The sequence below is a fragment of the Triticum urartu genome, chromosome 4 (genome assembly GCF_003073215.2).
Source record: "Triticum urartu cultivar G1812 chromosome 4, Tu2.1, whole genome shotgun sequence".
Lineage (NCBI taxonomy): Eukaryota > Viridiplantae > Streptophyta > Magnoliopsida > Poales > Poaceae > Triticum > Triticum urartu.
This window is the reverse complement of record NC_053025.1, coordinates 439,789,739-439,933,917: the sequence shown is the minus strand read 5'-3', so window position 1 is coordinate 439,933,917 and position 144,179 is coordinate 439,789,739. Positions and strand designations below refer to the sequence as shown.

General features: G+C 45.1%; 1 pseudogene; it reads left to right on the top strand.

Annotated features, from left to right (window-relative positions):
- Positions 1–60,107: 60,107 nt before the first annotated feature.
- Positions 60,108–115,284, top strand: LOC125554784 (annotated as a pseudogene).
- Positions 115,285–144,179: the final 28,895 nt, after the last annotated feature.

Here is a 144,179-nt window from a genome sequence, read left to right as displayed (position 1 = left end):
ACTCCCGTTCGTGACACGAAAAACATCATATGTGATTAGAATAGACATGAGCAATGTAGAATATCTCATATATTCAAATAATATATATAAGATTTTGGAATAAAATTTATATGATTTCTTCCTATGGTCTAGTTTGATTTGTACGATTGGTAATTTTAGAGTTTTTCCTTTGTATGTTATTTTTTTAAATATGAAAACCTTAAAATTTTGACATCAAATTCTTAGGAATGCAATCTAGCATTTTCCATGGCAATTTATATTGACCCGATGGTGTTAAATTTAATTTGCAAGTACGACAATTTTCTGACAAGAAATGAACTAAGTCAGATTTGTCGTGCTCGCCAACTAAACTTGGCATCCATAAAACAATCAAAATGATTTTTTGCCGATTGTTAACGTATGTCAGATTTTTGCATCGGATTTTGTGACGTCATCCTTTACACAATTTAAATGTTTTTATGGAGAGAAAAATAAAACTACTCCACTATATATAAGCAGGAGCCTCCACACTTTCTTGCTAGGGTTACTCTGTTCGCAAGATCAGCATACACAACGAGATTCATGGGGCTTCAAGTATCACCCACGACAGCATTCACATGGCAGTCCCGTGCACCCCTTCAGTGTCGCTTCTTTGCTTGGCTTGCACTGAAGGACCGGTGCTGGACATCAGATAAATTGGCTGGACAGGGACTACCACACCAGGATGTGTGCCCATTGTGTGACCAACACGAGAAGACCATGGACTATCTCATGGTCACTTGCGTCTTTGCGAGGGAAGTATGGCATAGGATCAGTGTGCATACAGTAAGAACAGACTTCAAACCCCGGGACGACGAGACTTTGGCCGAGTGGTGCATCAGATAGGATCTTAGGAGCGAGCACCAGAAATCTACACAGGCAAAATGCCTTCTGGGCATGTGGATCTTGTGGTGGCATCGAAAGGACATCATGTTCATTGGGGCGTCTCTGTCCATCGCTCAGATCACGCGGCGTATAGCGCGAGCAAGGCATGATATGCAGGAACGCGGGCTTAATCAAGGGTAACAACGAGGGTTTTGCAGTAGAGGTCACAGTGCGGGTAGATAGTGAGTAGTTAGCTAGGGTATCTATGGTGGATGTAAATACTCTTGTACGCTATGGACTTTGGGAGCCTGCTACCTCTTGAGCATGCGTTGGTTTTCCTTGAAGAGGAAAGGGTGATGCAGCAAAGTAGCGTAAATATTTCCCTCAGTTTTTGAGAACCAAGGTATCAATCCAGTAGGAGATTACACGCAAGTCCCTCGTACCTGCACAAACAAACAAGAACCTCGCAACCAACGCGATAAAGGGGTTGTCAATCCCTTCACGGTCACTTACAAAAGTGAGATCTGATAGAGATAATAAGATAAATATTTTTGGTATTTTTGTTGTATAGATTGGAAAATAAATATTGCAAAATAAACGGCAACAGAAATGGCTAGTCGTTGGGAGAATAATATAATGGAGAATAGACCCCGGGGCCGCAGGTTTCACTAGTGGCTTCTCTCAAGAAATTCTACGGTGGGTGAACAAATTACTATCGAGCAATTGATAGAAAAGCGCATAGTTATGTGGATATCTAGGCATGATCATGTATATAGGCATCATGTCCGCGACAAGTAGACCGAAACGATTCTGCATCTACTACTATTACTCCACACATCGACCATTATCCAGCATGCATCTAGAGTATTAAGTTCATAAGAACAGAGTAACACATTAGTCAAGATGACATGATGTAGAGGGATAAACTCAAGCAATATGATATAAACCCCATCTTATTATCCTCGATGGCAACAATACAATATGTGCCTTGCTGCCCCTGCTGTCACTGGGAAATGACACTGCAAGATTGAACCCAAAGCTAAGCACTTCTCCCATTGCAAGAAAGATCAATCTAGTAGGCCAAACCAAACTGATAATTCGAAGAGACTTGCAAAGATATTAAATCATGCATAAAAGAATTCAGAGAAGAATCAAATATTGTTCATAGATAATCTTGATCATAAACCCACAATTCATCGGATCTCGACAAACACACCGCAAAAATAATTACATCGAATAGATCTCCAAGAGAATCAAGGAGAACTTTGTATTGAGATCCAAAGAGAGAGAAGAAGCCATCTAGCTAATAACTATGGACCCGAAGGTCTGTGGCAAACTACTCACAGATCATCGGAGAGGCTATGGTGTTGATGTAGAAGCCCTCCGTGATCGATTCCCCCTCCGGCGGAGCGCCGGAAAAGGCCCCAAGATGGGATCTCATAGGTACATAAGGTTGCGGCAGTGGAAATAGGGTTTCGTGGTGCTCCTGGATGTTTTCGGGGTATATGAGTATATATAGGAGGAAGAAGTAGGTCGGTGGAGCTGCGAGGGGCCCACGTGGGTGGGGGGCGCGCCCACCCCCCTGGGGCGCGCCCTCCTGCATAGTGGCCTCCTCGCTTCTTTCTTGACGTCCACTCCAAGTCCCCTGGATCACGTTTGTTCCAAAAATAACTCTCCCGAAGGTTTCATTCCGTTTGGATTCCGTTTGGTATTCCTTTTCTGCGAAACACTGAAATAGACAAAAACAGCAATTTGCACCGGGCCTTTGGTTAGTAGGTTAGTCCCAAAAATAATATAAAAAGGTATATTAAAGCCCATTAAACATCCTAAACTGGTAATATAATAGCATGGAACAATAAAAAATTATAGATACGTTGGAGACGTATCAAGCATCCCCAAGCTTAATTCCTGCTCGTCCTTGAGTAGGTAAATGATAAAAACAGAAATTTTGATGTGGAATGCTACCTAGCATAATTCTCAATGTAATTTTCTTTATTGTGGCATGAATGTTCAGATCCGAAAGACTCAAGAAAAAAGTTTAATATTGACATAAAAATAATAATGCTTCAAGCATACAAACAAAGCAATCATGTCTTCTCAAAATAACATGGCCAAAGAAAGTTATCCCTACAAAATCATATAGTCTGGCTATGCTCTATCTTCATCACACAAAGTATTTAATCATGCACAACCCCGATGACAAGCCAAGCAATTGTTTCATACTTTTGATGTTCTCAAACTTTTTCAATCTTCACGCAATATATGAGCGTGAGCCATGGACATAGCACTATATGTGGAATAGAATGGTGGTTGTGGAGAAGACAAAAAGGAGAAGATAGTCTCACATCAACTAGGCGTATTAACGGGCTATGGAGATGCCCATCAATAGATATCAATGTGAGTGAGTAGGGATTGCCATGCAACAGATGCACCAGAGCTATAAGTATATGAAAGCTCAACAAAAGAAACTAAGTGGGTGTGCATCCAACTCGCTTGCTCACGAAGACCTAGGGCATTTTGAGGAAGTCCATCATTGGAATATACAAGCCAAGTTCTATAATGTAAAATTCCCACTAGTATATGAAAGTGACAACATAGGAGACTCTCTATCATGAAGATCAAGGTGCTACTTTGAAGCACAAGTGTGGTAAAAGGATAGTAACATTGTCCCTTCTCTCTTTTTCTCTCATTTTTATTTTATTATTTTTATTTGGGCCTTTTTTATGGCCTCTTTTTTTCTTTTTTTTTCGTTCGGAGTCTCATCCCGACTTGTGGGGGAATCATAGTCTCCATCATCCTTTCCTCACATGAGACAATGCTCTAATAATGATGATCATCACACTTTTATTTACTTACAGATTACAACTCGATACTGGAACAACATATGACTCTATGTGAATGCCTCCGGCGGTGTACCAGGATATGCAATGAATGAAGATTGACATTTATGAAAGAATTATAAAGGTGGCTTTGCCACAAATACGATGTCAACTACATGATCATGCAAAGAAAATATGACAATGATGAAACGTGTCATAATAAACGGAACAGTGGAAAGTTGCATGGCAATACATCTCGGAATGGCTATGGAAATGCCATAATAGGTAGGTATGGTGGCTGTTTTGAGGAAGGTATATGGTGGGTGTATGATACCGGTGAAAGGTGCGCGGTATTAGAGAGGCTAGCAATGGTGGAAGGGTGAGAGTGCGTATAATCCATGGACTCAACATTATTCATAAAGAACTCACATACTTATTACAAAAAATTGATTAGTTATCGAAACAAATTACTACGTGCATGCTCCTAGGGGGATAGATTGGTAGGAAAAGACCATTGCTCGTCCCCGACCGCCACTCATAAGGAAGACAATCAATAAATAAATCATGCTGCGACTTCATCACATAAGGGTTCACCATACGTGCATGCTACGGGAATCACAAACTTTAGAACAAGTATCTCTCAAATTCACAACTACTCAACTAGCAGACTCTAATATCACCATCTTCATATCTCAAAACAATCATCAAGTATCAAACTTCTCATAGTATTCAATGCACTTTTTATGAAAGTTTTTATTATACCCATCTTGGATGCCTATCATATTAGGACCAATTTTATAACCAAAGCAAATTACCATGCTGTTCTATAAGACTCTCAAAATGATATATGTGAAGCATGAGAGATCAATAATTTTATAAAATAAAACCACCACCGTGCTCTAAAAGGATATAAGTGAAGCACTAGAGCAAAATCATCTGACCACCGTGCTCTAAAAGGATATAAGTGAAGCACTAGAGCAAAATCATCTAGCTCAAAAGATATAAGTGAAGCACATAGAGTATTCTAATAAATTCCGATTCATGTGTGTCTCTCCAAAAGGTGTGTACAGCAAGGATGATTGTGGTAAACTAAAAAGCAAAGACTCAAATCATACGAGACGCTCCAAGCAAAACACATATCATGTGGTGAATAAAAATATAGCCTCAAGTAAAGTTACCGATGGACGAAGACGAAAGAGGGGATGCCTTCCGGGGCATCCCCAAGCTTAGGCTTTTGGTTGTACTTGAATTTTACCTTGGGTTGCCTTGGGTATCCCCAAGATTAGTCTCTTGCCAGTCCTTCTTCCAAAATCCATCAAATCTTTACCCAAAACTTGAAAACTTCACAACACAAAACTCAACAGAAAATCTCATGAGCTCCGTTAGTATAAGAAAACAAACCACCACTTCAAGGTACTGTAATGAACTCATTCTTTATTTATATTGGTGTTAATCCTACTTTATTCCAACTTCTCTATGGTTCATACCCCCTGATACTAGCCATAGATTCATCCAAATAAGCAAACAACAAACGAAAAACAGAATCTGTCAAAAACAGAACAGTCTGTAGTAATCTGTAGGTTTCGAATACTTCTGTAACCCCACAAATTCTAAAATAAATTGTTGGACGTGAGTAATTTGTCTATTAATCATATGCGAAAATAATCAGCCTAATTGCACTCTCCAGTAAAAAATGGCAGCTAATCTCGTGAGCGCTAAAGTTTTTGTTTTTTTACAGCAAGATCGCAAAGACTTCCCCCAAGTCTTCCCAAAGGTTCTACTTGGCACAAACACTAATTAAAAACATAAAACCACATCTGAACAGAATATAGATGAATTATTTATTACTAAACAGGAACACAAAACAAGGAACAAAAATAAAATTGGGTTGCCTCCCAACAAGCGCTATCGTTTAACGCCCCTAGCTAGGCATAAAAACAAGAATAGATCTAGGTGTTGTCATCTTTGGTATGCAATCCATAAGTGGCTCTCGTAATAGATTCATAAGGTAATTTAAATTTATTTCTATGAAAGTGTTCCATGCCTTTCCTTAATGGAAATTGGAATCTAATATTTCCTTCTTTCATATCAATAATTTCACCAGTCGTTCTAAGAAAAGGTCTAGCAAGAATAATAGGACATGTAGGATTGCAATCTATATCAAGAACAATGAAATATAAGGGCACATAATTCCTATTTGCAACAATAAGAACATCATTAATCCTTCCCATAGGTTTCTTAATGGTGGAATCCGCAAGATGCAAATTTAAAGAACAATCATCAAATTCACGGAAACCTAACACATCACACAAATTTTTTGGAATCATGGAAATACTAGCACCCAAATCACATAAAGCATAGCATTCATGATCTTTAATCTTAATTTTAATAGTAGGTTCCCACTCATCATAAAGTTTTATAGGGATAGAAACTTCTAATTCAAGCTTTTCTTCATAGGATTGCATTAAGGCATCAACGATATGTTTGGTAAAAGCTTTATTTTGATCATAAGCATGAGGAGAATTTAGCATGGATTGCAACAAGGAAATACAATCTATAAAAGAGAAATTATCATAATTAAATTCATTGAAATCCAAAATAGTGGGTTCATTGCTATGTAAAGTTTTGACCTCTTCAATCCCACTTTTACCAATTTTTACATCAAGATCTAAAAACCCCGAATCATTGGGACGCCTTTTAACTAAAGTTGACTCATCTCCAGTCCCATCTTTATCAAAATTCATATAGGCAAACAAAGACTTAATAGGAGACACATCAATCACTTTTAGATCCTCATCCTTATTATCGTGAAAACTAGAAGAACATGCTTTTATAAAGCAATCTTTTTTAGCATGCATCCTAGCGGTTCTTTCTTTGCACTCGTCAATGGAAATTCTCATAGATTTGAGAGATTCATTGATATCATGCTTAGGTGGAATAGATCTAAGTTTCAAAGAATCAACATCAAGAGAAATTCTATCCACGTTCCTAGCCAACTCATCAATCTTAGGCAATTTTTCTTCAAGCAAAGTATTGAAACTCTTTTGTGAAATAATAAATTCTTTAACACTAGTCTCGAAATCAGAGGGCATCTTATTAAAATTTCGGTAAGAGTTGTTCTAGGAATTACCATAATTATTAGAGAAATTACCAGGAAACAGCCTAGGATTAAAGTTTCCTCTATACACGTTGTTACCAAAATTGTTCCTACCAACAAAATTCACATCCATAGATTCATTATTATTCTCAATCAAAGTAGACAAAGGCATATCATTAGGATCAGAAGAAACACTCTTATTAGCTAACAATTTCATAAGTTCATCCATCTTTCCACTTAAAACATTAATTTTTTCTATAGCATGAACCTTTTACTAGTAGATCTTTCGGTGTGCCATTGAGAATAATTAAGCATAATTATATCTAGGAGTTTATTAGCTTCTCCTAAAGTGATTTCCATAAAAGTGCCTCCGACAACCGAATCTAAAAGATTTCTAGAAGCAAAATTCAATCCGGCATAAAATTTTTGTATGATCATCCATATATTTAATCCATGAGTAGGGCAATTACGTATAATTAATTTCATCCTCTCCCAAGCTTGTGCAACATGCTCATGATCAAGTTGCTTAAAATTCATAATATCGTTTCTAAGAGAGATGATCTTAGCGAGAGGAAAATACTTAGAGATAAAAGCATCTTTGCACTTATTCCATGAATCAATACTATTTTTAGGCAAAGAGGAAAACCAAGTTTTAGCATGATCTCTAAGCGAAAACGGAAATAGCTTCAATTTAACAATATCATTATCCACATCTTTCTTCTTTTGCATATCACATAAATCAACAAAGCTGTTTAGATGGGTAGCGGCATCTTCACTAGGAAGGCCAGAAAACGGATCTTTCATAACAAGGTTTAGCAGAGCAGTATTAATTTCACAAGATTCAGCATCGGTAAGAGGAGCAATCGGAGTGCTAATAAAATAATTATTGTTAGTATTGGAAAAATCACACAATTTAGTATTATCTTGATCCATCATGACAAACAATCCAACACACAAGCACACAAGAAGCAAGCGAAAAGAGACGGACAGAAAAGCGGCGGACGGAAAAGAGGGCGAATAAAACAGCATGGGTGAAGTGGGGGAGAGGAAAACTAGAGGCAAACGGCAAATAATGTAATGCGAGTGATAAGAGTTTGTGATGGGTACTTGGTATGTCTTGACTTGTATGTAGATCTCCCCGGCAACGGCACCAGAAATCCTTATTGCTACCTCTTGAGCATGTGTTGGTTTTTCCTTGAAGAGGAAAGGGTGATGCAACAAAGTAGTGTAAGTATTTCCCTCAGTTTTTGTGAACCAAGGTATCAATCTAGTAGGAGATTACACGCAAGTCCCTCATACCTGCACAAACAAACAAGAACCTCGCAACCAACGCGATAAAGGGGTTGTCAATCCCTTCACGGTCATTTACAAAGGTGAGGTATGATAGAGATAATAAGATAAATATTTTTGGTATTTTTTTGTATGGATTGGAAAATAAAGATTGCAAAATAAACGGCAACAGAATGGCTAGTTGTTGGGAGAATAATATAATGGAGAATAGACCCAGGGGCCATAGGTTTCACAAGTGGCTTCTCTCAAGATAGCAAATTCTACAGTGGGTGAACAAATTACTGTCGAGCAATTGATAGAAAAGCGCATAGTTATGTGGATATCTAGGCATGATCATGTATATAGGCATCATGTCCGCGACAAGTAGACCGAAACGATTCTGCATCTACTACTATTACTCCACATATCGACCGCTATCTAGCATGCATCTAGAGTATTAAGTTCGTAAGAACAAAGTGACTCATTAGGCAAGATGACATGATGTAGAGGGATAAACTCAAGCAATATGATATAAACCCCATCTTTTTATCCTCGATGGCAACAATACAATACGTGCCTTGCTGCCCTTGCTGACACTGGGAAAGGACACCACAAGATTGAACCCAAAGCTAAGCACTTCTCCCATTGCAAGAAAGATCAATCTAGTAGGCCAAACCAAACTGATAATTCGAAGAGACTTGCAAAGATATTAAATCATGCATAAAAGAATTCAGAGAAGAATCAAATATTGTTCATAGATAATCTTGATCATAAACCCACAATTCATCGAATCTCAACAAACACACCGCAAAAAGAATTACATCGAATAGATCTCCAAGAGAATCGAGGAGAACTTTGTATTGAGATCCAAAGAGAGAGAAGAAGCCATCTAGCTAATAACTATGGACCCGAAGGTCTATGGTAAACTACTCACACATCATCGGAGAGGCTATGGTGTTGATGTAGAAGCTCTCCATGATCGATTCCCCCTCCGGCGGAGCACCGGAAAAGGCCCCAAGATGGGATCTCATAGGTACATAAGGTTGCGGCGGTGGAAATAGGGTTTCGTGGTGCTCCTGGATGTTTTCTGGGTATATGAGTATATATAGGAGGAAGAAGTAGGTCGGTGGAGCTGCGAGGGGTCCACAAGGGTGGGGGCGCGCCCTCTTGCCTCGTGGCCTCCTTGCTTCTTTCTTGACGTCCACTCCAAGTTCCCTGGATCACGCTTGTTCCAAAAATAACTCTCCCAAAGGTTTCATTCCGTTTGGATTCCGTTTGGTATTCCTTTTCTGCGAAACACTGAAATAGGCAAAAAAACAGCAATTTGCACCGGGCCTTTGGTTAGTAGGTTAGTCCCCCCAAAAATATAAAAAGGTACATTAAAGCCCATTAAACATCCAAAACAGATAATATAATAGCATGGAACAATAAAAAATTATAGATACGTTGGAGACATATCAGAGTCTTTCCCACCCTTCTATAATGAATGATAGGCACACTCGTGCATATTCGATAAAAAGGGTTGCTCTATTGACACTCTCTCATAATATCCAAATCTAAACAAGACATGGTGGTCTCTCTCTCTCTCTCAAAGGACCGTGAGTATATCGACCAGAGGAGGATGGTGAATGCGTGATTCAAAATTTCTTCTGAAACATTGAGTCAAACCCAAACACTGCAGCGGAATAAACTGAGTAGATCAAGAACTCAAGAAAAATAGGTAGAATAGGACTTGAAGATAAGGTAGAATTTCATGGGCCAATAGCGGGTTGAAATATACCTCGACCCATGATTGGCCCATTTACATGACGGGCCATTAATAGGCTGTCGGTGTCAAAACCGGCGGATCTCGGGTAGGGGGTCCCGAACTGTGGGTCTAAGGTCGATGGTAACAGGAGACAGGGGACATGATGTTTACCCAGGTTCGGGACCTCTCTATGGAGGTAATACCCTATGTCCTGCTTGATTGATCTTGATGAATATGAGTATTACAAGAGTTGATCTACCACGAGATCGTAATGGCTAAACCCTAGAGGTCTAGCTTGTATGGCTATGGTAATGAATATATCCTCTCCGGACTAAGTCCTCCGGTTTATATAGACACCGGGAGGATCTAGGGTTACACCAGGTCGGTTACAAAGAAAGGAATCTACATATTTGGTCGCCAAGCTTGCCTTCTACGCCAAGGAGAGTCCCATCCGGACACGGGTGCAGTCTTCGGTCTTCATATCTTCACATCTCATCAGTCCGGCCCATAGTTAATAGGCCGGACGCCCGAGGACCCCTTAGTCCAGGACTCCCTCAGTATCCCCTGAACCTAGCTTCAATGACAAGGTATCCGACCGTAGATCTATCTTCGGCATTGCAAGGCGGGTTCCTCCTTCCGAACTCCAAGATAATATTCAGACGAAAACAAACGTGTCCGGACCTACAACACACAACTGTAGAGAGGTATAATATTTCACGAATCCAATCTGCTGACAACTTTAGTAACATGACATCATGCTTGCCCGGTCATTATTTCGAATAGTTTCCCATCCCGCCGTTCCACATTCCGGGGCGTAGTTTTTGTTGGCACGTCCTGTCGAAGCAGAGATCGTGTCCCCTTATCGCGGGATTCTCATCAATACGAGCGTGGGTAACCCAACCGTCCTGCGGGAAAGATTCCTTAGGAATAGGTAGATTCTCAGGCTTAGGAGGAGGCGTTCAATACCCGCTGCCTTTATAAAGGAACCAAGGGCCGTCTTTTTTATGCCAAACCTCTCCTTAGCCTTCCCAACCTCGAGTTCTAGCACCCCAGGTTCGACTTCATTGCTTCAAGCCTCCCCATCATGTCCGGACCCAGCCCTCAAGGCTGATGGGCGGCTTCTGCCGTTACAGAGGAGGATATTGCAAAGCTTCGGGCAGCCAGATACTTGACCGCGGAGATCCACCATAGGCTTCCTGCTCAAGGACAGGCTATCCCGACCCCCAGATCCGACGAGAGGGTCGTATTCATCTCCCACTTCCTCCGAGGGCTAGGGTTCACTCTTCACCCCTTCGTCCGGTGGCTAATGTTTTATTACGGACTAGATTTTCACGATCTAGCTCTGGAATCTTTCCTCCATGTCTCGGCATTTATCATTACATGCGAGGCCTTCCTCCAAATCCCCCCACACTTCGGCTTATGGCTCAAGACTTTTAGTGTGAAGCCGAAGGTAGTCGATGGGGAACAAGCGGAGTGCGATGGTGCTGTAGTGAACAAGCTTACCAACACTCTCTGGCCAAAAGGCTCTTTCACCGAAACCTCCAACCAATGGCAGCGAGAGTGGTTTTATGTCACGGAACCCCATAGCACCAAGTGGGAAGCTATACCTACGTTCCGGCCCTCCGCCACAACTTGCATCATGGATTAACAAGGGGCTAGACTGGGGATCAGTTAACGAAGTGCAAACTCTATAGAGGCGCATCCGAACCCTCCTTGAGAGAGACATCGATCTTGTCAACATGATTCAAGTGATGCTAGTTCGCAGAATCCTGCCATGCCAGCGCAGGTCTCGTCGCATGTGGGAGCTTAATCTAGAAGGACCACGAACCCTCAAGCACTTCTTCGGCACTACGCATGAAGGGATGTGGAAGCTGTTTTTCGGAAGCGAAAACATTGGCCGGACACTGCTGAGGATGCTGGCCTACAACCGTCCGGATACCCCGGTAAGCACTTGTCTTCCAAACACTTTGTAGTTACACAGACTGTAATATGGTACTGAGCAAACTATCTTCTTCCAGGGCTGGATAAAGAAAGCGGAACTAATTATGTGTTCGCCCCCCCTGCGCGAAGGCCCAGCGGATCCTGTTTTGATAAGGATGCTGGCCCTGGCACCATACTAGATGCCTATGAAGGGGGGCAAGGCGGAGAGGACCAAAGATGACCTCCCTCTCGAAGGTGAATCAGACATTGTGTTCAGAGGAATCAAGATCCCATCATCCGAAGAAAAAAATGAGTGGGAGGTCAACGCCTCTTCCCCATGGAAAGAAAAGGCCGCCTCCGAAGATTGGGAGGAAAAGGCTCCTAAGCGAGGCAAGATGCCTTTGTCGGGCGGCTCAGGCTTGGAGGACGTCGATGCGCAGTCTCATGATGAGGACAAGCCTCAGACCAAATCGTAAGTAAACAAGGATGTTTTAGACATGTCCCGTTCTTTTTCTTGTAATGCCTAGAATATATAATTTTGCAGATTGGCATGCAGTTTTCTTCAACAATCATCTTCCTCGGGGGACCTTGTCCTAGAGATGATGGAAAGTGAGACGCCTCCACCGGCCTCTCCACCGCGTAAGGCGGACGACTTCGAGGTGTTGTCGCGGAGGGTCTCCCCCGACCAACAGGCGGTGTGAGGGATGATGAAGATATTACCCAAAGGTGATACTTCGGTGGCCCAGGGTTCGGGGACCAGTAATGAAGGCCCCGAATAATCCGGTCTACAGCTGGATACGAATAAACGGATCCCTTCAAAGGGTGGCCGTACTCCTACAGCAGCCTCCGTGAAGGAAATATGCCCTAGAGGCAATAATAAAGTTATTATTTATTTCCTTATATCATGATAAATGTTTATTATTCATGCTAGAATTGTATTAACCGGAAACATAATACATGTGTGAATACATGACAAACAGAGTGTCACTAGTATGCCTCTACTTGACTAGCTCGTTAATCGAAAAGATGGTTATGTTTCCTAACCATAACAAAGAGTTGTTATTTGATTAACGGGATCACATCATTAGGAGAATGATGTGATTGACATGACCCATTCCATTAGCTTAGCACCCGATCGTTTAGTATGTTGCTATTGCTTTCTTCATGACTTATACATGTTCCTATGACTATGAGATTATGCAACTCCCGTTTGCCGGAGGAACACTTTGTGTGCTACCAAACGTCACAACGTAACTGGGTGATTATAAAGGAGCTCTACAGGTGTTCTCCAAAGGTACATGTTGGGTTGGCGTATTTCGAGATTAGGATTTGTCACTCCGATTGTCGGAGAGGTATCTCTGGGCCCTCTCGGTAATGCACATCACATAAGCCTTGCAAGCATTGCAACTAATGAGTTAGTTGTGAGATGATGTATTACGGAACGAGTAAAGAGACTTGCCGGTAACGAGATTGAACTAGGTATTAAGATACCGACGATCGAATCTCGGGCAAGTAACATACCGATGACAAAGGGAACAACGTATGTTGTTATGCGGTCTGACCGATAAAGATCTTCATAAAATATGTAGGAGCCAATATGGGCATCCAGGTCCCGCTATTGGTTATTGACCGGAGACGTGTCTCGGTCATGTCTACATTGTTCTCGAACCGTAGGGTCTGCACGCTTAAGGTTTCGATGACAGTTATATTATGAGTTTATGAGTTTTGATGTACCGAAGGAGTTCGGAGTCCCGAATGAGATCGGGGACATGACGAGGAGTCTCGAAATGGTCGAGACGTAAAGATCGATATATTGGGCGACTATATTCGGACATCGGAAAGGTTCCGAGTGATTCGGGTATTTTTCGGAGTACCGGGTAGTTACGGGAGAAGCAATGGGCCTTGATGGGCTTTAGTGGAAAGAGGAGAAAGGGCCAAGGGGCTGCTGCGCCCCCCCTCCCCTCTAGTCCGAATTGGACTAGGGAAAAGGGGGCCGGCCACCTTTCCTTCTCCTCCACTTCCTTCTCCCTTCCTCCCCTCTTGGTGGACTCCTACAAGGACTTGGAGTCCTAGTAGGACTCCACATCCTGGCCGCACCAATTGCCTTGGCCGGACTCCTCCTCCTCCATCCTTTATATACTGAGGCAAGGGGCACCCCATGAACACAAGTTGATGTTCATGATCGTTCCTTAGCCGTGTGCGGTGCCCCCCTCCACCATATTCCACCTCGGTCATATTGTTGCAGTGCTTAGGCGAAGCCCTACGACGGTAGAACATCAAGATCGTCACCATGCCGTCGTGCTGACGGAACTCCTCCCCGACGCTTTGCTGGATCGGAGCCCGGGGATCGTCATTGAGCTGAACGTGTGCCAAGAACTCGGAGGTGCCGGAGTAACGGTGCTTGGATCGGTCGGATCGGGAAGACGTACGACTACTTCCTCTACGTTGCGTCTATGCTTCCGCTTCGCTCTACGAGGGTACGTAGACAACACTCTCCCCTCTTGTTGCTATGCATCACCATGATCTTGCGTGTGCGTAGGAATTTTTTTTAAAATTACTACGTTCCCCAACAGTGGTATCAGAGCCTAGGTTTCATATGTTGATGTTTTTTGCACGAGTAGAACACAAGTGAGTTGTGGGCGATATAACTCATACTGCTTACCAGCATGTCATATTTTGGTTCGGCGGTATTGTTGGACGAAGTGGCCCGGACTGACATTACGCGTACGCTTACGCGAGACCGGTTCTCCTGACGTGCTTTGCACACAGGTGGCTGGCGGGTGTCAGTTTCTCCAACTTTAGTTGAACCGAGTGTGGCTACGCCCGGTCCTTGCGAAGGTTAAAACAGCACCAACTTGACAAACTATCGTTGTGGTTTTTGATGCGTAGGTAAGAACGGTTCTTGCTAAGCCCGTATCAGCCACGTAAAACTTGCAACAACAAATTAGAGGACGTCTAACTTGTTTTTGCCGGGCATGTTGTGATGTGATATGGTCAAGACGTGATGAGATATAAGTTGTTGTATGAGATGATCATGTTTTTTTGAAGTTATCGGCAACTGGCAAAATCCTTATGGTTGTCTCTCTATTGCATAAGATGCAAGCGCCCAATAACTGCTTTACTTTATCGCTATGCGATAGCAATAGTTGCAAGAGCAATTGTTGGCGAGACGACCACGTGACGACACATTGATATAGATCAAGATGATGGAGATCATGGTGTCATGCCGGTGACGATAGAGATCATAACAGTACTTTGGAGATGGAAATCAAAGGCGCAAGATGATGATGGCCATATCATGTCACATATTTTGATTGCATATGATGTTTATCTTTTATACATCTTATTTTGCTTAGTTTGACGGTAGTATTTTAAGATGATCTCTCACTAATTATCAAGAAGTGTTCTCCCTGAGTATGCACCGTTGCGAAAGTTCTTCGTGCTGAGACACCATGTGATGATCGGGTGTGATAGGCTCTACGTTCAAATACAACGGGTGCAAAACAGTTGCACACGCGGAATACTCAGGTTATACTTGACGAGCCAAGCATATACAGATATGGCCTCGGAACACGGAGACCGAAAGGTCGAGCGTGAATCATATAGTAGATATGATCAACATAGTGATGTTCACCAATGAAACTGCTCCATCTCATGTGATGATCGGACATGGTTTAGTTGATTTGGATCACGTGATCACTTAGAGGATTAGAGGGATGTCTATCTAAGTGGGAGTTCTTAAGTAATATGATTAATTGAACTTAAATTTATCATGAACTTAGTCCTGGTAGTATTTTGCAAATTATGTTGTAGATCAATAGCTCGCGTTGTTGCTTCCCTGTGTTTATTTTGATATGTTCCTAGAGAAAATTTTGTTGAAAGATGTTAGTAGCAATGATGCGGATTGGATCCGTGATCTGAGGTTTATCCTCATTGCTGCATAGAAGAATTATGTCCTTGATGCACCGCTAGGTGACGGACCTATTGCAGGAGCAGATGCAGACGTTATGAACGTTTGGCTAGCTCAATATGATGACTACTTGATAGTTTAGTGCACCATGCTTAATGGCTTAGAATCGGGACTTCAAAGACGTTTTGAACGTCATGGAGCATATGAGATGTTCCAGGAGTTGAAGTTAATATTTCAAGCAAATACCCGAGTTGAGAGATATGAAGTCTCCAACAAGTTGTATAGCTAAAAGATGGAGGAGAATCGCTCAACTAGTGAGCATGTGCTCAGATTGTCTGAGTACTACAATCGCTTGAATCAAGTGGGAGTTAATCTTCCAGATAAGATAGTGATTGACAGAATTCTCTAGTCACCATCACCAAGTTAGTAGAACTTCGTGATGAACTATGATATGCAAGGGATAACGGAAACGATTCCCAAGCTCTTCGTAATGCGGAAATTGACGAAGGTAGAAATCGAGAAAAACATCAAGTGTTGATGGTAGACAAGACCACTAGTTTCAAGAAAAGGGCAGAGGGAAGAAGGGGAACTTCAAGAAGAACAGCAAGCAAGTTGCTGCTCAAGTGAAGAAGCCCAAGTCTTGTCCTAAGCCTGAGACTAAGTGTTTCTACTGCAAAGGGACTGGTCACTGGAAGCGGAACTACCCCAAGTGATTGGCAGATAAGAAGGATGGCAAAGTGAACATAAGTATATTTGATATACATGTTATTCATGTGTACTTTACTAGTGTTTGTAGCAACCCCTCAGTATTTGATACTAGTTCAGTTGCTAAGATTAGTAACTCGAAACGGGAGTTGCAGAATAAACAGAGACTAGTTAAGGGTGAAGTGACGATGTGTGTTGGAAGTGGTTCCAAGATTGATATGATCATCATCGACACTCCCTATACTTTCAGGATTAGTGTTGAACCTGAATAATTGTTATTTGGTGTTTGCGTTGAGCATGAATATGATTTGATCATGTTTATTGTAATACAGTTATTCATTTAATAAGAGAATAAATTGTTGTTCTGTTTACATGAATAAAACCTTATATGGTTACACACCCAATGAAAATAGTTTGTTGGATCTCGATCGTAGTGATACACATAATCATAATATTGAAACCAAAAGATGCAAAGTTAATAATGGTAGTGCAACTTATTTGTGGCACTGCTGTTTAGGTCATATTGGTGTAAAGCGCATGAAGAAACTCCATGCTAATGGGTTTTTGGAATCACTTGATTATGAATCAGTTGATGCTTGTGAACCATGCCTCATGGGCAAGATGACTAAAACACCGTTCTCCGGAACTATGGAGCGAGCAACTGACTTATTGGAAATAATACATACTGATGTATGAGATCCGATGAGTGTTAAGGCTCGCGGCGGGTATCATTATTTTCTGACCTTCACAGATGATTTGAGCAGATATGGGTATATCTACTTAATGAAACACAAGTCTGAAATATTTGAAAAGTTCAAAGAATTTCAGAGTGAAGTGGAGAATCATCGTAACAAGAAAATAAAAGTTTCTACGATATGATCGCAGAGGTAAAATATTTGAGTTACGAGTTTGGCCTTCAGTTAAAACAATGTGAAATAGTTTCACAAACTCATGCCACCTGGAACACCACAGCATAATGGTGTGTCCGATCGTCATAACCGTACTTTATTGGATATAGTGCAATCTATGATGTCTCTTACCAATCTACCACTATCGTTTTGGGGTTATGCATTAGAGACAGCTGCATTCACGTTAAAAAGGGCACCATCTAAATCCGTTGAGATGACACAATCTGAATTATGGTTTGGCAAGAAACCAAAGTTGTCATTTCTTAAAGTTTTGGGTTGTGATGCTTATGTGAACAAGTTTCATCCTGATAAGCTCAAACCCAAATCGGAGAAATATGTCTTCATAGGATACCCAAAGAAGACTATTGGGTACACCTTCTATCACAGATCCGAAGGCAAGACATTCGTTGCTAAGAATGGATCCTTTCTAGAGAAGGAGTTTCTCTCGAAAGAAGTGAGTGGGAGGAAAGTAGAAAACTTGATAAGGTAATTGTACCTTCTCCCTTATTGGAAAGTAGTTCATCACAGAAATCTGTTCTTGTGACTACTACACCAATTAGTGAGGAAGCTAATGATGATGATCATGTAACTTCAGATCAAGTTACTACCGAATCTCGTAGGTAAACCAGAGTGAGATCCGCACCAGAGTGGTACGGTAATCCTGTTCTGGAAGTCATGTTACTAGACCATGATGAACTTGCGAACTATGAGGAAGCGATGGTGAGCCCAGATTCCGCGAAATGGTTTGAGGCCATAAAATCTGAGATATGATCCATGTATGAGAACAAAGTATGGACTTTGATGGATTTGCCCGATGATCGGCAAGCCATCGAAAATAAATGGATCTTCAAGAGGAAGACGGACGCTGATAGTAGTGTTACTATCTACAAAGCTAGAATTGTCGCAAAAGGTTTTCGACAAGTTCAAGGTGTTGACTACGATGAGATTTTCTCACTCGTATCTATGCTTAAGTCTGTCCGAATCATGTTAGCAATTGCCGCATTTTATGAAATCTGGCAAATGGATAAACAAAACTGCATTCCTTAATGGATTTATTAAAGAAGAGTTGTATGTGATGCAACAAGAAGGTTTTGTCAATCCTAAAGGTGGTAACAAAATATGCAAGCTCCAGCGATCCATTTATGGACTGGTGCAAGCATCTCGGAGTTGGAATATACGCTTTGATAAGTTGATCAAAGCATATAGTTTTATACAGACTTACGGTGAAGCCTGTATTTACAAGAAAGTGAGTGGGAGCACTACATCATTTCTGATAAGTATATGTGAATGACATATTGTTGATCGGAAATAATGTAGAATTATTCTGCAAAGCATAAAGGAGTGTTTGAAAGGAGTTTTTCAAAGAAAGACCTTGGTGAAGCTACTTACATATTGAGCATCAAGATCTATAGAGATAGATCAAGACGCTTGATAAGTTTTTTCAATAAGTACAAACCTTGACAAGATTTTGAAGTAGTTCAAAATGGAGCAGTCAAAGAAAGAGTTCTTGCCTGTGTTACAAGGTGTGAAGTTGAGTAAGACTCAAAGCCCGACCACGGCAGAAGATGGAAAGAGAATAAAAGTCATTCCCTATGCCTCAGTCATAGGTTCTATAAAGTATGCCATGCTGTGTACCAGATCTATTGTATACCATACACTGTGTTAAGAGAGGGAGTACAATAGTGATCTAGGAGTAGATCAATGGACAGCAGTCAAAATTATCCTTACTGGAATAAGGATATGTTTCTCGATTACGGAGGTGACAAAAGGTTCGTCGTAAAGGGTTACGTCGATGCAAGTTTTGACACTAATCCAGATGACTCTAAGTCTCAATCTGGATACATATTGAAAGTGGGAGCAATTAGCTAGAGTAGCTCCATGCAGAGCATTGTTGACATAGAAATTTGCAAAATACATGCGGATCTGAATGTGGCAGACCTGTTGACTAAACTTCTCTCACAAGCAAAACATGATCACTTTTTGGGTCTTAATCACATAGCGATGTGAACTGGATTATTGAATCTAGTAAACCCTTTGGGTGTTAGTCACATGGAGATGTGAACCAATCACATAAAGATGTGAACTATTGATGTTAAATCACATGGCGATGTGATCTAGATTATTGACTCTAGTGCAAGTGGGAGAACGAAGGAAATATGCCCTAGAGGCAATAATAAAGTTATTATTTATTTCCTTATATCATGATAAATGTTTATTATTCATGCTAGAATTGTATTAATCGGAAACATAATACATGTGTGAATACATAGACAAACAGAGTGTCACTAGTATGCCTCTACTTGACTAGCTCGTTAATCGAAGATGGTTATGTTTCCTAACCATAAACAAAAGAGTTGTTATTTGATTAATGGGATCACATCATTAGGAGAATGATGTGATTGACATGACCCATTCCATTAGCTTAGCACCCGATCGTTTAGTATATTGCTATTGCTTTCTTCATGACTTATACATGTTCCTATGACTATGAGATTATGCAACTCCCGTTTGCCGGAGGAACACTTTGTGTGCTACCAAATGTCACAATGTAACTGGGTGATTATAAAGGAGCTCCACAGGTGTCTCCAAAGGTACATGTTGGGTTGGCGTATTTCGAGATTAGGATTTGTCACTCCGATTGTCGGAGAGGTATCTCTGGGCCCTCTCGGTAATGCACATCACATAAGCCTTGCAAGCATTGCAACTAATGAGTTAGTTGTGAGATGATGTATTACGGAACGAGTAAAGAGACTTGCCGGTAACGAGATTGAACTAGGTATTAAGATACCGACGATCGAATCTCGGGCAAGTAACATACCGATGACAAAGGGAACAACGTATGTTGTTATGCGGTCTGACCGATAAAGATCTTCGTAGAATATGTAGGAGCCAATATGGGCATCCAGGTCCCGCTATTGGTTATTGACCGGAGACGTGTCTCGGTCATGTATACATTGTTCTCGAACCGTAGGGTCCGCACGCTTAAGGTTTCGATGACAGTTATATTATGAGTTTATGAGTTTTGATGTACCGAAGGAGTTCGGAGTCCCGGATGAGATCGGGGACATGACGAGGAGTCTTGAAATGGTCGAGACGTAAAGATCGATATATTGGACGACTATATTTGGACATCGGAAAGGTTCCGAGTGATTCGGGTATTTTTCGGAGTACCGAGTAGTTACGGGAGAAGCAATGGGCCTTGATGGGTTTTAGTGGAAAGAGGAGAAAGGGCGAAGGGGCTGCTGCGCCTCCCTCCCCTCTATTCCGAATTGGACTAGGGAAAAGGGGGCCGGCCACCTTTCCTTCTCCTCCACTTCCTTCTCCCTTCCTCCCCTCTTGGTGGACTCCTACTAGGACTTGGAGTCCTAGTAGGACTCCACATCCTGGCCGCACCAATTGCCTTGGCCGGCCTCCTCCTCCTCCATCCTTTATATACTGAGGCAAGGGGCACCCGATGAACACAAGTTGATCTTCATGATCGTTCCTTAGCCATGTGCGGTGCCCCCCTCCGCCATATTCCACCTCGGTCATATTGTTGCAGTGCTTAGGCGAAGCCCTGCGATGGTAGAACATCAAGATCGTCACCACGCCGTCGTGCTGACGGAACTCCTCCCCGACGCTTTGCTGGATCGGAGCCCGGGATCGTCATTGAGCTGAACGTGTGCCAAGAACTCAGAGGTGCCGGAGTAACGGTGCTTGGATCGGTCGGATCGGGAAGATGTACGACTACTTCCTCTACGTTGCGTCAACGCTTCCGCTTCGGTCTACGAGGGTACGTAGAGAACACTCTCCCCTCTCGTTGCTATGCATCACCATGATCTTGCGTGTGCGTAGGAATTTTTTTTGAAATTACTACGTTCCCCAACACTCCGGAGATCCAGAGGCGCCGGATATACTGACGAACATGCTGCAGCAGGGGTCCGTCTCAGAGGAACATCATACCTGATGGGCACGGTGGTTGAAAAGGTCCTGTCCGTGAAGCGCGGATTGAATGAGGCCTTTGCGGGCCTAATAAGAGGTTTCGAGGTTTTTACTGTAATATGTTCAATTGTGTTTTATTCACAAATGCACCTATGTATAGATAGTAGCCCCTGAGACTCTGATTGGCTTCCCGAGGGAGGCAATCATAGGATCAAAAGAAATGCCAAGGGACTGACCTAATTAATTGGAACACAGGCTGTTTCTCCCCTGACGACTGCCCAGACTACAGATATTGTCGAGCTGCAGCGGAAGCTTGATGTGGCAGGGGATGACATTGCGTTAATCAATAGGCGTCTTGACGAGTTGCAAGGTGTGTATTCAGAGCTGTCCTTACACATATGTGTTTGTAATATAAGCGTGACACTGAAAATTGCATACTGGGATATATATGGCTGCGGATGGTGCCGCCGTCGTTGAGATTCTTTGGGTGGAGCTGGCCCAGGCCAAGGAGAAGGCCTGGTTTAGTAATGCGGCTGCTGAAAAGGCATCAACCGAGTTAAAGGCCGATCGAGCTACTCGGCACCAAGACGCAGGGAAAATATCTGCGATGGTGCTCGAACTAAAGAATGCTACTAGCCGCTACGAATTCCTTGAGAAGGCGAATAAAGGCAGAACGACTGATCTTGACAAGGCCTTGCGAGAGGCGAAAGAAGCGTGGTCCGAATCTAGAGTGTCCCGTGAGGAGATCCGGCAAGCTGGGGAGATTGCGGCTAGTAAGCCCTTTTTATTATAGACTAAGTTCGGCGATCTGAATTATGCTCAGCTTAACCAAGTGTGGAGCTCTCCAGACGAGTTTTTGGACCTGCCGAAGAGTTCTTCCGATGCGGCGCAACTTTACCAGGCGCAAGAGGGATATGCAATGGACAAGCTTTTCTGGTCACAGTTTAGTGCATCAAAACGCCCTCTGTTGCTGAATGAACAGATGTCCCAATGGGCCGAGCTTCATAGGATGTCTGGCGCTGCCATGAAAACGTCATACTCCGGCTGTGGCCGACTGAGCCTATTCCGAATAGTTACTTCGGCTTGGTGCAACGGCTTACTGATGCCGTGCCACGTATCGACACCGCAAAGCGGTCGTCATGCATTGAAGGTGCACGGATGGCCTTTGCCCGAGTCAAGACATACTAGGGGAAGATGAAGGCCATCGATATTGCAGCAAAGGGTCCACCCAAGGGCAAGGACCATCACACACCAGAGCATTATTTTGAGGACGTCTTGGAGGCTACCCGCTTGATAGAGGGTCAATGTTCGAAAGGCATAATATTCGAATGAACTCTGTACGAATTGTAAAAGATATTTTTTATAATAAGTCTACATTTTAGTATTGCCTAAAGGCCATTATTCCTCCTGTGCGGCCGTTTTTATATAATCCGATAGTTTTCCAGTCGTCGGCTTCAGCCCCCTCGTAGGAAATACGGGGGCGTTCAGAAAAGTATCTGATCACTCTTGACCCAATGTCTTGGTCCGTGAAGGAGGTGTCAATGCGGCGAACCAGGCAATCGGAAAATAGGGCGTTAACACTTTCACTTAGCCATAGGAGTTTTATGGTGGGTCTATGATATAGCCCCTTATATGTATGCGACTTATTCATACGATGCGTTTACATATTTAACCGGAAAGAGGTCCTTCGTGTGGCACGGAGGGAATCACGAAAGATTCCAATAAGTTATCGAGTGGTTGACCAGCTCTCGCCGCATCATGACAGTCAGTTTTCAGATTTCTATACTGAGGTGCTTAACCAGGTGAACCAGAAGCACAATCGTAGTAGTTCTCCCTTTACTACCCTAGCCGATAGAGCGGAATGTAGGATAGCAAGCACAGGAGCCGGGCAACCCAACTATTGACCCAAGACATGATTCGGAGCAGATGCATATAAGGCCAAACTCACAACGCCGAAGTACGCTATAGAGCTGTTCGGACTTGTCGGCAACTCGTTTGTTCCCATACCAAGCGCCTGACAAGTTATGCCGAGGTGTATGTTTAAAACAACCGTAGGGGAAAAACTCGGTTCTTTAGAAAAGAGTGGATTATTTTTACTGGGATCTGAGTGATGTGCCAATCGTTTATATAGATATCAAAGCTGCAACCCCGGCTATTTGACATGCCAGGGGTCGAAGGCGGGGGAAAAGGCACTTTACAGGCTCGAAATAGAGAGTGCGGTCTACAAAAAGTTATTTTGGACCTCCTGTCGAACGTCTGCGCCGCCTGTCCTCGGTGAAGGGACTCCTTGACGGAAATAGCCCTTGGGTGAGTTACGCACCCGAACTCCGATAGAGTTCGTGGCCAGCCATTGAGCCACCTGTGGAGAGGAAAGAGAAAAAGGAAGAAGAAAAAGTAATTAGAAAAAAGTGGAGGTTATGGGAGTACTTGCAGGTCCGTCCGTATTGTGCTTCCGTCGGTGCCCAGGGTATAATGTATGTGCGGTGCAGACTTCGTAGGTATATTAGGTGAGCGGCTTAAGTCGAACTGCTAGTCCCCTACTTTGTAGTTCGGCTGAGGTAGCCGTAGTATGGTCCTTTGTACGGCGGGAGCACTCCGTGCGTTTCCCCTATAGGGGAGTGTGTCGCATATACCATGTTCACTGTCTTTACTTCGGGGGGAAACTGCTTCTGACCCTCGGTGTTTGGTTGGCGAGTTTCTTCGCCGTCGCTGTCGCCAGGCGGCCTCTTCCCCTTGTGTTCGGCATTTGACTTGCCGGCCTGTTTGAAGACCCACCAGCTTCTGTTGGTGTGATTAGCTGGTTTATTGGGGTGGCCATGAATCTGGCAGGGCCTATACAATATCTTATCTAAATTGGATGGTCCGTCTCTATTTTCCATAAATGCCTTTTTTCCGTTGACCGGGTTTGGGGCCGCTGAATCCGGCGTTAACCGTTATGTCGTGCGTTCCCTCACTACTATTTCCACGTTTGTGTTTATTGCGTCGTTGTTTCCCGTTGCCATCTCGAACTTCGGAAGTGCTCGGGTCACTGGTGCTGCTGCTTCTACGAGCGAGCCAGCTGTCTTCTCCCGCACAAAAGCGGGTCATCAGAGTGGTAAGGGCTGACATGGATTTTGGTTTCTCCTGACCGAGGTGGCCGGTGAGCCACTCGTCCCGAACACTGTATTTAAAGGCCGCTAGGGCTTCTGCGTCCGGACAGTCTACAATTTGGTTCTTTTTAACTAAGAACCTAGTCCAGAGCTTCCTGGCTGACTCTCCTGGCTGCTGGACGATGTGACTTAAGTCATCGGCATCTGGTGGCCGGACATATGTACCTTGGAAGTTGTCACGGAAGGCGTCTTACAAATCCTCCCAGCTGCTGATAGAGTTTTCAAGCAGACTGTTTAACTAGTATTTTAGTGGTCCTTTGAGTTCTAGTGGGAGGTATTTGATGGCGTGAAGGTCATCTCCGCGAGCCATATGAATATGGAGAAGAGAGTCCTCGATCCATACATCGGGATCAGTTGTTCCATCATATGATTCAATATTCATGGGTTTAAACCCTTCTGGGAATTCATGCTCCATTACTTCGTTAGTGAAGTAGAGTGGGTGTGCGGCGCCTCTATATTGGGCCACGTCGCGATGTAGCTTAGATGGAGTCCGTCTGCGGTTTTCGGCCCGGTCGTTACTAGACTTGTCACGTCTGAATAGGTAGCCGACGTTGCGCGTCGAGGCACGTCCTCGCGATCCGTATATCGATCTAGTATGTTCTGCTCTACCATCCAGGTCCTGCCGAGGGTCGTATGTACGACCCCGAGCTATTTTATCTCTGTTTTTTCTTTGGGTTGAGGCGGGCTGCTATTCGGCTTGAGCTGCCGCTTTATCCCGACTGCATGGTGGTCGGTTAGTCGCATTGTCCCGACCGCGTGGTACAGGTTCCGGCGCCTCCTCATCGAACTGAGGTAGCAATCTGCGCTTCGGGTAACCCTTGGTTTTGCACTTGAGGCCGTATTCTTCGGCTATTAGGATGTCTGTCCATCTATCATTGAGCAGGTCTTGGTCAACTTGAAGCTTCTTGTCGTGGTGGGCGCACGGCAGATGCCAAGGGATGGCTAAAGAGAGGAGGAGGCTCGAGGGCGCTGGTGGACTCCAGAGGCAAGGTTGGCATGAGCGGGTGCGGGACGCCGGACATACCCAGGTTCGGGACTCTCCGGAGAGATAATACCCCTAGTCCTGCCGAGTGTTGTTGTATGATTGATAGTACAATGTTGCTCCTGGAGCTGTATGGAATAGGAAGGAAGCTGGCCAAGGCTTAGGCAGTTCCCTCTCCTTGGGTGTTGCTAAGTAGGTGTATGTGATGGAATGAGTTCTCTTCTCTCTCTCTCTCCCTCATGCATGAGGGCTCCTGGGGGGTTTTATAGGTCAACCCCCCAGGGGTACAGTGGTAATGTTACAAGTTGGTGGGTCTGAATTGTCGGTGTACGGTGACCCAGGCTGGGTCTCGTTGAGGGCTTGTGGTTCGCTGGGTTCCCCTAGGTGCGGGCCCCGCATGCCTAGAGGGACTGTGCGCCGTCTTGTCGATCTTCAGGGCGTGGCTGAGTCGAGTCGTGTACAGTGCTCTCTGTCAAGTCGCCGCTTGCTGTTGTCAGCGGTGAAGGCAGGGGCACTGTAGCCATGCCGGCCCTGGTCAGCGGGTAGGTCAGGGGCACTGTTGCTACGTACCCGCTGACCCGAAGCATGGGTGGGGCACTGTTACCTCGGTCATCATTGATTGAAGTCTTGTACCCATCATACGGCCTGGATGGGACGGGAGTGGTCCCGCGGCTGGATTGCGTAGCACGCCACGGGTGGCACTGGCTTGTTGAGGAGGCTTCGGTCGTGCCGGGTTCGGCTGTCTTGCGCTAGTTATTGGGGCCGAGTCGACGTGTCTTGCCGGGTCGGCTAGTCTGGCCGGCTTTGAGGATTGGCCGGGTCGAGCGACCCGGCCAAGTGTGTGCCCGTATTGAGGGGTAGTGCCAACCCTGTTATTTTTGAAGAGGATCCGGGTTTCGTTGCCTGCCCGGGGTGCATCCCCCCGACAGTAGTCCCCGAAGCTGTGAAGGTCCGCCGTCTTCGGATGAGTGGGCCTTCGCAGTTTCCCCCTTAAGCAAGGTGGATCCTACGAGCGCCGGGTCCGGCAACACCCATTGTGTGCCGGCATTCTCGGAAACCGGATCGTGGCATCCCGGCCATGGCGGGGACCGAGAAGTCTGCCGAATCTTGGGGCAATCCCTCGGGCTTCGCGCGGGCACAACGTGGTGCCCGGAAGTCGGAGGGGCCTGATAGGCCAAGCGTGTGAAGGGACCGGGCGGTGGGCTGGGGCCCACCGCCACGCGCCCTTGGCCCAAGCGCGCGGATTTATTGTGGCGTCCGGGGGCCGGTTGCTCTTCCCCGGGCAGTTACTGCGCGTGTACGTGCGCACTTATTGCGGGGTAGTGGAACGTGTGTGTGCAGACGATCCCACTTCCCCACTTCCCCACGTTCAAATCGAGGGTTATAAATTGGGGGGCAGGGGGGCGGCGGACATTATTCTCGGTCGCGCCCTCCTGTCCCTTTGCTCTCGCTCCGCTCTTCGCAACTTGACGCACTACGGCACCCGCTGCTCCGAGCAGAACTCCTTCTCTCCATCTTCCTTCTTCTTCCTTTGATCATGTCGCTGCCATCGGGCTCCTGGATGGGCTCGAGCGTCACCTCCAAGGACATCGCCCAACTCCGAGCAACGCGGCGCCTGCCGCGGGAGACGGACGTCAGCGTCCGCCTGCCGCGGGGCGAGCAGAGGCCTCGGCTCGAGGGGCAGGAGCGCGTGGTCTTCCTCACGCACTTCGAGAGCGGATTCGGGCTGCCGGTGAGCACCTTCTTCTGTGCTTTCTTGGAGTTCTTCGGGCTCCAGCCGCATCATCTTGGCGCCGGCGCCATCGTCCAGCTCTCCAGCTTCGTCACCCTCTGCAAGGGGTACCTGGGGGTCGAGCCTTCGATCGACCTCTAGGCGCGCTTCTTCTCCTTGAAGCAGCAGGGCCGTCGACCGGGGAGTTCGCCGACTGCGGCGCCGCCGTCATCTCGAAGCGGTCGGGGGCGGATTTCCCCAAGATCCCACTGGAGGATTCTGCCAAGAAGTGGCAGAACTCCTTCTACGTCCGCAACCTTGGCGCAGATCAGATCAATCTTCTGGCCTTTGCCATCGCACCGCCGCGGGCGAAGACAAACCGGGGCTACTCGCCCAGGCGCCCGTCGCAGGAGATCGTTAATCTCTGCGAGCGGGTGACGGTGATGAGGACGCAGGAGGGGCTCACCGGCACCGACCTCCTCGCCGCGTTCATCAAGTGTCGGGTCCTTCCGTTTCAGGGGCGCTCCTGCCTCATCAGTGAGATGGTCGGCCTTCAAGACCCCAACCGCATGGGGTCGACGCGACTGTCCGCGGCGCAGGTCGCGCGCGGCGTGAATGACATCTCCAAGGCCAACCTTGGGGAGGACTGGGAGTTTGGCAAGGCGCCGTACAGCCGGTCGAACCCGGCGCCGCAGGTGAGTGTCTGGTCTTCTTACTTTGCTGTCGTGCACCTTCTCGTCCGTCCAGATGCGACGCGGGTGGTACTTCTGAGAGCGATTCGGCATCCTTACGTCTGGGCCTCGTCGCAGGTGGCGCCGGTGGCGCCAGAGGAGCCCGCAGCTCGTGGCGGGGAGGAGGAGGCCGAGTCCGAAGCCGGCGCTGGGCGTCGCGCGGGTAAGTCTCATGTTTTTCTTCATGTGTCTTTGAGTTGCTGACTGCGGCACGGAACGGTCGGTGCTGACGCCAGTTGTTGGTGTAGCAGCGTTGGGCGGGGGAGGCGGCGACGTGGGCGGAGCCGGGTCCTCGCATGGGGCGGCGCCGAGCCGCCCGCATGGGAAAGACAGCCTCGCCCCGCGACCCAGGCCCCGAAGCGCACGGCGGACCCGGCCGGGGCCGGGAGGCCGGCCAAGAGGAAGCGTGGTGGCGGGCACGGGGGGCCAACCCCGGTCCCGGTCTTGGCGGGGTAAGCTTCATTTCCTGTTGCGCTCAGCTTTTCTTTTCTTGAGCTAGTCTTGTTTCTTTTTTGCTCATTCGATCTTCTTCTTCAGGTCGTCAATTGCGCTGGCGAGGGCGGTGGCGGAAGCCGGGGCCGCCGAAGGGGCCGAGTTCCACAGGAGCCGGTCCGACCTCGCCGACCAGGCCGAGGTGGAGGAACAGGCCGACTCGGACCTTGGCCTGGATCCGAACGACGCCGAAGCCGTGGCCTGGCGGGACAGGAACCGGGAGGAGGCGGAGCTGAAGGCGGCGTCGGTCCGTGCTTGGACCGACGCGGCGGTGACATGGGCACGAGGCGGCGCGGAGCCGGCCTGGCGCGAGATGCCGGAGGGCACGGTGGTGGCGGCGACGGTCTTTGAACCGTCGTCCGTGAGGGAGCGCGGCCGTGGAGGCCGGGCTGAGGTCACGATCCCCGACCGGGCGGTCGTGGAGGTGGCGGATGACTCCCCGCGATGGGCCGACGTGGTCGGGCGAGCGGGGGCTGATGGTGGTGGAGGCGGCACCGTCTTGGAAGAGACGCTGCGGGCGACGGTGTCGGAGGCGCCGCAGGTTTTGGAGGAGGCACCGTGGGCGACGGTGCCGGAGGCCGCCCCGACAGCTGGGCCGGAGACGGCGACGCAGGGTGTCCCGGCGTCCGGGTCATCATTGGCGCCAGGAGGGGCGTCGGAGGAGGTGCTGGCCGCGTCGTGAGCGACCAGTGGGGAGTATGCCTTGGTGCCCCGGCAGGAAGGGCGCCGAGCTGCCGTGCCGCAGCCGGCGCGGAGCGGGAGCGCCGTTGTGTTCGGGCCTCAGGCCCAGGAGGAGGCGGCGCTAGACGCCGTCAGTCGCCGCCTGCGAGGCCGGACGGAGCGGCTCGAGGCCTTCGCCCAGGCCGAGGTTTAGCGGATGCGCGACCTGGAGCGCGCCGTTCTGGTAAGGTTTCTTGTAATTTCTTCTTTGTGGGGGCGCGCCAGCGCACCCACTAGGTGTAGCCCCCGAGGTTCGGCCAACTACGTAGTAGTTGGGTCGAATCTTTAGAGTGTTGGCCTTGTTCTGACTTCTGCTTTCTTCAGCATCTTGACGCCTTCCGGGTTGCTGCCTACAATCGCCTCCTGGGTAAGCACCGGGAGCTCAAGGGGCAGCTTGCCGCCAAGGAGGAGGAGCTCCGCATCGCCGCAGGTATTCTTGTGCTCTTTTCTAGTGGGGGCGTGCTAGCGCACCCACTGGGTGTAGCCCCGAGATTTGGGCCAACTGGGTAACAGTTGGGCCAAATCTTAAGTCTTGCTTTTTTCTTCTGCCGAGTCCTTCTTCGTAGCTGAGGTGCTGTCCTGGCGGACTCGTCTGCTCTGGGCCGGTCATCACTACGACCGGCTCGTTGCCGACACCGGCCGTCTTGGCGTCGAGGCGGCGCAGGCGAGGGCGGAGGCGGCCGCGGCTCGGCGGTCTCTCGACGAGGCCAACCGGCTGCATGAGCAGCTGGCGGGTCACAAGAGCCTCCTTGAGGCCGAGGTGGAGCACCTTAAGGCGGAAGCCTCCAAGGTGGCAGAGGTACAGCAGGCCCTGGTGGAGGCGGACCAGCAGCGCAGCCAGCTGGCCGACGACAAGGGCCGGCTCCAAGCCGAGGTGGATCGCCTGCGGGAGCAGGTCACCACGGCTGAGGGGGCCCGTCAGGACGAGGCCCGTCTCCGCGAGGCGGCTGAGAAGGCGGCCGAAGGCAAGGACGCCGAGCTGAAGGCGGCCCTTGCGAAGGCGTCCGATCTGGAGAAGGCGCTCAAGGAGCGCAATCGTGCCATCAAACGGGAGCGGCATGGTACGTTGCTTGAAGCGCAGCACCTGGAAGAGTCCTTCTCCCGTAAGTGTTTTTTCTTGTCGTTTGCCGGGTCGGGATCCGGCCTTTCTTCCTTGTTGTTCTTCTTCTAACTTGCTTCTTCCTTTGCGGCAGGGGCCTTCCCGAAGACGCATCGGCTGGCGGAGGAACCTGCTTGCCATCAGCGCGACCCGACCGGCGTCGTTGGGTCCGAGACGGATCCGCGGGTGGCCTGAACCTTCCCGGAGATCGTCGCCGCCGCTGAGGCCCGCCTGCAGGTCCTGGGAACGCAGTTGGGGCGGCTGTCCCAGGACGGCGCCGCGATGACGGCGGCCCTATGGCCGGACTCCGTCCAACCGAGCAGCTTCTCGCACCTGGCGCGTTGGTTGGAGATGGGGCCGGACCGGCTTGGTGAGTGGCGTGTCTCCGCCGCTCGTGCTGGTGCTGAGATGGCGCTCCGGTTCGCGTTGTCCTGGCATCCGGACCTACAGCTGGACGCGTTGATGGGCCAGCGGGCCGGTTCGGAGCAGCACTTGCAGGAGCAGGCCGGCCGGATCACCTCTGGGGCCAGCTACATCGCCGAGTTCGCCTTCCATGTCGAGTTCCATCCAGAGCGGACGGAAGACGGCAGGGCCGTGGATGGTGAAGACTACGGCTTGCTCCTCCACGATCCGGAGGGGAGCTCGGAGGAGACGGGCGTCTACCGCGACACGGGTGCTGAGGAGGACACCGGCACCTCGCTGGATCCGGAGGCCCCCAGGGGAGGGCCGTCGATGTCACGACGCGATGCTAGAGATGCCTGAGACACTTCGTGTAATAATTTGTTAAATAGCAGGTCCACCCACCCACTAGGGGTTTTTAGGGTGTAATGAACTCGGGCCGTGGACCTTTTCTTAAATACTTGTGTAGATGTCGTGGGTGCTTTTGCTTTTTGCCTTCCGTTTTTGGACCGATTTCATGCGTTTTTCCTTTCTCAAACCTCCCCCTCACGAGTCATACGGCCGAGGCTATGGTCCGTGACAAGGAGTTCGGTTCTTTGAGAGGACGCGCAGGACTTGGGTCCCTCGAAACGTTAAGCGCGAGTGAAACACCCACTGGGCCGGTTGGCGGCAATCCGGCGAAGCCGGTTGGCGAGCAGCCGGTCATGTGGCTGTTCATTTGATGAATGGTTAGCCGGGTTGATCAACCCGGTAGCCTTTGACTTAGTGTATGAAGCGTAAAGGAGCTTTGGCCCGTTGTGCTTGCCAGCCGACAGCTAAAGCTGGATCTGTGGCTTTAGGGCGAAGTGGGGGACCACGGTGTCCTAACTTTATCAGGAATCACCAATTAAGGCGGCGCGGTGGCGACCGAGCCGGCCAGCCCCCGAGCCCCCGGGTCGAGCGAGTCGGACCGGTGGCCGGGTTCAGTGGTATAGTGATGCAAGAAAATAGGACCCAATAAATTGGTTGACAAAAGGCAGCCCTCGAGTCTTGTTCGGGGACCCCCGTAGTTTCATGCGTTTACAAAAGGCGACGATACATACGCTCGTGCGGCTAACTGTAAACGGGCGGAGGAGTTCCGCGTTTGATGGCTGGGTCGTTTCTTCACCGGCGGTGTCCTTCTTGCGCTTCCTTGACTTGCGTGCGTCGACGAGGTAGTAGGCGTTGCGGTCGCACAAGGCCTTGCTCATGATGAATGGGCCCTCCCATGGAGGGGACAACTTGTGCCGGCCTGCCTGCTCTTGGACGAGTCGGAGGACGAGGCCGCCCTCGCGGAATGCGAGGGGCTTGATCTTCTTACTGTGGTAGTTCCTGATGCCTTGTTGGTAGATGGCCGAGCGACTGAGCGCCAGGAGGCATGCTTCTTCGAGCAGGTCGACGCCGTCTTCACGGGCTTCTCTGGCTTCGGCTTCGGTGTACATCGCGACGTGCGGCGAGTCGAACTTGACGTCGGTCGGGATGACGGCTTCGGCTCCGTAGACGAGGAAGAACGGGGTGAACCCGGTCGACCAATTCGGCATGGTGCGTAGACTCCAGAGAATAGCTGGCAACTCGTCAAGCCAGCTGCCGGGTGAGCGGATGAGCGTCTCAACGAGTCGCGGCTTGACGCCGGACAGGATGAGTCCATTGGCCCGCTCGACCTGCCCGTTGGACTGCGGATGCGCAACGGAGGCCAGGTCGAGGCAGATGCCGGAGACGGAGCAGTATTGTTCGAGCGCGCCCTTGGCGAAGTTGGTGCCATTGTCGGTGATGATGTTGTTTGGCATGCCGTAGCGCGCCGCTATGTCCTTGATGAATCGGACGACTGTTGGCTCGTCCAGTTTCTTGATTGGTCTTGCCTCGATCCACTTGGTGAATTTTTCCACTGCCACTAGCAAGTTCGTCATGCCGCCTCGAGCGGTTTTGAAGGGTCCCACCATGTCGAGTCCCCAGACTGCGAAGGGCCAGGCGATCGGTATGGTGCGGAGTGCTGATGCCGGCTGGTGGCTGTGTTTGCTGAAGCGCTAGCATCCCTCACACTTGAGGATGAGCGACTCGGCATATTCGAGGGCCGTGGGCCAGTAGAAACCGTGGCGGAACGCCTTGGCCACCAGGGATCGTGATGCGGTGTGGTGCCCGCACTCGCCCTGATGTATGTCGCGGAGGATGTCGATGCACTGTTCCTACTCGACGCAGCGCTGGAACATGCCGGTGGAGCTGCGCTTGACGAGCTCGTTCTTGATGATGCTGTAGGCGGACGCCCGACGCTCCACTTGTCGAGCTTCGGTCTCGTCCATGGGGAGAACCCCGTTCTCCAAAAATTCCGATATTGGGAGGGCCCAAGATGGAGCCATAACCACGGCGAAGACAGCCACCAGGGTGGGTTCCGAGTCAGTAGCCCCCGAGTTGGGTTGAGCAGCCCCCGGGTCAGGGATGGCGACGCCCGGGCCGGGTTGAGCAGTCCCCGGGCCGGGTTGAGGTGCGGCCGGGTCGTCTGGCACGTGGATGGACTCGGAGTCCGGTGATGGCTTGACGAACGGCTTGCGTAGGTGCTCAAGGGAGACGCCGGATGGGTTGGCTTGCCGTGACGAGGCGATTTTGGCGACCGTGCCGGCTGCTTCATTCTCCGCGCGCGGGATGTGGAGGAACTCGTAGCCCTCGAAGGATCCGGATAGCTTCTGGACGAGGAAGCGGTAGCTTGCCATGTTGGGGTCGCGAGCGTCCCATTCGCCGGAGCACTGCTGCACCACCATGTCCGAGTCACCGTAGCACAGGATGCGGCGGATGTCGAGTTCCTTGGCAAGCCGGAGGCCATGCACAAGGACTTCGTACTCGGCGACGTTGTTGGAGGCGGCGAAGTGGATCTAGAGCGCGTAGCGGAGACGGTCGCTTTTCGGGGACGATAGTACGATGCCGACCCCCAAGCCGAGTCGCATCTTGGACCCGTCGAAGTGCATGCGCCAATGCATCGAGTTGGGAGGCAGCGGCAAGTACTGGGTCTCGGTCCAATCGATGAGGAAGTTGGCCAGGGCTTGAGACTTGATCGTGGTGCTGGGCTCGTAGAGAATGGTGTGGCCGGCTAGCTGGATTGCCCACTTGGCAACCCGGCCAGAGGCGTCCTGGCACCCGATGATTTCTCCGATAGGCGCCGTGCTGACCACAGTGACAACGTGCTCTTGGAAATACTGCTTTAGCTTCTTGGCGGTGAAGTACACGTCGTAGCACATCTTTTGGTAGTGCGGGTAGTTCTGCTTGGAGTTGGAGAGCACCTTGCTCAGGTAGTAGACTGGGCGCTGGACGGCTTGGATCTTGCCCTTCTCTGGTCGCTCGACCACCAGCACCATGCTGACCGCCCGCGAGGTCGCGGCTATGTAGAGCAGCAGCGGCTCCTTGTCGGTCGGCGCGACCAGGACTGGTGCGGTGGAGAGCATGCGCTTGAGGTCTTGGAAGGCCTCGTTTGCCTTGCTGTTCCATTCGAACGGGCTCGTCTTCTTCATCAGCTGGTACAGGGGTAGCGCCCTCTCGCCCAGCCGGCTTAGAAACCGGCTGACCGAGGCCAAGCATCCGGTGAACTTCTGGACATCGCGCAGCTGAGCCAGCTTGCGCATGCGCTCGATTGCCTTGATCTTCTCCGGGTTCACCTCACTGCTGCGTTCCCAGACGAGGAAGCCGAGTAGCTTTCCGGCCAGGACGCCGAAGACGCATTTTTTCGGGTTAAGCTTGACCTTGTATTCACGGAGGTTGGCAAATGTTTCCTTCAAATCGTCGAGGAGCGTGAGGTGCTGCTTGGTCTTCACCACGATGTCGTCCACGTACACGTGGATATTGCGGCCGAGTTGCGGCAGCAGGCATTTCTTCATGCAGCGCTGGAAGGTGGCACCGGCGTTCTTCAAGCCGAACGACATGGTGATGTAGCAATACGCCCCAAAGGGCGTGATGAAGGACGTCTTCAGGGCGTTGGCCGGGTCCAGCTTGATCTGGTGGTAGCCGGAGTAAGCGTCCAGGAAGGACAGGAGTTCACACCCGGCGGTCGAGTCGATGACTTGGTCGATCCGTGGGAGGGCGAACGGATCCTTGGGACATGCCTTGTTGAGGCTGGTGTAGTTGATACACATGCGCCAGCTCTTGTTCTCCTTCAGGACGAGGAATGGATTGGCCAGCCACTCGGGGTGAAACACTTCCATTATGAAGCCGGCCGCCAAAAGCTTGGCGACCTCTTCACCAATGGTCCTTCTCTTTTCTTCGGAAAATCGTCATAGGGGTTGACGGACGGGCTTGGCGTCCTTGCGAACGTGAAGTTTGTGCTCGGTGTACTTCCTCAGGATACCCGACATGTCCTTGGGGGTCCATGCAAAGATATCTCGATTCTCACGGAGGAAGTCGACGAGCTCGCCTTCCTATTTGTCGTCGAGGCGGGCGCCTACGACGACGTACTTGCTGCAGCTGGGGTCTTCTGGGTTGAGCTTCACTTTCTTGATCTCCTTGGAGGGCTAGAAGGCGGCCTCGTCGGCCGGGTCCGAGGTCGGGATCGACGCGGTGGAGGCCTCACAAGGCAGGGTGACGATCCGGTCGAGCTGGCGCCGCTCCTCGGCAATGACCAGCGACTCGGCCAACTTGGCGCCGTCTCAGGCGCACTCCAGGGACTTGCGGTAATCGCCGGTGATGGCGATGAGGCCCTTGGGACCCGTCATCTTCATCGTCAGGTACGCGTAGTGGGGAACCGCCATGAACTTGGCGAGCGCGGGCCGGCCCAGCAACACGTGATACACGCTGGACAGGTCCACCACTTCGAACCAGATCGGTTCGCGCCGGAAGTGGCTGCTGTCACCGAACAGGAATTCTAGCTGGACCCGGCCAATGGAGGAGTAGGAGAGGCCGGGCACGATGCCGTGGAAGATCGTTCGGGTCGGCTCCAGGTCCTCGACCTTGAGGCCGAGCTTGGTCATCGTGTCGTGGTAGAGGATGTTGATGCTGCTACCGCCGTCGATGAGGACTCGGGAGAACTTGCATGTGCGCCGCGCGACGATGGTGGGGTTGAGGACGAGGGCGTAACCACCCGGACTCGGCATGACTGCCGGGTGATCCTCCCGGGTCCAGGTGATCGAGCGATCCGACCAATGCATGAACTCCGGCTTAGCTGGGACGGCGGTGTTCACCTCCTACCGAAGGAGGCGCTCGCTGCGCTTGTCGTCGCCGAGGCTGGTGAAGAAGATGTAGGCCGCGTTCTGGTCCGGGTAGGCGTCGTTGCGCATCGTGCTGCTAGCTGGAGGCGGCAGTGGAGGCAGAGGCGGCTGTCCCGTGCCTAGAGCCGAAGCCGGAGGGGGGGGACATCGCCCCTCATGATGCGCTTGGTGATGGCGCACTGCCGGAGTGTGTGCGTGGAGGGTTTTGCGCCGCTGTGGTGCTTGCAGGGGGCGTCGAGCATCTGCTCGAAGCTCATGGCGGGTTGCCATGCCGTCTTGCCGGTTTGCCGGCGCTTCGCCGCCGGGTCCGCCGCGGGTTCGGCGGCCGCGACGAGCCGGTTGTTGCGACGCGGCGCCGGCTGGTCGGCCTTGCGCTTGTTGTTCTGGTGATGCTGTTGTCGGCTACTTTCGTCGGCCGGCTTCGGAGGGTGAACCGGCTTCACCTTGCCGGCTTCATCCAGCGCTACCTGGATCTTCATGGCGGAGTCGGCGTTGGCGTACTTGTCCGCCGTCACCATGAGCGCGGCTATGGTGGCCAGCTTGGAGCGTAAGAGCTTGTGCTTTAAGAGAGTGCCGTCTCGGCACCCGTTGACGAAGTACTGGATCACCTGGACTTCATGCACGCCCTCATAGCTGTTCCGGAGCTCGGTCCAGCGTGCGAGGTATTCGCGACCGGTCTCCGTAGGTCCCTGCACGCACATGGCAAGCTGGCTAGGGCGGCCGGGTCGCTTGTAGGTCCCCGTGAAGTTGTGGATGAAGGCTTCCTCGAAGTCCACCCACGTGTTGATGGTGCCCATCGGCAGGCTGTTCAACCATGTGCGGGCTGACCCTTGGAGCATGAGCGGTGCGTAGCGCACGGCGAGACGACGATTGGCACTGGTGATGCCAATGGCCGTGGTGTAGTCGATGAGCCAGTCTTCTGGCTTCACCGTCCCGTTGTACTTGGGGGTGTTGCGGGGGAGCATGAATCCTTCCAGGAAGGGCTCCTCCCGGATGCGGGGGCCGAAGTACACCGGCCCGATAGCGCCGCTCTCCTCCATCTCCAAGGAGTGAGCAAGCCGGTCGAGGCGGTGGCCAGCGTCGGCGTCATCGATGGTGCGCGGGCCGAGTCGACATGCAGCCAGGCCACGGGGGGCTGGGTCGGTTGGAGCCGGACGCCGGCCATGCTGGCCGGGTCCGCGCTGGATCTCTAGGACGAGCTCATCGCCTAATCCATCGGCGGCTGTAGCAGTCGGGTCGCGCCGAGTCCGGGCTCGGCGCGAGTGCGCCTCGCCGGGTGGCGAGGAAGCGGTGTGCAGAAGTTCGCCGGACCCGCCAAGGCGGGCGGAGCCGGATCCCGCTGGCTTGGCGAGCTGGTTAAGGAGGTCCTGTTGGGTGTTGGCGGCATGGAGGAGTTTGCGCATCCGCTCGGTGCGCTCTTTCAGCTCCTCACCCGCGAGCTGGTCCAGGCCGGCTGCGGCTGCCTGGGCAGTGCGCATATTCTTTGCTGGGGTTTCGTAGACGGTTGGGACGGCGCCGAGGGCCCGGCCGATCGCTCCTCCCCGGGCGCGCACATCGGCGACCCGGCTTGGGTCGCCGCGGAGGGCGTGAATCCGTAGGCGGCATCGCGCTCCAGCTGAGCGGCGTCCAGGCGACGCTCAGTGGCGGCGAGCGTCTCGGACAGGTCCAGCATCTGCTGGCGCCTTTCCTCGAGCTGGGTTCGGGCCTCAGCGGCGTTGGTGGCGTCGACGTCGGTGCCGATGGGGATGCGGAGGCTCTGCATCGCGGTGCGCAACGGATCGGACGGCTCAATCTGTTCCGCTATGGCCCTAGCTTCGGCAGCCTTCCTCGTCTTGTTCGACGAGGAGGAGGCACCGTCGCCGGTGACGAAGACCTCCACGTGGACGTCCATTGCCCTGGCGGAAATGCCGCCGCCAAGGGAGAGGGGAGTGAAGGAAATATGCCCTAGAGGCAATAATAAAGTTATTATTTATTTCCTTATATCATGATAAATGTTTATTATTCATTCTAGAATTGTATTAACTGGAAACATAACACATGTGTGAATACATAGACAAACAGAGTGTCACTAGTATGCCTCTACTTGACTAGCTCGTTGATCAAAGATGGTTATGTTTCCTAACCATAGGCATGAGTTGTCATTTGATTAACGGGATAACATCATTAGGAGAATGATGTGATTGACTTGACCCATTCCGTTAGATTAGCACTCGATCGTTTAGTATGTTGCTATTGCTTTCTTCATGACTTATACATGTTCCTATGACTATGAGATTATGCAACTCCCGTTTACCGGAGGAACACTTTGTGTGCCACCAAACGTCACAACGTAACTGGGTGATTATAAAGGTGCTCTACAGGTGTCTCCGAAGGTACTTGTTGGGTTGGCGTATTTCGAGATTAGGATTTGTCACTCCGATTGTCGGAGAGGTATCTCTAGGCCCACTCGGTAATGCACATCACTATAAGCCTTGCAAGCATTGAAACTAATGAGTTAGTTGCGGGATGATGTATTATGGAACGAGTAAAGAGACTTGCCGGTAACGAGATTGAACTAGGTATTGAGATACCGACGATCGAATCTTAGGCAAGTAACATACCGATGACAAAGGGAACAACGTATGTTGTTATGCAGTTTGACCGATAAAGATTTTCGTAGAATATGTAGGAGCCAATATGAGCATCCAGGTTCCGCTATTGGTTATTGACCGGAGACGTGTCTCGGTCATGTCTACATAGTTCTCGAACCCGTAGGGTCCGCACGCTTAAAGTTTCGATGACGATTATATTATGAGTTTATATGATTTTATGTACCGAAGGTTGTTCGGAGTCCCGGATGTGATCCCGGACATGACGAGGAGTCTCTAAATGGTTGAGACATGAAGATTGATATATTGGAAGCCTATGTTTGGATATCGGAAGTGTTCCGGGTGTAATCGGGATTTTACCGGAGTACCGGGAGGTTACCGGAACCCCCGGGGACTTAATGGGCCTTAGTGGGCCTAGGTGGAAGAGAGGAGAGGCGGCTAGGGCTGGGCCGCACGCCCCTCTCCCCCAGTCCGAATAGGACAAGGAGAGGGGGGCGGTGCCCGCCCTTCCTTCTTCTCCTCCACTCTTTCCCCCTCCCAAGTCCTAATCCAACTAGGAAAGGTGGGAGTAGGACTCCTCCTGGCGTGCCTCCTCCCTGGCCGGCCGCACCCCCCTTGCTCCTTTATATACAGGGGCAGGGGGGCACCCCATAGACACAACAATTGATCGTTTGGTCTTTTAGCCATGTGCGGTGCCCCCCTCCACCATAGTCCACCTCGATAATACTGTAGCAGTGCTTAGGTGAAGCCCTGCGTTGGTAGAACATCATGATCGTCACCATGCCATCGTGCTGACGTAACTCTCCCTCAACACTTGGCTGGATCGGAGTTCGAGGGACGTCATCGGGCTGAACGTGTGCTGAACTCGGAGGTGCCTTACGTTCGGTACTTGATCAGTCGGATCGTGAAGACATACGACTACATCAACCGCGTTGTGCTAATGCTTCCGCTTTCGATCTGCGAGGGTACGTGGACAACACTCTCCCCTCTCATTGCTATGCATCACCATGATCTTGCGTGTGCATAGGAACTTTTTTGAAATTACTGCGTTCCCCAACAGTGGCATCCGAGCCAGGTCTTATGCGTAGATGTCATATGCACGAGTAGAACACAAGTGAGTTGTGGGCGATATAAGTCATACTGCTTAACAGCATGTCATACTTTGGTTCGGCGGTATTGTTGGATGAAGCGGCCCAGACTGACATTATGCGTACGCTTACGCGAGACTGGTTCTACCGACGTGCTTTGCACACAGGTGGTTGGCGGGTGTCAGTTTCTCCAACTTTAGTTGAACCGAGTGTGGCTACGCCCGGTCCTTGCGAAGGTTAAAACATCACCAACTTGACAAACTATCATTGTGGTTTTGATGCGTAGGTAATAACGGTTCTTGCTCAGCCCGTAGCAGCCACGTAAAACTTGCAACAACAAAGTAGAGGACGTCTAACTTGTTTTTGCAGGGCATGTTGTGATGTGATATGGTCAAGACGTGATGAGATATAAGTTGTTGTATGATATGATTAGGTTTTGTTGAAGTTATCGGCAATTGGCAGAAGCCTTATGGTTGTGTCTTTATTGCATAAGATGCAAGTGCCAAATAATTGCTTTACTTTATCGCTATGCAATAGCAATAGTTGCAAGAGCAATAGTTGGCGAGACGACCATGTGACGACACATTGATATAGATCAAGATGATGGAGATCATGGTGTCATGCCGGTGACGATGGAGATCATGACTATGCTTTGGAGATAGAGATCAAAGGCACAAGATGATGAGGGCCATATCATGTCACATATTTTGATTACATGTGATGTTTATATTTTATACATCTTACTTTGCTTAGTTATGACGGTAGCATTATAAGATGATCTCTCACTAAATTTCAAGATAAAAGTGTTCTCCCTGAGTATGCACCGTTGCCAAAGTTCGTCGTGCCCAGACACCACGTCATGATCGGGTGTGATAAGCTCTACGTCCATCTACAACGGGTGCAAGCCAGTTTTGCACACGCAGAATACTCAAGTTAAACTTGACGAGCCTAGCATATGTAGATATGGCCTCGGAACACTGGAGACCGAAAGGTCGAGCGTGAATCATATAGTAGATATGATCAACATAGTGATGTTCACCATTGAAACTACTCCATCTCACGTGATGATCGGACATGGTTTAGTTGATTTGGATCACGTGATCACTTAGAGGATTAGAGGGATGTCTATCTAAGTGGGAGTTCTTAAGTAATATGATTAATTGAACTTTAATTTATCATGAACTTAGTCCTGGTAGTATTAGCATATCTATGTTGTAGATACATAACTCGCGTTTAGCTCCCTTGTTTTATTTTGATATGTTCCTAGAGAAAACTAAGTTGAAAGATGTTAGTAGCAATGATGCGGATTGGATCCTTGATCTGAGGATTATCCTCATTTCTGCACAGAAGAATTATGTCCTTGATGCACCGCTAGGTGACGGACCTATTGCAGGAGCAGATGTAGACGTTATGAACGTTTGGCTAGCTCAATATGATGACTACTTGATAGTTTAGTGCACCATGATTAACTGCTTAGAATCGGGACTTCAAAGACGTTTTGAACGTCATGGACCATATGAGATGTTCCAGGAGTTGAAGTTAATATTTCAAGCAAATACCCGAGTTGAGAGATATGAAGTCTCCAACAAGTTCTATAGCTAAAAGATGGAGGAGAATAGCTCAAGCAGTGAGCATGTGCTCAGATTGTCTGGGTACTACAATCACTTGAATCAAGTGGGAGTTAATCTTCCAGATAAAATAGTGATTGACAGAATTCTCTAGTCACCATCACCAAGTTAGTAGAACTTCGTGATGAACTATAATATGCATGGGATAACGGAAACGATTCCCAAGCTCTTCGTGATGCTGAAATCAACGAAGGTAGAAATCAAGAAAAGCATCAAGTGTTGATGGTAAACAAAACCACTAGTTTCAAGTAAAGGGACAAAGGGAAGAAAGGGGAACTTCAAGAAGAACATCAAGCAAGTTGCTGCTCAAGTGAAAAACCCAAGTCTGGACCTAAGCCTGAAACTAAGTGATTCTAGTGCAAAGGGACTGGTTACTGGAAGCGGAACTACCCCAAGTAATTGGCGGATAAGAAGGATGGCAAAGTGAAAATAGGTATATTTGATATACATGTTATTGATGTGTACTTTACTAGTGTTTATAGCAACCCCTCAGTATTTGATACTAGTTCAGTTACTAAGAATAGTAACTCGAAACAGGAGTTTCAGAATGAACAGAGACTAGTTAAGGGTGAAGTGATGATGTGTATTGGAAATGGTTCCAAGATTGATATGATCATCATCGCACACTCCCTATACTTTCGGGATTAGTGTTAAACCTAAAATAAATGTTATTTAGTGTTTGCGTTGAGCATGAATATGATTGGATCATGTTTATTGCAATGCGATTATTCATGTAAGTTAGAAAATAATTGTTGTTCTGTTTATATGAATAAAACCTTCTATGGTCATACACCCAATGAAAATGGTTTGTTGGATCTCGATCGTGGTGATACACATTTTCATAATATTGAAGCCAAAAGATGCAAAGTTAATAATGATAGTGTAACTTATTTGTGGCACTGCCGTTTAGGTTATATTGGTGTAAAGCGCATGAAGAAAATCCAAGCTGATGGGCTTTTGGAATCACTTGATTATGAATCAGTTGATGCTTGCGAACCATGACTCATGGGAAAGATGACTAAGACTCCGTTCTCCGGAACAATGGAGCGAGCAACAGATTTGTTGGAAATCATACATACTGATGTATGTGGTCCGATGAATATTGAGGCTCGCGGCAGGTATCATTATTTTCTGATCTTCACAGATGATTTGAGCAGATATGAGTATATCTACTTGATGAAACATAAGTCTGAACATTTGAAAAGTTCAAAGAATTTCAGAGTGAAGTGGAAAATCATCGTAACAAGAAAATAAAGTTTCTACGATCTGATCGCAGAGGCGAATATTTGAGTTACGAGTTTGGTCTTCAATTAAAACAATATGGAATAGTTTCACAAACTCATGCCACCTGGAACACCACAGTGTAATGGTGTGTTCGAACGTCGTAACCGTACTTTATTAGATATGGTGCGATCTATGATGTCTCTTACCAATTTACCACTATCGTTTTGGGGTTATGCATTAGAGACAGCTACATTCACGTTAAATAGGGCACCATCTAAATACGTTGAGATGGCACCGTATGAACTATGGTTTGGAAAGAAACCTAAGCTGTCATTTCTTAAAGTTTGAGGTTGCAATGCTTATGTAAAAAAAGTTTCAACCTGATAAGCTCAAATCGAAATCGGAGAAGTGCGTCTTCATAGGATACCCAAAAGAAAATGTTGGGTACACCTTCTATCACAGATTCGAAGGCAAGATATTCATTGCTGAGAATGGATCCTTTCTAGAGAAGGAGTTTCTCTCGAAAGAAGTGAGTGGGAGGAAAGTAGAACTTGATGAGGTAACTGTACCTGCTCCCTTATTGGAAAGTAGTTCATCACAGAAATCTGTTCCTGTGACTACTACACCAATTAGTGAGGAAGCTAATGATGATGATCATGTAACTTCAGATCAAGTTACTACCGAACCTTGTAGGTAAACCAGAGTGAGATCCGCACCAGAGTGGTACGGTAATCCTGTTCTGGAGGTCATTTTGCTTGACCATGACGAGCCTACGAACTATGAGGAAGTGATGATGAGCCCAGATTCCGTGAAATGGCTTGAGGCCATGAAATCTGAGATGAGATCCATGTATAAGAACAAAGTATGGACTTTGATTGACTTGCCCAAAGATTGGCGAGCCATTGAGATTAAATGGATCTTCAAGAGGAAGACGAACGCTGATAGTAGTGTTACTATCTACAAAGCTAGAATTGTCGCAAAAGGTTTTCGACAAGTTCAAGGTGTTGACTACGATGAGAGTTTCTCACTCGTATCTATGCTTAAGTCTGTCCGAATCATGTTAGCAATTGTCACATTTTATGAAATCTGGCAAATGGATAAACAAAACTACATTCCTTAGTGGATTTATTAAAGAAGAGTTGTATATGATGCAACAAGAAAGTTTTGTCAATCCTAAAGGTGCTAACAAAATATGCAAGCTCCAGCGATCCATCTATGGATTGGTGCAAGCATCTCGGAGTTGGAATATACGCTTTGATAAGTTGATCAAAGCATATAGTTTTATACAGACTTGCGGTGAAGCCTGTATTTACAAGAAAGTGAGTGGGAGCACTACAGCATTTCTGATAAGTATATGTGAATGACATATTGTTGATTGGAGATAATGTAGAATTATTCTGCAAAGCATAAAGGAGTGTTTGAAAGGAGTTTTTCAAAGAAAGACATCAGTGAAGCTGCTTACATATTGAGCATAAATATCTATAGAGATGGATCAAGACGCTTGATAAGTTTTTCAATGAGTACATACCTTGACAAGATTTTGAAGTAGTTCAAAATGGAACAGTCAAAGAAAAAGTTCATGCCTGTGTTACAAGGTGTGAAACTGAGTAAGACTCAAAGCCCGACCACGGCTGAAGATAGAAAGAGAATGAAAGTCATTCCCTATGCCTTGGCCATAGGTTCTACAAAATATGCCATGCTGTGTACCAGATCTATTGTATACCCTACACTGATTTTGGCAAGGGGTACAATAGTGATCTAGGAGTAGATCACTGGACAACGGTCAAAATTATCCTTAGTGGAATAAGGATATGTTTCTTGATTATGGAGGTGACAAAAAGGTTCGTCGTAAAGGGTTACATCGATGCAAATTTTGACACTGATCCAGATGACTCTAAATCTCAATCTGGATACATATTGAAAGTGGGAGCAATTAGCTAGAGTAGCTCTGTGCAGAGCACTGTTGACATAGAAATTTGCAAAATACTTACGGATCTGAATGTGGCAGACCCGTTGACTAAACTTCTCTCACAAGCAAAACATGATCACACCTTAGTACTCTTTGGGTGTTAATCACATAGCGATGTGAACTAGGTTATTGATTCTAGTAAACCCTTTGGGTGTTGGTCACATGTCGATGTGAACTATGGGTGTTAATCACATGGTGACGTGAACTATTGGTATTAAATCACATGGCGATGTGAACTAGATTATTGACTCTAGTGCAAGTGGGAGACTGAAGGAAATATGCCCTAGAGGCAATAATAAAGTTATTATTTATTTCATTATATCATGATAAATGTTTATTATTCATGCTAGAATTGTATTAACCGGAAACATAATACATGTGTGAATACATAGACAAACAGAGTGTCACTAGTATGCCTCTACTTGACTAGCTCGTTGATCAAAGATGGTTATGTTTCCTAACCATAGACATGAGTTGTCATTTGATTAACGGGATCACATCATTAGGAGAATGATGTGATTGAATTGACCCATTCTGTTAGCTTAGCACTCGATCGTTTAGTATGTTGCTATTGCTTTCTTCATGACTTATACATGTTCCTATGACTATGAGATTATGCAACTCCCGTTTACCGGAGGAACACTTTGTGTGCCACCAAACGTCACAACGTAATTGGGTGATTATAAAGGTGCTCTACAGGTGTCTCCGAAGGTACTTGTTGGGTTGGCGTATTTCGAGATTAGGATTTGTCACTCCGATTGTCGGAGAGGTATCTCTGGGCCCACTCGGTAATGCACATCACTATAAGCCTTGCAAGCATTGAAACTATTGAGTTACTTGCAGGATGATGTACTATGGAACGAGTAAAGAGACTTGTCGGTAACGAGATTGAACTAGCTATTGAGATATCGACGATCGAATCTCGGGCAAGTAACATACTGATGACAAAGGGAACAACGTATGTTGTTATGCGGTTTGACCGATACAGATCTTCGTAGAATATGTAGGAGCCAATATGAGCATCCAGGTTTCGCTATTGGTTATCGACCGGAGATGTGTCTCGGTCATGTCTACATAGTTCTCGAACCCGTAGGGTCCGCATGCTTAAAGTTTCGATGACGATTATATTATGAGTTTATATGATTTGATGTACCGAAGGTTGTTCAGAGTCCCAGATGTGATCCCAGACATGACGAGGAGTCTCTAAATGGTCGAGACATGAAGATTGATATATTGGAAGCCTATGTTTGGATATCGGAAGTGTTCCGGGTGAAATCGGGATTTTACCGGAGTACCGGGAGGTTACTGGAACCCCCCGGGGACATAATGGGCCTTAGTGGGCCTAGGTGGAAGAGAGGAGAGGCGGCTAGGGCTGGGCCGCGCGCCCCTCCCCCCAGTCCGAATAGGACAAGGAGAGGGGGGCGGCGCCCCCCCTTCCTTCTTCTCCTCCACTCTTTCCCCCTCCCAAGTCCTAATCCAACTAGGAAAGGGGGGAGTCCTACTCCCTGTGGGAGTAGGACTCCTCCTGGCGTGCCTCCTCCCTGGCCGGCCGAACCCCCCTTGCTCCTTTATATACAGGGGTAGGGGGGCACCCCATAGACACAACAATTTATCGTTTGATCTTTTAGCCGTGTGCGGTGCCCCCCTCCACCATAGTCCACCTCGATAATACTGTAGCGGTGCTTAGGCGAAGCCCTGCGTCGGTAGAACATCATCATCGTCACCACGCCGTCGTGCTGACGTAACTCTCCCTCAACACTCGGCTGGATCGGAGTTCGAGGGACGTCATCGGGATGAACGTGTGCTGAACTCAGAGGTGCCGTACGTTCGGTACTTGATCGGTCGGATCGTGAAGACGTACGACTACATCAACTGCGTTGTGATAACGCTTCCGCTTTCGGTCTACGAGGGTACGTGGACAACACTCTCCCCTCTCGTTGCTATGCATCACGATGATCTTGCGTGTGCGTAGGATTTTTTTTGAAATTACAACGTTCCCCAACAGGGAGAGTCGGAGTAGCTTAGCACTTCGCTGGGGTACTTGTTTGCCGCGAACGCATCGGAGATGCGCAGCGCTGCGAAGGAGGCGACAAGCACGCCGACGACGTCGTCCGCTAGCGTGACGGACTCATCAGTGTAGGAGAAGGGCCCCGTCTAAAGCATGTTCCCGGCAAGCTCCTCGAGCTGCCCCACGGTGGGCGCCAACTGTCATGGTGGGCGCACGGCAGATGCCAAGGGATGGCTAAAGAGAGGAGGAGGCTCGAGGGCGCTGGTGGACTCCAGAGGCGAGGTTGGCATGAGCCAGCGCAGGACGCCGGACATACCCAGGTTCGGGGCTCTCCGGAGAGATAATACCCCTAGTCCTGCCAAGTGTTGTTGTGTGATTGATAGTACAATGTTGCTCCTGGAGCTGTATGGAGGAGGAAGGCAGCTGGCCAAGGCTTAGGCAGTTCCCTCTCCTTGGGTGTTGCTAACTAGGTGTGTGTGATGGAATGAGTTCTCTTCTCTCTCTCCCTCATGTATGAGGGCTCCTGGGGGGTTTATAGGTCAACCCCCTAGGGGTACAGTGGTAATGTTACAAGTCGGTGGGTCTGAATTGTCGGTGTCCGGGGACCCGGGCTGGGTCCCGCTGAGGGCTTGTGGTTCGCCGGGTTCCCCTAGGTGCGGGCCCCACATGCCTAGGGGGACTGTGCGCCGTCTTGTCGATCGTCAGGGCGTGGCCGAGTCGAGTCGTGTACAGTGCTCTCCGTCAAGTCTCCTCTTGTTGTTGTCAGCGGTGAAGGCGGGGGCACTGTAGCCACGTCGGCCCTGGTCAGCGGGTAGGTGAGGGGCACTGTTGCTACGTACCCGATGACCCGAGGCATGGGCGGGGCACTGTTACCTCGGTCATCATTGATTGAAGTCTTGTCCCCATCATACGGCCTGGATGGGACGGGAGTGGACCCACGGCTGGATTGCGTAGCACGCCACGGGTGGCACTGGCTTGTTGAGGAGGCTTCGGTCGTGCCGGGTTCGGCTATCTTGCGCTAGTTGTTGGGGCCGAGTCGACGTGTCTTGCCGGGTCGGCTAGTCTGGCCGGCTTGCGGGGCTTGGCCGGGTCGAGCGACCTGGCCAAGTGCGTGCCGATATTGAGGGGCAGGGCCAACCCCGTTATTTTTGAAGAGGATCCGGGTTCCGTTGCCTGCCCGGGGTCCATCCCCCTGGTCCATCCCCCCGACACTGCTGCTGCTTCTTTTTCAGGCTCCTTGCAGTGGCTAATAGTCGGCGTTTAAAGTGCTCCTGCTTGAGAGGTTCCTCAGGCACGATGAAATCCTCGTCGCCGAGGCTCTCCTCATCCTCGGCGAGCGGAAGATAGTTACTGTCCTCCGAGTCTTCGTGTATGGCATGTTCAACAGGGCTATCGTGCTCGTCTTCCCATTCATCATGTTCGGACGTTGCCTCAACAGGGTCTTCATTGTCTTCGGCATCATCCGGGGTGTTGTTTTCTCCGGTGCCGGCATTGCTGTCTTTTGCACAACGTGACTTAGAGCGGTGCCGCTGACACCGGCGTCTAGGCTGTGTCTCAGGAGGTTTATCCTCAACTGGATCTTCCTTGTCATCGTCATTAGTTTCTTTAGGTGCATCCACCATGTATACGTCGTATGAAGAAGTGACCATCGAACGTCCGGTAAACGATGGGTTTTGGCCCTGCTCCTGATCGGCATCGTCGCCTATACCGTCGAGGTCTTCGGAGCCATAATCGAGCATGTCGGTTAAGTCCTCGACAGTGGCTATGGAGTGGGTGGCTGGTGGGAAGCAAAATTCTCCATCATCAGCCCCTAGTTCGAACCGGATATAGTTCGGCTGTGAGTCCTCCACCAAGGACAGGTTCTTTAATGAATTTAGCATGTCGCCCAAGGGTGAGTGCTGGAAGATGTCTGCGGCGTTGAATTCGGAGATCGATAAACGATCAAGTTCGGCGTCCGTGGGCTCACATGGTTCAGAACTTATGACCGAAGATGAGTCCGGAGTTCCAGTGGCACAGGTACCGTGTGAGATCAAGTCTATGCGCGGCTCCAACGCCGGGGAATCTGTGGCCTCCGTGGCGGGGTTGAGCTTCCCATCCTTGGATGACGATGTCTGCTCTGGATCTAAGGCCAGAGCAGTTATAGGAGCTATCTCCTGGATGCGATCCAATGACAGATTTAGGTCATGTCTATCGGGGTGACCAGGAGTGGTTGCAGCGGTCTTGAATTCGGTGAAGATCAAGTCCCCGCGGATGTCCACAACGTAGTTCAAGCTCCCAAATCCGACCTGATGGCCAGGGGCGTAGCTTTTGATCTGCTCCAGATGGCCAAGCGAGTTGGCCTGCAGTGCGAAGCCGCCGAACACGAAGATCTGTCTAGAGAGGAAAACTCCCCCTTGGACAACATCGTTGTAGATGATTGGATGAGCCATCGAACCCCTTGACGATGGCACAGTGGAACTCTCAATTAAATCACCAATGTCGGTGTCAAAACCGGCGGATCTCGGGTTGGGAGTCCCGAACTATGCGTCTAAGGTCGATGGTAACAGGAGACAGGGGACACGATGTTTACCCAGGTTCGGGCCCTCTCTATGGAGGTAATACCCTACGTCCTGCTTGATTGATCTTGATGAATATGAGTATTACAAGAGTTGATCTACCACGAGATCGTAATGGCTAAACCCTAGAGGTCTAGCTTGTATGGCTATGGTAACGAATATATCCTCTTCGGAATGTGCCCAAATGTAGCATGGGCCGTTAAATGGCTGAAAGTGACACCGGGCCAAAATCGGCCCAATTGCACCAAGGGCAGCTAACATGCTGAAATGAACATTGGGCCGAAATGGGTCAAACTGTACGATGGGCCCTTAATAGGTCAAAATACACACTGGGCCGTAATTGGGCCCAAACGTACTAGACTTAGAACGGGCGAACCTTCATATGGGCCATAATTTGGCCCAGAGACATGGTGGACCGATAATGGGTCGGTCTAATAGTTTATGACCAAATCTTGTGGGCCTTTGACTGGGCCGGCCTTTTTAAGTAAACGAGCCACTGTTGGGTTGTGCCACTTATCACCTTTTCATTGGCAGGTATCATTCATTGGATGCGCGACACCTATCGCAACATTGAGCTGAAGCATGCTTCCATTGGCGAATGAGAAATCTACATGTGGAAATTTTCCATTGGTCGGGGTTGTTCATGGGTATCTAATCCAAAACCGGCACCCGATAGCTTAAGGACGATCCGTTATGGTGGCTACCACGTGTTGGTTACCCTTGAAGAAATCACTTCCATGACGCGCCATTTATCATCACGGAAGTGAACACTTCCGTGATGAAAAATTAATTATTTTCATGGAAAAATTCTACGACATCACATGTATGACCATCTCGATTCTGTCATAAAATTATCATGAATGTACATGCGTGACAGAAAACGTGACCTACTGTGACAAACACGTATTATGATGAAAGTATTTTTTTGTAGTGGTGTTCTTGTTTGTGGTGGTGGTTGGACATGGAGATGAATGATGATTGAGGCTTAATGGCGGCATGCAGGGTTGAAGGTGTATATAGGAGCTATCTTGTAACCTCCTCCATTGATGTAGCATCTCTCCTTTGATCCAAGGGCTCTAGGTAAGCCTTATCCTTTCCCAAACCATCCCTTGAAGGCCAAGGAAGATGCAGGACCAATGGGACAAAATCCACGTAGTATCCTATCTCGAGAGGCAGTTTTGGGTGAAGTCTTGGGCTCATATGAGCGTCCGTACGACCATCCATGGTCGTATGGAAAGTCGTCTTCCGTACTGACCTCTTTTGGCAAAACGGCCGCCGTTTCTTCATACGAACTTGGAATTTGCCGTTCTTGGGCTCGTTGGATTTGTATGAATGATGCCGACCCATTTATGACTTTAGATCTTACTTTGAAGCACTTAGAAAAATTGACCTTTTCCCTCTTTGAAATGGCTAAGTCTAGTGTCCTCGATGTCCACCGTTTGAACTCCTTTCATCATGCTAAGTGCATGGGAAGTCCACAACATCTACAAGATACACAAAGACAAGGAAAACAAATGAAAACCAACTTAGAATAAAGTTTTTGCAATGCTCACGATGAAAAGGATAAAAAGATGGAAATCATGCATATGGACATATAATTGGCTCGATGGGACATGATATAACTTAATGTACGAAGATAATGTGCAACGAATGAGATCTAAAGACGTGTAAAATATGTAGCCATCAACCTCTCTTGTCCTCGAGTAAGAAGTTTGACTAAGGCCGAAAGACAAAATGGGCTAGGAATTGGCCCATTTACCGAATGGGCCGAGGACAGGCCTAAAGTCACAACGGGCTAGAATTGGCCCAACTGCAGAATGGGCTGAGAAAAGGCCGAAAGATGTCCTGGGCCGTTAACGGGCAGGAACTAACGATGGGCTGCTAACAGGCCGAAAAAATCTCGGGCCGTAATTGGGCCCAAAGACGTAGTGGGCCGTTAATGGGCTGAAACTGACGATGGGCTGGAAATTGTCAAATCTATAATGGGCCTTCGATGGGCCGATTCTGTGTAACTTGTATGGGCTGTGCTGGTGAATGGGCCTCACTCAAGTAGGCCGCTAATGGGCCGGCCCTCTTATTTTGACAGGCCTGGCCTTTTAACCTGAATGGGCCATTGTTGGGCTGAGACACGTGTCGACGTATCATAGGCGCGTTCCATCCATTCGCTGGATGACAACTGTCCGGACGCCGGGCCGACACGTGGGTCTGCCGGCGAATGAGAAGTTTACATGTGGAAAATCCCCATTGGTCCGGGCTATTAACGGGTTATCGGATCCAAACCGGAAATCGATAGATTAATGGTGACCCGTTACAATGGATCCCACGTGTCGATTATCCTTGACGAAAGCACTTCTATGACGCACGATTTATCGTCATGGAAGTGGACACTTGTGTGATGATAATTTTGGTAATGTCATGAAACACTTCTACGACAGCACAGGTATGAATATCTTGATTCTGTCATAAAATCGTCATGGATGTACATGCATGATAGAAAACGTGACCTACTGTGACAAACACGTATCATCACAGAAGTGTATTTTTTTGTAGTGATGATAGTTGACTTGATTCTGTGCAAAAAAAACAAACTTTTGCTTCCAGTAACAGAATTGTTTAAATTCACCGTGACATGATAAAATTCTAATTTTTTACAGATGATTGATATACAAATTGTCTATGTTTTCCTAATTTTCAGAATTGTTTTGAGTAACAGAAGTATGGTCATTTCCAGATCATTACAGACTGTTCTGTTTTTGTCAGATTCTATTTTGAATGCATAGTTTGCTTGTTTCCTAGTTTCTATGGCTTATATTGCTCAATATAAATTGTGGAAATGATAAGGTACAATAGGCATTGTGTGAGAAAAATTATGAATCTTGTCTTTGACAGTACCAAAGTAAATGGTTTGCTTTATTATACTAATGCATCTCACGAAGTTTCGTTAAGTTTTGTGTGCTTGAAGTTTTCAAGTTTTGGGTGAGATGTCGATATGAGGATAATAAGGTGGAAAGAACCTAAGCTTGGGGATGCTCAACGCACCCCAAGGTAATATTCAAGGAAGACACAGGCAACTAAGCTTGGGGATAACCTGGAAGGCATCCCCTCTTTCGTCTTCAACATTATCGCTAACCTCACTTGGAGCTATATTTTCATTCGTCACATGATTTGAGTTTTGCTTGGAGTGTCATTTATTTTGTTTGTATTTGCTTGTTGTTATTTATATAATGTTTTGATTCTTTTATTTCAATAAAAATGTCAAGTATAGTCTTTACCATGCTGATTTTGCAAGTCTCTATGTGGCTGTTTGAAAACAAAAAGTTGCACGCTAGTGCATGAATTCTTGAGAAAAGTAAGAATGTGATAACATGTTGAAAATTTTGGCACAATAAGCTATGATAAATTTTCTACAGTTTGGTAAATTATCAGAATTTTTGGAGTTAGATAAGTATGAATCTTCTTGCATTCTTTACAGACTGTTCTGTTTAGACAGATTGCTATTATGTTTGCATATGTTTGCTTGTTTAACGATCCTATTTGAGGATAGGAATATTAAATATGCAGAGGCATTTAGAATGCAATGTTAAATAATAATTTTAGTGATTTGCTATAGTAGAGAATTATAAGGTTATTGCATCGATTTATACTAATTTATCTCACGAGTTCTTGTTGAGTTTAATTTGTGTGGATGAAGTTTTTAAGATTTAGAAAAACCGTGATATAAAAGGAATTAACGAGATACAAAATCTCAAGCTTGGCGATGCCCAAGGCATTCCAAGATAATATTTCAGGAAGTCTCAAGCATCTAAGCTTGGGGATACCCCGGTAGGCATCCCACCTTTTTCATCAACAATTACGAGTTACTATCGGTTGAGCCTACGTTTTTGCTTCTTTACATGATGTGTGCTATTCTTGGAATGTAATTTTATTTTCTTTTGCTTGCTGTTTAAAAAAATACTTAGATATGTTTTTTTAAATAAGAGAGAGTCCTCAAATGGCTACCCATTTACTTAACTACTCACTTGATCTTCACTTATATCATTTTGGAGTAGTTTGTTATTTACTCTTGTGCTTCACTTATATCCTATGAGTAAATTGTTGAATGAATTGAATATCATGAGGTAGAAATTATATGTTCACATCATGCCTAGTAGTAGCTTCACATTGGGTTTAGAAAATGAAATCTTTTGAAGCTTGACAATCACAATATTGGTCATACAAGCAATTCATGAATGATTAGTATAAGGAAGAGAACTTTCACATACAAATATATTATCTTGGACATCTTCTATGATTGTGAATACCCATTAATTAATTTCAAACTTGAGCAAATTAGTTGAAGTTGGACAACGAAGACAACGTAATGAATTATGGTTGTGTATATTTGCATAGAAGTTATATTGTTATGGTTCCTGCAACATGTGGCATTTGCTTAGGATCTTTTGCTAGCCAAAAAATCATACTAAGTAGAGATACTACTTGTGCATCAAAAAACCCGTAAACCTAGTTTCTTGTCATGAGTGTCCACCATACCTACCTATGGATTGAATAAGATCCTTCAAGTAAGTTGTCATCGGTGCATAGAGCAATAAAAATTGCTCCTAAATATGTTTGATCATTTATTGTAAGGGAAAATAAGCGTTGTACAAACTTGTGATGGTACAGCAATAAAAACAAAGGACTGCATAATAAAGGTTGCTATCATAAGGGGCAATATAACGTGACGTTCCTTAGCATTAAGAGATTGTGCATCCAAAAATAAAAATCACATGACAACCTCTGCTTCCCTCTGCGAAGGGCCTATCTTTTACTTTTCATTATTTACTTTTATGCAAGAGTCAATAGTATGCATTCTCATTTCAACCTCAATTATTCTATAGTTGGCAAGCATCATGTGGTGGGGAAAGATCTATGCACATATGGCCAGTCAAATATATTTGATCATGAATTATTATTGTCGACAACTATCTCTATGATAAATGAGTTGGGAGGCGGAACATTAAGCCCCTATCTTTCTTTGTGTTTGACGGATGCCATTTGTTCTAACAATATGCCTTGACTACTAGCAATCATAGAAGACTATGTGATGATTGAGTATGTGGAGCTCTTACTTAGACTTTGTTAAGAATAAGTTGAATTGCAGTTGTTTGGTGACTAAGAACATAGGTTGTTAAGTTTCAAGAGCAGGCATTGTTTGAACTGCAACATGTGAATTTATAGCTACTTTATCATGATGAGTTTTATGAGAAAGAGTTGATGTTATGAAGCTAGGAAAAGTGATTGAAATTATCATTGATCAAACTTATGCACTATGCTAGCATTCACACTTCATAAATTATTTCTTTACCATTTACCTACTCGAGGACGAGTAGGAATTAAGATTGGGGATGCTGATATGTCTCCAACGTATCTATAATTTATGAAGTATTCATGCCATGTTTACGACAATTTTATATCGTTTTGGTATGATTTGAATGGAACTAACCCGGACTGACACTCTTTTCAGCAGAACTACAGTGGTGTTGTTTTTTGTGCAGAAATGAAAGCTCTCCAAATGAGCTGAAACTTTTTGATGACTTTTTTGGAACAAAAGAGGCACTAAAAGCTTCACGGGAGGACTAGAAGGTGAAGGAGGTGGCCACTACCCACCAGGGCGCGCCAAGGGCCTTGCTCGTGTGCTGGTGGGTAGTGGGCCCCTCGTGGCCCATCTCAGCATGAAACCGACGCCAAAAAATCCTATAAATATAGAAACCCCCAAAATAACCCTAGATCAGAAGTTATGCCGCCGCAAGCCTCTATAGCCACAAAATACCATTCTAGACCCTGTTCCGGCACCCTGTCGGAGGGGGAAATCATCACCGGTGGCCATCTTCATCATCTCGCCGGCCACGATGATGAGGAGGGAGTATTCCACCCTCGGGGCTGAGGGTTTCTACCAGTAGCTATGTGTTTAATCTCTCTCACTCTCGTGTTCTTGATTTGGCACGATCTTGATGTATCGCGAGCTTTATTAATATCGTTGGATCATATGGTGTTTTGCCCTCTCTATCTTGTTGATATGAATTGAGTTTTCCCTTGGAGATTTCGTTCTTATCGGATTGAATACTTTTATGGATTTGAGAACACTTGATGTATGTCTTGCTATGAATACCTGTGGTGACAATAGGGTATCATATTGATTCACTTGATATGTGTTTTGGCACTCAACTCGCGGATCCCCGAGGTGACATTGGGGTAATCTATGCATAGGGGTTGATGCATGTTCTCGTCTTTGTTTCTTTGGTAGAAATCATGGGGCGCTCTTTGAGGTTCATTGTGTTGGATTGGGTATTATGAATCTAAAATTGTTTGATGCATATCATATAATCAACTCATGGATACTCGCAGTGACATTGGAGTATCTAGGTGACATTAGAGTTGGTTCTTGTGTATCATATAGTGTTATTTTAGTATGAACTCTTGGATAGATTAATCAGAAAGGGTAACTTGGTATTATTTTAGTATGAACTCTTGGATAGATTGATCAGAAAGGATAACTTTGAGGTGGGTTCGTACCCTACAAACAATTTCTTCTTATGTTCTCCACTAGATAAGAACTTTGGCATGATTCTTCATCGCATGTTGAGGGATGGTTATATGATCCAATTATATTAGCATTGTTGAGAGATTGCACTAGCGAAAGTACAGACCCTAGGCCTTGGTTTCAAGCATTGCAATACCGTTTGTGCTCACTTGTGTTACTTGTTACCTTATTGTTCCTGTTACAAAAAGTTAGTATCTACTATCATTACTACACTTGTATCACCATCTCTTCGCGGAACTAGTGCACCTATACAATTTACCATTGTACTTGGTATGTTGGGGACAACAAGAGACTCTTTGTTATTTGGTTGTAGGGTTGTTTGAGAGAGACCATCTTCATCCTACGCCTACCACGGATTGATTAAACTTAGGTCATCCACTTGAGGGAAAATTGCTACTGTCCTACAAAACTCTGCACTTGGAGGCCCAACAGGAGTCTACGAGAACAAGTTGTGTAGTAGACATCAAGGACACGGAGAAGTTAAGCTTGGGATTGCTGATACGTCTCCAACGTATCTATAATTTTTGATTGTTTCCTCTTATTTTATTATCAATCTTGGATGCTTTGTATGCATTTCTTTGGTATTTTATATCATTTTTGGAAACTAACCCATTAACCCAGTGCCTAGTGCCACTTGTTGTTTCTACTTGTTTTTGGTTTTCCCGAAAATCAGTACCAAACGGAGTCCAAACGCTACGAAACTTTTTGAAGATTTTTTTCTGGAAAAAGAGTCTCTACAAGCTTCGGGAGGAGACTAGAGACGAACGAGGAGACATCAAGGCAATAGGGCGCGCCCAGCGGGCGCACCCTATTACCTTATGGGCCGCACAAGGCTCCGCCTAACCTAATTCCACTTCTATAAATTCAAATATCGGGAAACCCCCAGAGAGCCACCTGAAACACTTTTTCCGCCACCGCAAGCTCTTGTTCTTGCATGATCCCATCTGGAGGCCTTTTCCGGCACCCTACCAAGGGGGATCAAGTACAGAGGGCTTCTACATCATCCTTGCTGCCTTCCGATGATGCGTGAGTAGTTCACCACAGACCTACGGGTCCATGGGTAGTAGCTAGATGGCTTATTCTCTCTCTTTGATGTTCAATACCATGTTCTCCTCGATCTTATTGAAGTTCTATCTGGTGTAATCTTCTTTGGTGGTGTGTTTGTTGGGATCCCCATGAATTGTGTGTTTATGATCAGATTATTCATTGAAAGAAATTGAGTCTTTTCCAAACTTTATTATGCATGATTGTTATAGCTTTGTATTTGTCTTCGATCTATCTGTTTGGTTTGGCCGACTAGATTGATTTATCTTCTGTGGGAGACGTGCTCTGTAATGGGTTCAATCTTGCAGTGCTCTATATCCCAGTGACATAGTAGGGGACAAGATACATATTTGTATTGTTGCCATTAAGGGTAAAACGAGAGGGTTTATTCATATTGATTGGGCTTACTTTGTTAACATCATGTCATCTAGCTTAAGGCGCTACTTCGTTTGTCATGAACTTAATACCATAGATGCACGCTAGATAGCAGTCGATTGGTGGAGTAATAGTAGTAGATGCAGGCAGGAGTCGGTCTACTTGTCTCGGACATGATGCCTATATACATGATCATTTCTGTGAATAACGTCATAACTATGTGCTTTTCTATGAATTGCCCAAAAGTAATTTGTTCTCCTACCGTATGCTATGTATTCGAGAGAGAATCCTCTAGTGAAAACTATGGCCCCGGGGTCTACTTTAATCATATTATAATATCCAAAAATACTTTGTTGCAATTTGTTTACTTTTATTTTACTTTGCAATTTATCCATCTACCTATACAAGATTTAATCCTTGCAAGTAACTAGTTCAAGGGGATTGATGACCCTCTTGCCCGCGTTGGGTGCAAGTATTTGCTTTTGTGTGTGCGGGTTGTGGAGACGAGAATTTGCTTGGTTCTCCTATTAGTTCGATAACCTTGGTTCCAACTGAGGGAAATAATTATCTCTACTATATTGTATCTCCCCTCATCTTCCCATCGCAGTTTACAAGTAGCAGCGGCGGTCGACCCCATGCCGGCTGGAGACGCCAAAGCGGCGAACAACCCGAAGTCCCAGTTGGTGAGGGCGAGGCCTGGGCCACTCGGGAGGCCGCAGCGGCGGGCAGCTAAGAGCGTCTCAGCCCTGGAGGCTCACATTCTTGAGGTCACGGGAGGCTCCAGGATCCTGGGTGGTGACCTGACGAAGCATTGTGGTGCGTCCGATGGTACTTGATACATCTCCAACGCATCTATAATTTTGGATTGTTCCATGCTATTATAGTATTAACCTTGAATGTTTTATATGCAATTATATGAAATTATATATCATTTTTTGGGATTAACCTATTAACCTAGTGCCCCTTGCTAGTTGCTGTTTTTTGCTTGTTTTTGGCTTTTCAGAAAACATGTACCTGATTGCGGCTTGAACTATGTCAGTATTTCCCCAAAGAGGAAGGGATGATGCAACACAACTACCGTAGGTATTTCCCTCAGTGATGAGACCAAGGTTATCGAACCAATAGGAGAACCATGCAACACCACGTAAACAACTCCTGCACACAAAGAACAAATACTTGCAACCCGACATAAGAGAGGGATTGTCAATCCCTCACGGGTAAAAAGATAGGTAAAATTGTAGTAGATTGGATAAATAGATCTCGCGGGAACGCGAGATGAAATAAATAATAATAAATTGTGGCAAGATATTTTTGGGTTTTTGGATTAATAGATCTGAAAATAAAAGCAAATAAAAATAGATTGCAAAGGCAAATATAATAAAGAAGAGACCGGGGGCTGTAGGTTTCACTAGTGGCTTCTCTCGAGAAAAATAGCAAACGATGGGTAAACAAATTACTGTTGGGCAATTGATAGAACTTTAAATAATCATGATGATATCCCGGTAATAATCATTATATAGGCATCACGTCCAAGATTAGTAGACCGACTCCTACCCGCATCTACTACTATTACTCCACACATCGACCGCTATCCAGCATGCATCTAGTGTATTAAGTTCATGGAGAAACGGAGTAATGCAATACGAACAATGACATGATGTAGACAAGATCTATTTATGTAGAAATAGACCCCATTTTTTTGTCCTTAATAGCAACGACACATACGTGTCGGTTCCCCTTCTGTCACCGGGATCAAGCACCATAAGATCGAACCCATCACAAAGCACCTCTTCCCATTGCAAGATAAATAGATCAAGTTGGCCAAACAAAACCCAAATATCGAAGAAGAAATACGAGGCTATAAGCAATCATGCATATAAGAGATCAAAACACTCAAATAACTTTCATGGATAAAAACATAGATCTGATCATAAACTCAAAGTTCATCGGATCCCAACAAACACACCACAAAAAGAGTTACATCATATGGATCTCCAAGAGACCATTGTATTGACAATCAAAAGAGAGAGAGGAAGCCATCTAGCTAATAACTATGGACCCGAAGGTCTACAAAAGACTACTCACGCATCATCAGAGAGGCACCAATTAGGATGATGAACCCCTCTGTGATGGTGTCTAGATTTGGTCTGGTGTTTCTGGAACTTGAGGTGGCTGGAATTGATTTTCGTTGAGTCCCCTAAGGTTTATAGAATATTGGGGTATTTATAGAGCAAAGAGGTAGTGCAGGAGGCCACCGAGGTGGGAACAACCCACCTGGGCGCGCCTGGGGGCCCACCACCCAGGTGCTTCTCCGGCCCATTGGATGTCTACTGGTCCATCAAAATTCCACAAAAAGTTTCGCTGCGTTTGGACTCCGTTTGGTATTGATTTTCTACGATGTAAAAAACAAGCAAAAGACAACAACTCGCACTTGGCACTATGTCAATAGGTTAGTACCAAAAAATGATATGAAGTGATTGTAAAACATATAAAATGATAATATAACAGCATGGAACAAAACGGAGTCCAAACGCTACAAAACTTTTTGATGATTTTTTCTGGACCACAAGGGACCCTAGAAGGTTCGGGAGAAGACCTGAAGAGTCACGCGGGAGCGACAAGCTCAGGAGGCATGCCCCCAAGGCATGTGGGCCCTTCATGGCACCTCTTGACCTAATTCCACCTCTACAAATTTCCAAATATTCCCAATACATCTGAGAGCCACCGAAAATACTTTTTCCGCCGCCACAAGTTTTCGTTCTTCAGAGATCCCATCTGGAGGCCTTTTCCGATACTCTGCCGGAGGGGGGTTTGATCATGGAGGGCCTCTACATCAACCTTGTTGCCCTTCCGATAATGTGTGAGTAGTTTACCACAGACCTAGCAATACCCTAGTTTTTCTTATGCCGACAGACTCTGCCACGTGGTGACTAAGTCAGTACCTGCATTATAGGATACGGTGGTCTACTTCTGGTGGGCGGTCCCTCACATAATATTATCCCTCAAGACGCTTATGTTGAGATAACTCAATTCTCCTACTTCTTGTCCCATATCTGCGGTGGTTAACTTAAAGATATTAAGGTCATGAGGACCAGACGAAGGCAATAAGTTTCATGGATAACTGTGACTCCTAGATTAATTATGTTCCCCTTAAGATGTCTACACCTGCCATGTCACAAGTCTGTTGGTTTCCACGCTCATTTATCTACTTCATGTGTGTCCTGGGGGGTTGTATGTCTCCAACTACGAAAATGAAAAGGACATCTCCAATCACTAAATTACCAAAGGTAAATAAGCAACACGAAGCAACACACATAATTAGACAACACATATCAAATAACCACTTACTAGTCGACCGACCGATAGGCAACAATTACTCAAATAACATCACATAAAAAGGGGTTCAAGAGTTGTTAAAACCCATCATGGAGACCATGATGGAGGAGGAAGAAGGGATGGTGATGGTGCTGGCGCGGTGGATGATGGTGATGGTGGCGCGGCGGTGGTGGTCCTCCAACAGTGGCTCCCTTCCGGTCTATTTCAAGGTTGCAACTATGGTGTGTGTTCTTGATGGTGGCTGCGGCTGGACGTGGAGATGAATAATAAATGAGGCTTTATGGTGGTGGCTAGGGTTGAAGGTCAATATATAAGAGCTCTCCCGTAGCCTATTCCGTTGATGTAGCATCTCTCCTTTGATCCAAGGGCTCTAGGTAAGCCTTAACCTTTCCCAAAACATCTATTGAAGGCCAAGGAAGTGGTGGGGACAAATAGGGACAAAATCCACGAAGAATACCGTGTTGAGAGATAGTTTTCAGTGAAGTCTGTGGCTCATACGAGCGTTCATACGACCATCCCTGGTTGTATGGAATACCCTCATTCATATTGGCCTCTTCTCGTAAACGACCGCCATTTCTTCATACAAACTCGGAATTTGATGTTCTTTAGATCATTGGATTTGTATAAACGATGCCAACCCATTTCGTGTTTTAGATCTTCATTTGGATCTCTTTGAAAAAAATTAAATTTTCCCTCTTCAAAATGGCTAAGTCTGGTGTCCTCGATGTCCACCGTTTGAACCGCTTTCATCATGCTAAGTGCATGGGAAGTCCACAACACCTATAAGACACACAAAGACAAGGAAAACTAATAAAAGCAACTAAGAAAAAGGCTTACGCAATGCTCGCAGTGAAAAGGATAAAAATTGGAAATCATGCATATGGACATATGATTGGCTCAATGGGACATGATATAATTTAATGTATGGAGATAATGTGTAACAAATGAGCTCTAAAGATGCTAAAATATGGATCCACAGTGATGATACTATAGCCCCATTGATGTAGCATTGCGTCGGCGTATTCCTTGGATTGATTCCCCCTCCGGATGCCTTACGGAGGCTAGGGTTCTGTAGATGTGTTTCTGGAGACTATGGGCGGCTGATCCCCGATCCGACTCCACAAAGGGTGAAGCAGCCGACCCAGGGGAAGTGATGGCAGGTCATACGACCGCGTGCACTTGTATGGTTGGTTGTCTTGCGCTCTGGATGAGCCGTGCAGGATCCAAATGCCACCAATCTTTTTATTATTTTATGGTAGGTGATAATCACATTGATTGACATGATTCCCTCATAATTGCCTAGGATTTCTTCCATAGTGTTCCCTTGGTCCCAAAAGACGATACCTGGGGAAAACCGACAAAAAGTAGTCCACGAATGTGGTAAAATTCCACAAAGCCTACTTCGTAGGAAAAAATAAAGGGTACAAACTTCACATATTTGGGAGTCATTAGGGCCCACCTGGTGATCGAGCAAATGTTCCTCCTGTATCTCAACCATAATCCAATATGATGCTTACAAATAGTCATTGTCCCCTTTCATTATTCACCCACCACGTCCATGTCATGTCATGTGGGCTCTATAGGTGACCTGCCCAATGCCTGACGCTCCCTTTCACAGATTTTAAAGATCGTGTGGGGCCAACATATAATTTTAAACACCCTTTCCCCCTTGTTTTTCTATTTTTGTATTGATCAACTTGCTCAAAATAAATACCTTGTATTTAATGCTTTCCAAGATTTGATTTTACTAGTATTTATTTACTCCCTTTGTACTACTATTTGTGGCTTGTGCTTCTCACATACGAGTCCCGCCTTCAGATTTGCGTGGATGCTCTAACCCTAAGGATTTCCTCCCCATTAGTACAATATGTTCAAGTAGATTTTTGTGAGGTTTTTGTTTGGGAATACCCATTTTTCCATGGTTGAGTAATTTTGTGAATTAGATATATGCTTATTTATGGCAAGCAATTCTTAAGTTCTTTTGAGATTCATGAGCATGTCTACGCTGATCTTTACTAGGCCATATTTTTGGAAACTATTCTTGCTAGGAGCGGAGCACATAAGATCCAAAAGAGAGGGGCGAGTGTTTGCTTCGGGTAGGAGAAAGGATTTGAAGAGGTAGGGGCAGTGATATGAATTAGGACTGAGAAGGGTGGAACCACGGTTGGCGGCAGGGGAGGCTGATTGTTTCACATGTTAAACTGGAGGGGAAAGTCCCTCAAGATGTTATTCTCTAGATCTCCGGGTATGTGTTTCTAAGAAAACGTCATCCATTCCATTAATTCCCTAACTAAGGTCATGTTTCCCCAATGATAATCCTTTATTACCATTTTTCTTATGATATGCGTGCAGATGATGTTATGCTTCTCAAGAGAAGCAACAAAACCATACAATCTAGCCGCCTCCATTTGGTGAGTGATTGATTCAGTAGCTTGGCTACTTGAAATGATTTGTGCGTTTGTTTCTTCTTGTTCTTGTTGTTGTGTTTATTGTTGCTGGTTCATATGATTCTTGTCTTCATGTATGCTTTGCTGATTGTGTGTGTAGAACGACAAAGTTGAGGAGACTGGTGTGTCAAGCATAAAATAGAGAAACAATTATAGCTGTGCATCCTGGACCAATGAGGATGGGGGTGTGATGACAACGTGAGGAGTAGTGGCTAGGCTTATGGGTTTGGATGCCATCCCACGTCCAGGTGTCACAAAATCTATTTACACCCCATCCCATGATAGCTACGACATTAATAGGATCCTAGAGTACTCCAAGGACAACATGCTCAAGCCATTCGATTCAAGAGCTAAAAGCATGCCAAGAAGCCCTATTGAAAGATTGCAGATAGAATCATTGCCATCAAGTTCCATCAAGACCCTTTCAATGGCCCATCACCAGTTCTTGTCTCCGATTAATTATCGAGGATCCAGTTTAATGGGAAACATAACTCAAATCATGGAGTTGGCTCCCAAGATTCTAGAGCCCAAGCCACAAGTGAATCCTATGGAGAAAACCATTTCTTCAGGGATCCCTTTCAAGGCTTCTAAGTCAAGGAGGAGTGTTGCAACTTCTCGAAGGATGTTACCTCAACAACCACAACCATCCATGATCAAGGTCAAGCTAACAGAAGGGAGATTATTTAGAGGGCAGCAAATGAGCCAACATTGGAACTGCAATGAGGACATTGTGATACCTTCAACTGATTCCTGTGAGATTAAGAACTCAAGTTATTCCAGGAGTAATAAAAGGAAGTTTGCTTCTGTGGTGCCCCATGTAGAGTTCAGCATGCATAAGAGGGAAGGTATGGGTGCTTCTGGAAGGAATTCAGGACAGCATAAACATTATAGATCTCAACAATATAATGTGTCTAGAACAAACCAACATTTGATGATTCGGTCCAAACACAAGACGAACAAACAACAAACAAAGTCATCATCATATGGTACTATTACCTCTATTCTTCACAAGAACAACCAGAAACAAAATTCTTTGGTGGGCAAGGGAAAGTTAGTACCAAAAAAACAATCTCAACCCAACAATCTATAAAGGGGATTGCAGGAGATTCCTCTTCTGGGACGATGGGGAATGGAAGAAAAGTCACTGTGGAAAGAATAAGTGGTAATTGGAAAGAATCAACATCAAAGAACAAAGACTTCCCACAGAACATAAGGTTTTTTTCAAAGAGGAACTCCACATATGAAAAGGTCCCATTCATGAGCGAAAAAGCAACAGACACACTCCAAAAGCAGGTTCAGCCTAATGTTGTTATGGATGTGAACATAAAGTGGAATAATCATGGTAAAGACAATATAGATGTTGTGTCGTGCACCAACACCTCATCCTTGGTTAAACCATTAGCGGACATTTCAGATACAAGAATCTATTTTTCTTTCGATGACATAACAGAGAACCATTATTGGGATAAAAATGTTGAAGGGTCATCAGTAGGGCTAAACTATGTCAATGGTGATTCATTAGGCATTTTGTTAGAAAGTAAAATGAAGGAGCTAACATTAAATGATGATCCATCCATCGTTTACACAAGGGGTGACTACTTTGTGAAGACTACCTTCACCTTGGACGAAGAACAAGTGTCCCCTTTTAGCAGTTGGGATGTGGAAAGTGAAGTATTCAAATTTAGCGCTTCTCCATAAAACCTTCACCTTATGTTGACTACTGCCAGTCAGACCAATCTTCAACCAAAGGACAACTTCTCCAACAGAGTAAACCATAGGTAAATAATGTTTTCTACTTTTGATCGTAGCACAAAAATATATGTTGGTACAAATAACAAACATCATCTAGGTTGTATTGTTTTCTGATGGCACTCTCCTCCTTTCTTTTTCCTCTTGTGCGTATTTTATTTGTTTCTTTTGATTTGTTGGTCATTTATCTAGGTTGTATTGCTTTCTCCTATCTTCTTAATATAATATGTTTACATAGCACCTGTGTTATACATTACTATTCGTTATTTTTTGTGTGTATTGTATTTACATAGCACTTGTATGATGCATTACTATTTCATAGCCACCATTTTTGTGTATGGTTTTTTACATAACTCATATTGGCATCTTGGCCACAAGCATAGCAAGCATCATCAAAAAGGGATATTTCAAGAGAATCAACGGGATCATAATAGTCATCATAGCAATCATCCTTCGATAAGAACGAAGGGAAATTAAACAATGTATGAGTTGCAGAGTTACTCTCATTAGAAGGTGGGCACGGGTGATCAATCCGCTCTTCCTCCTTTTGTTCTTCTCTCTCCTCCTCATCTTTTTCACCCAATGAGTTCACAGTTTCATCAATTTCTTCTTCCATAGACTCCTGCAAAATATTAGTCTCTTCTTGGACAGCGGAGATTTTCTCAATAAGTGTGTTAATATCGTAGTTGTATTCATAATTCTCATACCAATATTTAAGGATAGCTAAATTTTCCGGTCTATAAACCGAATCATCAAATTCTTCAAACTCTTTAAACACAGATTCAATTTCATAAGCACCCATAAAAGCAACAAATTCTTCTATTTGTTCCACATCATAGTAATCATATATACCATTAGCATCAGAAGCTAAGGTTTTATTATCATTAAATTCGCATCAAAAGGGAAGGTGTGGAGCCTTCATCCTAGAGCAACAAGTATAATCATATCTCAAGCATAGTTGCCTAGCATACCACTTCAATATATGAATTTGATCCCATAATAGTTTCCCTTTTGTGTCAAACGGTAATCCCTAAAGTATTCACGTTGATCCAACGTTACTCCCATTACATAATTGAAGGGGGTTTTCTCAGGATTATTAAAGTAGTACATAATATCTTTCACATAACCAGCATCGAGGGTTTTAGGAGGTTCCCCATCTCCATGAGCAGAAAGTACACCTAATTTTTTTGGTATTTCATGTTCCATATCCATAACTAAAGATAAAGAACAACTAAGAACAACAAATAAAAATTACTTAATGATAAAGCAAACAAGCACACACGAGAATATTCACCCCACACTATTGCTCCCCGGCAACGGCGCCAGAAAAAGGTCTTGATAACCCACAAGTATAGGGGATCGCAAGCGTTTTCGATAAGTAAGAGTGTTGAACCCAATGAGGAGATAAAGGCAGAACAAATATTCCCTCAAGTTCTATCGACCACCGATACAACTCTACGCACGCTTGATGTTCGCTTTACCTAGAACAAGTATGAAACTAGAAGTACTTTGCAGGTGTTGTTGGATAGGTTTGCATGATAATAAAGAGCATGTAAATAAAAAGTAGGGGCTGTTTAGATAAAGACACAACTAAGTTAGGTTTAGTAGAGAGCTTGTTGTTATGAGAAAGTTATTTGTCCCTAGGCAATCGATAACTAGACCGGTAATCATTACTGCAATTTTATATGAGGGAGAGGCATAAGCTAACACACTTTCTCTACTTGGATCATATGCACTTATGATTGGAACTCCAGCAAGCATCCGCAACTACTAAAGATCATTAAGGTAAAACCCAACCATAGCATTAAAGCATCAAGTCCTCTTTATCCCATACACAACAACCCCCCTTACTCGGGTTTGTGTTTCAGTCACTCACGCAACCCACTATAAGCGAATCATGAACATATTGCAACACCCTACAGTGGGGATCCCTCACGCTTGCGCGACACGGAGAGCACCATAGGACAGCACCAATAATAAAACATGCAACTCAAACCAATCTTGATCATCAAATAGCCCATAGGACAAAACGGATCTACTCAAACATCATAGGACAGCCATACATCATTGGGAAATAATATATAGCGTTGAGCACCATGTTTAAGTAGAGATTACAGCAGGTAAGAGAGAGGTTACACCGCTGCATAGAGGGGGAAGAGTTGGTGATGATGGTGGTGAAGAATTTGGTGAAGATTGCGGTGATGATGATGGCCCCCGGTGGCACTCTGGCGCCACCGGAAGCGAGGGGGAGAGAGCCCCCCTCCTCCTTCTTCCTTGGCCTCCTCCCTAGATGGGAGAAGGGTTTCCCCTCTGGTCCATGGCCTCCATGGCACGGGAGGGGTGAGAGCCCCTCCGAGATTGGATCTGTCTCTCTGTCTCTCTGTTTCTGCATTCTGAGATTCTTCCCTTTCACCGTTTCTTATATTCTCGGAGATCAGTAACTCCGATTGGGCTGAAATTTTTACACGATCTCTATCCAGATATTAGCTTTCTTGCGGTGAAAGAAGGGCATCAACCGCCTTACGGGGTGGCCACGAGGGTCAGGGGCGCCCCCTGCCTCGTGGCCCCCTCGGGCATCGTCTCGCGTGGACTTTCCTTCCCAAAAATCATATATATTCCAAAAAAATCTCGTCAGTTTTTATCCCGTTTGGACTCCGTTTGATATGGATATTCTGCGAAACAAAAAACATGCAACAAACAGGAACTGGCACTAGGCACTGGATCAATATGTTAGTCCCAAAAATAGTATAAAAAGTTGCCAAAAGTATATAAAAGTTGTAGAATATTGGCATGGAACAATAAAAAATTATAGATACGACGGAGATATATCAGCATCCCCAAGCTTAATTCCTGCTCGTCCTCGAGTAGGTAAATGATAAAAACAATAATTTTTTATGTGGAATGCTACCTAGCATAATCTTGATCACATATCTAATCATGGCATGAATATTAAGATACAAGTGATTCAAAGCAATAGTCTATCATTTGACACAAAAACAATAATACTTCAAGCCCACTAATAAAGCAATCATGTCTTTTCAAAATAACATGGCCAAAGAAAGTTATCCCTACAAAATCATATAGTCTGGCTATGCTCCATCTTCACCACACAAAATATTCAAATCATGCACAACCCCAATGACAAGCCATGCAATTGTTTCATACTTTTGATGTTCTCAAACCTTTTCAACTTTCACGCAATACATGAGCGTGAGCCATGGAGATAGCACTATAGGTGGAATAGAATGGTGGTTGCGGAGAAGACAAAAAGGAGAAGATAGTCTCACACCAACTAGGCGTATCAACGGGCTATGGAGATGCCCATCAATATATATAAATGTGAGTGAGTAGGGATTGACATGCAATGATTGCACTAAGAGGTATAAGAGTATGATAGCTCAGACTGAAAACTAAGTGGGTGTGCATCCAACTTGCTTGCTCATTAAGACCTCGGGCGTTTGAGGAATCCCATCATCGAAATATACAAGCCAAGTTCTATAATGAAAATTCCCACTAGTATAGGAAAGTGATAACTCAAGAGTCTCTCTATATGAAGAACATGGTGCTACTCTGAAGCACAAGTGTGGTAAAAGGATAGTAACATTGCCCCTTCTCTCTTTTTCTCTCATTTTTTATTTTTTATTTGGGCCTTCTCTTTCTTTTTTTGGCCTTTCTCTCTCTTTTTTATTTTATTTTCATCCGGAGTCTCATCCCGACTTGTGGGGGAATCATAGTCTCCATCATCCTTTCCTCACTGGGGCAATGCTCTAATAATGATGATCATCACACTTTTATTTACTTACAACTCGATATTACAGCTCAATACTAGAACAAAGATATGACTCTATATGAATGCCTCCGGCGGTGTACCGGGATGTGCAATGATCTAGCGTAGCAATGACATCAAAAAACGGACAAGCACTACAAAAAAAGACACATCCGTGACATTTTGGGCCGAACGAAATTTTTTTCTGTCATACATATGACACTTCTATGACGATAATTGTGACAAAACCCGGTATCATCATAGATGTGGTGGGCTCCTACTTCTATAACAAAAAATCATGATAGAAAATGGGCTTTTCGTCCTGGGCGGGCCGGAGACGCAGGTGCATGACATTCTTTGGGCCGTCCATGACAGAAAAAACCGTGGTAGAAGCGAGGGGGAGGAAAATTTCGGGGAGTTCACGGTTACGGTGGGAGGTCAGGGGCCGAGCGATGCGCATTTCTCTCATACACGTACGTGCGTGTGTGCGAGGCGTTGGCTCTAACTGAACCCGAGCGAGGCATTGGGCTCTAACTGAACCCGAGCGATTGCACTGCAGGCTACGCGTTACTAAACCGAGCGATCGATCGATGGCTGTTAACTGAACCCGATCGAGCGATTCCTTTGCTACTTTTGCTAACTGAAGTCGATCGATTGGATGAACAGTGAGCGTTGCAGGGGGGGGTGGTGGATGAACAGAGCGGTGGCGTTTCCTCTGGATGAACAGGACCCCGTGGTGTGGTGGAGGGCTGGATGAACAGTAGACGGTGGAGGGGTGCCCGTGGAGGGGTGGTTGAACAGGACCCCGTGGTGTGGAAGGCTGGATGAACAGTAGACGGTGGAGGGGTGCCCGTGGAGGGGTGGTTGAACAGTAGCCAGTGGAGTAGTTTGCGGTGGAGGCTGGATGAACAGGAGCCCGTGGAGGCTGGAGGAGGTCGACGGTGGAGATGTACAGTATCCCATGGACTCCGTTTTGCGGTACGCCACACCCCTCCCGATGAACAGGACCCCCGTTTCGACCATAGCGCTCCAACACAAGTCCGTTTCGTCCGTTTTGCGGTACGCCACACCCCTCCCGATCAACAGGACCACCGTTTCGACCGTAGGAGGTCCGTTTCCTCCGTTTTGCGCTACGCGAGACCCCTCCCGATCAACAGGACCTCGTTCCAAACGTAGGAGGTCCGTTTCCTCCGTTGTGCGGTACGCCAGGCCTCATTTCCATCGCCTGTTCCATCCAAGCCCTCCCGATGAACACGACCACGCATTCCGTTCTGACCCAGCCGGTTGGCTCCCACGCGTTCTGTTGCCTCTCGATGAACATGACGCATTCTGTTGCCTCCCCATGAACACGACGCATTCCGTTGCCTCCCCATGAACACGATGACGACGCGGTTTCTCTGTTCCGACCCAGCCATGTACACGAGCCCTGGCCGTACGTATGCGCGAGTAGGCGTTCGAGACCCAACCCGTATGTACACATACGTGGTCGTATTTTCTTTCTTGCACCTTGGCCGCTGTACGTACGTGTACATGCTACGTGCGCGCCTCTACTACGACACGTACGCGCCTCTACTACGACACGTGCGCGCCTCTATATCCACCAGTATATATGTACGTACAACTTCGCGACCAGAATGACAACGCTACGTACGCTTCGACCAGGTGGGTCCCGACTGTCAGGCACTTTCTTGCCTGCGAAGATGTAGTTGGTGGGTCCCAGCAGTTAGGGGGGCGAATCATATTTTTTTGCCCGAATGCACTTCCTTGCATGCGAAGATGTAGCTGGTGGGTCCCAGCAGTCAGGGGTAAACATTTTTTTTCATGAAATACAGTGGCCCGTCCAGTGGGTCCCAGCTGTCAGGTGGAGGAATCATTATTTTCCGTGTAATAAGGAGGCACTTCCTTGCTGCGGCCGTGGACCCAGTTGTCAGCCTCTCCACGTACAGTCCACGTCCGATGGAAGTCGTTCCTTGACCACGCCGCGCCGAGAGCACCAGGGCGGTGTACGACGGCGAGGTCTAGGAAGGGGACGACGGGGAGTTGGGGAAGACGCGGCAGTGGAAGCCCGCGCAGAGAGGAGTACGAGGGTTCACTGGTTCGACTGCGGTGTGATGCTGCCATCGCCGCAGGGCCTGGCCAGCGATGGGAATAGTAGGGGGCGGTGAGGCCTCCGCGGCAGCACAGTCGGCCACAGGAGGCAGGAGCATGCGGCACGATCGGTGCTGCTTTGGGCGGCTGGATCAAGAAGACCAGAGGTTGAAGAAGCACTACGGCCGTTGGATGGACATCGTACGGTCACTGGAGCTAGAATCATTCATATTGACTAAAGTTGACAAAGGCCTCTGTCCCAGTCAACTTAGTAGGCCCACAAGTCAGCCTCCCACCATGGTGGGTCCCAGCTAGCAGGGAGAGTATTCATTTTTTGTGCGTAATATGGAGGCACTTCCGGTGGGTCCGAGCTGACAGCGAGGGGAAGGTTTTTTTCGCGAAATACACTGGCCCGTCCGGTGGGTCCTAGCAGTCAGGGGGGAAACGTTTTTTCGCAAAATAAGGTGGCCCATCCGGTGGGTCCCTCCTGTCAGGTGGAGGAATAATTATTTTGCGTGTAATAAGGAGGCACTTCCTTGCGGCCGCCTGGACCCAGCTGTCAGCCTCTCCACGTACAGTACTCTTCCGATGGAAGTCGGTCGTTGACCACGTTGATCACGCCGCGCCGAGAGCACCAGGGCGGTGGTCTGGACGACGGCGAGGCCTAGGAAGGGGACGATGCGGAGCCGGGGAAAACGCAACAGTGGAAGCCCACGCGGAGAGGAGTACGAGGGTTCACTGGTTCGGCTGCGGTGTGAGGCTGACGACGCCATAGAATAACAGGGGGGTGGGTGAGTAGAGGGATGGCCTGGCCAGTGGTGGGAGTAGTACGGGGCGGTGAGGCCTCCACGGCATCACAGCCGGCCACGGGAGGCAGGAGCACGCGATACGACCGGCGCTGCTTTGGGCGGCTGGAGCAAGAAGACCAGAGGTTGAATAAGCACTGCGACCGTTGGATGGACATCGTACGACCACTGAAGCTAGAATCGTTTATATTGACTAAGTTGACAAAGCCCTTGGTACGCGTCAACTTAGTAGGCCCACAGCTCGGATTTGGCAGAGAACATATAGCCCATTTGCGATTTGTAAGAATGTACAACCCATTTTTTAATTCTAATAGAATTTGCTACAGCCCATTTACAGTTTGTTAAAAGTACAGCCCAACTTCTAGCTAGGACAACGATTAATAATTTCAAACAACCGCTCAAAACAGAATTCAAAAAAATTCCCACATTTTGATGGGATCCGAAATATTTTTATCCGAAATTTCTAGTCAGGTTAAATATAATTTCAAAATAAAGTTGTATTACATTAAAATCCAACAAAATATTGCACGCGCAACAAGTAATGAAATTAAAATTTTCAAATTCCAAAAATAATATATTTTTCAAACTAATTACGTGTTTGGTGCATAGTAACTGTCCAGTTATTATAATTACATTCCATTTATTATTTCTTAAAGTCCATTTTCTTGTTAAGCCTAATGCATACCTCCTAGAAAAGTTCGCAGCCCAGCGGGGCGGAGAATAACAAGTTGACCCGGATATTGTGTACAACTGTCGGCCCAGTTGCATTGCTGATGTTGAAAAAAAGGCCTGTGTAGTACAGTACAACCTAACATGGTTACTCAGCCCACATTCAGCGATGCCGGAAAGGCCCAAACAACACTTCTGTACAACTTTTTGAAGTCACTGGGCTCAATTAATAACTTAAGAAAAAAGTTAGATTACAGTGGAACCTAATTAAAAGCTGTCACGAGCAAATAAATAATTCAACGGGTCCCACTTGTACGTGTGCACGTGTGTGTGCGTGTGTGTGTGTGAGAGAGAGAGAGAGAGATAGAGAGAGACCCATCGGTCGATGCTCGTAAATACATCTTTCTGCCATATGCATTGCTGATGCTCAGTAAAAACTTATATAGTTGACACAATCATATAGACCATCATAGCACACTGAACTTGCATACAAAAATTTCACGCAGGAGGCACAATCAGGATGGAAGTAGTGGATCGGTACGAGAAGGGCTATGTTGAAACCAACGAAGTCGTACATAACGGTTCATCGTCTTTATCAATGACGGGGAAATATCTTCAATGTTGTGCAAAGAAAACAGACAGACAACACAATAAGTTCTGCTAGCACATTAAGTTGACGTACAACCCTTTCTAAAAAAGTTCAGGTACAAAATTAGAAGAGGTCACAATCAAATGTACCGGCATATCAGTGCTTCACACCCATAGCTCAGATTTAACTAATATCTGACAAGATTTAGTTGTTACCTCAAATTAGAGCACATCCAGGCAGCCAGCCCTGCCTCTTCTCCCAAAGAAGCAGTGACCTCCGCCGCACGATGGAGTAGGCCCTGTGCCATCCATCGTTCCGAGCAACACGGGGAAAGTCTGACGTTGACTCCTGTAATGGACGTCGTCGACGGACCCTGGCACCAGTGGCGGCAGAAGGACTTCGATTGATGGATTGACCACTTCTTCGACATGCACGAACACTAGATACAGGTACATCCCTAACGTGGTCCACGGCGGCCTTGGTGGTGACGAGTAGTACAACCCCAATTCCTGCACCCGTATCTCAACACCAATCACCTTCGGTATGGTGGATGGCTTCTTCATCCATGCCATAACCGTCAGAGCCCAGCTGTCTGGAGGAACAAACATACTTATGAGCTCACCTCCAAGGTCGTTGATAAGCTCGTTCGTGGACTCGCTGTTCCAAGCACGTCGAGGCATGCCGTGGACGGTAAGCTTTGTTAAAAACTCAAGCTCAGAGGGCACCGAGCCCCATCCTGGGTGCCACCGATCAAAGCTCACCAGCGCGCCATCGCAGAACAAACGCCGGGAAGATTCGAACACACGAGTGCAGTCGAAAGTTCTCCGGAACCTGACGAAGAAATCAGCCGGTGGCGGACAGACTTCGACGAGCAAGTCACTTATTTGGATGTCGTGCGCAATTCCAAGAGCTTTGACAAGGTCGTCCGGCGAGACGGGAGGCCGGTCGCCGTTGATGGTTACCATCAGCACCTTGCCGGCAAACTGGTCGTCAAGCGTCGCCATGCCACTGTTGAGTGACAGCACGTAGCGACCGAAGGCAGGACGGACCTCAGGATCTCTGGCTCGGAAATCCGCGTTGACCGGCGACATGATAGTGCGCTTGAGTACAGGGAGTACAGGAGGGGGATTTGGGGGAACTGGAGTAGGAATCGAGATTCCAGAGGGGGGGGAGGGGCGGGAGACTGGGGATGAAAAGGTAGCATGAATTTCGAGCACGCGCCAATATGCTCTTGGCGCGCAAGCGCACGAAAACACCGGTGGCGCCCACATGTCGGCCTAAGAGTTCTTATTCTTTCTTTTTTGGAGGGCCCAGCCTTTTTAAGGATCTTTTGAGAGCCCGGCCTGAGAGTCATAATTGACCTGTTTGGCATTGCGTTACTACTCGGCCCATATTCAACGACACCTCACTGACCCAAACAAGTGTACATCATCGAAAAGACACTGAGCTCAAATTATATAACTTGAAAAAAGGAGATATACTCTGAACATTGGAGAATGGTGATGCCCTCATTTAGCCCACCAGTAGTTCGAGACAATAAACAGTTTGAAACAACGATATATACAACATTCAAACACTGACTAGTGACTACTACTAACATAAACAAAAAGACATGATAGTTCATAAGAAGTCTTACTACACCACCAAAATGCATCCATCTGCAGCGCTCAGACTCTCGTGATCCAGACGAGAATGACATTCTAAACAGAAACAACTATTACATAGTAAGAGTGACATAGACGAGGATGACCAAATGACAAGGAATATGCATAACAAAAGAAAGAACTACCCATACAGAACCAGCAGCAAAGACAACAAAGTCATTCGAAGAGATTATCCAACACCATCATAATTTGCAGCCCCGCTTCAGCGACCAGTGATCCGCAGACACCAGTACTCCACCCTTTCGATGCAACAACCCAATTACCTATCAACCTGAAGGCTTGAACCACATCACTGCCTATCGTAATTGAGACATCCAAGGATCAAAGTTAATCCGGATGCCTTTGTCATTCTCACCTTCTTTCGCTGCAGGTTGTATCATTGACAATCAGGGGAGTTTGCTCCGGAACTCCTAGGGCTCACCGTGTAGACACAGTTTTCCATAGCAAACAGAGCCTCTCCGCCATCAAGGTCCTTGCCAACGGTGATCTTCTGGTTGATCGGATAATTGAGTCCGAGAAACAGAGAGTGTAAACCAAGGCTGTTTACCCGCCTCCAACTAAAAAATCCTAAAGGCCCCAACAAGCTGGTATCCTGCTCATAGACGTAACAACCACTGTCCGGATACTCACGCATTACACGGTGCTTGTATATAGTGGGGTTTTTGCAATATAACTTTTCCGGCTCATGTGTCCAAATGATCATCTGTCTTTTGCCTTCGTCTGATCGAGCGAGGAGCCAGTTGTGCTTCCCTGTTTTTGGCAAAGGTGGTGTGATTACAAAGGGCAGTAACTGTAGGGACACTGCATCATATCAAAAAGGACAGGCATTGTTAATGTAAGATCGGCATTGTTCAGAGTATGAGTAGGATAATGCAAGAAACAACATTGATATGTCCCTGATGGAACTTGAAGGAAAATACAGGGAAATGTATACTGGGTTCGAAAATATAGAAGTGCCATGCATGGTTATACTCATGTTATCTCGCAATCGATTCTTCACAGGAAACTACCATGTCATGCATGTTATGTAATCATGTTCTGTCCTCACAAATAAATTCTTCAAGGTAACTAGCATACCATGCATTGTTATATACTCTTGTTCTGTGGGCAAAATTTTTGTGAGGATATTATTCTAGCCATTGATTGCTGAAGGGCGAATATAGGTATGTACACATGGTAAGCATTGCAGGATTTCACTACTTCCAAATATAGAGTTCTCCATATGCACGTTTACTTCCCTAATGTATGGTTAGATGAAACCAACAGTGTGGTGCATGTTTCTACATCATGAAAATGAGGAAACTACCATGGCCATTGATACACACTCATATTTAGTAGTAATATATAGATTACTGTAAAATAAGGATAATATCCATATATTCCTAACCGTTCGATTATTCAGGGTACATTGGCTGTAATGACATGGTCACAATCACATGAATTAACTCATTCCAAATATAGCTGATTTACGGCGTCTCTAATACATTGCCATAGTTCTACTCAAATTCTGCTCAAATAGGGATATGCCAATCATCACAAAAATTTCAAACAGTGTCATGGCGTCATCATTAACATGAGACAGAAACAACTTACACGCGCCGTCCCAGCAATACGCGGTGCCATCTGCTTTGTCGATCGCGTAGATGATGCCATTGTGTTCAATAGCATCACAGAAGTGTGTATCAGCTTTGATGATGATCCACTGCGAGCCGAGTTGTCTCCAGCTAAAGAAGGCACCGGCGTAAAGATAGGCGAGTCTGCGGTCGAACAAGGCAATTAGCTTGAAGTCTGCGTAATTCGCATGTCGTGTGGGCACTTGGCAGATTACAATCTTCTGCAAAACAAGGTTCGTCCAACTGACATAGTAATCTAGATGACTTGAACCGCGATGGCAATACTCTATATAATCCAATGGAGGAAGGATAATCTCATGGGAGGTCTGGATGTTCACGAGCACCAACTTTTTACCATCTTCTCTGAAGGCAGCCATCCTGTGGGAGTTCATGCCGACCCAGTACATACCTTCCAAGAAGTTTCGGGCGATGGTGATCGGATCGATGTCGAGGGAAATGATGTATGGCCTGCAAAGAAGTTTTGGCTATTGGAGATCAGATTGAAGTCGAGGGGCATCATGCACGCCTCTGTATCATGGTGAGCCAATCTCGCAAGACCAGATAGCAGCAAGCTGGGTGTCTTGAAAAGCTTAGGCCTCGCTTAGACAATGGACGTGTGCATGTCCCTCGAGCATGCAGCCAGCCGCAGGGCGCTCAACATATCCATACACGAACAATAGAGGTCGAGGATGTCACTGGGGAGATTGCTCCAATCGCTGCTCATATGGATGCTACGTGGTTTGCGTTCGGCCATGGTGGAGTTTGGAAGGGGGCTTGATTTACGGGGGAGAAGGATGTCAGTGCTGGAGCGGCTAGCGAGGGAATAGTGGTACTGGGGGAGGCGAGTGAGGCGACGGTACACGGGGGCACAGTGAGATGGAGACGAAGAAGGTGATGGAGATGGAGTGGTGCTATGGGAGCGGAGAGGGAGACGAGGCGAGGCGCTAATGTGCTATATAGTAGCGGTGACAGACTGCACAGTGCACAGGGTGAGGATGACTTTGGTAACCTGAACACGCCGCCTGGACTAGTGTCAGGCGCAGGGTGTTGTCACTTCACTGTGAGGACCGGATTAATAGTATTTTGACAATCAAGTGTACCACAGTTGTACTACTACTACTACTAGTAGGAACATGAGTACTCCAGTATTGTATAGCGGAAATAGGTCTCCCGTGCTAGTATGCCTGTTCACTTCATCATTCAGGTATCATCCATATTGTGAGCAGAACCAAATTCTCGTGCATGCCCTATCAACGCCCTGCCGTGATGCATGCAGTGGTCATTTTGGTGCATCAAGGACGGCATGCAGATCGTTCCACACTTGAGAAGAGGAAAAATGGAAAGGTAGAACGCGGCAGCAGAGGAAGAGAACGCTGGCTAACGAGGCTGGGAGGGGATCGAGCAGGAAGTTAATGCTCCACGCCTAAAGGTTTTGGGAAAACCTGATTTCATAAGGTGACTTATACTCACCTAAACGGAGGGAGTATTCCTTAACCAGAGAATGTTGTGTCTCCCACTCACGCGCTCAAAAAAAGCTACGAGACATTTTTTTATAATTTGGCATAGGTCCCACCTATCAGGAAGGATGGGCACGTACACGAACAGGTACGACTCATTAGTCTACCCGCATAGCCTTCGTTTAGTCTACCTAGCCGTCTAATCAACTGCCTGCACACCACTTCTCCCATTTACTTCTCCATTGGGAACCTATTCTTCTCGGCTTCTTCACCTCCCCTTTGTCTTCATTTGCATCCAAACCCCGTACATATGCAAGGCAACCTCCACTCGCACCGAGCCTAACCTGTGAAACAGTGGGCAGGGGGAGAATTAGGAAATGGACATGGAAGTAGTCTTTAGAATGCATTTACTACGTGATCAAACTCATCTTACCTGCTCATCGGAGGAAATCCGAGTGCCCCTCAATGTCGGCATCTCAAGGGGCATCAACTTGCAACTACAGCCACGCCGCGCTGGAGAGACCCCCAAGGAAACATCCTCGTGCGTTCCACGGAACATCAAGATGCATTTGTATGAGTAGTTTATCTTGTGAGAGAAAATGATGAATGAGGGAAGGCCTCTAGAGATAGAGATGGACACTACTACTACCAATGTGCTGGCCCGTGCGTTGCAATGGATCCAAAGTAGTAGAATAATACTTGTTCGTGTGATTGAAATATAAACACTTTAGTTTTGATATACATGTGTCATCAGACATGACAGCTTGTCCATGGAAGTTGAACCACATCGACCATCACATTTCTTGGTTCTACCACTGCCACACCCACACGCGATTCCCACGATGCCGCTCCAACCCACGGCAAGACGTCCCCCGACGTGGACATGGATCCTCTAATGTGGTTATCACTGCCTTGCCCTGCCTTTCCTTCGCTGATAGGTGGGGCCCACGCTTATGGGTCCCACATGTCAGTGATAGAATGGTAGGATTGTTCGCGTCAGGGGATCCTCATCCCCCCGACGTGCCCCTCATCCCTCTCGGCCCCACCGCTCCTCTGCCTTTGTGTGCATGAAATGTGGGCCAGCTGAACTGCGGCGACCATCAACTTTCTACCACAGACACACCCGATTGGACGCGGTTTGCCTGCTCCGCTGTTGTGCTCTGATCCGTACTCCCGCACCATCGAATTTTCATCCAGCGGCTGTGACACATTTCATCCCGGGCATCAATCCTCAGCTGGAGTACTTATGTACTCCCTTCGGTCCTTTTTAGTCTGCACATTGGATTTGCCGAAAGTCAAACTTTGCTAAGTTTGACCAAAATTTATATTAGAAATTATGAGCATCTATAATATCTAGTAAATATAATATGAAAATATATTCCAAGATGAATCTAATGATATTGGTGTTGTTATGTGAATGTCTTTAATTTTTTATATAAACTTGGTCAAAGTTGGATGAGATTGACTTCGGACAAACATAATATGCAGAGTAAAAAGGACCAGATGGAGTACTATAGGTAGTACCCGCTGGTGTGGCCATCTACGCCTCGTAACCCCGACGCCCAGCTGTGGCACCCTCGCCACGGCCACGCCACCACCGGCCGGTTCATCTCGAACGAGTGAGTCGCGAACCACACCGCCACCATGAGAATGACATGTGGGCCAGCCGCATTTAAGGTCCGCATGTCATTGACTCATAGGCCAGGCACTAAGCCACTAAAGTTCGGTCCCGTGGGCCTCGAGAGGGAAATGTAACTCCCGCGGGAGGCCTTGTGGTGCTTTCGCAGTACGAGCTTGTGCCAAAACTGGAATTTGTTTCTTACTACTACCAACTAGTACTAGTAAGGTACACGTGCATTGCACGCAAGAGATTCTGGTGGTGTGTGCATTATGCTTCTACATGTGGAGCTTTCTGGATTCTAGTAAGGTTAGGCAAGTTTGATTAACTTGGGTGAGTGTTTGGTTCAAGCCACACCTTAGGCAAGCCACACTAAGGCCCCAGATGACATACACACAACAAATGTGGCAAGATTCCCTTAGGCTTGCCAACTTGTTTCTCTCGTTTTGAAGAACTAGTTTTGAAGAACTAATAACTTTGCCTAAGCTTAGTTGTGGCAAAGTTAGTCATGAATTAGTTCAACCATGGAGTTCTAGATTATACATGTGGCAGAATGGTGGATGATATCCAACGGCCAGGTAGTGCTCGGATTTGCATCTTTGTACCGTCGGATTGCTTCACATCCAACAACCAACTTTCACAGGTTTTACACACTATATAGGGGGTATAGATATAGATGTGCCGGCGTTGCAATGGATCCAAAGTATATCTACTTTAGTGGAGTGCACTCTAAACACATTATCTATTTATTTTTCTCTAACCTTCCGTGGCCATGCAACCAAGCACATAGCTTCAATCAGTTGCCCCCACATCATATTAATTCATACTACGTTGAATTGAAAAAAGATAAATCACCAAAATAAGATCTCCGTTTTTTGTTCCTACGATGTTGTGCCGTGCATGTACCCCTACTAGTTGTATAGTGGTAGTACTAGTAATATAGTATAGGAGTACAAACTGGGTACTAGTAGGAGTAGTACTGTACGGATGCCTACTCTATGCTCCTACTCTATCAACGAGCCCCGTCTGACACCAAATTTCTTGGCTTCCGTGCTACAGCTAGATCTTCCCCTCGTTTCTGTTTTCCAACCCGGCGGCGAGCGGGGTGTCGGTTTGCTCAAGGGCGGTCCCACATGAAAGTGAAAATGCTAGGCAACACGCCTTCCCTAATCTATGTGTCGTGTCATACGGGCCATGTTGTACTCCCGATTCCCGGGCGTGTGGGGGTGCGACGCGAACGCGACAGGCCTTTTCCTTTTACCAGCAATGTGCTCGTGCGTTGCGATGGATCCAAAGTAGTAGAATAGTAGTATTTGTTCACAAACTTGAAAGAAATCACTATTGTTTTGATATACTCCTAATATATTACTCCCTTCGTACCTAAATATTTGTCTTTTTTGAGATTTCAAATGGACTATCACATACGGATTATATAGACATATTCTAGTGTTTCTAGCAAGATGCCCGCGCGTTGCACGAAATTGATGGAAAATGTAAGCACAACTTCTAACTTGACGGATGGAGTACTAGTTACAGTGATGCATATAATTAAGAAAAGGGATCACACATGTTGGTATTGACTGGAACGAGAATGCAACAGCACAATAAGAATTAAGGCCACGATGATGCGATCGCAGTGGTGGTTATAGAAGGCAAGAAGAAAGGTGGATCCACAAACGTACGACCTCCTCCTCCTAAACTTAGTGCGCCGGGCCACCGACCGGCAGCAAAGGAGCGGCGGCTTTTATGGCGAGGTCGAGGTGCTTCTCAGCAAAGGCATCCAAGGCTTCCAGCCGGTTGAGGAAGGCCAACGTTGTAGCATCCTCACTGGCCTTGTAGATACCTATGTACACGATTTCCTCGTACATGTGGATGTGTAGGCCGACGAATTCTTGCAGGGTGAGGCGCCTCGCGGCGAGCGCGACCTCCAGGTGGACATTCTTCATGGTGTCGGCGGGCAGTCGCAGGGCCACCAGTGCTTGAAAGAGGTTCCGGCCATGGAGGACGATTAGGGTGGTAGGCAATGAGCAGCCCGGGCGCGCGGGCTGGAGGAGTATGGCGATGTCGTCCGCGAGCTTCTTGGAGATGGTGAACTTGTTGCTGGTGGCAACGATCATCTGGTCCAACTGAGAGTCGTAGTTGGCGTCGAAGGCGGCCATCCACCAGCCGGTCTCCAACACCGTCTGGAGATGATCCTCGGCGCCATGCCGCAGGCCGGTGTCGTGGACCATCTGGCGCAGCCGCTGGCCGCTCACGCGCATTGCCGCCATGGGTCTGGAGTGAGCTCTTTTGCGCTTAGTGTAGGTGCTTAGGCAAATGCTTAGGTGCGTACGATGTGGTAGATGCATTGGAATGGAGGGGCGCCTTTATATGAGGGCAATGAGGGCAAACTGCGTTGCATTCACATCGTGCAGCCTCTTTTCCCGGACCTCCTCCCATTACTTCCCTCATGCATTAATTGAAGGAGGATGCATTGGCCGTTCAACATATCGGGAACCGCTACTCCCTCCCTCGTCTGCATTAAAGCCGTATCGGGAACTGCGCCGCCCGCTGTTAAATCGAATACTCCCTCCGCCTAGGTGAGTATTAGGTCATATTACGAAAACCAAATAGTAAACACATAGGCGTGGTGCATTAACTCTCACGTTGTTTCTTATTTTTTGACATAAATAGAGGAATCAACCAAGAAGAGATGTGGGGCTTGTATGCTTTTAATGACTTGAGACTATCAAACATGACATGAAGTGGTCAGTTCGTTGCACAAGAACAAATACAACCCATGTCAGCACACACGCATCTTATATAGCATCACATCCAATGTCTATAAAAGATTAATGAGACCAAATTATATCTCATCTAGATGAGTTCTAGCAAAACTGTATTAATAATACTTAGTACTCCTGCGCCATGTATCATATATTAGTATCATGTAGTACTTTATTTATTTATGAGGTATCCAGATGGCACTGCACCGCCAATAAAAGAGGGTAACATCAAAATTATGGACTACTTTTTTGAGTATGTTGGTAAGGTCCGGTCATAGTCACTTGTTGAAATCTCTAAAAAGACAAATACTCCCTCCGTCCGGAAATACTTGTCATCAAAATGGATAAAAGGAAATGTATCTAGACGTATTTTAGTTTTAGATACATATCTTTTTATCCATTTTGATGACAAGTATTTTCGGACGGAGGCAGTAGAAAACAGAGTTGGTGATAATGGTGTGCGTGCCATCCTGCAATATAGGCCGTCGGATTTATATCTAACGGATAGGAAAGAAACTATGCCAATTTTGCAAAAATATACCCACACATCTCTCCACGTTCGCAAATAAGGCCTTCCCTCGTTCAACCTTTTCTCTCACAAGATAAACTACTCATACAAATGCATCTAGATGTTCCGTGCAATGCACGGGCAGCTAGCTAATTTCTTTTAAAATAGTTGCTGCGATAATTGGGTTGAAGTGATATATTTTATGTCTTCCCCAAATGATTTCAGATTCACTAGTAGTAACAAAGAAAAGGCTGCCTTGTTAATTAATAGAAAACAGGGTGAAAACTATCACATGAGTCCGGTAAAAACAAGGCACACTGGGTTCAGCCTCATCTTCACTACAGCTGTGCGCGCGCGAGAAGTCTACATATCGAGGGGGCTACCGAGCGAGGCACCGAGACACAATGTTTGAGAGAGAAACCAATTGACAAATTATGATCAAATCGAGTTGTCACCGTTCTACTGTCATTGTTGGGGGGAGGGAGAGAAAGACGTATCGAGAGTGTGCGCGGTAGGCATAGAGGCACAACTAGCGAGTGTGTGTGTGTGTGTGTTTGAAAGAGGAGTAGATAGATTATTATCAAGATTGATGTGCCACCCTACTCCTTCGGTGCCGGGTAGTGTGTGTGTGTGTATGTTTGAGAGAGAAGCCAGTCGATAGATTAGTATCAAGATCGAGGTGTCACCCTACTCCGTCGGTATTGGGAAGTGTGGGTGTGTGGGGGGGGGGCAGTGACACTCACATATCTCTACTCTTATAAAAAAAACAGAGTTGGTGATGATGGTGTTCCTGCCATCCTGCAATATAGGCCATCCGATTTATATCCAACGGACGGGAAGGAAACTATGGCAATTTTGCAAAAAGATACCCACACCCCTCTCTGCATTTGCAAATAAGGCATTCCCTCGTTCATCCTTTTCTCCCACAGGATAAACTTCTCATACAAATGCATCTTGATGTTCCGTGCAACGCATGGGCATATTGCTAGTAGGGAGAAGGAGTTTGTGTGACACATATCTAGCTATATTAAGGGATAGGTAGATAGCATATGTGTGAGAGACATTATTATACTTTGAGACATTAGTGGCCATGGGTGGGCGGAATTAAAGGGGTGGGCGTGTTAGACATAGAGAGCGTGTGTGTTTCTGTGTGAGAGAATTGTAGGACGGGGTAGAAAGACGAATTTTACCCTGACGGAGGGAGAGAAATACACGAAGTGCGCGTGTGTGATTCCGATGCCTAGAGGGAAATGAGATATGTATGCGTGTGAGAGAGATTGCACAATTCATTCACGTATCACTATCTAGCGATCATGGACGTGCATCGCTTGAACATAAGTCAATATCTACTTCGTATCGTGGCCAAAGGTACAATATCGATTCAATGCTATAAAGATTGGACACTCACATATCACATTTTTATATTTAAATAAACCTTTTCAGTTGTGCATGCAAAAGTACCAGTGATGTTTCTTCAAATAACCAATGTAGCTATCATGTACATGCACCATTGTTACTCTTGCATTCAAATTCATTAGTCTTGGATGATTTAAATTTCTATTTTGAAGTAATATATGTAATATTCATATATGAATTCAACGGGTACGCAATTTATGAAATGGAGGCTATGTAATCATATGAGGTAATACTTTTAAGTAGCTGACTACAATATCCATTTCTTTTTGTGCGTCTCTACACTAACACGCCAATGCATTATCTTTAAACTAAATAACCAATGGCACTAAATTATCTATTTACACGAGAAATACATAGGCTGAGCGTTTGATCCCTTTTTTGTGAACGCGCCACTACACCCGTACGATTGGCCGCGCCCGTGTGAACGTCCAAGTTATCGGCGCATCATCCCGAGTTATTGTCTTTTTTCTGGGGTGGACTTCACACCAGTTATTAACTGCTGACGCGTGCCCCGTGTACACAGTCTAGCATGACCTTCCCGCTAGTATGGTCCAAAATTAGTTGAAACTGGATACGAACGATCCCGCAGGCGGCAAAATCTCCCACCTCCTTCTAAAATTTCCGCCACCTTAGTCTTTAGCATGCAAAATCCTCCTTTTATCCTTGGTGCACGGAGACCAACAGTTACAATACCACCCTCATCTACATGATAGGTCGGGGCTGCTTTGGTAACTCCCGGTTCCCCACTACACGGCACCCCCATTTCCTCTCCCCCTCCCGCAAAAATGACTAACTCCACAGCACCAGAGCATCTTACATCATGCCGTCCGTACTTCATCGCCCTTTCTCCCCTCCCCTCTCGAAACCCTAGACTGCTCATCCATCGGCGTACCATAGCCCATTCACTGCCAGCGGCGTCCACCTCGCCGAATCTGCTTCTCTGGCCGCATCTACCCCTCCCACCTCCCCTAGAAACAAGTAGACTTCTCATCCACCACTGTACCACAACCCATTCAGTGTCGGCCTTGTCCACGGCGCCGGATCTGCTTCGTCGGTACTCTTGTCAACCGCCGCGCATCTGCAGTGGCTCATTCGTACTCCCCACCGGAGACGCTTCGTCCACACCCCCCGGAGCCGCCCCATCGACGCCCCCGTCGACGGCCTCTGATCGTCTTCGCCGACACCTTCCTCAACCCTACCGGAGCCGCTTCGCCGACACCTTCCTCAACCCTACCGGAGCCGCTTCGCCGACACCTTCCTCAACCCTACCGGAGCCGCTTCGCCGACACCATTGTCAACCCTACCAGAGTAGCTTCGCCTATACCATTCTCAACCCTACCGGGGCCGCTTTGCCAACTCACAAGTCCACGGCCTCAGATCCGCTTCCTCGCACCCTCATCCAACCTACCGGAGCAGCTTCTGACGCCCCGTCCACGGCCACAGATCCGCATCGTCGACACCACCCTTAACCCAACCACCGGAGCAGCTTCTGACGCCCCGTCCACGGCCGCAGATCCACATCGTCGACACCATCCTTAACCCAACCACCGGAGCAGCTTCTGACGCCCCACCCACGGCCGCAGATCCGCGTCGTCGACACCATCCTTAACCCAACCACCAGAGTAGCTTCACCTACACCCTCGTCCACGGCCACAGATCCGCTTTGCCCACACCGTAGTCCACCCTACCAGAGCCGCTCCACAAACACCCTACTTGACGGTTCTAGATCTCCTTACCGGACCCCGACAGCCAGCATAGCGTCATCACCCTTGACGTTTCTAACCTGATTCCCACCGTCTGGAGAGATGCCAAGCACCCATCACGGCCTAGGTACTTGTCACCTTTAAACCCGTCCAGTATCACCTGCCCGATGTACTTCAAATATACTAACCGGTCGTTGTTACCTGTTATGCAGCTGGCAAAAACTACAAGGATGATGTTTCTTCTGGATCTAACAGCTTGGCCAACCAAGATCCTGGACTGAGGCATTGCTATGATCTTGTAAGCACGTCTCTCTCTCTTGTATTGTTCTGTGCCTGCTTGCGTGCTTTTCTAGGATTTTTGACAAGTAATCCCTATGTGCAGACAATGATTTCTACTACTGGCTACTAAATTAGATATGTAGATGTCATACATGATACTACCTCGTACCTCCGTTCCTAAATATAAGTCTTTCTAGAGATTCCACTATAGCCTACATACGGAGAAAAATGAGTGAATCTACACTCGAAAATGCATCTATATACATCTGTATGTGGTCCATACTAGAATCTCTACAAAGACATATATTTAGGAACAGGGGCAGTACATTACACAAAATCGTAGGTGGCATGCAGGAATTCCAGTGCACTACATTAGGCTCCCTTAGAGTGCCTGCTAATCCAGCATACAGAGTCATGGCTAGTTTATGGTACGCACATAATCGTTAATTGGTGGTTTAAATATGCGCAAGGGATATGCAATGTAGTATCATGTAGAGATGTCGGAAATTAGCCGTCTCAACTTGCAGATAGGATTACACAATGAAAAAGTGCAAGATGTATGTGGCAATTTCATGGAACATCGCAAAAAAAGGAGAGGCAGCGGTGAGCCTACACAGTGTGCTATGGTACGTCACTCCTCCATTGCAATCATCGTGACATGTTATTTGTATGCCAGTTCTATTAGCCAAGTTTCTTAGGGACAGTTATTACAAGTCATCCTAAGAAAATAAGCACCTGTGAATATAAGCTCCATGTAATAAGCCAACCAGTTCTTTTCATTGCGTTTTCAGCTTATCTTTGGTATGATCAGTGGAAAGTCTAGATTGCATTATATTTTTTTCATTTTGCTACCCATATGGAAATTAATTTGACTTGCAAACATCACAAATTGAACCCAGTGTAGTAATTAATATGATAGGAAAACAGACCATCACTATTTGCTCAAAATGCAAATACAAAGATACCATCTACTTGGCACAATCTATTTTAGTCAATGTTTTCCATAGAGATCCCATTGCCTAATTTAAACGAAGATCGCATGACCCACATTTAAATGAAGAACAATTATTTATTGAAATTCGATGGTCCAAGTGGCTGGTTATTATCGTATAGCAGCACCACCTGAAAGCATCATATAGCAGCAGCAGCAGCTCATAGCAACTCATCATACAACAGCATCAGTCTGCAATTTATCATATACCAGCAGCAGCTCATAGCAATTCATCATATAGCAGTAGCAGGAGCAGCTCATAGCAATTCATCATATAGCAGCAGCAGGAGCGGCTTGTAGCAACTCATCATATAGCAGCAGCAGCTCATAGCAATTCATCATATAGCAGCAGCAGCAGCTCATAGCAACTCATCATACAGCAGTAGCAACTCATAGCAATTCATCATATAGCAGCAGCAGGAGCAGCTCATAGCAATGCATCATATAGCAGCAGTAGAAGCAGCTCATAGCAATTCATCGTATAGTGGATCAGAATGAAAATTTGGCAAAAAAATCAGAGGATATCCTCACCTTGTTGGATGAGCTCATCCTTCAACAACACCTCAAGGCCATAGCCTGGGAGGAGGGGAGGGGGAATAAGGTGCCTTCTGCCATAGTTTGGCATCAGCCGTAGTTGTGCAGCGCCCGTCGGAGTAGTGCGTTGGACGAACCACAGTGGAGCAGCTGCTGGAGACCATGAGAATGAGGGGCGGCACCAGAGGGAGGAGCATCCAGGGAGATTTGCCCCTGCCCGTCGGCCATGTAGCCTAGCTGGACATAGCATCGTCGAGGACCAGGCCAGATGGGACCAGTGGCGACGGCTCGCTGAGGAACCCTAGTGCTGCAGACAGGGGATCGAGGTAGAGGGAAAGGGGAGAGGAGATGCAAGCGGGCAAGGCAATGAATGCTTGTGTGTTTGTTTTTACTTGAGGGTCAGGTGTGACACAGGCGTCAACAGTTACATTTTGAGTGTAATATAGGCAGACAACAAAGTCATTTCACTATTCCCCTTCCCTTCAATTTTTAGTGAGGTTCTACCCGAAACACCCCCCTCCAAAGCGAAATTAGTCAAGCCCAAGCCCATAACTCAAAAATGACTTCTTTACATCTTTTATGGCTTATTTTGACAATATGCCCTGAAAAGGCGGAATCGAACTGGCCCTTAACCTGCAATTCAATTGTGCGTGCAATGATGAATCACTCCTGCCTGCTATCTGTACATTTAGCCATCATCATACCTGGCATAACCTAATACATGTGCATTCCATTGTAGAATCTGGAATATGCAATGTTTATGTTAGTTCATACGTTGCAGATGATGTTTAAATGCCCCTTAAATCTGGTCAGTCAAGTGATGGTCTTTAAGCCTCCTTCTTTGCTTCTTTTCTTGATATGTAAGATTTGCTCACACATCTGTTCAATAGCTTGTTTGCATCAGCCAGCCATACTAGGAATGTTTGCTTTGATTACTTGTTGTTCTTGACCTAACACTCTAACAGAGCTTGTCAACGATTTAAACACTAAGGGTTGTTGTAATGGAGCCTTGTCTAACTCATAGGTAACATAAAGGTTTGGCTGTACACTACAGTAGACTCTCCAAGAGTACCTGGAGATCCAGTTCGAAGGTATGCCTAGTTTTTACATAGTGCAAACATAGTAAATGCTCATTTCATTGTGTGCAAGTGCAAGAGATGCGACATGTTTCATTATGTGGTGTTGTTTTTTATAATCTCATTCTTTTGTGTTCACAAACTGGAAAGTATGCATATTTATCTTCCAAGGAGACGAGTAACTAGTTTGTGTCACCTTGCAAAGGGGGTGCAATGAAGATAAGATTGAGGATTTCCAAGTACAAGATGTTAGGAAGGAGCCTTGCAAGAGAAGTAGGAGCTGCGCTGAGCCTCTTCAACCTGCTAAGGTAAGTCACTGTATGCACCTCAACAGTTCAATTCCTTGTTTGTTTCAGGCATAGTTAATTTTCTCTTTTCAATTGCTTTATTTGTCCTCAGTTAATGAGATGCCCAAATAATCATGCCTGATGTTCGGTACTTGTATCACTATTAGTTGACATAATTAAAGGCCTTACCATTTAATTACTCTGTCGAAGTGTGCCTGAAGCTTTGAAGTCTATTAACCAACTATTATTGCATGAGGCTCACAATCTAGTTTATACTACGCTAATAATTGCATAGTTTTGCCTGTTGTAGTATGTTTGTATGAAATCCTCTGCTGTTCATTATGCTCCCTAAGACTTTAATTGAGGCACAGAATGGCCAACTGCTTGCTTACTTATATGCAACGTTCTGTCTAAATTTGTAACTTGTCTATGTTTTCGATTGGGCCCCAACATCATGCTCTTCTCGTGAGCTAAGAGGGATTTCTGTATGCAGGCTGCACAGACTATCTTTTTTATAATTTTTAAAATATCACCTGCTTATGCTTCATGACGTGTAATTTTTTTAAAAGTGACGTGTAACATTATTGTTAGTCCTGTTTTGCCATGTAGTACAAAATAGTGTCTTGTTCGCTTCACTGTTGTAACTATATTTTTGCCCTAGTCATGTGTACTTACAGAAACATTTCAGGATGAAGTGACATCAACACAAAGATCTACGAGTAGTGCGGCATGGCCGTTACCGAATGATTATGGATTGGAATTGGAATGTGCTGATGTTCTCGAGCATCAACTAGAGGTGGCAAGACAACGTGTACATGATTGTCAACGTATAATCAACAAGGTGAGACTGGACATGCACGTATTAGATGCAGGAGTCAAAAAAATGAAACAAGACACTGAGGTAACCATGAAGGAATTGGAGATTTTGCAGACTGAAATTTGTGCTATCTGAATCCGGACAATCCTATTTTCTAAAGAGATTATAGTTCAAATGGAGTTAAGTTGATGCACGTCCATGATGTATGAGCTGTATTTGCCCAGTGTATGTAATTTGCTGTTTGTGTATGCTTTATTATCACCTGTGCCGAACCATAATGCCCAGTGGGTATAATAGGCTGTAATTTCTTTATTGTATAGTGTAGGATTATTCTACCTTTCTATGCCTTGATCTCTTTGTTGTATAGTGTATGCTTTTTAGAGGTGATTGTATTGAGTAGGATAATTCTTTGAATATGCTATATCGTTCAAACGGGGGCCAACTCACCCGACCATGGCCCTTCACGGGCCGTCGGATCCATGGGCCTTCTACGTCTCGTAGGATCCATGGGCTGTCGACTCATTTATGGGTCTTGTATGGGCCTTTAATGGGCCATAGATGGGCCTTTAATGGAAATCGTACATTTTATGGGCTGACCATAATGGGCCGTTAATAGGCCGTATTGGGTGATGCTATGAAAATGGCCCAACAGACTAACGGTCCACAAACGGGCCGACTATAACGACGGGCTGAATTTGGCCCACAAGCAGAAAATGACAGTAACGAGCCGTAAGTAACCGAATGCTGCAAAAGAGCCCAAGAATAAATGGGCCCTCAGAAGGCCGAAAGTTAACTTGGGCTGGAAACGGTCCAATGGAATAACGGGCCGTTAATGGGTATAAAGTGATACACTGTTCATTACGGGCTAGTTTCACCACGGGTCGTTAATGGGTGTAAAGTAATACACTGTTCATTACGGGCCGGTTTCAGCACGGGCCGCTAATGGGCCAAGAGTTACAAAGGGCCTCATATGGGCCAAAAGACGTCATGGGATATACATGGGCCAGAAGTGAAAACGGGCTGGAATCATATTGGATGGCCCAGATGATGCTACTGGGCCTGATTCGGATAGGGCGTAACGGGCCTTGGGTTAGCGGGCTATAAATGGGCTATATGCGAACAGGCCGTTAACAGGCTTTCCATGGGCTGGCCCGCCAACTTTTGACCAAGTCAAACGGGTCGGCCTTTTCACAGGAATGGGCCACTCTTGGGCCGTGCCACGTGTCGATGTATCATAGGCGCCTTCTGTCCAGTGAGTGGATGACATCTGTCCCAACGATGAGCCGACACATGTTTCCTCTAGCCAATGATGATTTTACACGTGGAAAATCCCCATTGGTCGGGGTTGTTAACGGGTTATCGGATCCAAAACCCGACCCGATAGCTTAACGGCGTTCCGTTATGGTGGATGCCATGTGTCGGTCACCCTTGACGAAAGCACTTCTGTGACGCATGATTTATCGTCATGGAAGTGGACACTTCCGTGATGATAATTTTGGTAATGTCATGGAACACTTCCACGACAGCACAGGTATGACTATCTTGATTCCATCATAAATTTGTCGTGGATGTACATGCATGACAAAAAGCGCGACCTACTATGACAAACATGTATCATCACGGAAGTGTATTTTTTTGTAGTGAAGCCATGAAAACATCATCCTAGCTATCTTACGATCATGCAAAGCAATATGACAATGAATGCTCAAGTCATGTATATGATGATGATGGAAGTTGCATGGCAATATATCTCGGAATGGCTATGGGAATGTCGTGATAGGTAGGTATGGTGGCTGTTTTGAGGAAGGTATATGGTGGGTTTAAGGTACCGGCGAAAGTTGCGCGGTACTAGAGAGGCTAGCAATGGTGGAAGGGTGAGAGTGCGTATAATCCATGGACTCAACATTAGTCATAAAGAACTCACATACTTATTGCAAAAATCTATTAGTCATCGAAACAAATTACTACGCGCATGCTCCTAGGGGTATAGATTGGTAGGAAAAGACCATCGCTCGTCCCCGACCGCCACTCATAAGGAAGACAATCAATAAATAAATCATGCTCCGACTTCATCACATAACGGTTCACCATACGTGCATGCTATGGGAATCACAAACCTCAACACAAGTATTTCTACTAATCCACAACTACCCACTAGCATGACTCTAATATCACTATCTTTATATCGCAAAACTATTGCAAGGAATCAAACATATCATATTCAGTGATCTACAAGTTTTATGTAAGATTTTATGACTAACCATGTAATTGACCAGTTCCTGTCATCTCTCTAAATAGATATAAGTGAAGTAAGAGAGTTTAATTCTTTCTAAAAAAGATATGATCACCCTCTAACAAATATAAGTGAAGCAAAAGAGCATTCTAGAAATGGTGGTTTTCTATGTAAAGAGAAACAGGCAATCCAAACTTCAAATGATATAAGTGAAGCACATGAAGCATTCTATAAAGCCATACTCAAAAGATATAAGTGAAGTGCATAGATCATTCTATAAATCAACCAAGGACTATCTCATACCAGCATGGTGCATAAAAGAAAAAATGAAAACTAAATGCAAAAGACGCTCCAAGATCTGCACATATCACATGAATGAAACGAATCCGAAAACATACCGATATTTGTTGAAGAAAGAGGGGTTGCCTTTCGGGGAATGCCCAAGCTTTGACGCTTGAGACTCCTTGAATATTTACTTGGGGTGCCTCGGTAATCCCCAATCTTGATCTCTTGCCTCTCTTCCTTCTTCTCACATCGAGACCTTCTCGATCATCGAACACTTCATCCATACAAAATTTCAACAGAAAACTCGGTAAGATCCGTTAGTATAATAAAGCAAATCACTGAAGGAAATATGCCCTAGAGGCAATAATAAAGTTATTATTTATTTCCTCATATCATGATAAATGTTTATTATTCATGCTAAAATTGTATTAACCGAAACATAATACATGTGTGAATACATAGACAAACTTATTGTCACTAGTATGCCTCTACTTGACTAGCTCGTTAATCAAAGATGGTTATGTTTCCTGACCATGAACAAAGTGTTGTTATTTGATTAACGAGGTCACATCATTAGTAGAATGATCTGATTGACATGACCCATTCCATTAGCTTAGCACCCGATCGTTTAGTATGTTGCTATTGCTTTCTTCATGACTTATACATGTTCCTATAACTATGAGATTATGCAACTCCCGTTTACCGGAGGAACACTTTGGGTACTACCAAACGTCACAACGTAACTGGGTGATTATAAAGGAGTACTACAGGTGTCTCCAAAGGTACATGTTGGGTTGGCGTATTTCGAGATTAGGTTTTGTCACTCCGATTGTCGGAGAGGTATCTCTGGGCCCTCTCGGTAATGCACATCACATAAGCCTTGCAAGCATTGCAACTAATGAGTTAGTTGCGAGATGATGTATTAAAAAACGAGTAAAGAGACTTGCCGGTAACGAGATTGAACTAGGTATTGGATACCGATGATCGAATCTCGGGCAAGTAACATACCGATCACAAAGGGAACAACGTATGTTGTTATGCGGTCTGACCGATAAAGATCTTCGTAGAATATGTAGGAGCCAATATGGGCATCCAGGTCCCGCTATTGGTTATTGACCAGAGACGTGTCTCGATCATGTCTACATTGTTCTCGAACCCGTAGGGTCCGCACGCTTAAGGTTACGATGACAGTTATATTATGAGTTTATGCATTTTGATGTACCGAAGGTTGTTTGGAGTCCCGGATGTGATCACGGACATGACGAGGAGTCTCGAAATGGTCGAGACGTAAAGATTGATATATTGGAAGCCTGTGTTTGGATATCGGAAGTGTTCCGGGTGAAATCGGGATTTTACCGGAGTACCGGGAGGTTACCGGAACCCCCCGGGAACCATATGGGCCTTGATGGGCCTTAGTGGAAAGGAGAAAGGGGCAGCCCAAGGTGGCCACGCGCCTCCCCCTTCCCCTAGTCCTATTAGGACTAGGAGAGGTGGCCGGCCCCCCTCTCTCTCTCTCTTTCCCCCCTCAAGGAATCCTATTCCAATTAGCATTGGGGGGATCCTACTCCCAGAGGGAGTAGGACTCTCCTGGCGCGCCTCCTATGGCCGGCCAGCCTCCCCCCTCTAGTCCTTTATATACTGAGGCAGAGGCACCCCAGAGACACACAAGTTGATCCACGTGATCTATTCCTTAGCCGTGTGCGGTGCCGCCAGCCACCATAGTCCTCGATAATATTGTAGCGGAGTTTCGGCGAAGGCCTGCTGCTGTAGTGCATCAAGATCGTCACCACGCCGTCGTGCTGACGGAACTCTTCCCCGACACTTTGCTGGATCGGAGTCCGGGGATCGTCATCGAGCTGAACGTGTGCTCGAACTCGGAGGTGTCGTAGTTTCGGTGCTTGATCGGTTGGATCGTGAAGACGTACGACTACTTCCTCTACGTCGTGTCAACGCTTCCGCAGTTAGGTCTGTGTGGGTCCGTAGACAACACTCTCCCCTCTCGTTGCTATGCATCACATGATCTTGCGTGTGCGTAGGAACATTGTTGAAATTACTACGAAACCCAACAGTGGCATCCGAGCCTAGGTTATTTATGTTGATGTTATATGCACGAGTAGAACACAAGTAAGTTGTGGGCGATATAAGTCATACTGCCTACCAGCATGTCATACTTTGGTTCGGCGGCATTGTTGGATGAGACGACCCGGACCAACCTTACGCGTACGCTTACGCGAGACCGGTTCCCCCGACGTGCTTTGCACACAGGTGGCTTGCGGGCGACTGTCTCTCCAACTTTAGTTGAACCAAGTATGGCTACGCCCGGTCCTTGCGAAGGTTAAAACGGAGTCTATTTGACAAACTATCGTTGTGGTTTTGATGCGTAGGTGAGATTGGTTCTTACTTAAGCCCGTAGCAGCCACGTAAAACTTGCAACAACAAAGTAGAGGACGTCTAACTTGTTTTTGCAGGGCATGTTGTGATGTGATATGGTCAAGGCATGATGCTGAATTTTATTGTATGAAATGATCATGTTTTGTAATCGAGTTATCGGCAACTGGCAGGAGCCTTATGGTTGTCGTTTTATTGTATGCAATGCAATCGTGATGTAATGCTTTACTTTATTACTAAGCGGTAGTGATAGTCGTGGAAGCATAAGATTGGCGAGACGACAACGATGCTACGATGGAGATCAAGGTGTCGCACCGGTGACGATGGTGATCACGATGGTGCTTCGGAGATGGAGATCACAAGCACAAGATGATGATGGCCATATCATATCACTTATATTGATTGCATGAGATGTTTATCCTTTTATGCATCTTATCTTGCTTTGATTGACGGTAGCATTATAAGATGATCTCTCACTAAATTATCAAGAAGTGTTCTCCCTGAGTATGCACCGTTGCCAAAGTTCGTCGTGCCCAGACACCACGTGATGATCGGGTGTGATAAGCTCTACGTCCATCTACAACGGGTGCAAGCCAGTTTTGCACACGCAGAATACTCAGGTTAAACTTGACAAGCCTAGCATATGCAGATATGGCCTCGGAACACGGAGACCGAAAGGTCGAGCATGAATCATATAGTAGATATGATCAACATAACGATGTTCACCATTGAAAACTACTCCATCTCACGTGATGATCGGTTATGGTTTAGTTGATTTGGATCACGTGATCACTTAGAAGATTAGAGGGATGTCTATCTAAGTGGGAGTTCTTAAGTAATATGATTAATTGAACTTAAATTTATCATGAACTTAGTACCTAATAGTATCTTGCTTGTTTATGTTGATTGTAGATAGATGGCTCGTGCTGTTGTTCCGTTGAATTCTAATGCGTTCCTTGAGAAAGCAAAGTTGAAAGATGATGGTAGAAATTACACGGACTGGGTCCGTAACTTGAGGATTATCCTCATTGCTGCACAGAAGAATTACGTCCTGGAAGCACCGCTGGGTGCCAGGCCTGCTGCTGGAGCAACACCAGATGTTATGAACGTCTGGCAGAGCAAAGCTGATGACTACTCGATAGTTCAGTGTGCCATGCTTTACGGCTTAGAATCGGGACTTCAACGACGTTTTGAACGTCATGGAGCATATGAGATGTTTCAGGAGTTGAAGTTAATATTTCAAGCAAATGCCCGGATTGAGAGATATGAAGTCTCCAATAAGTTCTATAGCTGCAAGATGGAGGAGAACAGTTCTGTCAGTGAGCATATACTCAAAATGTCTGGGTATAATAATCACTTGATTCAATTGGGAGTTAATCTTCCGGATGATTACGTCATTGACAGAATTCTCCAATCACTGCCACCAAGCTACAAGAGCTTCGTGATGAACTATAATATGCAAGGGATGAACAAGACTATTCCCGAGCTCTTCGCAATGCTGAAAGCTACGGAGGTAGAAATCAAGAAGGAGCATCAAGTGTTGATGGTTAACAAGACCACTAGTTTCAAGGAAAAGGGCAAAGGGAAGAAGAAGGGGAACTTCAAGAGGAATAGCAAGCAAGTTGCTGCTCAGGAGAAGAAACCCAAGTCTGGACCTAAGCCTGAAACTGAGTGCTTCTACTGCAAGCAGACTGGTCACTGGAAGCGGAACTGCCCCAAGTATTTGGCGGATAAGAAGGATGGCAAGGTGAACAAAGGTATATGTGATATACATGTTATTGATGTGTACCTTACTAGAGCTCGCAGTAGCACCTGGGTATTTGATACTGGTTCTGTTGCTAATATTTGCAACTCGAAACAGGGACTATGGAATAAGCGGGCACTGGCAAAGGACGAGGTGACGATGCGCGTGGGAAACGGTTCCAAAGTCGATGTGATCGCGGTCGGCACGCTACCTCTACATCTACCTTCGGGATTAGTATTAGACCTAAATAATTGTTATTTGGTGCCAGCGTTGAGCATGAACATTATATCTGGATCTTGTTTAATGCGAGACGGTTATTCATTTAAATCAGAGAATAATGGTTGTTCTATTTATATGAGTAATATCTTTTATGGTCACGCACCCTTGAAGAGTGGTCTATTCTTATTGAATCTCGATAGTAGTAATACACATATTCATAATGTTGAAGCCAAAAGATGCAGAGTTGATAATGAAAGTGCAACTTATTTGTGGCACTGTCGTTTAGGTCATATCGGTGTAAAGCGCATGAAGAAACTCCATACTGATGGACTTTTGGAACCACTTGATTATGAATCACTTGGTACTTGCGAACCGTGCCTCATGGGCAAGATGACTAAAACACCATTCTCCAGTACTATGGAGAGAGCAACAGATTTGTTGGAAATCATACATACCGATGTATGTGGTCCGATGAATATTGAGGCTCGTGGTGGATATCGTTATTTTCTCACCTTCACAGATGATTTAAGAAGATATGGGTATATCTACTTAATGAAACATAAGTCTGAAACATTTGAAAAGTTCAAAGAATTTCAGAGTGAAGTTGAAAATCATCGTAACAAGAAAATAAAGTTTCTACGATCTGATCGTGGAGGAGAATATTTGAGTTACGAGTTTGGCCTTCGGTTAAAAACAATGTGAAATAGTTTCACTACTCATGCCACCTGGAACACCACAATGTAATGGTGTGTCCGAATGTCATAACCGTACTTTACTGGATATAGTGCAATCTATGATGTATCTTACCGATCTACCACTATCGTTTTGGGGTTATGCATTAGAGACAGCTGCATTCACGTTAAATAGGGCACCATTAAAATCCGTTGAGACGACGCCTTATGAACTGTGGTTTGGCTACAAACCAAAGTTGTCGTTTCTGAAAGTTTGGGGCTGCGATGCTTATGTGAAAAGCTTCAACCTGATAAGCTCGAACCCAAATCAGAGAAATGTGTCTTCATAGGATACCCAAAAGTTACTGTTGGGTACACCTTCTATCACAGATCCGAAGGCAAGATTTTTTTGCTAAATTTGGAAACTTTCTGGAGAAGGAGTTTCTCTTGAAAGAAGTGAGTGGGAGGAAAGTAGAAAACTTGATAAGGTACCTTCTCCTTTGGAAAGTAGTTCATCACAGAAATTTGTTCCTGTGACTCCTACACCAATTAGTGAGGGAGCTAATGATGATGGTCATGAAACTTCAGATCAAGATACTACTGAACCTCGTAGATCAACCAGAGTAAGATCCGCGCCAGAGTGGTACGGTAATCCTGTTCTAGAAATCATGCTACTAGATCATGATGAACCTACGAACTATGAAGAAGCGATGGTGAGCCCAGATTCCGCAAAGTGGCTTGAAGCCATGAAATCTGAGATGGGATCCATGTATGAGAACAAAGTATGGACTTTGGTTGACTTGCCCGATGATCGGCAAGCAATTGAGAATAAATGGATCTTCAAGAAGAAGACTGACGCTGATGGTAATGTTACTGTCTACAAAGCTCGACTTGTCGCGAAAGGTTTTCGGCAAGTTCAAGGGATTGACTACGATGAGACCTTCTCACCCGTAGCGATGCTTAAGTCCGTCCGAATCATGTTAGCAATTGCCGCATTTTATGATTATGAAATTTGGCAAATGGATGTCAAAACTGCATTCCTGAATGGATTTCTGGAAGAAGAGTTGTATATGATGCAACCAGAAGGTTTTGTCGATCCAAAAGGAGCTAACAAAGTGTGCAAACTCCAGCGATCCATTTATGGACTGGTGCAAGCCTCTCGGAGTTGGAATAAATGCTTTGATAGTGTGATCAAAGCATTTGGCTTTATACAGACTTTCGGAGAAGCCTGTATTTACAAGAAGGTGAGTGGGAGCTCTGTAGCATTTCTGATATTATATGTGGATGACATATTACTAATTGGAAATGATATAGAATTTCTGGATAGCATAAAGGGATACTTGAATAAGAGTTTTTCAATGAAAGACCTCGGTGAAGCTGCTTACATATTAGGCATAAAGATCTATAGAGACAGATCAAAACGCTTAATTGGACTTTCACAAACAACATACCTTGACAAAATTTTGAAGAAGTTCAAAATGGATCAAGCAAAGAAAGGATTCTTGCCTGTGTTACAAGGTGTGAAATTGAGTAAGACTCAATGCCCGACCACTGCAGAAGATAGAGAGAATATGAAAGATGTTCCCTATGCATCAACCATAGGATCTATCATGTATGCAATGCTGTGTACCAGACCCGATGTGTGCCTTGCTATAAGTCTAGCAGGGAGGTACCAAAGTAATCCAGGAGTGGATCACTGGACAGCGGTCAAGAACATCCTGAAATACCTGAAAAGGACTAAGGATATGTTTCTCGTATATGGAGGTGACAAAGAGCTCATCGTAAAAGGTTACGTTGATGCAAGCTTTGACACTGATCCGGACGATTCTATATCACAAACCGGATACGTGTTTACATTAAACGGTGGAGCTGTCAGTTGGTGCAGTTCTAAACAAAGCGTCGTAGCGGGATCTACATGTGAAGCGGAGTACATAGCTGCTTCGGAAGCAGCGAACGAAGGAGTCTGGATGAAGGAGTTCATATCCGATCTAGGTGTCATACCTAGTGCATCGGGTCCAATGAAAATCTTTTGTGACAATACTGGTGCAATTGCCTTCGCAAAGGAATCCAGATTTCACAAGAGAACCAAGCACATCAAGAGATGCTTCAATTCCATCCGGGATCTAGTCCAGGTGGGAGACATAGAGATTTGCAAGATACATACGGATCTGAATGTTGCGGACCCGTTGACTAAGCCTCTTCCACGAGCAAAACATGATCAGCACCAAGGCTCCATGGGTGTTAGAATCATTACGGTGTAATCTAGATTATTGACTCTAGTGCAAGTGGGAGACTGAAGGAAATATGCCCTAGAGGCAATAATAAAGTTATTATTTATTTCCTCATATCATGATAAATGTTTATTATTCATGCTAAAATTGTATTAACCGGAAACATAATACATGTGTGAATACATAGACAAACTTATTGTCACTAGTATGCCTCTACTTGACTAGCTCGTTAATCAAAGATGGTTATGTTTCCTGACCATGAACAAAGTGTTGTTATTTGATTAACGAGGTCACATCATTAGTAGAATGATCTGATTGACATGACCCATTCCATTAGCTTAGCACCCGATCGTTTAGTATGTTGCTATTGCTTTCTTCATGACTTATACATGTTCCTATAACTATGAGATTATGCAACTCCCGTTTACCGGAGGAACACTTTGGGTACAACCAAACGTCACAACGTAACTGGGTGATTATAAAGGAGTACTACAGGTGTCTCCAAAGGTACATGTTGGGTTGGTGTATTTCGAGATTAGGTTTTGTCACTCCGATTGTCGGAGAGGTATCTTTGGGCCCTCTCGGTAATGCACATCACATAAGCCTTGCAAGCATTGCAACTAATGAGTTAGTTGCGAGATGATGTATTACAGAACGAGTAAAGAGACTTGCCGGTAACGAGATTGAACTAGGTATTGGATATCGACGATCGAATCTCGGGCAAGTAACATACCGATGACAAAGGGAACAACGTATGTTGTTATGCGGTCTGACCGATAAAGATCTTCGTAGAATATGTAGGAGCCAATATGGGCATCCAGGTCCCGCTATTGGTTATTGACCAGAGACGTGTCTCGATCATGTCTACATTGTTCTCGAACCCGTAGGGTCCGCACGCTTAAGTTACGATGACAGTTATATTATGAGTTTATGCAATTTGATGTACCGAAGGTTGTTCGGAGTCCCGGATGTGATCACGGACATAACGAGGAGTCTCGAAATGGTCGAGACGTAAAGATTGATATATTGGAAGCCTATGTTTGGATATCGGAAGTGTTCCGGGTGAAATCGGGATTTTACCGGAGTACCGGGAGGTTACCGGAACCCCTCGGGAACCATATGGGCCTTGATGGGCCTTAGTGGAAAGGATAAAGGGGCAGCCCAAGGTGGCCGCGCGCCTCCCCCCTTCCCCTAGTCCTATTAGGACTAGGAGAGGTGGCCGGCCCCCCTCTCTCTCTTTCCCCCCTCAAGGAATCCTATTCCAATTAGGATTGGGGGGGGAATCCTACTCCCAGAGGGAGTAGGACTCTCCTGGCGCGCCTCCTATGGCCGGCCAGCCTCCCCCCTCTAGTCCTTTATATACTGAGGCAGAGGCACCCCAGAGACACACAAGTTGATCCACGTGATCTATTCCTTAGCCGTGTGCGGTGCCCCCAGCCACCATATTCCTCGATAATACTGTAGTGGAGTTTAGGCGAAGCCCTGCTGCTGTAGTGCATCAAGATCGTCACCACGCCGTCGTGCTGACGGAACTCTTCCCCGACACTTTGCTGGATCGGAGTCCGGGGATCGTCATCGAGCTGAACGTGTGCTCAAACTCGGAGGTGCCGTAGTTTCGGTGCTTGATCGGTTGGATCGTGAAGACGTACGACTACTTCCTCTACGTCGTGTCAACGCTTCCGTAGTCAGGTCTGCGTGGGTACGTAGACAACACTCTCCCCTCTCGTTGCTATGCATCACATGATCTTGCGTGTGCCTAGGAAATTTTTTGAAATTACTACGAAACCCAACAATCACTACTCTAAGTAATGTTGCAAACCAATTAATATTTTGTTTTTTCATTGTGTCTACTGTAATATAACTTTTCCATGGCTTAATCCACTGATATTAATCGATAGTTTCATCAAAACAAGCAAACTATGCATCAAAAACAGAATCTGTCTAAAACAGAACAGTCTGTAACAATCTGAACATTCACCATACTTATGATACTTGAAAATTCTACCAAAAATTTGTATAGGAAGACAATGCAAAAATAATCAGAACCATTTGACGTTCCAACTAAAAATGTAAAATCGTGAACTACAGCCAAAGTTTCTGTCCTGCATCGTACAAACCATCAAGCAAATGTAAACATCCTAAAGGCAAACCTTGGTGCATTATTTTTATAATACAATGGAATTGTACAAGGGGATAATTATTTTTATTGAAAAGTTTCTGTAATCAAGATTCACAAAGTTGCCGTGAGCATGAACAAAGTTCAAGGAGCTCTCCCACTTCAACAATGCTTGTCTCTCTCACTTTCACTTTCCTTTTTGAAAAAGTTTTGGGTTCCCCTCTTTATTTTTGTTGTTTTTAAACTATATGAAAGCACTCAACAGAAATAAATGACTCTCTAAAACTTCCGGGTTGTCTCCCTGGCAGCGCTTTCTTTAAACCCATTAAGCTAGGCATATAGTGCTCAAGTAATGGATTCACCTGGATCCCAAGGTATATCAAAGCCAATTTTAATTAACAATGATTTGTAATTTAGCAGTGAGCACAAGGCAACATATATAATGCAACAACGAAGTCTAACTCTCTTCCTATGCATCGGCATGTCATAAAAGAACAATTCATGCACACAAAGTAAAGGCCAATGCATAGCATAAACAGTTTCTTGCAATTTTATCATGTTGGAAACATAGAGAGGTGGAGATATAGTTCCTCTCTCTTAATAATTACAAGTAGGAGCAGAAAGCACATGCATACTATATTCATCAAAATCATCATGTGTAATGGTAAAAGGCAAGCCATCAATATAATCCTTAATAAGCACAAACTTCTCCAATATAGTGTAGTTTGGAGAATTCAAAAAGATAATAGGACTATCATGTGTGGGTGCAATAGCAAAAATTTCATGTTTAACATAAGGAACTATAGCAAGTTCATCTCCATAAGCATAATTCATATTGGCATCTTGGCCACAAGCATAGCAAGCATCATCAAAAAGGGATATTTCAAGAGAATCAACTGGATCATAATAGTCATCATAGCAATCATCCTTCGGTAAGCACGAATTGAAATTAAACAATGTATGAGTTGAAGAGTTACTCTCATTAGAAGGTGGGCACGGGTGATCAATCCGCTCTTCCTCCTTTTGTTCTTCGCTCTCCTCCTCATCTTTTTCATCCAATGAGCTCATAGTTTCATCAATTTCTTCTTCCATAGACTCCTGCAAAATATTAGTCTCTTCTTGGACAGCGGAGACTTTCTCAATAAGTGCATTAATATCGTAATTGTATTCATAATTATCATAACAATATTTAAGGATAGCTAAATTTTCAGGTCTATAAACCGAATCATCAAAGTCTTCAAACTCTTTAAACATATATTCAATTTCATAAGCACCCATAAAAGCAACAAATTCTTCTTTTTGTTCCACATCATAGTAATCACATATACCATTAGCATAAGAATCTAAGGTTTTATTATCATTAAATTCGCATGAAAAGGGAAGGTGTGGATCCTTCATCCTAGAGCAACAAGTATAATCATATCTCAAGCATAGTTGCCTAGCATACCACTTCAATATATGAATTTGATCCCATAATAGTTTCCCTTTTTGTGTCAAGCAGTAATCCCTAAAGTATTCACGTTGATCCAACGTTACTCCCATTACATAATTGAATGGGGTTTTCTCAGGATTATTAAAGTAGTACATAATATCTTTCACATAACCAGCATCGAGGGTTTTAGGAGGTTCCCCATCTCCATGAGCAGAAAGTACACCTAATTTTTTGGTATTTCGTGTTCCATATCCATAACTGAAGATAAAGAACAACTAAGAACAACAAATAAAAATTACTTAGTGATAAAGCAAACAAGCACACACAAGAATATTCACCCCATGCTATTGATCCCCGGCAACGGCGCCAGAAAAAGGTCTTGATAACCCACAAGTATAGGGGATCGCAACAGTTTTTGTTAAGTAAGAGTGTCTGTAACATCCCAAAATTCTAAATTTTGGAATGTTATACTAAATAGATAGATTTGATTGATTGTTTGATTGATTGTGTGAAAGTGAGTGAATTCGAAACTTTTTGAAAGTTAAATGAGAGGGAATAAAAGGACTTTCCCAAACTTTCATATTTGCTTTCTGATCTCCATGAATTCAAATTCTTTCAAATACAAAACCCTTGAGCGAAGATGATATGACTTCTTTCATTTAAATTAAATGAAAGGGTATTTGAAAATAATTGAATTTCATTTGGAAATATTTCAATTCATAAACTTCATGCAACTCAATGATTTTCATGAGAGAAGATAAAATGACTTCTTCAAATTATATGAAATATGAGTTGGGGATTTCGTTATTTTCATATTTGAGTTCTCTCAAATTTTGCGAATAGGATCATTTGATTTCAATTATTTTATCATCAATTATTTATATTTAAAAAATATGAGAGAGGGAATAAAATGACTTTCCCAAAATAAAGAAATATTGAGGATTTAATAATAAAATCAAATAAGATCTTATTTTGGAGTTTTTCGGTATTTTATTTGAATTTAGGAAAAATGTGTGTTTTGCAAAATTGCATTTAGGCCCCAAATAAATGTTCATCTTGTGCGGCTTGATTTTAGAAGCCCGGGAAAATTTATTTCGGGATTTTTGGAGTCCGTTTAGTATTTATTTTATTTGTTTTTCTGCGCGGAATAAAAAAACGCGAACCGACTTTGGGCCGTACCCGAGCGGGACTCCGCCCGGGGGCAACCTTTAAATAGCCGCCACCCGAGCTGCCCCAGCCCACCAGAGCCGCCGCCAACCCTAACCCTAGCCGTGCCTCAATCCGCGCGCCCGCCGGAGCCGCCGCCGACCCGCCTCCCGAGGTAAAAAAAGGAAAAAAAGTCGCGGTTTTTTTAGTTTCGGTTTTTTTAAATAGATCGGTTTTTCCGGTTTATTTATTTAGCGAGCGTTCGTCCGTTCGTTCGTTCTAGGGAACGTTCGTCGTTTTTCTTTTTCTCGGATTAAATCCGCGATTTTTCTGATCGCGATTCCTGATCCGATTTTCGTTTTAGTATAACTTTTCGCTCGTTTATCGGAATCAGGCGATTCAAGCGCCTGGAGTTTCGTCTCGAAACCCTCTATCCGTTTAACCAACTTAAACAAGTTTTTGACACTGTAAAAATTGCCCTAGATCCAGAATAGTAAACAAAGCTTGTTTCTTTTGCCGTTTAACTTTCGTTGCTTCGTTTGAGTTGATTCTTTTTGCAAATCGAAGCTCTTGACCTAAACTTTCTGATAAGGCCAAATTCATATAATTTTGGTACTGTTAGAAATTGTTTTATGTTGCAAGAGTTATTTGCTTGGTTTTGATGTTTTCCGAATTGTCTTCTTCGATCTTTCTGATACTTGAGTGATTGCTTATGTGTGGTTACTACTGCTTGCTCACGATAGATTGACCGGAGTGTGACGAGTAGATCTATCAAGGTTTTGAGTGCGAATCATCTTCATCAACATTGCAGGCAAGTTCACACTTTGATCATATCCCCTTTCATACCCAGTTTTTATGCATTAGCTTCACCCTCAAACATTGCATGAGTAGGATTGATAACATGTGGGTATTGGGAAGTAGTTGATGAGGTAGGAAACCTATTGCCCTGCATTCAAACCTTGGGAGTTACTTTTACGATTATGCTTACATTGCCATGCTATGCTCGTAGACGTGGATTGGGTTTTGAGAGTATTCATGACAGATGTGAGATTGTTAATTAATGGTTTACTTAAGGTGGCAACTTAAACACACATCTGGGTGGATTGAGGCACCTGGGTATTCCAGGATTGCCTGTCTAGGCACCTGGGTAGACCAGGATTGCCTGTTTTGTTTGGACCGCCACCCAGGCTCAAAGGGATCATGATATTTTTCATACTAGAAACTTCCGTGTGCAGCCACAAGCTATTATGGGCTCTAGCATAGTTGATTAAGTCATGCGAACTCTTACAGGGTAGACTAGCAGATGTAGGGGAAAGTAGGTGTAACGGTCTATCCATCGTAAGGTGCTAGCGCTTCTGAAAGACTATGTCTCGGTCATCCGTCTTCTCAAACACCATGTAGTACGAGAAACCAAACGGAGGCCATCAAGTCTTGTGGGGAAAAGTGCGCAAACCTCTGCAGAGTGTACAAACTAATCATGATTAGCCGTGTCCCTGGTTATGGACAACTTGAGTATCTAGTACTTGGATTATCATGTGAATCTCATCATGTTACTTTAAATTAATTTTGTTGGGTTTAATGATGTTACTTAATTGGGATTGAGAATGCTGTCAACCATTCTCAATGTTTAACAACCACCATGATAGTTAAATAAAATTTATTCTTTTGCAGTAGGGAAAATTTGACTTTTCGCAAAAACCTTATAACCATAGAGCTTTTCCACCAGCCAAATATGCATGTAGTGATAGCCTTTATTCATCATTCTCTATGGTGTGAATTTGCCAGTACATTCAATGTACTGACCCTTTGTGGCTGCAATGTCTCATGTTGTAGGATTATCTTACGACGAGTAAGAGATTTGTTAGGGTTACGATTTCTACACTCAACTTTGCCGTTGGTATTGATGGGAATCCACAACCTTGTTACTTCCGCTATTTGGATTGAGGTAATAGTATTTACGTTACTTATACATGTGATTTACCTCTGTTATAAATCCTCGAGTACTGTGTGTGTCAGCATACCGATCCAGGGATGACACTTAAGCATAGAGACTTGATCCATTCGGGTCGGGTCGCTACAAGATGGTATCAGAGCACATGTTGACTGTAGGACGTGACCCTAGAAACTGGCAAGCCCATAGCAAAGATTTTTCTCTGCAACTTTCCCTTTCAAAAAGATCTTTTACCTCTCTTCTCTTCTGAGCTTATTCAAAAATTCCCTTTAGTGAGACCATACCCCTTTCCCCTTTTGACCACACGAAGATTCGACTGATGAGACCACTCCAAGAAGTACAAGATATCGGACCACTACGACCACTACGGAATGAAGGAGATTTTACCGTGCATTTGAATAATGGAAACTACAACGATTGAAGACCAAAGACAAGTAGAATTTGAAGGCTCTGAAGAATCCCTAGATTTGTATGACCTAGGAAGGCTACCCTTATGGAACTTGACAGATTATGAAGGTTGTCAATACCCGAGATCAAGGTGTATCGGAGAAAGACTGGAACAAGGAGCATTAGAACTCGAAGTTTTGTCAAGGAAAATCCTAAGGCAGGAGATATCAACTATGGAGAGATAGCTCATGGAAATGAGAAGAGCAGAAACCCAGCTATCCATGATGTTATGGCCCGCTTATGCTATTGTTACCGAGCCGAGTTAAGCATGCATATGCATGGAAGGATTGGATGGTAGAAGTCTGATGGAGCATCTATCAGCAAGAGGTGAAGTTTTAACCTTAGCTAAGTGTATCACCAGGATCTGGAGTGTTACATCCAGAAGTTAAGATGGACCTACAAGAAGCAGTATTTTGACAAGGAAGTATTTCATGAGGAACTCAGGACCCTGAAGATGAGAGTAGCCAAGCTGGAGAAGCAAAACCTCGAGAAACCGAAGATTCGTCAGGAACTAGACCATGGTTCATGCCAAGGATGTTGAAACCTAGAAGTTTGAAATGCAACTCCGGAATATTAAAGGATGCCACGAGAGATTTCACGTCAACGGAGATGATCTGGCAAAGGAACTTGAGAAGGACAAGCATGATGGGAAGAAGCCACCGGAGACATAAACAAGGCTTGAAGAGTTTGGAGACGTTGAAGATTTATTGACCTTTAGGAGACCAAACCCCTGTTATATACCCACGTTAGATGCGACATTTGTGAGCTGTCATTTGTTTGATGTTTTTCCCGACAGCCACAAATAAAATCTGTCTTTTTAAAACCATTGTTTGTATTGTGTGTATCCCTCTCTATCTCTCTTATCTCACCCCAAACCCATGGACCCAATAGAGGACGAATGGAGATGAACTCATGTTTTCCTGGACCGATAAGTCAATTGGAGACGGACCGATGGATTCTGAACATGGAAGATCACATGGAGAATAACCCTATAGTCGGAAAGGATATGACCCAGCATGCTCTTCAGTGCTTTGAAAGAGGTGTTGCTACTTGGTGGAGTATGTACCAAACCATCAATGGATGGCAAGGAGTAACCACTTGGAAAGAATTTAAGTTGACTCTGCCAAAGTCTCGGCTTGTGTCCCAGAAGTTGAAGCCTTATGGAAAGGATATGAAGAAACCTTGTGCATGCAAGATTTGTGGAGAAATAGGACACACCCATAAAGAACACAAGGATGAATACCCTAATTGTGAAGGAAGTCACCCAGTTGAAGAATGCCCAATTAGGCAGATTACTTGTTTCTTGTGTGAAGGGACTACCCACTATCCTGCTCAGTGTCACATTTACCCCATGGTACACCGAACCATCCAGCAGAAGAAAGAAGTAATGAAAGGAGCCCTCATGGAAATTTTAGAAGAAGTTGTGATGAAGGAAGAGATGGAGGACACGCCTAAAGAAGACCCGAGTAAACCCTGCACTAAGTCTTGCTATTCATGTGGAGAAGAAGGACACATCTCCCAAAATTGTTTGAATGGGGATCTAGTATAATTCCTGACAGAGGAAGTAGAATATGACCCACAAGAAATAGAAGCCATGATTGGAATGGAAAGGTCTAGGAAGAGAAGCAGATTGGATTCCAGGAAGGACCTGAGTCATATCACCTGTTACAGGTGCAAGGAGTCAGGGCACTACCTCAACAATTGCCCAAGAAGGAAACCTCGATACTTGTCGGAAGTAGTATGTTTTAGTTTTAATGGAGCAGGGCACTTTGCCAGAAAATGCCCCAAGGAGAAGGAAACTTGTGCTAGATAGTTGAGTTTGCAATAAAAGAAATGGAGTAGTAGAAGTGAGAACATTTTCTTTTATATTGAGGTGTTGAGTTGAGACATGTAATGGAAAAGCGAGAGATTGTAATCACTTGAGAATGAATAAAGTTAGCATCATTGGTACTGATATGGATTTTATGAGTTGCTACTCTGTGAAGAAGAATTTTTGCCATTCTGAGGAAATGAGAAATATGGTCTATGGAAGATTTGTGCATTTTAAGGGTGGTAGTACCCTGTAAGAACCGTTGACCCCTGGAAAAGATAAGGATACTCCACTGAGTGGATTTCAGACAAAAGAATATGAGTTTTGTCTCGATATGTGTGATACCCCAAGAGTGTGTGGGATGAAGTTGGAGACCGTCAGTTGTTTGGACCAAATGTGATCAAGGAGTCAGAAGAGAATGTTAAGTTGATTCGAGATAGACTGAAGGTAGCTCAGTCCAGGCAGAAGAGTTATGCAGACTTAAAAACGCAAGGAGGTAGTCTATGAAATTGGAGATACAGCATGTCTTCATGTGTTCCCTCTGCGAGGAGTTAAACAATTTGGAGTTAAGGGAAAGTTAGCCCCGAGATTTGTAGGACCATACCGAGTTTTGGAGCGTATGGGAGAAGTGGCCAACAAGTTGGAGTCACCCGAAGGACTGTCAGGAGTTCATGATGTGTTTCACGTTTCCCAGTTGAAGAAGTGCCATGCAGAGATGGCCAATATTCCCTTGTAAGGACGCTTGACCCTGGAAAGGATAATGATGTTCCATGAAGTGGAATATGGACTCCACAAGTATAAGTTTTTATCTCGATATGAGGGATATCCAACGAGGATGAAGAGATAGATTACTATTGGATATAAAGGAGGTATGATGTTGGAAATATGGATCAAGGGAAACTCCATGATGAGTTTGAGTAATCACGTCTTAGTCTTGTATAAATAGAAGGAAGGGAGACAATACAATTGGATGGATTTAAGAATACTAGGAAGTTGGAAGTTCGAATAATGATAAGTTGCGTGATGATAAGTTCAAGGACTACAAGTGATCAGATGGGCCATAACCCACAGGCCCTAGGACCTGCCAAGAAGCAAGCACATTCTTGCTGAAGGAAGACCCCTGGAAGAGGATATACCTTTGTCGACAGACGTTTTTATAGGAGTTTACGCAAAACCTGAGAGTTGTGAAGGAACGATAGATGTTTGTCTGGCTTGCAGAATCTATGGATATATCCGAACTTGGTTCGTCGACAAGAGAAATTCTGCAATGCTTGTGAGGATGACCGAGTGTTAGAATGCGAGATTCGCTAAACCGTATACAACGTAATGATTTGGGTGCGGGATGGATTGATCACCATACCGACTTACTCTTATTGTTCGCCTTGATATATGGGATGGTAAATCTGAGTGACTTACCTATAGTAGAGAGACGACGATCAAAACCCTGTTTAAACCTTAGAATGGTATAAGAAATTTTTCCCTTGTACAAGGCAGCTTTTTCCAACCGTAGGTTATACGGTGAGGATCAACCAGACCCATTTCCTGCAGAAGGAACCATAAATTGTTGACCACCATGAGATACCGATAGTTGTTTAGTTTTGGCGCCAGACCCGTCAGCTAAGAAGACCCAGTCACAGAAGAACCTTACCAAGATGAAAGACAGAAGAATTGAGGAAAAGGTTATGCCACTACCGAAAGAGCCCAGATAAGGAATTATCCTGAAAATCTGAGAAGACCGACACTGTTAACAATATGGATGAAGTATATGAGTTTGATGGAACCGTAACCATGCTTCTAAGGGTGGTAGCACCCCAGACCCCGGAGACGATTGATGAAATTTTGAAGAGACCCCGAACCTAACCTATTTCTTTCTAGCCTCTCCGAATCTCGAGGACGAGATTCCTTTTAAGGGTGGTAGGTTTGTAACATCCCAAAATTCTAAATTTTGGAATGTTATACTAAATAGATAGATTTGATTGATTGTTTGATTGATTGTGTGAAAGTGAGTGAATTCGAAACTTTTTGAAAGTTAAATGAGAGGGAATAAAAGGACTTTCCCGAACTTTCATATTTGCTTTCTGATCTCCATGAATTCAAATTCTTTCAAATACAAAACCCTTGAGCGAAGATGATATGACTTCTTCCATTTAAATTAAATGAAGGGTATTTGAAAATAATTGAATTTCATTAGCAAATATTTCAATTCATAAACTTCATGCAACTCAATGATTTTCATGAGAGAATATAAAATGACTTCTTCAAATTATATGAAATATGAGCTGAGGATTTTGTTATTTTCATATTTGAGTTCTCTCAAATTTTGCGAATAGGATCATATGATTTTAATTATTTTATCATCAATTATTTCTATTACAAAAATATGAGAGAGAGAATAAAACGACTTTCCCAAAATAAAGAAATATTGAGGATTTAATAATAAAATCAAATAAGATTTTATTTCGGAGTTTTACGACATTTTATTTGAATTTAGGAAAAATGTGCATTTTTCAAAATTGCATTTAGGCCCCAAATAAATGTTCACCTTGTGCGGCTTGATTTTAGAAGCCCGGGAAAATTCATTTCGGGATTTTTGGAGTGCGTTTAGTATTTATTTTATTTCTTTTTCTGCGCGCAATAAAAAAACGCGAACCAACTTTGGGCCGTACCCGAGCGGGACTCCGCCCGAGGGCAGCCTTTAAATAGCCGCCGCCCGAGCCGCCCCAGCCCACCAGAGCCGCTGCCAACACTAACCCTAGCCGTGCCTCGATCCACGCGCCCGTCGAAGCCGCCGCCGCCGCCGACCCGCCTCCCGAGGTAAAAAAAGGAAAAAAAGTCACGGTTTTTTTTAGTTTCGGTTTTTTTAAAATAGATCGGTTTTTCTGGTTTATTTATTTAGCGAGCATTCGTCCATTCGTTCGTTCTAGCGAACGTTCTTCGTTTTTCTTTTTCTCACATAAAATCCGCGATTTTTCTGATCGCGATTCCTGATCCGATTTTCGTTTTAGTATAACTTTCCGCTCGTTTATCGGAATCAGGCGATTCAAGCGCCTGGAGTTTCGTCTCGAAACCCTCTATCCGTTTAACCAACTTAAACAAGTTTTTGCCACTGTAAAAATTGCCCTAGATCCAGAATAGTAAACGAAGCTTGTTTCTTTTGCCGTTTGACTTTCGTTGCTTCGTTTTAGTTGATTCTTTTTGCAAATCGAAGCTCTTGACCTAAACTTTCTGATAAGGCCAAATTCATATAATTTTGGTACTGTTAGAAATTGTTTTATGTTGCAAGAGTTATTTGCTTGGTTTTGATGTTTTCCGAATTGTCTTCTTCGATCTTTCTGATACTTGAGTGATTGCTTATGTGTGGTTACTATTGCTTGCTCACGATAGATTGACCGGAGTGTGACGAGTAGATCTATCAAGAGTTTTGAGTGCGAATCATCTTCATCAACATTGCAGGCAAGTTCACACTTTGATCATATCCCCTTTCATACCCAGTTTTTATGCATTAGCTTCACCCTCAAACATTGCATGAGTAGGATTGATAACATGTGGGTATTGGGAAGTAGTTGATGAGGTAGGAACCTATTGCCCTGCATTCAAACCTTGGGAGTTACTTTTACGATATGCTTACATTGCCATGCTATGCTCGTAGACGTGGATTGGGTTTTGAGAGTATTCATGACAGATGTGAGATTGTTAATTAATGGTTTACTTAAGGTGGCAACTTAAACACACATCTGGGTGGATTGAGGCACCTGGGTATTCCAGGATTGCCTGTCTAGGCACCTGGGTAGACCAGGATTGCCTGTTTTGTTTGGACCGCCACCCAGGCTCAAAGGGATCATGAGATTTTTCATACTAGAAACTTCCGTGTGCAGCCACAAGCTATTATGGGCTCTAGCATAGTTGATTAAGTCATGCGAACTCTTACAGGGTAGACTAGCAGATGTAGGGGAAAGTAGGTGTAACGGTCTATCCATCGTAAGGTGCTAGCGCTTCTGAAAGACTATGTCTCGGTCATCCGTCTTCTCAAACACCATGTAGTATGAGAAACCAAACAGAGGCCATCGAGTCTTGTGGGGAAAAGTGCGCAAACCTCTGCAGAGTGTACAAACTAATCATGATTAGCCGTGTCCCTGGTTATGGACAACTTGAGTATCTAGTACTTGGATTATCATGTGAATCTCATCATGTTACTTTAAATTAATTTTGTTGGGTTTAATGATGTTACTTAATTGGGATTGAGAATGCTGTCAACCATTCTCAATGTTTAACAACCACCATGATAGTTAAATAAAATTTATTCTTTTGCAGTAGGGAAAAATTGACTTTTCGCAAAAACCTTATAACCATAGAGCTTTTCCACCAGCCAAATATGCATGTAGTGATAGCCTTTATTCATCATTCTCTATGGTGTGAATTTGCCAGTACATTCAATGTACTGACCCTTTGTGGCTGCAACGTCTCATGTTGCGGGATTATCTTACGACGAGTAAGAGATATGTTAGGGTTACGATTTCTACACTCAACTTTGCCGTTGGTGTTGATGGGAATCCAAAACCTTGTTAATTCCGCTATTTGGATTGAGGTAATAGTATTTACGTTACTTATACATGTGATTTATCTCTGTTATAAATCCTCGAGTACTGTGTGTGTCAGCATACCGATCCAAGGATGACACTTAAGCACAGAGACTTGATCCATTCGGGTCGGGTCGCTACAGTGTCGAACCCAACGAGGAGCTAAAGGCAGAACAAATATTCCCTCAAGTTCTATTGACCACCGATACAACTCTATGCACGCTTGATGTTTGCTTTACCTAGAACAAGTATGAAACTAGAAGTACTTTGTAGGTGTTGTTGGATAGGTTTGCAAGATAATAAAGAGCATGTAAATAAAAAGTAGGGGATGTTTAGATAAATACACAACTAAGTTAGGTTTAGTAGAGAGCTTGTTGTTACGAGAAAGTTATTTGTCCCTAGGCAATCGATAACTAGACCGGTAATCATTATTGCATTTTTATATGAGGGAGAGGCATAAGCTAACACACTTTCTCTACTTGGATCATATGCACTTATGATTGGAACTCTAGCAAGCATCCGCAACTACTAAAGATCATTAAGGTAAAACCCAACCATAGCATTAAAGCATCAAGTCCTCTTTATCCCATACGCAACAACCCCCTTACTCGGGTTTGTCTTTCAGTCACTCACGCAACCCACTATAAGTGAATCATGAACGTATTGCAACACCGTACAGCGGGGATCCCTCACGCTTGCGCGACACGGAGAGCACCATAGGACAGCACCAATAATAAAACATGCAACTCAAACCAATCTTGATCATCAAATAGCCCATAGGAAAAAATGGATCTACTCAAACATCATAGGATAGCGATAAATCATTGGGAAATAATATATAGCGTTGACCACCATGTTTAAGTAGAGATTACAATGGGTAAGAGAGAGGTTACACCGCTGCATAGAGGGGGGAAGAGTTGGTGATGATGGTAGTGAAGTTGTTGGTGAAGATTGCGGTGATGATGATGGCCCCCAGTGGCACTCCGACGCCACCAGAAGCGAGGGGGAGAGAGCCCCCCTCCTCCTTCTTCTTCCTTGGCCTCCTCCCTAGATGGGAGAAGGGTTTCCCCTCTGGTCCATGGCCTCCATGGCAAGGGAGGGGCGAGAGCCCCTCCAAGATTGGATCTGTCTCTCTGTCTCTCTCTCTCTTTCTGCGTTCTGAGATTCTTCCCTTTCACCGTTTCTTATATTCTTGGAGATCCGTAACTCCGATTGGGCTGAAATTTTAACACGATCTCTATCTGGATATTAGCTGTCTTGCGGCAAAAGAAGGGCATCAACCGCCTTACAGGGTGGCCACGAGGGTCAGGGGCGCACCCCCATGCCTCGTGGCCCCCTCGGGCATCGTCTCGCGTGGATTTTCCTTCCCAAAAATCATATATATTCCAAAAAAATCTCCGTCAGTTTTTATCCCGTTTGGACTCCGTTTGATATGGATATTCTGCGAAACAAAAAACATGCAACAAACAGGAACTGGCACTGGGCACTGGATCAATATGTTAGGCCCAAAAATAGTATAAAAAGTTGCCAAAAGTATATAAAAGTTGTAGAATATTGGCATGGAACAATCAAAAATTATAGATACGATGGAGACGTATCAGAAAGCCATGTCATAGTTGATTTATGCCTTGGATTGTGGGTTTTGGTTACATTCCAATGTGCATGACCTTGACATTATTCAGGTAAAGAAAGTGCTCCCAAAAAAGGATCACACAAGTGAGAAACGAGACGAGAAAAATGAAATTGGTGGAAAGATATGCTTATATTTAGATTGGGCATTCTTAAGGCCTCGTTTGTTTCAGCTTCAAGGACCAGATTCATCTTTACAAAAAGTTGAATCTCAAATGAACAACTATTTCAAATCAGTTCGCCAGTCAAGCCAAAATTAGATTCACGCCATTTTTCATGTACTTTCCTAAAGCACATCCTCGCGTACTTCAATCGCAAAGCTAATTCAGCTTTGCTAATGAAGCGAATCCATTGCTGATTGAGCAGAATTTGGAGCTGAAACAAACATGGCCTAAGATTTCTAGCCAACATAAGGTTTATATTTCCTTGCATGCTCTTCTGTCAGGTTTATCAACGTTGATCGGGCAGTTGGTTTCTTTTGCATCTTGAGTAATTATAGTTTTTACAAATTTCATTTTCTTATAGGTGCAGGAACCAGAAAACTGCATTAGTCCAAACAATGGAAGGAAAGATGGAGATGGTGAAGATCTAAATCCCCTCTCTGTATTCCACCCACCATTTATGAGTGAGAGTTGTTGGTCTTCCCAGTGCCCAAGTAGTAGTAATGGTAAGTTTGCAACACTTCATATACTGCAATTTCTACCTCCCCCTTTGACATTTTGCATTCTAGCGATTAACATGGTTGTATTGGCAGGTAGTATAATAGGGCGGTCTTCTTTTGAAGTGAATTACATCCCAATGAATATCATGACCAAAAATGTTGAACCGGTGTACATGGATGTAAAAATGATGGATTTGACATCTTTTAAATCAATAGATAGTTTAGACATCTTTGGTATCAACAAAGTTTCGGAAAAATCGAAAGGCACGAACAAGGATTACATTGAATATATCCTAAACAGTGCCAACCTTACCAAAGATGAATTAGAGAAACTATTGTGTAAACAGGAGGGGTCGGCTTTGGATCCTCTACTCTTTCACAAATTGGAGGAAATGAATATACATATAGAATGGAAGAAACCTCTGGATGACTGTATGTATAGACGGTTGTTGTTTGACTGCGTGAATGAATGCTTTGAGATGAGATGTCTCACTTACTCTTGGGAAGGGTATGTAGCATGGAGCAAAGGGATGATAGCAGCGAGCAGATGCCTAGAAACTATATTCTACAGTGAGATCAACGTCTGGAAGAGTATGGGCGAGAGGACGCATGGTGAGCTTGTGGAGAAGGACATCACCACTGGCTTGAGCAAAAAGGAGCTTGTGGAGGGCATTGTGCATCACAATGATGCAAAGACTGTGTGTTTCAACCTCTCTCTTGACAAATATTTAAATGGGCTTTTGGAGAACAACATGAGCAATGAACTGGGCAAATGGGGTGATTTCTGTGCGGAGGCGTTAGAGGTCAGCGAGGAGGTGGAGAGGGACATACTTAGCTCGTTGTTGGATGAGGTGATCGACGACATTTGCGCGGGATGGCGTTAGAGGCATTAGTTTTCAATTTTTGACCTTGTTTTCTCATTTTCCATTTAGTTATATCCATCTCAATTGAATAGGCCTATTAAGACTTGTCGTTCACAACTAGATAATTATATATTTCATTCCAAAAGTGAATGTTATTTATGGTCCCATGGTTGCACATGAGTTTCGATTGTGATCACAACTTGTAACTCTGAAGCCTAGAAGTAATGCAAATCTCAGTAACTATATTTATTTATTTTGGCAATTTCTATTTGCGCTTGTTCTTATCTGGGATTTCTACTTGTGTTAGTTTTTTTATCAAGGATTTCTACTTGTGCTAGTTCAAAGCCAAACTCGCATATATATGGTGCATATAGATTTACCAGGGAGTCAATGTTGTGCCTCGCACATTGCTGCGTAATAGACCTGTAATGTAACTGTAAGCATCAATATAATGTGGCTTTCATAAATCCCAATGTTGCATTGCATTATGACACAATCAAATCTTTTGAGGGTGTGCCAACATGTCAAGCTGGATTCATGATATGCTAGAAGCGAGGCAAGGGACGTATAACTGACTACATTATTTGTTAGACTCGTTTGTTCAGATCATGATATCAACTAGATCCAAGGCCTTGCTATGTGGCCATTCTCTACATGTATGATTCCCTAGAAAAACATGTACATGTATGACTATTATTTTTTCGCGGGAATGAATTTATTCTTTCAGGTCTGATATATAAGAAAATCTCTAGGCTTCAGTCCAAGCGTTAAAATAGGCATGGAGTAGGTGCAGAAAAGAACCATGACATGTTTTAGATTAAATCCATTCGCATAATCGAAAACATCATGTGTGAAAAAGTGAGTACAAAATGTGACGGTTTTCCCTTTCATTACAGTTTCCCCACTCAGAGGTCAACCATAGTGCAGTACTGAGTTCATAACATTATTTTTAGCTAAGACCTCACCAAGATTTAGGCTCGGACTCAGTAACTTTTTCTCGAAAAGATGACTTAGTTCTTGTTTCTCAAAAACAAAGATGACGCTGTTCGGTGATCCTATTTGGCGTGTAGGTCGGGGAATAGTGAGGTATCACATTGCTTCCTATTTGACGCTTATAGTATTGTTTGCATACCCCCTCCCACGATAGATTCTTTTATAGTCGGACCATGTAAGGCATGAAAAGGAAGTTCCCTTTCCCGGTTTTGGGAAGGTCCCACAAGCTTCATTGGCTAGTTTTGGGAAGCTTCTGTAACCTTCCGGACGTTTTTTTTTTGGGTTTTTTGGACCGTATTTTGTTCAGTTTTATTTTCCCATTTTTGGACCGGATTTAGAAAAAAATTCCCTTTCTCGAAAATGAATGATTTTTTCTCAAATTTGACTTTAATTCATGAATCTTTTTTGAAACACGTGAACTTTTTTCAAATCCATATTCTTTTTGAATCTGTGAACCTTTTTTATATGCACGAATATATTCAAATCCACAAACATTTTTTAAATTTACCATTTGTTTTCGAAATCAAAGGACTTTTTTCTAAATCCGTCTTTTTTGAAAATCCATGAACTTTTTCCAACTTCACGAACGTTTTCAAAAATGAAAATATGTTTTCATATTCGTGATGCCTCTTAGGTTTCAGTCCAACCGTGAGCGAGGGCAGAAAAGCGGCGCTGGAGGACACATATATGAGCTCTTAGGTATCGCGTACTCTCGTGATGCCTCTATGTATAGTTAGGACGGCCTGACTACCTCACCTTTCCGGTTTGTGGAAAGTTCTGGAACCTTACTAGGTTTTTCGTGTGTTTTTACTTTCATTTTTGCTTATTCTTTCCTTTTTCTTTTTTATTTATGCTCAACTTGACTAATATTTTGTAGAATCTGTGAACTATTTTGAAATTAGTGAACATTTTTTGACATTCGGCATATTTTTTCAAATCATGACCATTTTTTAAAATTGTGAACATTTCTTCAAATTAGTTTTTTTTCCAAATTCACTAACAAAATTTAAAAACCCGGATTTTTTTAAATCACAAAGATTTTTTTCAAATTCATGACCAATTTTTAAAACATGGGAATTTTTTCAAATTTACAAACAATTTTTGAAATTTGAAAGATTTTCAAATTCACTACTCCATCAGATCCATAACAAGTGTCATGGTATTAGTTCAAATTTGAATTAAAACCACAACATTTATTATTGATCAGAGGGAGTCACATTTTATGAAATCCAAGTACATTTTTTCAAATTCGTTAACAATTTTCGGATTCCAGGACATTTCTCAAAATCATGAACATTTGTAAAATTCTTTAAACTTTTCAAATTCATGAAATATTTTTGAAATCTGGGAACATTTTTCAAATTCACAAACATTACTTGAAAAACCAGAGCATTTTTTCAACTACATGAATGATATTTGAAATTCGAAGCATTTCTTTATATTCGCGAACAATTTTTGAATTCGTGAGCAAATTTTAACATTTCACAAAATCATGATGAATTCGGTTATTTTTATAAATTCGTGAATAAACTTTGAAAATGTGTACCATTTTTAGAATTCGCCAACTTTTTCCTGAATTCGTTAACATTTTTCAAAAGTCTGAACGTTTTTTCAAATACACAAAAAAAATCATCAAATTCATGAATACTTTTTTAAGTCCATGGACATTTATATAATTTCGAAAAAATAATTCATTTTTTTGGAAACTTTGAACATTTCTTAAAGAAGCAAAAAAACACAGAATAATAAAAAAACAGGGGAGCCCCGCCGGGCATATGGGCTGGCCAAAAAATAGGGTGGCCGAAGGGGTTCTGAGCGATTCCTCAATAGGTGGTCCCAGCTTTGTTCTCTGCATCGTATCACGGTGATACAAAGACGAGACGTCCTGCTTGGCGCCTTATGTGCTAGTTGTTGGAAAGAAAAGAAAAAAAAGAACAAGCGCTCACGTGTCGGTTCGCAGTTGACTAGTCGATCGTTCATCGGTCTACATTGACTTTTTAGGAAAAAATAAATATGAAGAAAAACATCTTAAAATACGGAAAACATTACACCAATGTTTTAAATATTGTGAATTTGCAAAAGTTCATCAAATTAGAAAAAAAATCATATATTTGGAAAGAGTTTAAAATTTTAGACAAAAAACACAAATTTGACAAAAAAACATAAAATTCAAAAGAAAAATCTCGAATGTACATCATGAATTTGTAAAAACTTCAGAGTTTTGAAAAAGTTTAAGAATTAAAAAACTGAACAAATATGAATTCAAAAAAGTTCACAAACTTAAAAAAACTTTGAGATTTGTAAAAAGTTCACGAATTTTAAAAATGTACTAAATTCATAAAAAGGGTGATGAAGACACAAAAACAAAAAACAAAAACGGAGTGAAATAACGTTAAAAGGAAAAAAATACCAAAGACAAGTAGGAAATAGCAAAGGAAAAAAACTCTAGTCCAGAAGCTTTCAAAAGCTTCTCAAAAACCAGGCTAGAATATTTGGAAGCTTCAAAACTGTAACACCCGGATAATTAAGCTATAGTAAACCCTTGATAATGATGCCATGTCATCGGTTTTACTGTTCCTAGAAATCATTTTGATTCAAAACGGTTCAAATTCAAATTTAAAATAAAGTCAAAAACAAAAGTTTGCAAATGTCAACACTAAAATGTGCAAACTGTCGAAAATAATTCAGAAGTATTATTGGTGAAGAAACCAGGTTTTTATAAAATGTTTAAGTGCTCAAACATAATTAAAGCAGTGGCATTCACAATTAATTAAATGCCTTTTCTAATTTATAAAATTTCAAACTAATTTATTTGAGTCCCAAACTTTTTGTGGTAGTGGGTTAAAATAAAACACTAATTTAGGTGTTGTTTAGATTTTTTGAAAAACTAATTAAGTAGTAAATAAAATAGTAAAGCAAATAAACATAAAAGTTAAAAAAAAGCAAGGCAATAAGAACTAACAAAACCCCCTTCCCCCGTAGGCCTAGTGGCCCATCTCGCCACACCAACCAGGCCGGCCCACATACCCCCTCCCTCCTCCTCCTCCTCCTGTTAGGGGGGGGGGGGGATCGTGGAGGCCATCGCCATGGCCACCGGCCACGCGCTGGGCATCCACGGCGCCACCCCCCCTACAAAACCCACTGCACCCCCGTGCGCCCTAACCCTAGCCCTACCTCTCCCCTCGCCCCTCCCTCTCGCGTCCCCATCTTGCTGTGGTCGCGCCTGTGGACGCCACGGTCATCGCTCGACGCCGGATGCCTCCGCATCGGACCACCTCCCCGCCGCCTCGTCTTCCTCGACCTCCTCCCCGCCGGACCTCACCGAGCCTCGACGCCCCTCTCCCCACGACGGCCGTGAGCAACTCCCTCCCCTCTCCGCTCCCTTCGCCCGCTCATCCCCTACCGCCCCTGGTCCCAGGCAGGAGGCCTTGCCTCTTCGATCGTTGATGTTTGTGCTAGCCTTCTTAAGGCAAAACTTGTTTAACTTATGTCTGTACTCAGATATTGTTGCTTCTGCTGACTAGCATGTGTATCGAGCTATGTATTCAAGCCCTTGAGCCCCCTAGCTTGTAATATGGAGCTTGTATGACTTTCATTTGTATTTAGAGTTGTGTTGTGATATCTTCCCGCGAATCGCCGATCTTGATCGTACATGTTTGCGTATATGATTAGTGTACGGTCGAATTGGGGGCGTCACAAGTTGGTAACAGAGCCGACTGCCTATAGGAACCCCCTTTCCAACTCCTTGGCCGAAGTTGAGTCTAGTGTTTAAAAAACATTTTACTAACATGTCTGTGTGGCTTACGGACCCATGTCGCCAATGGGTGGTATTAGGATCTTTTATTCCTCGTCTATACTCTGGGACTCTGATCTCTTCTTAATTCAGGTTAAATGATTTTGCTAAATCTAACATTAGGATCTCGTGATCACATCCACCCGGAGATTTGTATTACCCCTTACACGAATTGAGGGCCAAGATCCGCTTCGCATTGTTCACTGACCGCAGGATCCTCTTATCAAGGGCACCTTGCGTTGTCACTTGTAAATCCCTCGCTCCAGTGGTTTTTCTCCAACATTGATGTAGCCTTTGCTATGTCCCATTGATGTATCCCTCCATCGCGTGCATGCGTGCCACCTAATATGTCTATGGTGTTTCTCTTGTCTGAACTCATATGAAAAGAGTGTAATTGGTTCCGTACATGTACCAGTATGTCTTCAATGACTACTGCCTTGTACATATCGCGCCTTTGCTCATTGTTTAGGTTACCTCATGAATGACTCCATGCACTTGCTCCACCGCTTGCAAAACTACCCCCTGTTGCATTTAAGCCGAATGGTTAGACCCACTGGTCATGGTCGTGCTGGCGACAATCCACCACCTCCCGAATACATGGCCGAAATGATACAGCAGTTGAGCTGAATCGCCGGTTCATGGAAGAAGTCATGGCTCAGTTCCGGTGACCCAATATGAATCAGCAACCCGCCCCAGTGACTTTGCATGACTTTGCGTGTCTCAACCCTGTCTTCTGCCGTAGCTCAACTCAGCCACTTTGATGCCGATGACTGACTCCGTGACATCACCTTCAGGCTAAAGTCTGCTGATGTAGCCCCTGCCAGCTATGTCACCTTCGCGGCATATTATCTGAAGGGGGCCACTATTCAATGGTGGGACAGCCACAGGCGTACCCTACCTGCTGGAACAGTCATCACTTGGCCGAAATTCCAAGCTGCATTCTGCGGGCCAATGTTGAACCACCATGGTTAGTCACAACGTCCCCGTTGAAATTGAAGGGTTGGAATTCCATGTTTCCCCCATCGTCTTGAAGTCGTCCAATATCGACCTCATTCTGGGAATGGAATGATTGAAAACACATACCGCTTCAATCATTTGTGCCACTAAAACCGTCCATATACTACATCCATGAAATGAGATAGTGAGCTACCATGCTCATCTTGTTCCAAAAGCTGATGCGCAAATTTATTCCTTGAATGTGTGAAACGCTTCTCCTTTTGTGAGAATTGAAAGCGTTACATCGAAGTCTGAAGTATCTGTCCGGTCCGCGTTCTCGATCAAGTTGAACGTCACGACCGTCAGAGGGCTATCAAATTACTTAGAGTTCAGTGCTCAAATCCTTCTGAAGATGAAGCCACTTGGGAACGCGAGGACCGTGTTCATGATGAATACCCCGCTTTTGTTTCAGTCTACCTCCTAAAATCTCAGGACGAGATTTCTTGTACTGGAGGACATTTGAAACGCCCAGATAATTAAGCTACAGTAAACCCCTAATAATGATGCCATGTCATCGGTTTTATTGTTGCTAGAAATCCTTTTGAGTCAAACCGGTTCAAATTCAAAATTTAAAATACAGTCAAAAACGAAAGTTTTCAAATGTCAATACTAAAATTTGCAAACTGTGGAAAATAATTCATAAGTATTATTGGTGAAGTAACCAGGTTTTTTATAAAAAATTAAGTGCTCAAAAATAATTAAAGCAGTGGCATTCACAATTAATTAAATTCCTTTTATAATTTATAAAATTTCAAACTAATTTATTTGAGTCCCAAACTTTTTGTGGCAGTGGGTTAAACTAAAACACTAATTTAGGTGTTGTTTAGATATTTTCTAAAAACTAATTAAGTAGTAAATAAAATAGTAAAGCAAATAAACATAAAAGTTAAAATAAAAATAAAAAGCAAGGCAATAAGAACCTAACAAAACCCCCTTCCCCCGGTAGGCCTGGTGGCCCATATACATAAAAAGCAAGGCAACCAGGCTGGCCCACATACCCCCTCCCTCCTCCGCTGTTGCCCGCCCGCGCTAGCCCCGCGCCGGCCGCCCCGTAGTGTCGTGCTCACCGCAGCCACCCCTGCCCACGAGTCACGCCGCCGTCGCCATGTTGGCCGCCTCAACCGCGCCCTCGCCGCTCGCCTCCTCCCGCACCTGCCACGGGCGGCTGGCCTCGCCGTGGCCACGGCCCCTCGCTGGCCGCCGCCCGGTTCCGCCCCGCACTGCCTAGTCGGGCCGGCGTCCACGCCCGCCCGTTAACCCGCCCCGCCCTGCTGGCTTGTGCCACTGGCCTATGGGCCCCCACTGCTCTGTTTAAAGAAATAAAAAACTATAATTAACTTGATTAATTTTTGCTTAATTAACTTAACAGTAGTTAACCTGCTAATTAACTACCTAATTTGCAATTAGTTAGGTGAGTTTATGACATGGGGGCCCACCCCTGTTGACCAGTCAAACATTGACTGGTCAACTAGGACCCGCTGGCCCACCTGTCAGTCACTGGTACACTTTTGTGTATCCTGTGCTGGGTGCCCCTAGCAATTTAGTCTTTTATTTTCGAATTGCTAATTATTTCAGAAAATTGCTAAAACTTTAGAAATTTGTAGAAAATAATCCGTAACTCGGATGAAAAAGTTTTATATATGAAAGTAGCTCAGATAAATATGACGAATCCGAATACGCTCTCTGTTCATCTGTCACGTGCCCCTAACATAGCGAACATGCAACCGTCCCCCTTCGTTTCATCTGTCCAAAAATACCAAACTTTGGGAAAACATTCCCGGATGTTTTCCCCCTTAGCCGGTATCGTGTAACACTGCGTTAGAACACCCCTAGCTTTGCTTGTAGTCATGTCATGCATATGTGTGCTTTGTATTTACTGTTTCTTCCCCCTCTTCTTCTCTGATAGACCCTGAGACCGCTGTTGATGCCCCTGTGATCGACTACGTCACTGACGACCCTCCTTCCTTTTGAGCAGAGCTTCCAGGCAAGCAACCCCCCTCCTTGATCATTCCGATATTGCCCATGCATTCTCTCTCATGCTTGCATTAGATTTTGCTACTGTTATTGTTTGCTCCTATTCTGATGCATAGCCTGCATTTGTAACCTGCTATTGTACCTTACCTGCTTATCCTAAATTTCTTTGTATAGGTTGGTTAGTGATCCATCAATGACCCCTCACCTTGTCCCAGTTGCCTCGGCTTGATGACCGATGACTTGATCAATGTGATCGACGTCCACATCCCGACACATCACCACACACCCCTTAGTTGTATGACTTTGCAGAGCTACTATCGAGTGCCGAGGGTTATACCTCGTAATGCACTCCTGATGATAACTCTGTAGTCTAGCTATTCGGTCATGGTCATCGAGGGTGATTCCTCCTTCACCACTCCCGATACGACTCTGTCGTGTAACCCCTCAAGTGTGAACCTCGAGGGTGATTCCTCATATGTTCACCTTGATGATTACATCGAGTGGAATCCATCGAGGGCGATTCCTCGGATTTTCCCCTTGATGTTTTGGACACACGGTTACCTTGACTTTACATCAGACCATTATGAAAGTTGGGCGGGCCTAGTGAGCACCCGCAAGAGATACTTGTGAAAGTCGAGCGGGCCCGGAGAGCACCCGCGAGATGTTACGTGGCAGCTGGCTATTTAGCGGTATCACCCAGGAGGGGTGGTAGCTCCGGACTTGTCCCGACAGCCGTCACTTCTTTTAATTGTTAATGCACTAATAGGTTTGGGTATTTGATCTGAGTTGGCCCCTGGCCTATATGTTGGGGAACGTAGTAATTTCAAAAAAATTCCTACGCACACGCAGGATCATGGTGATGCATAGAAACGAGAAGGAGAGTGTCTCCATGTACCCTCGTAAACCAAAAGCGGAAGCGTTAGCACAACGCGGTTGATGTAGTCGTAAGTCTTCATGATCCGACCGATCCAAGTACCGAACGTACGGCACCTCCGAGTGCAGCACACGTTCAGCTCAATGAAGTCCCACGAACTCCGGTCCAGCAGAGCTTCACGGGAGAGTTTCGTCAGCACGACGGCGTGATGACAGTGATGATGATGTTACCGATGCAGGGCTTCGCCTAAGCACCGCTACGATATGATCGAGGTGGATTATGGTGGAGGGGGGCACCGCACACGGCTAAGAACAATGTCAACTTGTGTTTCCATGGGGTGCCCCCTCCCCCATATGTAAAGGAGTGAAGGAGGGGGAGGGTCGGCCCTCTACTATGGTGCGCCCTGGGGAGTCCTATTCCCACCGGGAGTAGGATTCCCCCCCTTCCATGTAGTAGGAGTTGGAGAGAAGGAAAGGGAAAAGAGAAGAGAAGGAAGGAGGGGGCGTCGCCCCTCCCCCTAGTCCAATTCGGACTAGGCCTTGGGGGGCGGGCGTGCAGCCTCCCCTCTCTCTTTCCCCTAAAGCCCAATAAGGCCCATATACTCCCCGGCGAATTCCCGTAACTCTCTGGTAATCCGATAAATACCCGAACCACTCAGAACCTTTCTGATGTCCGAATATAGCCTTCCAATATATCGATCTTTACGTCTCAAACATTTCGAGACTCCTCGTCATGTCCCTGATCTCATCTGGGACTCCGAACAACCTTCGATACATCAAAACACATAAACTCATAATACCGATCATCACCGAACGTTAAGCGTGCGGACCCTACGGGTTCGAGAACTATGTAGACATGATCGAGACTCATCTCCGGTCAATAACCAATAGCGGAACCTGGATGCTCATATTGGCTCCTACATATTCTATGAATATCTTTATCGGACAAATTGCATAACGGTATACGTTGTTCCCTTTGTCATCGGTATGTTACTTGCTCGAGATTCGATCGTCGGTATCTTAATACCTAGTTAAATATCGTTACCGGCAAGTCTATTTACTCATTCCGTAATGCATCATCCTGCAACTAACTCATTAGTCACATTGCTTGCAAGGCTTGTAGTGATGTGCATTACCGTGAGGACCCAGAGATACCTCTTTGACAATCGGAGTGACAGATCCTAATCTTGATCTATGCCAACTCAACAAGTACCATCGGAGACACCTATAGAGCACCTTTATAATCACCCAGTTACGTTGTGACGTTTGGTAGCACACAAAGTGTTCCTTCGGTATTCGGGAGTTGCATAATCTCATAGTCAGAGGAACATGTATAAGTCATGAAGAACGCAGTAGCAACAAACTAAACGATCATCGTGCTAAGCTAACGGAATGGGTCAAGTCAATCACATCATTCTCTAATTATGTGATCCCATTAATCAAATGACAACTCATGTATATGGCTAGGAAACTTAACCATCTTTGATTCAACGAGCTAGTGAAGTACAGGCATACTAGTGACACTATGTTTGTCTATGTATTCACACATGTACTAAGTTTTCGATTAATACAATTCTAGCATGAATAATAAATATTTATCATGATATAAGGAAATAAATAATAACTTTATTATTGCCTCTAGGGCATATTTCCTTCAGTCTCCCACTTGCACTAGAGTCAATAATCTAGTTCACATCTTTATGTGATTAGTTCACATCTCCATGTGACTAATGCCCAAAGGGTTTACTAGAGTCAATAATCTAGTTCACATTGCTATGTGATTAACACCCAAAGAGTGATCATGTTTTGCTTGTGAGAGAAGTTTAGCCTACGGGTCTGCAACATTCAGATCTGCATGTACTTCGCAAATTTGTATGTCTACAATGCTCTGCATGGAGCTACTCTAGCTAATTGCTCACACTTTCAATATGTATCCAGATCGAGACTTAGAGTCATCTAGATCGATGTAAAAATCTTGCATCGACGTAACTCTTTACGACGAACTCTTTTTATCACCTCCATAACCGAGAAATATTCCCTTAGTCCTCTAAGGATAATTTTTACCGCTGTCCAGTGATCTACTCCTAGATCACTATTGTACTCCCTTGCCAAAGAGATGCTAAGGTATACAATAGGACTGGTAAACGACATAGCATACTTTTATAGAACCTATGACTGAGGCATAGGGAATGACTTTTAATTCTCTTTCTATTTTCCACTGTGGTCGGGTCTTGAGTTTTTACTCAACTTCACACCTTGCAACACACACAAGAACTCCTTCTTTGAATTTTCCATTTTGAACTACTTCAAAACCTTGTCAAGGTATGTACTCATTGAAAAAACGTATCAAGCGTCTTGATCTATCTCTATAGATCTTGATGCTCAATGTGTAAGCAGCTTCATCGAGGTCGTTCTTTGAAAAACTCTATTCAAACACTCCTTTATGCTTTCCAGAAAATTCTACATTATTTCTGATCAACAATATGTCATTCACATATACTTATCAGAAATGTTGTAGTGCTCCCACTCACTTTCTTGTAAATACAGGCTTCACTACAAGTCTGTATAAAACCATATGCTTTGATCAACGCATCAAAGCATATATTCCAACTCCGAGATGCTTGCACCAGTCCATAGATGGATCGCTGGAGCTTGCACATTTTTGTTAGCACCTTTAGGATCGACAAAACCTTCTGGTTGCATCATATACAACTCTTCTTTAAGAAATCCATTAAGGAATGTAGTTTTGACATCCATTTGCCAGATTTCATAAGATGTGGCAATTTGCTAACATGACTTGGACAGACTTAAGCATCGCTACAGTGAGAAAATCTCATCGTAGTCAACACCTTGAACTTTGTCAAAAATCTTCTTCAACAAGTCTAGCTTTATAGATAGTAACATTACTATCAGCGTTCGTCTTCCTCTTGAAGATCCATTTATTCTTAATGACTCGCCGATCATCGGGCAAGTCAATCAAAGTCCATACTTTGTTCTCATACATGGATCCCATCTCAGATTTCATGGCCTCAAGCCATTTCACAGAATCTGGGCTCATCGTCGCTTCTTCATAGTTCGTAGGTTCGTCATGGTCAAGTAACATGACATCCAGAATAGGATTACCGTACCACTCTGGTGCGGATCTCACTCTGGTTGACCTACGAGGTTCGATAGTAACTTGATCTGAAGTTACATGATTACCGTCATTAGCTTCCTCACTAATTGGTGCAGGAGTCACAGGAACAGATTTCTGTGATGAACTACTTTCCAATAAGGGAGCAGGTACAGTTACCTCATCAAGTTCTACTTTTCTCCCACTCACTTATTTTGAGATAAAATCCTTCTCTAGAAAGGATCCATTCTTAGTAACGAATGTCTTGCCTTCAGATCTGTGATATTGTACCCAATTGTCTCCTTTGGGTATCCTATGAAGACACATTTCTCCGATTTGGATTTGAGCTTATCAGGATGAAACTTTTTCACATAAGCATCGCAACCCCAAATTTAAGAAACGACAACTTTGGTTTCTTGCCAAACCACAGTTCATATGGCGTCGTCTCAACGGATTTAGATGGTGCCCTATTTAACATGAATGCAGCTGTCTCTAATGCATAACCCCAAAACGATAGTGGTAAATTGGTAAGAGACATCATAGATTGCACCATATCTAATAAAGTACGGTTACGATGTTCAGACACACCATTATGCTGTGGTGTTCCAGGTGGCGTGAGTTGCGAAACTATTCCGCATTGTTTCAAATGAAGACCAAACTCATAACTCAAATATTCTCCTCCACGATCAGATCATAGAAACTTTATTTTCTTGTTATGATGATTTTCCACTTCACTCTGAAATTATTTGAACTTTTCAAATGTTTCAGATTTATGTTTCATCAAGAAGATATACCCACATCTTACTCAAATCATCTGTGAAGGTCAGAAAATAACGATACCTGCCGCGAGCCTCAACACTCATCGGATTGCATACATCAGTATGTGTTATTTCCAACAAGTCTGTTGCTCGCTCCATTGTTCCTGAGAACGGAGTCTTAGTCATCTTGCCCATGAGGCATGGTTCGCAAGCATCAACTGATTCATAATCAAGTGATTCCAAAAGCCCATCATCATGGATTTTCTTCATGCACTTTACACCAATATGACCTAAACGACAGTACCACAAATAAGTTGCACTATCATTGTTAACTTTGCATCTTTTGGCTTCAATATTATGAATATGTGTATCACTACGATCGAGATTCAATAAACCATTCATCTTGGGTGTATGACCATTGAAGGTTTTATTCATGTAAGTAGAACAACAATTATTCTCTGACTAAATGAATAACCGTATTGAAATAATCATGATCAAATCATATTCATGCTTAACGCAAACACCAAATAAAATTTATTTTTGTTTCAACACTAAGCCCGAAAGTATAGGGAGTCTGCGATGATGATCATATCAATCTTGGAACCACTTCCAACACACATCGTCACTTCGCCCTTAACTAGTCTCTGTTCATTCTGCAACTCCCGTTTCGAGTTACTAATCTTAGCAACTGAACTAGTATCAAATACTAAGGGGTTGCTATAAACACTAGTAAAGTATACATCAATAACATGTATATCAAATATACCTTTGTTCACTTTGCCATCCTTCTTATCCGCCAAATACTTGGGGCAGTTCTGCTTCCAGTGACCAGTCCCTTTGAAGTAGAAGCACTTAGTCTCAGGCTTAGGTCTAGAGTTGGGCTTCTTCACTTGAGCAACAACTTGCTTGCCATTCTTCTTGAAGTTCCCCTTCTTCCCTTTGAACTCTTCTTGAAACTAGTGGTCTTGTCAACCATCAACACTTTATGCTTTTCTTGATTTCTACCTTCGTCGATTTCAGCATCACGAAGAGCTTGGGAATCATTTCCATTATCCCTTGCATATTATAGTTCATCACGAAGTTCCAGTAACTCGGTGATAGTGACTAGAGAACTCTGTCAATCACTATCTTATCTGGAAGATTAACTCCCACTTGATTCAAGTGATTGTAGTACTCAGACATTCTGAGCACATGCTCACTAGCTAAGCTATTCCCCTCCATCTTGTAGGCAAAGTACTGTTAGAGGTCTCATACCTCTTGACACGGGCATGAGTATGAAATACCAATTTTAACTCTTGGAACATCTTATATGCTCCGTGGCGTTCAAAACATTTTTGAAGTTCCGGTTCTAAGCCGTAAAGCATGGTGCACTAAACTATCAAGTAGTCATCATACCGAGCTTTGTCAAACATTCATAACGTCTGCATATGCTCCTGCAATAGGTCCGTCACCTAGCGGTGCATCAAGGACATAATTCTTCTGTGCAGCAATGAGGATAATCCTCAGATCACGGACCTAGTCCGCATCATTGCTACTATAATCTTTCAACATAGTTTTTCTCTAGGAACATATCAAAAAATAAATGGGGAAGCTACATCGCGAGCTATTGATCTACAACATAGATATGCAAATACTATCAGGACTAAGTTCATGATAAATTAAAGTTCAATTAATCATATTACTTAAGAGCTCCCACTTAGATAGACATCCCTCTAATCATCTAAGTGATCACGTGATCCATATCAACTAAACCATAACCGATCATCACGTGAAATGGAGTAGTTTTCAATGGTGAACATCACTATGTTGATCATATCTACTATATGATTCATGCACGACCTTTCGGTCTCAGTGTTTCGAGGCCATATCTACATATTCTAGGCTCGTCAAGTTTAACCTGAGTATTCTTCGTGTGCAAAACTGTCTTACACCCATTGTAGATGAACGTTGAGCTTATCACACCCGATCATCACGTGGTGTCTCGGCACGATGAAGTTTGGCAATGGTGCATACTTAGGGAGAACACTTATACCTTGAAATTTAGTGAGGGATGCATAAAGGATAAACATCACATGCAATCAAAATATGTTACATGATATGGCCATGATCATCTTGCGCCTTTGATCTCCATCTCCAAAGTACCATCATGATCTCTATCGTCACCGGCATGACACCATGATCTCCATCATCTTGATCTCTATCAATGTGTCATCGCATGGTCGTCTCACCAACTATTGCTATCGCATAGCATAAAGTAAAGCAATTATTTGGCGCTTGCATCTTATGCAATAAAGAGACAACCATAAGGCTTCTGCCAGTTGCTGATAACTTCAACAAAACATGATCATCTCATACAACAACTTATATTTTATCACGTCTTGACCATATCACATCACAACAAGCCCTGCAAAAACAAGTTATACATCCTCTACTTTGTTGTTGCAAGTTTTACGTGGCTGCTATAGGCTGAGCAAGAACCGATCTTACCTACGCATCAAAAACCAGAATGCCGTATAGTGATTGCTTTTTGATCTTCAAAAAGAACCCTGTTCATTGAATCCGAATCAACTAAAGCTGGAGAAACAGACACCCACTAGCCACCTGTGTGCGAAGCACGTCGGTAGAACCAGTCTCGCGTAAGCGTACGCGTAATGTCGGTCTGGGCCGCTTCATCCAACAATGCCGCTGAATCAAGAATCAACTAGTGACGGCAAGCAATATGTATATACCCACGCCCACAACTCCTTTGTGTTCTACTCGTGCATATGACATCTATGCATAAACCTGGATCGGATGCCACTGTTGGGGAACGTAGTAATTTCAAAAAAATTCCTATGCACACGCAGGATAATGGTGATGTATAGCAACGAGAGGGGAGAGTGTGTCCACGTACCCTCGTAGACCGAAAGCGGGAGCATTAGCACAACGCGGTTGATGTAGTCGTATGTCTTCACGATCCGACCGATCCAAGTACTGAACATACGCAACCTCCGATTTCAGCACATGTTCAGCTCGATGACGTCCCACGAACTCCAATCCAGCAGAGCTTCACGGGAGAGTTTCATCAGCACGACGGTGTGATGACGGTGATGATGATGGTACCGACGCAGGGCTTCGCCTAAGCACCGCTACGATATGACCGAGGTGGATTATGGTGGAGGGGGGCACCGCACACGGTTAAGAACAATGTCAACTAGTGTTTCCATGGGGTGCCCCCTCCCTCGTATATAAAGGAGTGGAGGAGGGGGAGGGCCGGCCCTCTACTATGGCGCGCCCTCGGGCGTCCTATTCCCACCGGGAGTAGGATTCCCCCCTTCCATGTAGTAGGAGTAGGAGAGAAGGAAAGGGAAAAGAGAAGAGAATGAAGGAGGGGGTGCCGCCCCTCCCCTAGTCCAATCCGTACTAGGCCTTGGGGGCGTGCAGCCTCCCCTCTCTATTTCCCCTAAAGCCCAATAAGGCCCATATACTCCCCGATGAATTCCCGTAACTCTCCGGTACTCCGATAAACACCCGAACCACTCAGAACCTTTCCGATGTCCGAATATAGCCTTCCAATATATCGATCTTTATGTCTCGAACATTTCGAGACTTCTCGTCATGTCCCTGATCTCATTCGGGACTCCGAACAACCTTCGATACATCAAAACACATAAACTCATAATACCGATCGTCACCGAACATTAAGCGTGCGGACCCTACGGGTTCGAGAACTATGTAGACATGACCGAGACTCATCTCCGGTCAATCACCAACAGCGGAACCTGGATGCTCATATTGGCTCCTACATATTCTACGAAGATCTTTATCGATCAAACCGCATAACGGTATACGTTGTTCCCTTTGTCATCGGTATGTTACTTGACCGAGATTCGATCATCGGTATCTCAATACCTAGTTCAATCTCGTTACCGGCAAGTCTCTTTACTCTTTCTGTAATGCATCATCCCGCAACTAACTCATTAATCACATTGCTTGCAAGGCTTATAGTGATGTGCATTACCGAGAGGGCCCAAAGATACCTCTCTGATAATCAGAGTGACAAATCCTAATCTCGATCTATGCCAACTCAACAAGTACCATCGAGGACACCTGTAGAGCACCTTTATAATCACCCAGTTACGTTGTGACGTTTGGTAGCACACAAAGTGTTCCTCCGGTATTCGGGAGTTGCATAATTTCATAGTCAGAGGAACATGTATAAGTCATGAAGAAAGCAGTAGCAACAAACTAAAAGATCATCGTGCTAAGCTAACGGAATGGGTCAAGTCAATCACATCATTCTCTAATGATGTGATCCCGTTAATCAAATGACAACTCATGTATGTGGCTAGGAAACTTAACCATCTTTGATTCAACGAGCTAGTGAAGTAGAGGCATACTAGTGACACTCTGTTTGTCTATGTATTCACACATGTACTAAGTTTTCGATTAATACAATTCTAGCATGAATAATAAACATTTATCATGATATAAGGAAATAAATAATAACTTTATTATTGCCTCCATGGCACATTTCCTTCACTATACGCACTAACCACCACGGGGGAACAAATATGGGCACTTGGCGTCGTAGTATCAGCCGAAGGTTTTTCAGACGTCCAGTTCAGCATTTTGGCCGGGCCGGATCGCGCCATCCAGGCAGAGGTGGTGCTTCTATTCGCTTGCACACAACGACCCAGAGTGCATAGGGCGATTGGCCCAAGACCCCTAAGTGCTTAGGATGTAGACCAGCGGGGACCTCTCTGCTCAGCCTAGGTAGGGCTGCGACGTGTTGATCTTCTGAGGCCGGGCATTGACCTAGGAAATTGTGTCCGGCCAGAGTAATCAAGCGTGTTGGGTAATGTGGTGCACCCCTGCAGGGAAAATTATCTATTTGAATAGCTGTGTCCATGATAAAGGACACTCGGAGTGGTATCCTGATCTATTACAACTAGAAATGGATACTTGAGATATGTTATGGATATGTTGGCTCCGGGATTGCTTCCTCGTAGGGAATCGAGGAAGGATCTCTAGGCATTAATGCTACAGCATTCTTGTTAAATATAAATTGCTATTCTGTACTCTTCTGAATGCAGTAAGATGCTTGGAGATGCTTGAAGATGCTAGTCTTCGATGGGCTAGACTTTCCCCTCTCTTTTGGTATTCTGCAGTTCAGTCCACAGATACAACCCATTCCTTTGATATTGTTGCATACTTAGTATAGATCTAATGTAAGTCTTGCGAGTACCTTGGATGAGTACTCACGGTTGCTTTGCTACCTCTTTCCCCTATACCCGGTTTGCTGCGATCAGATGGTGGATCCCAAGAGCTAGATGCCACCCCTGTCGACTACTACAACTACTACCCAGAGGGTGCCTACTACTACGTGGAGACCGCCAACGACCAGGAGTAGTTAGGAGGTCCCGCGCAGGAGGCCTTGTCTCTTCGATCATTGATGTTTGTGCTAGCCTTCTTAAGGCAAAACTTGTTTAACTTATGTCTATACTCAGATATTGTTGCTTCTGCTGACTCGCTTGTGTATCGAGCTTGTATTCGAGCCCTCGAGGCCCCTGGCTTGTAATATGGAGCTTGTATGACTTTCATTTGTGTTTAGAGTTGTGTTGTGATATATTCCTGTGAGTCCCTGATCTTGATCGTATATGTTTGTATGTATGATTAGCGTATGGTTGAGGTTGTCACAGAAACCGAGGATAGGCTCCCGCTAGAATAGGCTTAAATGGGCCATCCCATCAAACGCTTGCGTGGGCGTCATGTACGAGTAGGCCTTTAATGAGCACGACCCGAATATGAAATGCTTACAAAGACACACAAGAAAAATGTCAAATCATAAATTTTAGATCTTTTTTATTAATTAAGTTTAACGAATTTAGATAATTTCCTTATGGACTTAAGAGACATAGACAAGGGTCCATTTATCATAAATATCATGGTTGGTAGATGGCCTATTTTTATGATTTCGATAAGTATTTGAACTTGTGTGAGCTTAGTTTGCCTTTTCTGAATGGTATGATAATTAACACATTTTCCTATAAAGTACTTAAACCAACGGGCAAATTAGGCAACTCAATCTGCTCGGCCCATCTCGCCTCTAGCTCCACTTTTCTATGAGTGGGCCATGACCCATGTAGTTTGTGTCAAATCACCATTTCCCCATCAGCTCTCACTAACATGTGGGTTCGTCCCATGTTTTATACGAATTGCGAGCCCACATGTCATGCCCATCATTTGGACTCGCCGCTACTACCTGCTACGTTGTCGTCGTATATAACCCGCCTCGCCTCCACCCTCTCATCTTTTCCCATGCCATCACATATGTCCAATAGCTAGCCATGCCAGCGCTACAATCAGAGCTCTCTCAACCCCTCGATAATTTTTCCCATGACACCGCTAACCCGTCGTCTCTTCCGTAGTTAATTTTGTTGCGCCACTGAGGTAGACCTGTTTGGATGATTCTTGGACTCAAACGTTCATCTCTTTGAGGCCTACCCATATATGAAATTTCTTAGAACTTCTATTTTGTTCTTGTTGCCATGTATGGGAATTAATTGTGATCTTGTCATTGAGACAATGAGGTATTAGGGTCATCTTTGGTAACTTAGTCACAATAATGAATAGAAGGGTGGATGTTCTATGACCTCACAATGTCATAGACAAACAAATTTGTCACTTCAATGTCTTTTAATATGTTAATTCAAATCGATGGAGTGTGTAGTAAGGCATGGAAGAATATTCAATTGAGGGCTCAAGTCATGTGGGACAACTCGAGGCCAACTCCAAGCTTCTATTTCTCTAAGGGATCGAAGTCATTCCAGACTCCTCGGACTCGACCCTAGGCTCCCATAGTGAGTTCTAGGGATACAATGCACTCCTCGTTCTTGTATTCAAGTCTAAGTGAATGAGGGTACATGCGTATGGCGGCTTTCATAGGCTAGTAGTCCTGGAAAACGATGAAGGCCACCCTTTGGTGGTGGTAGATGGGAGAGGTATTTGGGCCATAGTTGAAGTGGCTTGGAAGTACCAAGTAAAATCAATTCCTAAGAGGTACTGTAGTAGACAAAGTAGATCTTAGTGGAGAATTGTGCAAAAAGGTCATAATTCACAACTCAGAAGTACTGGGTAATAAATCTGTGGAGGAACAATGCCTATACTTAGAGAAGCAAACCGGTAAGAGACGAGAGTGCAAATAAAATGTTTTTCTTGGAGGTGTTGGAGATAGCAGAGAATTGTCTCAAGTGGATATGGTTGGTAGCACCGAAACAAAAAGGTGTGTTAGTTCCCATGCCATGAAAACCTAGTTTAGAATGAAATAGTACCACTAAGTTCTCGATTGTATATTGCAAATATACCCGAGATACAATAATAATTTATTGTTATATTTCGATGTTCATAACTAAGTTTATATTTTAGTGTTATAATTGCAATGATTATTGAATATGTTATTTGGAGGAAGACTCAACTGTCTGTGTGGAAACATAAAAACCAAATGAATCCCTAGTCATGCCTATAGGACTAGCTCAGCTATTGATGATGATCTTGTCTCCAGATCATGGATATTATTAAAGTAACAAGGATGCCATTAGTAATGAGAACATTATTATCAAAACAATGGTGTTGGATAGACCCAACTTATGAATTAGTGCGATATAACATCATTATTATGTTGTCGGTATTTCTATATTTAGATGTTAACGCTTACTTACGTCCTTAGTGTTGGGAAGCGAATCATGGAAAAAAATCGATGCTGACGCAAAAATCTATCCATGAAGATGCATAGCAATGAGGGGGAGAGTGTGTCTAAATACCCTCGTAGACCGAAAGCGGAAGCGTTTGACAACGCGGTTGATGTAGTCGAACTTCTTCTAGCTCCGACCGATCAAGCACCGAACGTACGACACCGCCGAGTTCTGCACATGTCCAGCACGATGACGTCCCTCGCCTTCTTGATCCAACAAGGTGTCGAGGTAGTATATGAGTTCCATCGGCACGACGGCATAGTGACGGTGATGGTGAAGTGATTCTTGCAGGGCTTCGCCTAAGCACTGCAAAACTATGACCGAGGGTGTAAACTATGGAGGGGGCGCCGCACACGGCTAACAATTGATGTTGTGTGTTTTAGGCGCCCCCTATCCTCATATATATATATAGGTGGGAGGGAGAGGGGAGAGTCCAAGGGGGCGCCCCAAGTGGGGCCGAATCCCACTTGGGCTCCTGCCCTGGTTCGTCCCCCTCCCCCCTTCCTTGTATAGGCGCCAGGGGAAGGAAGGGGGAGGTGGCGCCCCCTGTCGGTGTCAAAACCGGCGAATCTCGGGTAGGGGGTCCCGAACTGTGCGTCTAAGGCGGATGGTAACAGGAGGCAGGGGACACAATGTTTCCCCAGGTTCGGGCCCTCTCGATGGAGGTAATACCCTACGTCCTGCTTGATTGATCTTGATGATATGAGTATTACAAGAGTTGATCTACCACGAGATCGTAGAGGCTAAACCCTAGAAGCTAGCCTATGATTCTGATTGTTTCTTGTCCTACGGACTGAACCCTCCAGTTTATATAGACACCGGAGGGGGCTAGGGTTACACAGAGTTGGTTACAAGGGAGGAGATCTACATATCCGAATTGCCAAGCTTGCCTTCCACGCAAAGGAGAGTCCCACCCGGACACGGGACAAAGTCTTCAGTCTTGTATCTTCATAGTCCAATAGTCCGGCCAAAGTATATAGTTCGGCTGTCCGAGGACCCCCTAATCCAGGACTCCCTCAGTAGCCCCCGAACCAGGCTTCAATGACTATGAGTCCGGCGCGCAGATTGTCTTCGGCATTGCAAGGCGGGTTCTTCTCCAAATTCCGAATACCTATCGAGTAGTGTCCGACTTCCCATGAATGTTGCACTCCTTGGCTTCTGCGCCTAATAATGGCTATCCTCCACGTGTTGAGCGAATGCGAGAAGTCGGGGCATTTTTACACTTGCCACCCTAACCATGCGAGTAAATCGTCTATTTAAAGAGAAGGGGATCCTCAGATCCAGATCACACCATCTTCCCACAGCGAGCATCCATCGGAGCGCGCCCGGAAAAAGTCCATCCCATCATGGCCGGCCATCGCAACTCCTCCTCTCGCTCCCGTAGCCCTAAGCCAAGTGATTGGAAGAAGTGTTTTGTCCCCCATAGTAAATTAGTAGAGTTACAGACCCAGGGGTTTCTCCCGCCAGCGTATATGGTCCCCGTTCGAGCCGGACTTGCCACATACAACGGTGGGGAGAAAGCGGAGAGCTTTCCCAACCCATCCATGGGGGAGCAGGTATGCCTTGTCCCTTACTTACTAAGGGGCTTGGATTTCCAATCCATCCATTCCTCCACGGGCTCCTGGAGTTCTACGGCCTCCAGCTGCATAACTTTACTCCCGCCTCCATATTACACATCACTGGTTACGTTGCCTTTTGCGAGCTGTTTTTGGGCTATGAATCTCATTTCGAGCTATGGAAGAGGCTATTCTACCTCATACCCTGTACACAAGAGGGGTCACTATATCAAGTGGGTGGAGCCGAGATATGGCGCATCACCGAGACCGGATACCTGTCCGGTACTCCAAAGAAGACATCCGAAGACTGGCCTTCGGAGTGGTTTTATATGGAGGACGCCCCTCTTCCGGATCCTATTCGGATGGGCCTTCCTGAGTTCAATAACGCCCCTCTGAAGAAATGCCGCAGCTGGTGCCCTCGGGACCCCCAGGAGGAAGATGACAGAGAGGTCCTTTAACTGATGGGACGGATAAAAATGCTAGCCAAATCAGGATTGACAATAATTGAGGTTATGTCAGCATGTATAATGCGGGGGGTGCAGCCACTTAAATATCGGGGACAACCCATGTGGCACTTCAATGGAGAAGACGATGCCACCCGCTGCAGTCGTAAGGGATCGGACTCCGTCGCTGCTCTAGCGAAAATACTATCTGATCTATATAAGGGAGAGGAAGAGGAGTTCATCCGCATCAAGCCATGGGATGGGTTCTCCATGTACAACCCCCCAAACTGGGTGAGCTGCTACTTTCTACTCCAGACCTTCCCGCATTCTTCGTCATGAGTATTTACCTTGCTATTTCATAGCAGGAAGTGCGAAAAGCTATAAGGGAGATCCACAGCCCGCCTCCACAACCAGAGGACCCTAACCGGGCCCTCGACCCCGGACTCGAAGAAGATCCGGACACATTTGTGGAGCTCATCGACAGGACGTTCTATTAGTTAAGATGCAATGGTGCCTTGGTGGCCATCATAGCCGATTATCCTGGACTGCTCCCTGCATCGCATGTAAGTAAAACTGAAGTCCCAACTTCCGAGAAGGATTCCCCTTTTTTATTATCGCACTTCACCTACCGCACACATATGGTGTCTTATAGGGAAGGCCCCCGGGACGCCACGCCGAACCCGCGGTGACTCGCTGTAGGATCTAGAAGTAGATGTGTCTAGAGGGCGGGTGATTAGACACTTAGTGCTAAAGTTGCAATTTTTAGGCCTCTTTGGTTTGAGTGGAGTTTTAGGCACAATTTCAACATACACAATACATATCAAGCAAGCATGCAAAGAGTATATGAGCAGCGGAATGTAAAGCATGCAACTTGCAAGAATGTAAGGGGAAGGGTTTGGAGAATTCAAACGCAATTGGAGACATGGATGTTTTTCCCGTGGTTCGGATAGGTGGTGCTATCCTACATCCACGTTGATGGAGACTTCAACCCACGAAGGGTAACGGTTGCGCGAGTCCACGGAGGGCTCCACCCACGAAGGGTAACGGTTGCGCGAGTCCACGGAGGGCTCCACCCACGAAGGGTAATGGTTGCGCGAGTCCACGGAGGGCTCCACCCACGAAGGGTCCACGAAGAAGCAACCACCCACGAAGGGTCCACGAAGAAGCAACCACCCACAAAGGGTCCACGAAGAAGCAACCTTGTCTATCCCACCATGGCCATCGCCCACGAAGGACTTGCCTCACTAGCGGTAGATCTTCACGAAGTAGGCGATCTCCTTGCCCTTACAAACTCCTTGGTTCAACTCCACAATCTTGTCGGAGGCTCCCAAGTAACACCTAGCCAATCTAGGAGACACCACTCTCCAAGAAGTAACAAATGGTGTGTAGGTAATGAACTCCTTGCTCTTGTGCTTCAAATGATAGTCTCCCCAACACTCAACTCTCTCTCATAGGATTTGGATTTTGTGGAAAGAAGATTAGAGTGGAAAGCAACTTGGGAAGGCTAGAGATCAAGATTCATATGGTAGGAATGGAATGTCTTGATCTCAACACATGAGTAGGTGGTTCTCTCTCAGAACATATGAGTTGGAATTGTGTATGTGTTCTGATAGCTCTCTCCACGAATGAAGAGGAGGTGGAGGGGTATATATAGCCTCCACACAAAATCCAACCGTTACACACAGTTTTCCAATCTTGGTGGGACCGAATCAACAAACTCGGTCGGACCGAAAAGGTAAACCTAGTGACCGTTAGAGATTTTCGGTGGGACTGACATGCAACTCGGTAGGACCGATATGGTTAGGGTTTGGGCATAACGTAATCTCGGTGAGACCGATTACACAAACTCGGTGAGACCGATTTTGGTAATTAGCTAACCAGAGAGTTGGTCAGGCAAACTCGGTGGGACCGATTTGCTCTTTCGGTGAGACCGAAAAGTTACAAAAAGGAAACACTGAATTTACATTGCAATCTCGGTGGGACCGATTCGCTCTTTCGGTGAGACCGAAAAGTTACGAAAGGGAAACAGAGAGTTTGCAATCCCATCTCGGTGAGACCGAGATCCCTATCGGTAGAACCGAATTGCTAGGGTTTGGCAGTGGCTTATGACAAGTGAAACTCGGTGGCGCCGGATAGGAATAATCGGTAGGTCCGAGTTTGGCTTTGGGTTTAGGTCATATGTGGAAGTGGGAAAGTAGCTGAGGATTTTGGAGCATATCATTAAGCACATGAAGCAAGAGGCTCATTAAGCAACACCTCATCCCTCCTTGATAGTATTGGCTTTTCCTATGGACTCAATGTGATCTTGGATCACTAAAATGTAAAATGAAGAGTCTTGAGCTTGAAGCTTTAGCCAATCCTTTGTCCTTAGCATCTTGAAGGAGTTCCCACAACCTTTAGTCCATGCCACTCCATTGTTGAACTTATCTGAAACATACTAGATAGAAACATTAGTCCAACAAGAGATATGTTGTCATCAATTACCAAAACCACCTAGGGAGCACTTGTGCTTTCACTCGCCAACAAGGAGCACCATTGCCGGGTAGGCTTAAAAGGAAGGCGGTCAGGACTGAGACGCCGTCGCAAAGTTATGAAAAAGAACCCCACTCCGTGGTTGTCGTCTTTTAAAATATAATAACGTCCATGGTTCCTGACAGGAAAAACGCTCGCCGGACCATATCCGGAGAGCCTGCTGGCCAAGCTTCCACCAGCCGGGCTCCAGAGGCGGACTTAGAGGCAGATGCTAATGTGGGGCCAACATCGGATGTTCCTCCTACTGAGGATGCGGATAGGCTATCCGCTACGCATTCCAAAGTGGAGAGCGCCATGAATCACAGGCGTCGCTGGGCCGTACTCCGCGATGCTTGTTTCTCTCAAGAGGCGTTCGATGCCTTCAACTCAGGAGATGCGTATATCCGAGCTGCTCAAAATGGTCTTGCCCGAGCCGCGGACCAGTATGTGAAGGTTATACGGGTAAGAAAATCTAATAATTATGTATATGAGTAGCCCCTGAGACTTGAAACAGTTGGTCACAACTGATTTAAGGATCATTGTTTGTGTAGGTTCTTACGGAGAAGAATTCCCAATTGTCTCAAGAGCTGGAGGAGTGCAAAGCCCAGCTATGGGCCGCTGTTGCCGCAATGAAGGAGTCCGGAAAGGCCCCATCTGGTAACACTTGTTTCTATCTAGAAGATTGACATGTACCAGTTAGTATTCGACATGCATGCGAATCTAACAATAGATTCTGTAGATGATCCCGAAGTGAATCCGGAGGTCGTGCGAGGGGAAGAGTGTTGGGGAACGTAGTAATTTCAAAAAAAAATCCTATGCACACGCAAGATCATGGTGATGCATAGCAACGAGAGGGGGAGAGTGTGATCTACGTACCCTTGTAGATCGACAACGGAAGCGTTAACTTGGTTGATGTAGTCGTACGTCTTCACGGCCCGACCGATCAAGCACCGAAACTACGGCACCTCCGAGTTCTAGCACACGTTCAGCTCGATGACGATCCCCGGACTCCGATCCAGCAAAGTGTCGGGGAAGAGTTCCGTCAGCACAACGGCGTGGTGACGATCTTGATGTACTACCGTCGCAGGGCTTCGCCTAAGCACCCCTACAATATTATCGAGGACTATGGTGGAAGGGGGCACCGCACACGGCTAAGAATATGATCACGTGGATCAACTTGTGTGTCTAGGGGTGCCCCTTGCCTCCGTATATAAAGGATCCAAGGGGGGGTACGGCCGGCCCTAGTAGGAGGCGCGCAGGAGGAGTCCTACTCCTATCGGGAGTAGGACTCCCCTCCCTTTCCTTGTCCAAGTAGGGGAGGGGGAAGGAGAGAAGGAAAAGGGGGGGGGGGCGCCGCCCCTCCCTCCTTGTCCAATTCGGACTAGGGGGAGAGGGGGCGCGCGGCCTGCCCTGACAGCCCCTCCTCTTCTCCACTTTAGGCCCATGAGGCCCATTAACCCCCCAGGGGGTTCCGGTAACCCCCGGTGCTCCGGTTTTATCCGAAACTTCCCCGGAACACTTCCGGTGTCCGAATATAGCCGTCCAATATATCAATCTTTATGTCTCGACCATTTCGAGACTCCTCGTCATGTCCGTGATCACATCCGGGACTCTGAACTAACTTCGGTACATCAAAACTCATAAACTCATAATATAACTGTCATCGAAACCTTAAGCGTGCGGACCCTACGGGTTCGAGAACAATATAGACATGACCGAGACACGTCTCCGGTCAATAACCAATAGTGGAACCTGGATGCTCATATTGGCTCCTACATATTCTACGAAGATCTTTATCGGTCAGACCGCATAACAACATACGTTGTTCCCTTTGTCATCGGTATGTTACTTGCCCGAGATTCGATCGTCGGTATCCCATACTTAGTTCAATATCGTTACCGGCAAGTCTCTTTACTCGTTCCGTAATACATCATCCCACAACTAGTTCATTAGTTGCAATGCTTGCAAGGCTTCAGTGATGTGCATTACCGAGAGGGCCCAGAGATACCTCTTCGACAATCGGAGTGACAAATCCTAATCTCGAAATACGCCAACCCAACATGTACCTTTGGAGACACCTGTAGAGCACCTTTATAATCACCCAGTTACGTTGTGACGTTTGGTAGCACACAAAGTGTTCCTCCGGCAAACGGGAGTTGCATAATCTCATAGTCATAGGAACATGTATAAGTCATGAAAAAAGCAATAGCAACATACTAAATGATCGGGTGCTAAGCTAATGGAATGGGTCATGTCAATCAGATCATTCACCTAATGATGTGATCCCGTTAATCAAATAACAACTCTTTGTCCAGGGTTAGGAAACATAACCATCTTTGATTAACGAGCTAGTCAAGTAGAGGCATACTAGTGACACTCTGTTTGTCTATGTATTCACACATGTATTATGTTTCTGGTTAATACAATTCTAGCATGAATAATAAACATTTATCATGATATAAGGAAATAAATAATAACTTTATTATTGCCTCTAGGGCATATTTCCTTCGTTCTCCCACTTGCACTAGAGTCAATAATCTAGATCACATCGCCATGTGATTTAACATCAATAGTTCACATCTTTATGTGATTGGTTCACATCTCCATGTGACTAACACCCAAAGGGTTTACTAGATTCAATAATCCAGTTCACATCGCTATGTGATTAAGACCCAAAAAGTGATCATGTTTTGCTTGTGAGAGAAGTTTAGTCAACAGGTCTGCCACATTCAGATCCGCATGTATTTTGCAAATTTCTATGTCAACAATGCTCTGCATGGAGCTACTCTAGCTAATTGCTCCCACTTTCAATATGTATCCAGATTGAGACTTAGAGTCATCTGGATTAGTGTCAAAACTTGCATCGACGTAACCCTTTACGACGAACCTTTTGTCACCTCCGTAATCGAGAAACATATCCTTATTCCAGTAAGGATAATTTTGACTGCTGTCCATTGATCTACTCCTAGATCACTATTGTACTCCCTCTCTTAACACAGTGTATGGTATACAATAGATCTGGTACACAGCATGGCATACTTTATAGAACCTATGACTGAGGCATAGGGAATGACTTTCATTCTCTTTCTATCTTCTGCCGTGGTCGGGCTTTGAGTCTTACTCAACTTCACACCTTGTAACACAGGCAAGAACTCTTTCTTTGACTGCTCCATTTTGAACTACTTCAAAATCTTGTCAAGGTTTGTACTTATTGAAAAAACTTATCAAGCGTCTTGATCTATCTCTATAGATCTTGATGCTCAATATGTAAGTAGCTTCACCAAGGTCTTTCTTTGAAAAACTCCTTTCAAACACTCCTTTATGCTTTGCAGAATAATTCTACATTATTTCCGATCAACAATATGTCATTCACATATACTTATCAGAAATGATGTAGTGCTCCCACTCACTTTCTTGTAAATACAGGCTTCACCGTAAGTCTGTATAAAACTATATGCTTTGATCAACTTATCAAAGCGTATATTCCAACTCCGAGATGCTTGCACCAGTCCATAAATGGATCGCTGGAGCTTGCATATTTTGTTACCACCTTTAGGATTGACAAAACCTTCTTGTTGCATCACATACAACTCTTCTTTAATAAATCCATTAAGGAATGCAGTTTTGTTTATCCATTTGCCAGATTTCATAAAATGCGGCAATTGCTAACATGATTCGGACAGACTTAAGCATAGATACGAGTGAGAAAATCTCATCGTAGTCAACACCTTGAACTTGTCGAAAACCTTTTGCGACAATTCTAGCTTTGTAGATAGTAACACTACTATCAGCGTCCGTCTTCCTCTTGAAGATCCATTTATTTTCGATGGCTTGCCGATCATCGGGCAAATCCATCAAAGTCCATACTTTGTTCTCATACATGGATCATATCTCAGATTTTATGGCCTCAAACCATTTCGCGGAATCTGGGCTCACCATCGCTTCCTCATAGTTCGCAAGTTCATCATGGTCTAGTAACATGACTTCCAGAACAGGATTACCGTACCACTCTGGTGCGGATCTCACTCTGGTTTACCTACGAGATTCGGTAGTAACTTGATCTGAAGTTACATGATCATCATCATTAGCTTCCTCACTAATTGGTGTAGTAGTCACAAGAACAGATTTCTGTGATGAACTACTTTCCAATAAGGGAGAAGGTACAATTACCTTA